Consider the following 144,179-nt stretch of genomic DNA (forward strand, 5'->3'; position numbering starts at 1 on the left):
CTATGCAGCTTCCTTAGCTTCTGTTGGTTTGCATGGGTATAAATGACTGAACAATATGATTTTTCAGTTTCTTCAGACAAGGATAATTCTTCAGACAAGTAATTCTGACACATACCAGTTTTCTGTTATATGTTGGTATGCCCATCCTGTCAAACAGAAAATTCCATTGTGCAAGAAACAATATAGTAAATATATAATTTTGGTGAAGGTAATTGACTTACCAGATGGTTTTTACAGCATCTTGGCACCACATAGTGTTTTGTTAGTTTGCCTGGGTAAAACCTATAGGCAACAGCTCTGGATCTAGAGATAATCAGTCAGAGAGAGACTAAAGCATAAGAGACTAAACTTATTAAATTCTTGGAGTCTAAAGCAAACAGCATCACAGCTGTTTTAAGTCTTTTTCCAAGATCTAACTCCTATACCTTCAGATAAATGGAACTAGTAAGGCAATCTGCAGTAGTGTGAGATGGTAACTTCCAAAAATGCTACAATATGAGGTCAAATTCAGTTTATTTGATTGACTTTTATGTAAGATTGGATGACTAATTTGCCAAAAACTAATTTTACTTCAATTTTCTTGGTAAAGGGAAAGAAGTCATTTACTTTTTTATGAAAGACCCTACTTCTTCGCCAAAAATACTGTGCAGATATACTGTAACCTAACAATTCTTTGTGGCTTGGAAAGCATCATCACACATTACAGTTATATTGTTTCTTAGTTTAAATATGAATCTTAGGTGCACAATTTCACAAATGTGATTGTATTTGTCTTAAAGCATTCTAAAAAAGTGAAACCGATGGATTAGGTTCAATAAAAAACAGCAGCAAAGTCCTGAATGTGTTTAAACAAGTTCTCCCACTGATAAACAAGAAACTACTGGGTATCACTTTCAACCATACATACAAAAAAAAGGCATCAGCTCTGCAGAAGAATTCATACAATGCTCAGGGCAAGTTACAGCTGGATCCTCTTAAAGAGCTCAATCTTTTCTACTAAATGAGTCATAAAACCATTACATCTATGAAGCTTTTCAGCAAATTTATTCAATTAAAAAGGATTTTCACCATTTTAGCAAATATTATGTTACTGTACACAAATTCTTGTAATTTCAGGGGGAAAAACAAAACAAAGTAGCTTGGTTTTCTAAGCATTTTCTCCCTCAAGCAACTCCCAATTTTAGCCTGGAAATTGTTTAAGGGTTTCAAAACTGACAGGTTCACTGATCCATAATAATTATTCAGGACGTTTGTTTTTTTTAAAAAAAAATGACACTATACTGGACTCTGTCCAGGCATCTGATATAGGAACCTTGTTCCACCCATTTTTATAAGCAGCTGTGCATTTTGGGATTTGCTGTGACATCTATAATTAATAAATAAGAAAGTAACTTACATGAACAATAAGACACAAGATCTGTAATAAATCAAATAAATGATTCCAAGATCATTCCACCAGAATATTTTTAAAAGTTGCTTTTGTCAAGGCAAGTATGCTCTGTTAATCTTGAAGTTCTACATTAAAGTATGTTTGTAAATGTTGCTGTTCAGTTCCTGAGCCAGTATTTACCCACTCCTGAACCAGTCGTGGACCCTTAACTAGTCCTGACTAAATAGGCCTTTGGCATCCTGCTGGCATTTGATACTGTTGATCACGAAACACACCTGTTCTACTTCCTAGAAGCTGCAGGAATGAATGGAGTCCTGGCTCCAGTTCTTCCTCTCAGACCAAACCAAACAGGGTCATTATGGATAACTGCTCCTTATTCTCCAGAGCCCTCACTTGCACGTCCACAAGGCTTGATCCTCTCCTACCAATTATTCAGTAACTACGTGAAGCCATTAGGAGAGCTGGTGAGACAATATGGCCTGAAGTGGCCACTGTGTGCAGATGACCCCCAGCTTTTACATATAGCTCCTTCATGTTAGACATCAACAGCACTATCTACCAGGTCTTTCAGGGTTGGAGCTAATGCCCACTAAAATCAATGAGTATTCCATTGGTTTCAATGGGTGATAGATCAGATTCTCCATCCTGTCAAGCTGAAATCAACACCTGGATAAGGAGCTGCTGGCTGAAATGAAACCCATGCAGAACAAAGTGATGCTGGAAGGAAGCAGGGAGTACTTACAAGAACCTGCTTTCTCTGTAACATTCCCCACTTTTATTCACATTGTCTTCAGATTAAGTCATTCCACAGTCTTGAGGCACTTTAGGACTTTTTCACTGGTAATGGTTCCTTTGGTAAGCATACACTTGGTCTTGATTTGCAAATATGTCTGGTTTCACCTACAGAAAATTGTTACTAGAAAGAGATATTGGCATAGTCTGAAGAAGCCCAAAATAATTGGGTTTAAAATACTTATTTTAGCAATCTTTGTACCCAACCTATGTGAGGAAGCCATTTAGGAGATAAGACATTTAGCACTTCTAATCATAAGGGGAGAAGGATAGTTTCCCAAAGACAAAAACAATAAAAGGGAAATAAACCACCAGATAAAATAGCATTTGAAGAATATCATGACTCATTAGGATGGGGCAGTTCCTTTCACTGAGCTCCGTCAAGTGACACATCCCTATACCTGTCACCTTTCCACACAATTTTTTGATAGCATAATAGATTTTTTAACATGAATAATCCAAACCCTAATTTCCAAGTCTGTCAGATATTAACAAGGTGGAATTGGGATATCTCTTTAAGATGCCGGGAAAATACATGGTAAGATCCTGACATCTTTATTATTGTATGTAGTCCCATTAACTTTAATGGGACTAGAGTTGTGAATCAGGGATATAGGATTGGATTTTTAAATGGATAAATCCTTGTTGGCTGAAACATCGATTGGATCGATGTAAAAATATGAGAGAGGCAATGTGTAAAGATATCTGTTATCACCATATTGGCATACCTTCTAGGACTCAGAGAGAAACTTGATATTCAAGGTGTTACAGATCATAACAGTAAATGATATATCGCATAAGATGTTCTTAAGTTGATAAGTATCAGAGGGGTAGCCGTGTTAGTCTGGATCTGTAAAAGCAGCAAAGAATCCTGTGGCACCTTATAGACTAACAGACGTTTTGGAGCATGAGCTTTCGTGGGTGAATACCCACTTCTTCAGATGCATGTCATCTAATCTTATTATATTCATAATCATAATAATCATATAATCATATAATATAATTATATCATAATCATATAATATTAAAAACTTACATTTATACTTGGACCACCAGAAACATTTCCTATACATTAAAATTCTGTATATTTTATCAACTTAAAAGCAGCAAAGAATCCTGTGGCACCTTATAGACTAACAGACGTTTTGGAGCATGAGCTTTCGTGGGTGAATACCCACTTCTTCAGATGCATGCTCCAAAACGTCTGTTAGTCTATAAGGTGCCACAGGATTCTTTGCTGCTTTTAAGTTGATAAAATATACAGAATTTTAATGTATAGGAAATGTTTCTGGTGGTCGAAGTATAAATGTAAGTTTTTAATATTATATGATTTTACCCTAGGATCATGTTAGCCAATTTCCAGCTGAAGATGGTTATGAAAAAGATAAGCTATATCTAGGTATATTGTCAATTGAAGATCTGTTTGATGATGCAAAGAATAATAAATCCTCTACTCAGAATCAGTTGCATCTCAATAACAAATTGGAATTAAGTACTGGTAAGAATGTGGGAGAGTATTCAGACCACCCAACTGCATCTGACTTACATCTTCAGTAAACTTCCATTACAATACTAGTGAGATTAAAAAAAAAAATCCAGAATGCCATAGTCCTGTCTGTATGGTATCAAAAACGTCATAAAGTAAACTTTTATTGCAACAACCTCTGTTAGGAAAGAGACAAGATATATTGCTGATTTTTTTTGAAACTGAAAAACAAATTTGATTTACTAGATAATCACAGCAGAGATATTCTGATTGCCTTTCCTAGACCTGAAGAAGAGCTCTGTGTGTCTCGAAACCTTATCTCAGAAGTTGATCCAATAAAAGATATTACTTCACCCACATTGTCTCTCACATATGCTGGAAACAACATGGGTACAACACTGCAGATGTAAAGTAAACATAATATTTTAAATGTGTCTTTACAAAAAAGAGAAACAAAATTGTGCAGAGTGCTGAGAAGAGCTGGGATTAGTTTCAATATTTAGCAAATGAGTAGGTTCATTTGTCCAACTTTTTCAATAACAGATTTGTACCTTTGCCTTGGTTATTCCATGAGAATTAGCAAATAGTAAAGAACAGGTTATGATTTGGTGGTGTCAGAAAATAATGTGGGTCCCATTCTACAATTCAGTAGAAATATGGATACAATACCATAAGTTAAGCAACCCAATCTCTGAACTTTCAAATCAATCCTTTCTCTGGGGGAAATATGAAACTTAAAATTTGATATTTTGGTAGGAATACTTGCAGAAAGGCATTAGGATCATAGGGGGCTTGTATCAATATGTTGCTGAATTTTTGGCAACTGAAAACCAAATTTGATCCGCCAGATAATCAAAAACAAAGTTACAAGCAGCTGAAGCTATGCCTTAAACATTCACTTTGAGTTCTACCCACAGACTCTACTGTAGCTTTAAAGGTAATTGAACTGGCTTGGAATTCCCATTTGATCTTTAATATGCATTCTTTTCTATAGGATTTATCATATGCAATTGAACCAATACAGCTGTTTCAAGAAAAGCTGGATAGAGAATTGAATATGCAATTTAATGCAAGTCAGTGGAATAAAGTCCATACTTTTTCTATAAAATATTTGAGGAAATACTCAATTAACTCAATTTTTAACAATTGCACAACCTATTTGATGATTTCATTTGTTGCAATGATGTGGATTTTCATCTCCAGGTAGAGCTGGGCAAATAATTTGTAACAAATAATTCATCTGACAAATCTTGCTTGCCTTTTTTTCTGTTTAATTATTTGTGAACAGGTTGTGACTTTTTCAAGTGTATTAATTATTCAACATATTTACCAAATTTATTACAATATTTTTTGGTCTGTAGATTGTTCATGAGAGATTTGAACAGTTTTTTATATTCAAACTGTTTGAATTGGACACCAAGGATAGGACTCATAGGGTTAGGCCCCAGCCAGCAACCAGAGATTGTATGATGCCTAGAGAAAAGGCAAGATTTTTCAAAAGTGGATAGTGATTTCGGGTACTTCAACATTTGGGTGCCCACCATGAGAAACCTTGAAGAAGCCTACTTTTGAAAACAAGCCCCTTTTAAAGTATCACAAGTTGAGCAAACAAAATCACTAGTCGCTTTTGAACATCTTGAACCAACATCCTACTCCTGCATCAAGATACCCTAGAGCATCAGAAACTTAAGGTATGTCTGCACTTAGAGCTGGAGATAGGGTGGCCATGTGCCGGCTTTCGACTGGAAAGTCCAATTAAAAAGGGGACCTGATGGTGGCTGGTCAGATCTACTGACCAGATGCCCAAAGTCCAGTTACTGAGAGTGTGGGAGGTGGAGAGGCACCAGATCATCACCCATGCCAGCCACTACTCAGCCAGGGCTGCCTCCGACCTGTGTCAAGCAGCTGCAGCTCCCAGCCCCAGCTCTGCAGCAGAGTCCCTCCTGACCCAGGTGGGGTTGGGGCGAGTAAGATCAGTGAGCGACAGGGTGAGAGGGAAAGAGGAGCGAATGGGGTGGGGCCTAAGGGAAAGAGACAGGGCAGAGGCGGGATCTCGGGGGGTGGGAAGAGGTGGGGTGGAAGAGATTCCAGCACTCTTGTGGGAGTATCTGGTTTTTAAATATTACAGAGTTGGCAACCCTAGCAGGGGGAATGATTTCCAAGCTCACGTAGACACACTTGCACTAGCTGTATAAAGATATTAGTGTAACTGCAGGCTCCAAGCAGCAGTTAGTGGCAGCACAGACTAGCTGCCCAAAGTACAAACCAGCCTGGGTACATACTTGAGGCAGCTGGCCTATGCCCAGCTCACTGCTACCCATGCTACCGTGGCTACAGTACTATTTTTAGTGATCTGTGCACCACACATCCAGCTCCAAGTATAGACGTAGCCCTCAGTATTGCTGCTATTTGGCAGGGCCATCTGTTGTCACAGCAGGATCCTAGAGCAGCTGATTCTTCTCCTGTTCCTGGAGTCTCTGCAGCCAGCAAGGGATTAGACAGCACAGTCCAGAATCCAGGACTCTGAAGGGCTAATTCTAGATCCCACATATGGACTCACCAAGTGCCTACTGCCTGGAGCCCAGACAGAAGGGACTCAGCTCAGCAGGAGTTCTTGCCAGCTTTCTGCATTTCTCCAGGCCTGGCAAAACAGGTAAAGGTGCCTAAAAGGGGGAGGGGGAGTTCTGAGCCTGAGCACGTGGGTGGAGGTTGGTTTTGATGGGAGCTAATATAAGAAGTGAAAAATTGGGTTGGTGAGCTATGGGGGGCAGGGGAGCAGGGAGTGGTGCCTGGGCAATTTGAAGGGAGGTCTGGTCCAGTTTGTGAGAGGGGAAGAGATTGTTAGGAGTCAGCGTTCAGGAGTGGGCAGATCTGCCTATATTGGTACTGCCTGAGGGGAAATAATCGCATGAAATTTACAAAAAATCTCCATATTGGAACCCAACTACACAAAACCATGTACTCTAACATTGTCACCAATATGTACATCAGTCTTCCTTTTCGCAATTCAGCTCATCCCTCCTTTCCTTGTCACTTCTTCCCCTTCCCTCTGACTTTGCATTATCTTCCTTTTCAGTCAACTAATTCTCTCTTTCTCATCAATTCTATCTTCCCAACTTTCCATCATAGACTCCTCAACCCCTCCCAGTCTATTAAACCCTCACACTCTCCTGGTCCATCGGTACCTGGCTCAGTGGCTGCAGTAACTTTGGCTACTAGGTCAATGAAAGCCTCTCCCTCTCCTGCCAGCTGCTTAGTCTTCTTACTTTGAGCTCTTCCACCTCTTTCAATTATCTGCCTCTATGGAAGAGAGCTCAGAGAAGGAGGTTGCTCAGTTGGCTAGCAGAGAATGGAAAGGACAGTGTTTTTCAGCCACTGATCATGCCCTTCTTGACAGCCTGTGACATAGTAGGGAAGGCTCTAAAGAATGTTCCAAAATCCCCAGACCTCAGGTCAAAGCCTGGACTTTGATGAGAGTATGGATAATGGAAAAAGGGAAAATTGACACTGAGGCTTTGTGTGTCGGTTCTTTAAAACTATAACTTGGAGCCCAGCAGAGGAGGTTCTAGACAGAAGCTCTGCAGTGAAACAGAGGAAGACAGAGGAGTAGCTTTGAGGATGATAGAATTGTTCTTACTCAGAGTTTCTTGTTTGATGTTAGAAGAGAGTGATTTTTTCTGTGAGTCTTCACCATTGACCCATGGAGAAACTGACTTTGAACGAGCATAAATAAGAGGAGAATACTCTCTGGGACTTTAAATCCATGGAATGAATTCAGAAGAAGGAGTGCTACATCAGATTCCAAAGTGCAATGAAGCTTAACACACAGTGCAGCAAAGTAAAGGTCAGCTTGTCAATTTATGCAATGGGCATTGAAACTGAAAGAGTGTATTAACATCATTTACCTTTCTGGAGGAAGGAGGTAACTGTAAGAGAGTGCTGAGAATAAACTGATAAGAATAACAATTATATTGTTCTTCAGAAGCTTGAGCATTTCATTCCCAAAAAGAATGTGAGTGAATCAGGAGTGCTTTCACGAAGAGTTCAGAAGCCCAAAGAATGTGTGGATATCTTTATATGGACCTTCTATGAATCAGTGGAATATGGTGACCATGGTATGAATACAGAGGAACACATCCAAGATGAGCTAGTAGATAGTATATTAATCAAGAAGCTTTTAGGAACATTTGTTCTCCCTTCTGAGCTATAGGACAATCTCCAAGTCACCCAGTTCAGCTGTTTGAGTTGTAAAATTGGAACAACACTGAAAAGCTTGGAAGAAAATCTTTATCTAACAGAGATAAAGTGAAGAGTATAGGATGTGAAACTGAGAGATGCCACATCTAAAAGGTCCCAGGTTTATTTAACTGTCAGAATGCAGTCCAAAGCTTATCCAAAATTAACAAGGCGACTCTAATAAAACTGGATGAGGAAAAATATCTGAACTTCAACTGTTGTATTGAAAAGAGCTGCACCCCAAATTCCTGTGGCTGAGGTCAAGCTACTCATGACAAAAGAAACAAGTAGTCTTTTCGGGAGCTTTAAAACCCAGTTGAATAGGACCCTAGAAGAAACTGGTTGTGGGTTATAGAAACCTTAAATGGTGCTAATGTCCGCCATCATACCATGGATTATAGGGCTCAATCCCCAAATTGCCATTGAAATCAATGTAGGGTCAGAGCCATAACTTGTAACATACTTTTATATGAATCTATCTTATATAAAAATGTCGGGAACTAATGAAAATAACTTGTGTCTGTCTTGAAACTGCTTCATCCATTGGTGAAATAATGCCACCTTTTGGGTGGTAGGACAGTACTGAACAACAGTTTAGGATAGGTAGACTGTAAGTATCCAGAACAACAAGCATAATAACTCTCCTACTGTGAAAAGAGCCATGGCATTTTAATGATCACGTGATCAGATCCTCTCTTATGTATTCTGTACGAAAGATGGAAGCTCCAGTAGCATCGTGCCCCCTAATATGTTTTGACACCAGCTACTAAATCATCCATGCAATATATGTAGTAACTATGTTTTTTCCCTGGAAGTCTCCTATCCCCTTATGATCTAGACCTACCTTGGTTAGTTTGTGTGTTGAGATCAAAGTGCAAGTTGGTAAAACTGGAGGCCAATCCAGTACTGTGTATCCAGGACACAGTGGATTATGAAGCTTTACCTGATACATCAGGATTTCCAGAGTTGTTGGAAGAAATATGAGATATGGAAAATTGATATATGAACAACTAAAGCCAGAATCTTTTCAAGACTCAACTACTCTTTAGCCAGTCCCACCAGCCAAGCACGGATGAGCCTGATCAGAGGAAGGAAACTTGGGTAAGTGCATTTTCCCCTAAAATGTTTAAATGTGAAGCTGGTGCCCTACCCAACCCTTAATAAGCAAGATACAAGTATCTAGTTTTCATTGTTTTGCTCACATGGTTAATGACCCTGTGTGCTTGCATGACAAGAGTCCCCACTGTGGATTTTCCAAAATGATTTCCCACTGACCAGTAACAATCCAGCATTGCAAGCTTGCATAGTGCGATTGCCACTCATTTCTCAACTGTCAATGCAGTTCTCATTATAGCGTTTGTGTGCTGGAGGGCTGGCATGAGCTTGGCTTATAGATCCAGGAATGTGTCCTTTTGCATTCAGAAGTTCTGCAGTCACTGCTCATCGTTCCAATCCTGCATGACGATGCAATCCCACCAGTCAGTGCTCATTTATCAGGTCTAGAAGCGGTGCTCCACATTATGCAGCTGCTCCATGAATTAATTATAATCAGTTGTAAATTAGACGTTCAGGCTCAGGCTGCAGCCTGAACTCTGGGATCCTCCCACCTTGCAGGGTCCTAGAGCCTAGGATCCAGCCTGAGCCCAAATATCTACATCACAGTTAAACAGCCCCTTAGCCCGAGTCAGCTGGCATGGGCCAGCCATGGGTTTTTCATTGCAGTGTAGACATACCCATAGTGGACAGATTGAAGAAATGGAGGCGAGTTGTCTTAAATCTTACCCTGTCACTTTCCCCAGAACTCTTTTGGGGCTCCTAACTGGCCCATCTATTTTAGGTACTTGTATGGCCTGCATTATTGTAGCAAGGAGGGTGGGGATCACAATCTTGAATACGTTCATCTTCAAAATATCTTTGTGAAATAAGGAATTACTATTAGTCCCATTTGACAGAAGGAGAATTGAGGCACCAAGAGACTAAGTGACTTGCTATTGTGTGGCAAAGCAGGGAATTGAACTTAAGTCTCTCAAGTCCTGGGCTAATCCCGTAATCACTGGGCCATCTTTTCATTCTTGTGTTTTATTTTTATTCTTGATGATTTGTTTGGGTGTGATCTAATTTCTTTCCATGGTTTGTTCGGTCAGCAATCCTAGAGGTTTGGGCCTCTGCCTCCAGGCTCTCTGTCAGTTCAAGGTGACCTTGCCCTTTGCATGTGGTCTTATCTGGACTAGCCTCCTTGACAGTAACCCCGAACACCCCGTCCTCCTTGGGACCAGGGGCATAGTTCCAGGTGGGTAGCAGGACCCAGGCCCTCTCTCTCCTCTGGGTCCTGGGCCTGGGCCTTGAAAATAAAGCAGCATGCTCTAGTCTAAAGTTTGGTCAGTTTGCTTTCTCACCTTCCCCTAGGCCACTTCCTACCACCACAGCATCTCAGTTTGGTGTGTGGTCGCAGTGGACTTAGAGTCTTTACTTCTAAACCCCCCAAAGTGTAGGGCCAATGTCTGTGGCCTACTCGAACCTTTACCCACAATTTTCCCTTCTGTTTCTGCAGAGCAGTGCTCCTCCAGGAAATGGCCCCTCTCTTCTCTTCCTCCCCACCCATCAGTCTGGGGCTGCTGAAGCTCCCATTATCCTAGTCTTCTCCCTGGAGCATGCTCAGCATTGCCTGAGGATAGGGGCCTCCCTCACCCATTACTGCTCCAGCACCTCCCCTGTCTCTGCTTTAGTGTGGAGCTTTTAAATCCCATCACACTCCTCATTTTTTATGTCACCTTCTGACATCTATTCCCAGGAGTGTCTGTGAAAAAGTCCAAAAATCAAGTTTTTAAAACGTCTGCCTCTCTTCTGTCTTCTCTTGGAGTCCCCATGTCTCTCTTCCTGGCCTCTTGGCTCTCTGCACTCATTCACTCATTTCCTATTAATATTTGGTGCAATTTTTACCTGTTCACATTGTTTTTACATTAACAATTTCTTGAGTGTCTCAATTCATTAGACAGAAACTTTTAATGGTAAATCCACTTCTTTACAATAGTGCCAAACCATTAGAGCTGGTTGGGAACTTTTAGACAAAATGGTTTTTGATTGGGAAATGACAATTTATCAAAACCAAAACTCGTCACAGAAACATATCAGCTCTGATTAAACTTTCACTGTGTAGATTTCTCAGATCCAGGATAGAATCCTAGTCAAAATGAGAGATGGAGAGAGAACCCAATGCATCCACCCAAGAATAGACAATACTCTGATGGTTAGAATCCTCACCTAGAATGTAAAAGACCACTGAACCTGGTTCTCCCACATCCCATGTGAGTGCCCTATCCACCATGATATAGGCTATTCTGAGTTGGGTGTTGTCACTGTGCTTGGTAAGGGCCAAACTCAGGTCAGACTGTCAAAAAAACTGGGCAGATGCTCCTGCACTGGTGGTATATTCTATAACTAGATTTAACCAAACCAGCAACAAATGTGTGCTCCTGGGTCACTATACTAGCTAAACATGAAGACAGAAACAGTTCCCTTAGACACTCCAGCCCATATTACCACCCAGACAAACTGGACTTCTGTGATGAAAGATTATTAAAACTAAAAATCAGCACGCATTAGGTTCTTTAGCCCCAGGTCAATGGACGCTTGGGACCTTACACCAAAAACAAACTGTAGTCAGTCCTTTAGTAGAAAAAGGAATGAGAGCTACTGAAAGGTCAAAGCAAATAACATATGTTACAGTTGGATCAAAGTATGTAGTTCAAAATGTTAACAGGGATGTTAAATCCGCTAGTTTTCTGTAAGTCTGAGTTGCCCAAATAGTTTTGGAGATCTCAGTCCTTCTATCTGAAATTTCCACAGTTAGAATTCACCAGTCCAGAGATGGGATAGGAAAGAGGAGGCCAAGGGCCTTTGTTCTCCCTCTTTATATCTTGACCATTTCTGCTGGAAAAATCCTGGCTGTGTAAGGGGTCAGGCAGTATGTGCCTTGGTGTATGTACTTTTCCGTCAACCCTTGATATGAATTACAAATTTTGCTGGCGTCTCCTGCTTACCTGCCATCTGAGGTGTCTTCAGGAGGTCTTTGGTTATAATTCTTTTGTTATTCCTGAAAAGCTAACCTGTGTGTGTTTCTCAGACTCACATGTTTGAGTTAAAAACAAATAGCAAAATTTCATAATTCTGCACACAGTTGATACACACAAGATAATAAACAACAAGATAATAATACTGAGAAGATGACAACTTGTCCAGTGACACCTCACAAAGCATATTTTGTAGAAGATTTATCACACTTTTGAAAGTGGTGATCATATTAGTCACTTTCCCCTTTAGACAACATCACAGGTGCCTCTTGTTTATTCTACAGATGTTGAAAGGTCTTGGTTTCATTGTACTTCAGAACGGAAACAAATGCTGAAACCTTAATTTTTTTCACAAAACAGAATTCTTGTTTTCCTGCCGCTGTTACAAATCATGGTGCTTCTCCACCTGCTCCTTCAGCAGCCCCATTATCCTGAAGCCTCCTTCCTCAGTCATTTTTGCAGGGCTAGCCAATGCTCCTGAAGCTGGAAAGTGAGGTCTTAGACCGCCAGAGTTGTGAGCAGTCCTTTGTGATGTAGCACAAACAGATAAACATATGTCAGTTTTCAATACTATTTTCCCACTTAAAGGACTAAACTCTCATTCAGATGAAATGACTCTAGACTTAGACAAGTGTAACTGGAAGTAGAAGCTGGCCTTTTGAGTTTACTATATTGAAAGATAAGAGATGGATTTTGTGTCCCATTGTGGCTATTGCAATGCAATTTTCTTTTGTAACCTAATATTAGAATACATGTGTAGCATATAATGTAGCTCCCAAAACTGTTATAGTTCCAAACATAGTCCAGGCAGTTTTGAGTATAAAAAGTCATACTGTTTAATGACATCAGTGGTGAAAAAAGTTTATATGTATAAAATAAAAATGTGTGCGCTTGTGTAATATATTACAGGTGGGGCTGGAAACACAACCTATTAAGTTTTCCCAGCATTTCCCATTATAAGCCCCTGTTTTCAGTCGCTTATAACTTTTTGTCAAACTTTAACATTTAACTTTAACCAGCTAATTTTTTTTCTGTGAAAGGTGTCTGCCTCTGGGTAAATTCTTTTGACACATTTCAGCCAAAATGGCAAACCATTTCTGAAAATGAAGCTGGAGGAAAATACATTGTTTTGCTCATGTTAAAACATTTTAGCAAGCTGTTCTTTGAGAAGCACTGGTACATCCATGCTTTGAGCGGGGTTTGAAAATCTGCAGGTGGGTGGTATTTGTGTAAAAGTTATGCCTGTTAGGATCCATGTGAAAATCTACCCAAATTTGGTCAAGTTATAAGCCTTTGAAAATTTGCAGTTCTCATATGCTTAGTAGAGAACACGGGAGAGAGAGAGAGTCTCCCTGCTCAGTTCTGTACTCAGTCCCAGCCTATCCCAATTGCACGGAAAGTCCTGCTTAGCATGATGAATGTAGATAGAGTCTTTGGGAAATTCAACTGTGAAACTCTAACAAGTCTCTACTGAGCATGTGCAAACTCAGATCTTTTCAAAGGCTTATAACTTGCCTAAATTTGAGTGGATTTACACAAGGATTAGAAAAAATAACATTAGGCAGAATGCTAAACATGTCATCTTTGTTACCCTATCTGATTAGCCAGTGGCATGGTTGTCTGAGTCATACAAGAGTAAGTGCATGAGTAGTTTAAGAGTAATGATGCTGTTCATCTGTGTTCAAATGCACATCAAGGTGTCAACATTTCTGCTTGGCAACATGTTGAGAATTTTATGATGTATAATCTGGAGAGGCCTGTTCTGACAGTTTTGATCGACATGAACTGGCGTGCAGTATGTTTGCCTTTAAGGCCTTTTGTTAGAGCTATGCATTCTATCAGATGTTTTGACCCCTTCCTCATGTGCCCTTCTACTGGAGTATGCTCTTCTCAGACTTTAACACATCACCCCGGGAGTCATTTTCCATATATGGGTATAAGGCACAGCATCGTTTTATGTTCTGCAGCATTCCAGGGGTGCACCCAATGCCAAAAATAGAAGCTTCGGACAACCAGTGGTGAGATGTTTTTATTCTGTAAATCAGAGCGAAGTGTTACAGTTGCTAAACTGTAGAAGAGTCTGCATAGGAAGCATCCACAGAAAATAATTGAATGTTATTAAGCAGAAGTTTATTTTTATAGCATTTATAAATGCATATAGGATTAAGTGTATCAGACCAAATTCTACTCTAAATTAGGGTACACTTGAGTAAATCTAAGCGGCTCTAACTTCAGTGGCATTATTCTGAATTTCAGCTAGTGTAACTATGGGGCAAATTATGACCAACTCATTCTAACTAGACATGGGGATCTAAACTATAAACATGTGGAACTGATTCTTCCCAAACTTGGGGAAAACTCACAACTGGCTCTGGATGGATTAGAATGTGGCAGTTGGGATCCATCTCTAATTTTAACTGGACTTTTGAGTTTACTGGGACATTTTCAGTTGCAGAACTTAGAATGACAAAAAGTTAATATGATATAAATTTAGGACCAACATGTTTGCCCTGTGAAGGCAGGTTAAACAGCCACTTAACCCCCTGTATTTCCCCTGGCAAGTAATGACACTGTGCTTCAATCACACTGACCTTTTTTAACCCTGCCCTCAAGAAAGATTTAAAAAAGATAAATGTTTCGCTTAACAATTTTTTTCTCTGACTTACATCAGTTATATATGATTTATCTTTTAATGTGTTAGGCCTCAGCTCAGTGCTCTCAGCCTAACAAAATCTCTCATTGACTTCAGTGAAAGATTTTATCAGGACCAAAGGACTAAATTGAACTTTTTCCCTATGCATGGGATAGATACAAAATTAGTGTCTTTGACTGTTTTGTTTGTACTTCTTTCGTTGATACTGTAGCCATACTATTTTAGTAAAATGCTGTCTGCAGCATGATTTGAGAGACATTTGACCAGTTAGTGTGACTGAGGTATAGCGACTACTATATAAAAGGCAATGGAACATCAAATCTCTGGTAGCAGCTGTAGATCCTGTTAATCTTTCTGTAATAGTGCCAAAATCACAAATTATATATGACTGTGCAGGCTTAGCATCATTAGGCAGTCAGAAATCATAGACTATCAGGGTTGGAAGGGACCTCAGGAGGTCATCTAGTCCAACCCCTGGACAGATTTTTACCCCAGTTTCCAAATGGCCCCCTCAGGGACTGAACTCACAACCCTGGGTTTAGCAGGCCCATGCTCAAACCACTGAGCTATCCTGCCCCAACAGAGCCTTATGTCTAGTTTGGTTTAATACAGTACATAATAATGGTGAAAAATGTTAAACCTCATTTATGTATTTCACAATATTTTTTTAAAGTAATGTTTCTGTTATCAAGCAATCCTACTTTTTCAATCACAGTACAATAAAAAACCCAATATTTCCTGTCAACTCTGCAATATTATTGTTTGCTCTGTGTGCTACTTGTGTATTTTGATGACTACATGACTTTGTAGGAGATATTGTAAGCCCACATAATAGCACTATCTTTTATTGAGACCTTTAGAAAGTAGCATCTCAGAGTAACTATTAGTTTTTTCTTTTCTTTCTTTTTCTTTTTCTGTTGTGGACAGCATTCTTTTTCTAATGTATAGATTCTAATGTGTTCAGTAATTTCAAAATACTTTTAGTTAAAATATATATTCATATTTTACATGTACCTTTAGGCCCTGATTTTGCAGACACTTACACACATGCTTAACTTTGCCACCAAGAATTGTCCATGAAATCAGTGGGACTACTCATAAAAGGTAAAGGTAAGACCTGTGTGTTTTCAGAATCAAGGCCTTACTTAGGAAGCAGCGGGAAAATAAGATTATTCTTAGAAATAAGGCCTTACTCAGGCCCTAATCTGGCAAATAGTTGTACCTGTACAATATATTTAAACATGTGAGTAATCCCATTGACTTCAATGTTTGCAGGGCTGGACCTTAATATCCAGATATAAGGCTAACATTACAGAATTTATTACATAATTTGTTGATTTGTTTTCACTGGTAATTTACTGTTCATGCCAATATTATCATCATGATGTGCAAAATAAATTCTTTCACTGGAAAATTTAAGAAAAGGGTTATTTTATTAGTGTATTTGAAAAGAATTCATGCAAAATTCACATTGAAAAATGTTTGATTCTTTTTAGAAATGAACATAAATGGCATGCAGCTTGCAACAGTAACATCTCTGATGGCTTAGTGATGTTTTTTGAACATTTATCTCATTATGGATAGGTTCTGCTTTGCAACTTGAAGATCAAAAAGTTGATGTTGCTTATCTTACCTGCGCCAAGATACTGTTACATTCTTATCTTTGATCTTGCATAGAATGCATAGAAGTTTTCTTTCAATTTGTGATCATTTAACGTAGTTTAAATCAGAAATGGCATATAGTGATATGGAATATGATGAGTGTTTGAGCATTATATAGACCTGGATGAGAAATCAGTTATCTTCTCTGATAGCATATATTAGCCTTTTCAGGTATGTTGTGTTGCTGCAGTTTGTCATTTGTGCTTATTAACCGAGTTTTTCAGCTTTTGTTTTCAAGAAACTACAATACTAAGTTTCCTGCTTGCTCTGTCTGGGCTCTGTGCACAAGATCCATTACACAGCCCCATGCAAGGTGACAGGATACAGCCATGATTTAAAATTCCACAATCATCATCATTTCATTAGCAGCACAGCATGTGACACAATGAAAGTGATCCTATCTGACAATCCTGCTTCTTAATCAGGCTCAGAAGAATTCTGAGAACATGTCAGGGGATGTATCCATTTCTGCTCAGTAAATTCTGTGGATGGTCCCAAACCAAAAACTTGAATCCCAACACTCCAGAAGTCTGGAGAAGTTTCAATCTGAATCTGGATCAAAATTTTGTGACACATCATTGCTAAGAAATGCCTTTTTTTTCAGAATACACTGAATAGCTCTGACCCGTGTATACATAACTATGATAAAAGGCTCGGGGCAAAAAAGAATTGACTGAATCTTTCACTTTTGGATGCTCAACATATGTGAACTTTTTATTTGGACTATGCTTAAACATCATCCTCCTGAAAGCCAAACACATGTCTACCTTTGGAAAGTATAAATGTTCAATGTGACTCAGTAAGAATGCTGGGGACAAGCAAAGTAACAGATCTTTTGGGATGTCTGTTCATACTTGCCATGTAGGAAGCATTATCTACCATAATACCAGATACTGCAGCCTCTGAAAGTCACAGCTAAATAAGCTCAAGCAGTTAATAATGAACTAGACCACTGATAAAAGGTAGTGGGGAACTTTGTTGGCCTACACTGTTAGCAAATATTAGAACCAGGTTTAAAATGACTGTTGATTTTCTCAGCTTATTCAGAGCCTCCCTTATGTAAGAGATGGATCCTAGACACAGTTTTCTGCCCCCTTCCCCCCACAACCCCAAGTGCTGTGTGCTGATTAGCTGAGCTATGAAACTGAAGCACGGATCTATATTTATTGTCCATATTTAAATCCATTACATTGTAGACAGAATGGCTCTGCTTAAACAGGCAAACTGACTTCTGCACATTGTGAACACCTTTGATAAGTGGTGTTGCTGCAACTTGTTTGCCCAGTATAAAGACCTATCACTTGAAAACACTTCATACATTTACATATAACAGAACTAGGTAAACTCTCTAGAGATGTGTTGGCTGCAGTAAGTGATTCTGCAAAGTCAGATGTTACAAGGTTGTGAGTCTCTTAGTTTTCAGTACCGTATTGAAACAAAGCACTTGTCATTTGGCCAGAATGTCACTTTCCATTTAACAGACGGGGTTTCTAGATTTCATGTGAATATGAATACTGGATTTCTGAGTGTGATTAAGACTCAGGTTGTAGGTAGATCTAAAAAGTTTGCTGCTGCAGCTGGCATGCACTAAACCATTAGTGAAATCTATGATGTTATACTGAATACTTACACATTTTAGCAAGGAGTCCAGTGGCACCTTAAAGACTAACAGATTTATTTGCGCATAAGCTTTCGTGAGTAAAAAGCTTTTGTGGGTAAAAAACCTCACTTCTTCAGTTAACTCTGAAGAAGTGAGGTTTTTTTACCCACGAAAGCTTATGTCCAAATAAATCTGCTAGCCTTTAAGGTGCGACCAGACTCCTTGTTGTTTTTGTGGATACAGACTAACACTGCTACCCCCTGATATTTACAAATTTTGTAACCTTATTCTCTCAATGTAGTTTTTGATGTTCTGAAACTTGAAAACTGTAACCTCAAGTCGCTGTTCAAGCAAAAAAACCCAGGACTGTAGAATCAATGGTCATAATGTTAACAGCCACAGTGTTATCTTGGATACATGTTATCTGAGTTATGTACTGCTCAATAAGATTTTCCTGCCATCTGTTAAAATAATTGATCAGCAAAATAGTATGCTGACGAATAAGTTATAAATGCCTCAGCAGATACATAGAAATAAGATTTGGAGCTGGGTTCTGATCTAATTTACATGAAGGAAAATCCAGAATAATTCCACCAGCTTCAATGAAGTTACTCAATATTTTCATTGGAATCAGATCCCTGAAATTGAGATGAGGTTCAGTAAAAACAGATGATTTTCAGAATTATTGTTGGATCTGGAAAAAAATTGTATTTTCAAATAAGAATGTGGTGTAACAAATTAGAGAGAACTCTACAACTAAATCATCTGTCACTGAAATTTATGCAGGCATGGATGATAGAATGGAAACAAAAGTTTATAAGAATGGAAGCAAAATGCTTAATAACAATCACAAGAGATGACAGATTGTTGTATTGCATAACAAAAAGACCTCAAGGTATTAAAAGTGTCAGTTTACAGTGTTTTCAATATCATGGTTACATGCCAGATTCTAACCTTAGTTCCGCTGATGTAAATCTTAGGTAACTCCACCAATGTCATTGATATTATTCTCAATTTACATGGGTTGTAAATGAGATCAGAATGATACCCACAGTGTTCTTGGCCTATAAAGTTATACAGATGGGCTAACTGAAGCTTTAGTAGTTATACTTAATTGGATGAATAGCCTTCAAAGCTGTCAATAAACTGTGTGTTCACAGTGAGGTAATTAATAACGCTAGTTCTATTTGGTAGTCATATAATTAACCATTATTTTCTGAAACGTGACATTGATGTCTTTATGCAGAGAAGTAATTGCAGGTTTCTGAAGAGGGTGTATGGCTTACCACCAATTCCCCACAAGTCACATCATCTTTGAAAACTGAATCTCAAAATCTGTCATTCTGAATTCATAATTAGGATATTTTTCTAACAGCAAGTTAAATCATTACTGAAAGAAATTCCTACTTTTCTGTAAAAGAGTAAGTAATGCCTCACTGACAAAGGAGGGTTTTAAAACTCAAATAATGCTTTTGAGGAGTTTGACTGAACATATAGGTTCTTTAGAGTTACTGTATTGCAAAATCTAAACAAAACTGTTATAGAGAACTTGCAACTGCACCATGATGTTGTTTTGTTTTTTTGTTTTCTTTAGTTTATCCTTGGATACCTGTTTATAGCATAACAGAATCAAATGTTAATAATTAAGGACACATTCCTCTGCAGTATTTGTTCTCTAATTCAAAAGAATAAAATGGAGGGTTTAGCATTTGGCATTGTTAGCTAGATTCTGTACTCTCTGGAGGCTTGCATTGAAGGGCAATGATAGAGGGAATGTCATTATTAACCTAGTTAAAATAATTGGTTTAAATGCTGTGCAGCAAAGCTGGTATTTTGATATGATCAGATCAATATGGACAGTTATATAAGTTGGTGCTTATTAATAGTCCATCACATTTAAAATAATATTAAATAGTAACAAGAATCTGTTTTGGAGATGAAACATGTCAAGAATAGCATGGCCTGTTCATTGGGATAAAATATTTCCAAAGCCTTGTGTATATTTAATTTGTTCACCATTTACACTAGTTTACACCTGCAAATGACCCACGCCCCATGCTTCAGAGGAAGGCGAAAAACTTCCAGGGTCCCTGCCAAACTGGCTTGGGGAAAATTCCTTCTTGAACTCAAATATAATGATCAGTTAGACCCTGAGCATGTGGGCAAGACCTTCCAGGCAGATACCTAGGAAAGAATTCTCTGGCCACAATCTACCTTTTATAAAACTGTGCTGTATTTTATCCCAGTTACTGTTCTCCTCTGTTCTTAACTACTTTTTCTTTCAAAATTTGTTCCAGGATCTTGCATACAATTCAGGTCAAACTAGCAGGCCTATAGTTTCCTGGATCACTTTTTCCTTTTCTTAAAAATAGGAACTATATTAGCAATTCTCCTGTCATAGGGTACAACCCCCTCTCCCGCCCCAAGTTTACAGATTCATTAAAAACTCAGGAGTTGTAACAAATGTGAAATGCTCGTTTACCACAAGAGGTGTCATCTCCTGCCTAACAAAAGAAGGCCTATAAAGACCAGAAGCCATTGTGGAACATCCGTGGATGACAGACTTTGTTGATTGCAACCCCTACACCCATGAAGAGGGGATGTGCACAAACCCTGCTCCCATCACAGTTTGAACTCTGGGGAAAGGGAATAAAAATCCCTGACCAGGAGACACTGTATCACTATGCTTCTTGGAAATTTGGAGAAAATAATATTTCTAAGCATAAGTAAGAGATCCCCAAGCTGCTTAGCTTGGGTTAGCCTAGAGGACATACAGAGCTTGCATATTACAACAGCTTCTATCTAAGACTGTCAATTAATCGCAGTTAACTCACATGATTAACTTAAAAAAATTAATAGCAATTAAAAAAATTAATCGTGTTTGATCACAGTTTTAATTGCACTGTTAAACAATAGACTACCAATTGAAATTTATTTAATATTTTGGATGTTTTTCTATATTTTCAAATATTTGATTTCAATTTACAAGAAAAAATACAAAGTGTGTAGTGCTTACTTTTATTATTATTTTGTATTACAAATATTTGAACTGTAAAAATGATAAACTAAAGAAATAGTATGTTTCAATTCACCTCATATAAGAACTGTAGTGCAATCTCTATCATGAAAGTGCAACTTACAAATGTAGACTTTTTTGTTACATAATTGCACTCAAAAACAAAACAATGTACAACTTTAGAGCCTACAAGTCCACTCAGCATACTTCTGGTTCAGCCAATCACTCAGGCCTGGTCTACGCTTGGGGTGAGGAGGGGGCAGATCAATCTAAGTTTCACTACTTCAGCTATGTTAATAATGTAGCTGAAGTAGACATACTTAGACCTACTCACCTCAGTGTCTTCACTGCAGTGAGTAGACCACTGCCACTCTCCCGTCGACTCTGCCTGAGCCTCTCATGGGAGTGGAGTACAAGGGTAGACAGGAGAGCACTTGGGGGTCGATTTATCGTGTTTAGACTAGACACGATAAATCGAGGATGCGATAAATCGACCCCCCTCTGGATCGATCACTGCCTGCCAATCCGGCGGGTAGTGTAGACATACAGTCAGACAAACAAGTTTGTTTACATTTATGGGAGATACTGCTACCTGCTTCTTATTTACAATGTCACCTGAAAATGAGAACAGTTGTTTGCATGGCACTATTGCAGCCAGCATTGCGAAGTATTTACATGCCAGATATGCTACACATTCGTATGCACCCTCATGCTTTGGCCACCATTCCAGAGGACATGCTTCCATGTCGATGACACTTGTTAATAAAATAATGCATTAATTAAACTTGTGACTGAACTCTTGGAGGAGAATTGTATGTCTCTTGCTTTGTTTTACCTGCATTCTGCCATATATATTGTGTTATGGCAGTCTCGGATGATGACCCAGCACATGTTCGATTTAAGAACACTTTCACTGCAGATTTGACAAAATGCAGAGAAGGTACCAATGTGAGATTTCTAAAGATAGCTACAGAACTTGACCCAAGGCTTAAAAATCTGAGAAGGATGAGGTGTGGAGCATGTTTTCAGAATTCTTTAAAGAGCAACACTCTGACATGGAAACTATAGAACCCAAACCACCAAAAAAGAAAATCAACCTTCTGCTGGTGGCATCTGACACGGATAATGAAAATGAATATGCATCAGTCCACACTGCCTGGCTTGTTATTGAGCAGAACTCTTCATCAGCATGGAAGCATGTATTCTGGAATGGCGGGTGAAGCATGAAGAGACATATGAATCTTTACTGCACCTGGCATGTAAATATCTTGTGACTCTGATTACAAGAGTGTCATGCAAATGCCTGTTCTCACTTTGAGGTGACATTGTAAACAAGAAGCGGGCAGTATTATCTCCTGTAAAGGTAAACCAACTTGTTTATCTGAGCACTTGTCTGAATTGTTTTACATTCTTTTATTTTTGAGTGCAGTTATTTTTTGTATATAATTCTACATTTGTAAGTTCAACGTTCAGGATAAAGAGATTGCACTACAGTACTTGTATTAGGTGAATTGAAAAATATGATTTCTTTTTCTCTTTTACCGTGCAAATATTTGTAATAAAAAAAATTTTAAAGTGAGCACTCTGCCCTTTGTACTCTTTGTTGTAACTGAAATCGATATATTTGAAAATATAGAAAACATCCAAAAATATTTAAATAAATGGTATTTTATTATTGTTTGACAGTATGATTAATCACGCACTTAATTTTTTTAATCGCTTGATAACCCTACTTCTATCATCTTTTGAAACCTATGATGGTGACTCATTTCTGTGTGTATGTTTACCTGCTTTAACCTTGTAAATAACATTCATTTCTTTTCTTAGTTAATAAATCTTTAGTTGAACTGACCATTTATTCCTACCATGTTTCTTTCAAGCAGTTATTGATCCATAAAAGGACCTTCCCTATTATCCCCTGGCGATTTAGTTTCCTTAGGAGCCTTTGGTGCAGGGCCTTGTCAAATGCTTTCTGAAGATCCAAGTACACTGTGTCAACCGGATTACCCTTATTTACCCTTATCCACATGCTAGTTGACTCCCTCAAAGAATTCTAATAGATTGGGGAGTCACGGCTTCCCTTTATAAAAGCCATGTTGATAGGGTTGCCAACCCTCCTGAGTTGGCTGTGAGTCTCTCAGAAGTGATCTCCAGGTGGCTACTGAAAGCAATCCCGGAAATTTTAATAGGGCACTAAAAGTCCGAGTAGGGCTAAGGCAGGCTTCCTATCTGCCCTGGCTCCGCACAGCTCCCAGAAGAGACTGTCCTGTCCCTCTGGCTCTTAGGTGCACGGGTGACCAGGAGTCCCTGCTCACTGCCCCCTCTCCGAGCATTGACTTCACAGCTCCTATTGGCCAGGAACTGAGGTAGGTGCCACCCGGTTGGAGCCCACACTCCTCTCCTCCCCCACACCTCATTCCCCTGCTCTAGCCCTGAGCTCCCTCCTGCATCCAAACTCCCTCCAAGATCCTAAACCTCAAACTCCTTCCTGCATCCCAATCCCCTGCCCCAGGCTCAGCCTGGAGCCTCTTCCCACACTCTGAACCTCTCAGTCCCAGCCTGGTAAAAGTCAGTGAAGGTGGAAAAGAGCAAGTAATGGAGGGAGGGGGGGAAAGGCCTTGAAGAAGGAGCAGAGAATGGATGTGGCTTCAGGGAAGGGGTGGGGCAGAGGGCGGGACAATGATGCTTGAGTTTGTGCCATTAGACAGTTGGCAACCCTACATGTTGACTCTTCCCCCCAAAATCGTGTTTATCTATGTGTTTGATAATTCTGTCCTTTACTATAGTTTCTACCAATTTGCCCAGTACTGAAGTTAAGCTTACTGACCTGTGGTTGCCAGGATCTCCTCTGGGGCCCTTTTTAAAAATCAGCTTTACGTTAGCTATCCTTTGGTCATCTGGTACAGAGGCTGATTTAAGCGATAGGTTACATACTGAAGTTAATAGTTCTCTAATTTCATATTTGAATTCCTTCACAACTCTTGGATGAATGCCATCTGGTCCTTGTAACTTTTGACTGTTTAGTTTATCAGTTTGTTCTAAACCCTCTTCTAACTGGATTATTATATGTTGTATAGATTATCATGCTCATACTTTATTTTAAGGGACGTTTATAAATACTTTATAAAAGGTTAATAAATTATTATAAGCACATCACAGACATGAATAGTTTGTGTTAGATGGTTATAACACATCAGTAAGAAGACATTTATAATTGATTATTATAAACCATGGTTATAAGCAAGCTGTTGGACTCTCTAACAGTTAATTAACCGTTTATTACAATATCTATTAACTAGTTATTCATAAACTGTTTCTGACTGTTTCTTTAATATTAAATGTAACCATTATCACGGTTGTTTGTTGTATATGAGCAACCAGAGATCTTTGGGCACTTGGATGTTAAATATTAAATGTATTAACCATTTAGGGCCAGAATGGGGAACGAATACCCCAGAGGGCACACCGACCATAAACCCTACAACTGAGGGCAGCCAAAAACCCCACCTACAACCCAAGTAAAGCCCGAGACACACTATTCTTCCACCTCACCAGTCTCCAGTAACTCACCTCGACCCAGTGACCCATCAGATGGAAGATGCTTTAAGTGTAATGAACTGGGACATATCAAGGCCAACTGTCCAAAGAACACCATCCGAGTGCAGTTCATTACACCATCACCCAATAGATCCCCAGGCCCAGATGCCTCACAAATACCCTTGGAGCGAAGGGAAAATTTGAGAGTGGGCGGAAAGAAGGTTACTGCGTGGAGAGACACGGGGGCACAAGTGTCAGCTATCCACCAATCCTTGTCGACCCCAAATTCATCAACCCAAAGGCCCAAGTGACAATTTACCCCTTCATGTCACAAGCTGTAGACTTGCCTACAGCTGAACTGCCTGTCCAGTACAAAGGCTGGTCAGGAATATGGACTTTTGCAGTCTATGACAACTATCCCATCCCCATGCTACTGGGGGAAGACTTGGCCAACCAGGTGAAGCGGGCCAAGAGAGTGGGAATGGTTACATGCAGCCAAACCAGACAAGCTTCCAAACCCATTCCTGTTCCTGAGCCGGCCACAGACGCCCCGTCTGTGTTACCAGAGACCCAGACAGAGGTAGTGGACCCGGATTCCATGCCAACAACTGAAACAGCCACAGTGCCTCCAGTCCCAGGCCCGGAACTGGAACAGCAACCAGCACCAGCAATTGCAACCACATCTTCAAACTCAACGCCAGAGGGCGCCAGCGAGCCAGAACTGGCAGAAGCAACAGACAGCCATACCCAAAAGGCTCAGCCAGAGCCTGAAATACCCTCAGGTGCACCAGTGGAGAGTGGTTCACCAGCAACGGAAACAACCCCATCACCTACATCGCTTCCAGAGGGACCAAGCCCAAGTCCCCAGCCTGAGGAAGAACTGGTGACCCCAGCCTCAAGGGAACAGTTCCAGACTGAGCAGGAAGCAGATGACAGCCTTCAGAAAGCTTGGGCGGCGGCACGGAGCACCCCACCGCCTCTCAGCTCTTCTAATCAATCCCGGTTTGTTATAGACCAAGGACTTTTATACAAGGAGATTCTTTCTGGTGGACACCTGCAAGAATGGCAGCCGCAAAAACAGTTGGTGGTTCCAACTAAGTACCAGGGGAAGCTCTTAAGCTTAGCCCATGATCATCCCAGTGGCCATGCTGGGGTGAACAGAACCAAGGACCGGTTGGGGAAGTCCTTCCACTGGGAGGGGATGGGCAAGGACGTTGCCAAGTATGTCCGGTCTTGTGAGGTATGCCAAAGAGTGGGAAAACCCCAAGACCAGGTCAAGGCCCCTCTCCAGCCACTCCTCATAATTGAGGTCCCATTTCAGCGAGTAGCTGTGGATATTCTGGGTCCTTTCCCAAAAAAGACGCCCAGAGGAAAGCAGTACGTACTGACTTTTGTGGACTTTGCTACCCGATGGCCGGAAGCAGTAGCTCTAGGCAACACCAGGGCTAACACTGTGTGCCTGGCCCTAACAGACATTTTTGCCAGGGTAGGTTGGCCCTCCGACATCCTTACAGATTCAGGATCTAATTTCCTGGCAGGGACCATGCAAAAACTGTGGGAAACGCATGGGGTGAACCACTTGGTTGCCACCCCGTACCACCATCAAACCAATGGCCTGGTGGAAAGGTTTAATGGAACTTTGGGGGCCATGATACGTAAATTTGTCAACGAACACTCCAATAATTGGGACCTAGTGTTTCAGCAGTTGCTGTTTGCCTACAGGGCTGTACCACATCCCAGTTTAGGGTTTTCACCGTTTGAACTTGTGTATGGTCAGGAGGTTAAGGGGCCATTACAGTTGGTGAAGCAGCAATGGGAGGGGTTTATGCCTTCTCCAGGAACTAACATTCTGGACTTTGTAAGCAACCTACAAAGCACCCTCTGACACTCTTTAGCCCTTGCTAAAGAAAACCTAAAGGATGCTCAGGAAGAGCAAAAGGCCTGGTATGACAAACATACCAGAGAACGTTCCTTTAAGGTAGGAGACCAGGTTATGGTCTTGAAGGCGCAACAGGCCCATAAGATGGAAACATCATGGGAAGGGCCATTCACGGTCCTAGAGCGCCTGGGAACTGTAAACTACCTCATAGCATTTCCCAATTCCTCACTAAAGCCTAGAGTGTACCATGTTAATTCTCTCAAGCCTTTCTATTCCAGAGACTTACAGGTTTGTCAGTTTACAGTCCAGGGAGATGATGCTGAGTGGCCTGATGGTGTCTACTAAGAAGGGAAAAAAGACGGTGGCGTGGAAGAGGTGAACCTCTCAACCACCCTGGAACATCTGCAGCGGCGACAAATCAAGGAGCTGTGCACTAGCTTCGCCCCATTGTTCTCAGCCACCCCAGGACGGACTGAACGGGCATACCACTCCATTGACACAGGTAATGCTCATCCCATTAGAACTCCACCCTACCGGGTGTCTCCTCATGCCCAAGCTGCTATAGAACGGGAGATCCAGTACATGCTACAGATGGGTATAATACGCTCCTCTACCAGTGCATGGGCATCTCCCGTGGTTCTGGTACCCAAACCAGATGGGGAAATACGCTTTTGCGTGGACTACCGTAAGCTAAATGCGGTAACTCGTCCGGACAACTATCCAATGCCACGCACCGATGAGCTATTGGAGAAGTTGGGACGTGCCCAGTTCATCTCTACAATAGACTTAACCAAGGGGTACTGGCAAGTACCGCTAGATGAACCTGCCAAGGAAAGGTCAGCGTTCGTCACCCATGCGGGGGTGTATGAATTTAATGTCCTTCCTTTCGGCCTTCGAAATTTACCCGCCACCTTCCAGAGGCTGGTAGATGGTCTACTAGCAGGACTGGCAGAATATGCAGTTGCCTACCTCGATGATGTGGCCATTTTTTCGGACTCCTGGCCCGAACACCTACTACACCTGGAAAAGGTCTTTGAGCGCATCAGGCAGGCCGGACTAACTGTTAAGGCCAAAAAGTGTCAAATAGGCCAAAACAGAGTGACTTACCTGGGGCACCAGGTGGGTCGAGGAACCATAAACCCCCTACAGGCCAAGGTGGATGCTATCCAAAAGTGGCCTGTCCCAAGGTCAAAGAAACAGGTCCAATCCTTCTTAGGCTTGGCCGGGTACTACAGGCGATTTGTACCACACTACAGCCAAATCGCTGCCCCACTGACCGACCTGACCAAAAAGACCCAGCCAAATGCAGATAAGTGGACTGATGAGTGTCAACAGGCCTTTACCCAGCTTAAGGCGACGCTCATGTCTGACCCTGTGCTCAGGGCCCCGGACTTTGACAAGCCATTCCTAGTAACCACGGATGCATCTGAGCATGGTATAGGAGCAGTTCTCATGCAGGAAGCAATGAATCACAACTTCCATCCTGTCGTGTTTCTCAGCAAGAAACTGTCTGAGAGGGAAAGTCACTGGTCAGTCAGTGAAAAGGAATGCTATGCCATTGTATACGCTCTGGAAAAGCTATGCCCATATGTTTGGGGACGGCGGTTCCAGCTACAAACTGACCATGCTGCGCTAAAGTGGCTTCATACTGCCAAGGGGAACAACAAGAAACTTCTTTGTTGGAGTTTAGCTCTCCAAGATTTTGATTTTGAAATTCAGCACATCTCAGGAGCTTCTAACAAAGTAGCTGATGCACTCTCCCGTGAGAGTTTCCCAGAATCCAGTAGTTAAAAAGTGTTCTTAAAATATAGAAGTCTGTTAGTTATATACTTAGTGGTATATGTAAAGGTGCATGTGTTGTATTAATCTGTTTATTTTAAAGTTCTAGGAGGAAATCGCCGCCAGTGAAGTTCCCCACTGTCTGCAATTTGGGGGGGGCATGTCATAAACAGATAGCTAAGGGTTAATGTCTCTTACACCTGGTAAGAAGTAACCTGAAAATCCTGACCAAAGGACCAATCAGGAAACAAGACTTTTTCAAATCTGGGTGGAGGGAAGTTTGTGTCTGAGTTCTTTGTTCTTGTCTTGTGCCTATCTCTCTCTCGGCTATGAGAGGATTTCTGTTTCCTGCCTTTCTAATCTTCTATTTCCCAGTTGTAAGTACAAAAGATCAGATAGTGATTTATGTGGTTTTTTTGTATTTACATGTGTGTAGTTGCTGGAGTGTTTTGAATTGTATTCTTTTTTAATAAGGCTGTTTATTCATATTTCTTTTAAGCAATTGACCCTGTATTTGTCACCTTAATACAAAGAGACCATTTTTATGTATTTTCTTTCTTTTTATATAAAGCTTTCTTTTAAGACCTGTTGGAGTTTTTCTTTGGGGGCGGGGAACTCCAGGGAATTGAGTCTGTACTCACCAGGGAATTGGTGGGAGGAAGGAGTCAGGGGGGGAAATCTCTGTGTGTTAGATTTACTAGCCTGACTTTGTATACCCTCTGGGTGAAGAGGGAAGTACTTCTGTTTCCAGGACTGGAAATAGAGAGGGTGGAATCCCTCTGTTTAGATTCGCGGAGCTTGCTTCTGTGTATCTCTTCAGGAACACCTGGAGGGAGGAAGGGAAAAGGTTTATTTCCCTTTGTTGTGAGACTCAAGGGATTTGGGTCTTGGGGTCCCCAGGGAAGGTTTTGGGGGGGACCAGAGTGCCCCAAAACACTCTAATTTTTTGGGTGGTGGCAGCTTTACCAGGTCCAAGCTGGTAACTAAGCTTGGAGGTTTTCATGCTAACCCCCATATTTTGGACGCTAAGGTCCAAATCTGGGACTAGGTTATGACAAAGGTACTCTCTTACATTTTGGGTTCACTATTGTATCATGGGTGGTAACTTCTGTGGGGCCACTATTCATGCTCCCATGCTGTCATAACATTTCTTCCCAGATCTGGACCTTAGCATCCAAAATATGGGTGTTAGCATGAAAACCTCCAAGCTTAGTTACCAGCTTGGACCTGGTATTGCTGCCACCAGCTAGGAATTATACAGTGCCTAGCTCACTGTGGTCTCCCCAAAACCTTCCCTGGGGGGCCCCCAGACTCAGATGCCTTGAGTCTTACAACAAAGGGAAATAACCCCCTCCCCTTGTTTCCTTGTTACTTCCTCCCAGGCTCCCCTCCCTGGACGACCCTAGGAGATTCCCTGCTTCCAGTCCTGGAAACACAAGTACCGAGAGATCTAATCTCTCTTCCCCCTCACCCAGAGGGTATGCAAAGTCAGGCTTAGTAAATCTAACACAAAGAGATTTTCCCCCTGACTTCTTCCTCCCACCAATTCCCTGGTGAGCTGCAGACTCAATTCCCTGGAGTCCCCACTAAAGAAAAACTCCAACAGGTCTTAAAAAGAAAGCTTTATATAAAAAGAATGAAAAAGACATTAAAAATAGTCTCTGTATAACGGTGACAATATACAGGGTCAATTGCTTAAGAAAAAAGTGAATAAACAGCCTTATTCCAAAAGAATACAATTTAACACATTCCAGCAACTACACACATGTAATACAAAAAAACAATATAAACCTTTTGTCTTACTATCCTTGTACTTACAACTTGGAATTAGAAGATTAGAAAGCCTGGAGATAGAAAAATCACTCTCAGAGCCGAGAGGGTCAGACCAAGAACAAAGGACTCACACCCAAAACTTCCCTCCACCCAGATTTGAAAAAGTCTTGTTTCCTGATTGGTCCTCTGGTCAGGTGTTTCAGGTTACTGTTGTTACCCCTTTACAGGTAAAAGAACATTAACCCTTAGCTATCTGTTTATGACACATGCATGTAAGCAGGGAGTGGTGAGCAGTAGATAAGGAATGGGTGAAGACAAGACTCTGCCCTCCCCAAAGCACCACAACTGAGACAGAACAGCAGGGGAAGTAATCTGGGCTAGATAGAATCTGGTACAGATTAGTTCCGTCTGCCCAAAGCAAGGGGGAACCACGAATCACATTGTGACTGAATCACGATCTGGTTCCTAGTCTGCTTCTGGGGCTGCATAAATAGGGCCGGCCCTTGCTTGTGACTGTAGCAAAATCACAATTGAAGATTTGTTATTAATTAGGCCTCGTTCTTGAAAAAATTTACACGTCTGCCTATCTTTACTACTGTGAGCAGTTTCACGATTGTAAAGTACGTGTATGAGTGTTTGCAGAATTGGAACCTTAGTGACAGTGGAACCTGTCATTTAATATTAATCACACACGTGCTTATAAAAATTGCTTTTTTTGCTTTGTATATTTTATGTAAAAATGTGTGTTACTGTGAAGCCTACCGGTGTGTTTCGCCCCTGTAACAATTAACAGGAATCTGTTTTCATGAGCTTATTCAAAGCACAGATCCTATTTTTAAAATACTTAAAAGCCGTTTTTGGTATTAGCCTAAAACCGTCCTACTTATCAATGTCTATGACAAACAGCGAAGTTCTGCTGTGTGGTATTTAAGTTAAACAAACCAATACAAGTTGAATGAAGTTTGCAGATCAAGACAGTGCTTGTCTTTTCTTTCAGGCCTTAGCCAGGCTGATAAAATCAGAAACTTTTCAATCCTTTGGATTTTCAAGTAGAAAAAGAGAGACTAAATTTAGACATGGATGCCTCTCGCTCAGCCTACTGACCCTAAACCAAGTGATTGTAGGTTGCACTAACAAAAGCCCCATTGTCCTTTTCATTAATCAAACCCAGTGAGCCAGGTAAATCTTTAAACAAGATGAATGGGCAGCATTTTTAAAAAGTAAAATAATTCACTAGAATTTGGATGTTTCTCTTTAATTAGTTTGATGAGCACAAAAGTCTGAGGCCTTGTCAAACACCCAGTATTAACTTATGATACTGACCTAGGGAATGAAACACTGCAGAGGTAGGAGAATGGGCAGGTGAAACCTAGCTGAATAAGAAACCTTTTCTGTTTAAGCCTTTTCTCCACGATGAAAAGAATCATTACCACAATGATACTTCTAATTATACTGTCATTAGGATACTGCTGCAGTTTGTGATGGTACGTGAAGCCCTGCTTTCTTCAACAACATGATCCAAAAAAGGGTTGAAGCCATGAAAAATGTCTTGAGGCACTTAACCCTTTAGTTGAAAATAAATATAAATATTCATGCCAACCAAAAGACTGCAGCTTATTTTAATTTTTCTAATATTTCAAAGTCAATTCATACTATTTTCCTCCTATTCATTCATTATATTTTCAAGGTTCTCAGACCAGTCAAAGGTATTTAAAAATGATTGGCAAAACTATTTATAAGTGAAAAATGTATGACCACCTCCTTTGTGACCAAAAGAGATCCAGTGTGTCAGAGTAATGGTATTTCTTTTTCACAGTGTAATTGAAGGGGAGCTAATACACATTTTATAGCCTTTAGAATTTATTTACTTGTAACTTAGGAGCCTCTGCATACTGGCTGGTTAATTTGAGTTGAGGTTCATAATAGTGAGCTGGTGACCAAAAAGCACAAACAGTCAGATATGCTGGTAACACTTTAAGCTACAGTCCAGGGCATTGCTTTTTCAAAACAAGGAGCAACTGTTTTGTCTATGAACAGAATGCTTTTTAGGTTTTATATCGTCTTTTAAACTACAGAGGGCCCCAGAATAAACATTCAAATCCAAGCTTCTTGTCTTTGTGGGTTTAGGGACTCGGATTTGAATTCGCACCTATATTTTTGATGCAGGTCAAATCCCAAACTATAGAAAGTTTGTATTCTGGACCAGGTTCAGATGCAGCCCAAGATGGCAAAATTTACTCAATATCACCTGCTTTCATGTATCCCATGCAGTACTACAGGCTGGGGACCGACTGGCTAAGCAGCAGTTCTGCAGAAACAGTGGATGAGAAGCTATGTATGAGTCAACAGTATGCCCTTGTTGCCAAGAAGGCTAACAGCATATTGGGCTGCATTAGTAGGAGGACTGCCAGCAGATCGAGGGGAGTGATTATTCCCCTCCATTCGGCACTGGTGAGGCCACACCTGGAGTACTGTGTCCAGTTTTGGGCCCCCTGTTACAGAAAGGATGTGAATAAACTGCAGAGTCCAGCAAAGGGCAACGAAAATTATTAGGGGGCTGGAACACATGACTTATGAGGAGAGACTGAGGGAACTGAGCTTGTTTAATCTGCAGAAGAGAAGAGTAATGGGGGGGGAGGGGATTTGATAGCAGCCTTCAACTACCTGAAGGGGGGCTCCAAAGATGATTGAGCTAGGCTGTTCTCAGTGGTGACAGATGACAGAACAAGAAGCAATGGTCTCAAGTTGCAGTGGGGGAGGTTTAGGTTGTATATCAGGAAAAACTGTTTCACTAGGAGAGTGGTGAAGCACTGGAATGGGTTACCTAGAGAGGTGGAGGAATCTCCATCCTTAGAGGTTTTTAAGGCCTGGCTTGACAAAGCCCTGGCTGGGATGATTTAGTTCGTGTTGGTCCTGCTTTGAGAAGGGGGTTGGACTAGATGACCTTCTGAGGTCTTTTCCAACTCTAGTCTTCTATGAGTCTATGAATCTATGATTCATTAAACTTTAGCCACCTACTGCTAAAATGTTGCTGGATTATAAACCATGCAGTCCTGGTTTGGCCTGGAACCATACCCAAAAACTAAATTGGATTTGAACACTGTTTCCTGGATGCATCCAATCCGATCAATGTATTTTCCTTTATATTTCCTGTAGTTTTAGATTTAGTCTGATTTATTTTTAGACATGTGACACTGTCTATTGACTACTCCTGTGATACCGCCCATATCTGCATGCTCATATGCAGCCCTCTAGGCCCATGTCAGCAGCTCTATGTAGATTCTACAGGTCTGATTTGTGCTTCTTATGCTCCCCATATTGACTAATGCCTGTGAATTGCTGGGCAAATGGATTAGAGTCACTAGAATATCAATATCCAAACAGGTTGATGCCAGTGGCAGAGCTGATGGGGGTGACTGCCCCACTTCTGATGGCATGTGTGTGTGGTGCCTTTTCACATGGGGCTGGAGAGTGCACATGCCCCACCCTCACCTAGCAATGGCAGGTCCCATTCTGCAGGGCAGAGCTCAGCTCTCCACTTCAGGTGGTTTTGTGACCCTCACCATGCCACTCACTCAGATTTGGCCTAGCCACCCCCTTTGTCATTTTCCAATGGAAAACTACATTCCCTGTATATTATATACACTGCGGTAACCAAGAGTAGAATTTTACTCAACATTTTTTTTAGTTGTGCACCTGATACCACACTACTGGAGTCAATGGAAGCTTTGCTTCTGACTTCAGTGATGCAGGATCAGATCCTAACTCAGAAGTAACTCCATAGAAATCAGTGGAATGATAGTGGTTTGAAACTGGTTTAATTTAGAAAGGAATCTGGCCCTGTCTGTACAAAACCGACCATCTATGAAATATGCATTTCCACAACATGCAAAACCACACAAACCTATGAAAGAGCCAAAAATATGATTTTTGCATGGCCTTGGGAAAGCTCCTTCTGCTGGTAAAGAGAGTAATAAAATTACAATTGACAGGTCTGTAGAACCAGCAGGTCCTGAGTTTGTTCTTTCTTACACTGCCGTATTCCTGATTTTCTGTCATGTAAGTGCAAAAAGAATCAGGCCCTGTTGGCAATCAAAATAAATATTTTTGCCTTTATAAAGGGTATTACATTATATAATCCTACATATGGTATAGCCAGAAAAGAATTGGAGTGGTTGGCAAATGGAATAATTTCTTTCTGAATAAGCCAGGTAGCCTGGGCCAAGATTCACAGGCCTCTACTGCATAAATCTGGGGAATATTTATTGCTGAACTGAGATTTTGAAAATATGAAGCTATCTTCATAAGGACTTAGGAGGTGAATCACTCAGGCAAAGCCACTTATTGTTATATCAGTCAGTGCTTTAAGAAATCCAGAATGTTTGTTAAGAGTAAAAACTTTTGGGTGTTATAAAAGAAGTTATTTTTAAATACTTCTTAAATACTTTAATATACTACATTTTTCAAACTAGTACAGGTTCCTTTGAAAAGCACAGAGAACAAATATGTGCAGTCTTTAAAATATTGTATTCATATGGAGAGACAAGATGGATGAGATAATTCCTTTTGTTGGACCAACTTCTGTTGATGAAAAAGACAAGCTTTTGAGCTTACACAGAGCTCTTCTTCAGGTCTGGGTATTCATACCCACATATACCATCCTGAGAATACTGATTCAAATTATGGTTCAGTAACAGGCTGGCAATATTTTTCTTGACCTCCCACACAACTCAACCTGTTATCAGGGTTGATCCTTCTGGAAAACAATTTAGGTGGGTTCTGCTGAGTTACTGAGGCAGATGACTCAATATCCCTCTGAATGTAAGGGCAGTGAAGGTATAGGGTGTGGACTGAGTTGCCTAAGGAGAAAGTCATAGCTGGTCTTTGTTGTTTGTAAATGAAGTGACTCCATAGCAAATGATGATTTTGGACTTTATGCAGAGCGTGATGCAGGCTGGAGAAGGCTATCTGCTGGCATAGTTAAAGATGATCAATGAGAGGAAAACAGCATGGGTCATATCCCTTAAAACTCTGATTTTTTTTTCTCCTCATCACTTAAGGCTGCAAATATCTTTGACATTTTTCCAACCAAGTCCTGTTCTCATCATTTAACCTTTAGTAAACTGATTTCCACAATGGAACACTTGAAGTAAACGGCAGTAAATATGAGGATTGTATTGCTGCATTTTTCATAGACTGCAAATCTCAGTAAAAACAAAAACAACAAAAAAACACCTATGCAGTCCTTTTTGGGGCTAAATTTGTAACTCATGTAATGTACATTTTTAACTTCTTTTCTGAAAATTAATGTTCTAAATTTTAAGCATTTTGGGGTTTATAATATACATAATAATCTCTCTAGATAAGAGAAAAGTTGAATTAAAAGAAGTTCAATATTTTTAATGATTGTTTGAATTATTTTTATTTAATTAATATGTAAATAGTACCCACTGTATTGATGATGATGTTTTTTAAACAGTTTTATTCCAACTCTTATAAAAAGGGGAGTCTGAAATTAACTTTTATTTTCATTTAGTATAAAGACCTAAAATGTATGGTGGTTCACTGAACATTATATCTTGGAGTTCTTTTGCAATACAAGTTAATTAACTGGATTTAGATATTTGCAAGATGATATATTTAATGGGATTACTGCTCATATAATGTTCTCAGTCACTGATTTGGAATCGAAGCTGAAGAAACAGAATACTGAATTTCCAGCTCTTTGAGAGTTAATGTTGTGTTAAAGAAAAGTACAATTTGAACCTTATTGTTCAGAAATAGCTAAGTTATTCAAGTGAAATAGAGCTTCTCTCTACAAAAGCTCCACTGGGCAGATGCATGAGCAAGAGTGCGCAGAAACTCACATTCCTGCAACTGCCCATGGTACAGATATACGCACACCTGAACTCCTGGCAAGTTCAAGGCAATTGTGTATCTCATCAAAATATAATGGCCCATTATTCAAAGCCTGTCTCCCAAGTGGAATCAATTAGATGCTTTAGTCTACAGTTAAAGATAAACACCCATGTTTTCATTTGTATAGAATGAAAATGAAGCCATATTCGACCATGCCACATCCTTTTGCTAGCTGTTGTGATACTATCACATTTTAAATCTACTATTTAATGTGGTCTTGCAAAATATTCGTTATTTGTGAAGCTGGGTGGAAAGTTACGCACTAACTTGCTCTGGTGGTAAAAAATACAACAACACAGGAAGAAGAGCATTTCAGTACTCCAATAAATCGTATTAGTGTCTATCTTTTTTTAAGGCAAATATATTTCTGTGTGTCAATTTTGTTCACTATAATGTTATAGTTTCATTCTTAACACAGGCTATCTCTAATGAATAGGATAATTTAAATCTTATGATCAGAGTACTACTTTTAAAAAGAAATTTCAACTTTTTTTTGTTTAAAAACTATTAAGTGTTTCAATATTAGCTCAGTCAAATAACTATTAGAATGCAGGAATTTATATTCTCACTTTGACGGATGACTGTGTATTTTGTAATGATTTAAAAGTACATGGTAAGTAAAATGATTATTTGTATTTAACCTGTGCAGATTGTAAAATTTCCCAGTTTTTAAAAGCCCCAATGAGTGCAGATTTCTTAACTTTTGGTTTGTGAACACAATTTACGTTCATGTGCCAGCAGCAAAAATCCAGTCAGTTCCGCCACATAGCATGCTGCTAGTGCTTGGAGATTTCAATACCATGTGTGGCTGTGATTTGAACTGTGTACGAAGCAGTGATGGGTCCCTTTTGGCTCGGGTTCCTCAAATGACAACAGCACCTGGCTTGTGACGTTTCATGCCTGTGAGGGCTTATCTATTATGTGGTCCTGATTCAAATGCCTTAATGTCCATCATTAGACCTGGGTTTCAAACAGTGGATGTGCCATGAAGGAACTTGACCACATCCTCATCAGAAATCATTCCATAGTGAAATCTCACTGGATCTTCAGCAAGGCAGAAGCACCAGCAAATTCAGACCATAGACTAGCTCGTGTTCAACTCTAACTGCATCGTCCATTGCCTCACAAGCCAGACATCTACCAAAAGTACAATGTCCAGCATCAGTCTGAGGATCCTGCTGAAGCCCTGAAATACTTGAGGATCACATATATGGCCTTGCTACCTTCTCAGATGACAAAGAAATTGTCTGGAAACTGCTGCAGATCCAGGGATGAACAATGATTCTCCATCATTTGAGGAAATACAAAAGACCCTCCAAAAGTTATGGAGCAGATGTGCTGCTGGACCTGGTGGTATTCCACCTGAGCTGCAAAAAGATGCCTTGGAACCCTAGTGAGCATCGGCCTGAATCAACTGTTTTTAAAAGCGCATGCATTAGGCAAAGTACCAGCAGAATGGAAAAATGGCATCATAGTGACCCTGTACAAGGACCAAGGATCTCACACTATCAGAACAATCAGGTGTTATTGTAAGGCGGTCAACAATGGGACACAGTTCTTACCCTCTAGCTTCTGGCTGAGCTGCACTGAGAATTTAACTGCCCACCTCATGTGGCATACATCAACATCCAAGCAGTTTTCAATTCAGTTGACAGGTCTACACTTTGGCTCAAACTGAAAGGAGTCAGTATTCCAAATGTTTTGCTCAGTCTGGTGGATGATATTCACACTGGTGTGAGAGCGCATGTAGGTTCACAGCTTTTGACACAGGTATGTGGCAGAGGTGCATTTTTGTCCCAGCACTATTTTGTCAAGTCATTGACTGAATATTAGGATTTGCCACTCTACATATTGAAATCAAAGTTAGTGAAGAAGTGTTTACCAACCAAGACCACACTGATGATGCTGCATTGCTTGTGGAGAAGCCAGAGAATTGCAGCCCCAACCTGCAAGGTCTCTAAGATGTCAGCTGCACTATAGGGTTGACAATCTCATGGTAGAACACCAATTTTCATAACCTCAGAGCTAAGCCACCAGAATCCCTGGTGCAGGTGGGATTGAATACCATGGAGAGCATGGATGAGTTCATAGAATCATAGAAATGTAAGACCGGAAGGCACCTCAATAGGTCATCTAGTTCAGTTCCCTGCACTGAGGCAGGACTAAGTGTTATCTAGACCATCAGTGACAGGTGTTTATCTAACCCAGTGGTGGGCAACCTGCAACCCACTGATCTAATCTGTTCTTAAAAACCTCTAGTGATGGAGATTCCACAACAGCCCTAGCTCATTTGTTCCAGTGCTTAGCTACCCTTACAGTTAGGAAGATTTTCCTAATGTCTAACCTAAATCTGCCTTGCTGCAATTTAGCCAATTACTTATTGTCCTGTCCTCAGTGGTTAAGGAGAACAATTTATCACTCTTCTCTGTACAACAACATTTTACATAGTTGAAGAATGTTTTCATGTCCCCACTCAGGCTTCTCTTCCCCAGACTAAACAAACACATTTTTTCAGTCTTTCCTCATAGGTAATGTTTTCTAGACCTTTAATCGTTTTCATTGCTCTCCTCTGAATTTTTTTTCCAATTTGTCCACATCTTTCCTGAAGTATGGTGTCAGAACTGAACTCCAGTTGACACCTCATCAGTGTTGAGTAGAGTGGAAGAATTACTTCGTGTCTGGCTTACAACACTCCTGCTAATGTATCCCAGAATGATGTTCGCTTTTTTTTTTTTTTGCAACAGTACTACATTGTTGTCTAATATTTAGTTTGTGAACTACTATATAATCCACTGTTCCTTTTCTGCAGTGCTCCTTCCCATGAATCAATTGCACAAATTCAAAATGGCAAATGACTGCCTAAGTGGAGTATTTTGCACTTAATGAATTTCATCCTATTTATTTCAGACCATTTCTCCAGTTTATACAGATCATTTTGAGTTTTAATTCTGTCTTCCAAAGTGCTTGCAACTCCTCCCAGCTCAGTATCATCCACAAACTTTACAAGTGTACTGTCTAGTATCCAAATCATTTATGAAGATAATGACAGATCAGACCCAGAACAGATCCCTGCAAGACCCACCTCGATATGCCCTTCCAGCTTGACTGTGAACCATTGATGATAACTTTGAGTATAATTTTCTAACTAATTGTGTAAACAGCTCATAGTATATTTTTGAGACTATATTTTCCCTAGTTTGTTTCTGCGAAGGTCATGTGAGAGAGTGTCAAAAGCCTTACTGAAGTCGAGATATATCACACTGCATTTAAATATAGCAACACTGAAGAACAAAAGACTGTTTTGGATTACATCATTTTAGGCCATAATGGGCCACCAGTACAAGTACAGGTGTGCATACAGAACTCTCAAGGGCAGTCAAGGAGAGTCTTAAGTATATATATATATATATACAGTTTCATAAAAAAGCACTGATGTTAGGGATTGGGTTTCTTTCTGTTTTAACTTGACATTTCATCAATTCCAAGGCCAGAAGGGACCACTGTGATCATCTAGCCTGATCTGCGGTATGACACAGGCCATAGAACTTCCCCCTAGATAATTCCTAGAGCAAAGCTTTTTGAAAACCATCCATTCTTGATTTCATAATTGCCAGGGATGGAGAATCCACCACAGCCCTTGATAAATGTTCCAATAGTTAATTATTCTCATTGTTAAATTTTGACACTTTATTTCCCATCTTAATTTGTCTAGATTCAACTTCCTGCCATTGGATCATATTATACCTTTGACTTACATTGGCATCATCATAAGATCTTGTTTCTGTGCAGGACTGTGTACTGTGATGAAAAGATTTTATTGACCTTAGCTTGGGATAGCAACATTATTTGTAAGTGGTAAAGCCACAAGTGATTTATACATGCCACGCCAATCAGACCTTCATATCTTCTTTGTGCCACAGATTTTACGGAGATACTATTTTAGAAATATTTAGTTCTACATAGAACTAAAATAAATTACGTTTATTAAACAAAGTTTAGTTCTGGCTATGTTAAAAATATTTTTAAAAAGGTTCCTGATACTTTTGTATAATGAAAAATAGCTACTAAGTTACTATAGTACTATAAGAGACCCACTGAACAGGCTACAAAGGGTCTTGCAAAATATTCTCAAACAGATTTTCTGCAAATCATGGTGTCGTGCTTTTAAGCTATGATCATTTGTGAATAATCAGGAGGAAACACTCTGCCTTTGTAAAGGGGAGAATCCAACTCCTTTCCAATCATGTAAAGTTCCCATTTCTATTCCTGATAGGTGACTGGTACAGGATTTAAGATTGTGTGTCCTGGGCCTAGAGCCAGGATGACTTTGAGAGAAATCCCAGAGAAGAGGGAAAGAAGACAATATTTCTCATATGGTTTCTCAATTTATCACATAGATATCACTATCCCATATGTGGTATAAATAATAGTGATAATTAGACAGTAACTTTCAGCCAAAGATCACAAGGCACTCTGCAAGTTTACAAACCAGCTTCCATTCTCTCTCTTTCTCTCGCTCTCAGACCAGATTCCATTCTTTCTCTCTCTCTCTCTCTCTTTATAAATATAATACACACACACACACACACACACACACACACACACACACACATAGAGAGAGAATGAAAGCTGGTTTGTAAACTTGCAGAGTGCCTTGTGATCTTTGGCTGAAAGTTGCTGTCTAATTATCACTATTATTTATACCACATTCTCTCCCTCTCTTTCTCTCTATACAGAGAGAGAGAGAGAGAGAGAGAGAGAGAGAGAATGGAAGCTGGTTTGTAAACTTGCAGAGTGCCTTGTGATCTTATATATATTATCTGTCTATCTATCTAATGCCTTTCATCCCTCATCTTCAAAATACAGCCAGGTCAGGAATGGAAGCTAGCAAACATTTAAAAGTTCACAGTAATATTAAACAGTAGCTCAGGGCCAAAACTAAAGACTACTGTGGCTAATTGAAAGCATGAGGAACATTTTAGGTAGGTTGAAGTCAAATGAGGGCAAGGATGGGAGTTCAGATTCAATAGGACCAATACCTTGGCAACTGTGTTTGGCAGAGTTCTACTATTTGGGATTAAAGATAATTGTCTGTGCAAGATTTCAGCAGCATCCAAACACACAAATATGCCCCATTTGTTTTGGAATTACCCAAAGGGGCTCCTGATGAGCAACATAAAATTAGAGCTTGTTGGAGAAACTTTAACAGACCCTTTTCCATCAGTTCTGTAAATAAAAGTGCTTCATAAAATCAGGTCATTTTTGTTTTAGAAAATGTCCAACAATGCCAAAACAGCCCAGTTCAACATTTTCTGAATGAAACATTTTGATTTTTCATTTTCAAATGACTTCTGTTTATGAATTTTGATTTTGTATGATACACGTTTTTAAAAAGTAAAAATGAAACTGACTCAAAATGGAAAAAACAAATCAGAATCTTCTTTGTGGAGAACTTTGAAATATTCAGTTCTCATTCCAATTCAGTTCTCATTCCAATTTCGAAATTTTGGAATCTTTTGCAAAACAGAACTTCCAGCCTACGTAAAATATCTTTGTTAAACTGTATGTTACTCTAAAAAATCATACTAGCTCTTTTGATGTAGTATCTTGTCTCAAGTTCTGTCAAGTAGAATAAAGAAATCACAAGATCCTCAGCTTGTGTAAATTTGGTTTAGTTCCACTGAAATCAATGGAGCTACATGGATAAACACCAGCTGAGGAACTATCTTGCCCTTTGCTTTTTATAGCTACCTTCACTCTTTAGCCACAGATAAGTAAGAAAACCATGATATAACGCACCAGAGATCCCTATGGAGCCTGAAAAGGCATCATGATTTTCCAAGACTTTTTACGTTGGAAAATGGGCCAATAACAACAGCATCTAGAAAATGCAAAATGAAATGACAATATATTTAAAACCATTTTACAGTACTCATCTACATATTGGTAATTTACAAAGCACTGCAGGGATTAATTTACATGAAGGTAAGACCAGGCAGTTAACAGCAGATAGCCAAACTCTTCTGTAATTGGAGAGAACAGAAAGCATTGGTGCAAGGTGACGACATTGCTCAGCATAAACGTATAATCAGTTTGTGGTATGAATTTTTTTTAAAAACATATAATTTATCTTCACTATGGCCCTGATGTAAAGCCCATTGTAAACTTCAGTGGGATTTGGATCAGGCCTCACTGCAGCTATATATTCATCATTTTCCATTTCCGTCGCTGACCAAACGTAAGATGCAAATCATGGGTTTGTCCTGGATCCACTTATCGACCACTGGAAAACACCTTTCCCCAGAAGGACAGCCTGTGAAACAGCATTTTTCATAGAAAACTCTTTGGGACAGGGACCGAATTTTTGTTTGTTTGTTTTGTTATGTGTTTGTGCAGTGCTTACGACAAAGGAGCCATAACTAAGCTCTCTTGTGCTATGGGACTACAAATAACAAAAAATAATAATCTTTATGAGCAACTGGCCTTATGGACTTTGAAGCAAATGTGTTTTTCAAATAGTGAGACTACAGCTCAGGCCCTGGCCAAGGAGCATGAGCACACGTTAACTCATTCAGAAAGGGGATGAAAAGCTCACATTCAGGATGCATTAATCCGAAAACAAGTGTACTTTTGTGTCTGGGGAGTATTATTTTCATTGCCATCAATTTAGTACATAGATAGAATGTGATTCTAGCTTCACTATCAGGTTGCCCCAGAGGCTGAGACACCCTCACCAGGCCACTCTATTTAATTTAGACTAATCTAAAGCTAAGTGAAACTTTGTACGCTCTCTGATTTCTCCCTATCATCATGAACACACTTATTTCCCCTTCCCCTAAATAACCGGCTCTGAGCTTCTGGGGACGAGGGTGGGGAACAGTGACCTCCCAGTAAAATAAATGGTTACTGATGTCTGCTTACAGATTATTACCTGAAGCAAAAATATTTAACCACTTCTTCCCTGGCGGCCGCAATGTTAATTTGATTTTTCCTTATGCACTATTTGTGTTTTAAGAATAATTCCCACACTAAAACTCTAACAACCAAATTCAGGCCTCCTCTTCTGTGTACTATACCTGGGGAAAAGACGAGCCCAACCTTCACACCTTGTTTTAAACCCCATGGGGCCTGAGTATGAATTTATTTACACCAGTGCCAATCTGGAATCACTCCATTTTAATCAGTGGTATCAATGACACTTGGTAAAAGCAGTGTGAGATGAGAACTGAGCCCAGCCCATGGAGTCCAGTTTTTGAAGGTATTCTTTGTTGAGGGAGTGGTGCTGTGCATTTTAACGTACAAGTCTCTGATTCTGTATGCAATCTGCCCCACTGAAATGAATTGAGAAGAATATTTTGTGCAGCAGCTCCTTAAGTATTCTAGGACTGGCCAGTCAACCAGAATGTTTAGCAGCCCTGTGAGATTACTTGGAATGTGCAATAAGTAGTTTAGGTGGCTCAGTTGTTGCACAACTTGTGATGATAGCATAGATTTTTACGTTACTTACAACCTTCTTTCCACGCTCGTTTGCAGATGCTGCAGCTACTCAGGACCTTGCAAGAGTCTGGTTTTCGTGACATCAGTATCACTTTAAGACTCTGTTTTTGGCAATCTCTGAGATTGAGGCTCCTCCAGCTTCTTTCTTTACGAATTTGCAGGATATTAGTCCCATACACAAGGCCTCAAGGGAGTTGTCCCTTGCTCCTCTTTCTAATCATTTTGTTTCTGTTATTTCTCTATTCCTTAACTGCCATAGGCACCTCTCGCTGGAAGAAAAGGCTCTTAGGGAAGCTGAGGGTAGCATTATTACACAAATTGTTCATTGGCAGGCCCTCAACAAGTGAACCAGTTGCCTCCCCCCCCCCCATAGAACACGCCTCCCATCTATTTAAGGCTCTCAGTTCATTAGTCTGAAGTGAAAGTCCCGAGTTTGCTTCTGAATCTTGGTCTCCTGAATAACAATATTGAAAGTCTCCCTTTATATGCAGGAAAATAACCCGCAGCAGTAAATTTAAGAAGGTGTTCAAAAGAGTCCCCTTAATCTAAAAAAGGAGTAAGCAAAAGTGAAGACAGACTTGAAGCTATTTTAGGCAATACTTATAAAATAGCTGAAAACACTGCTTAATTAAAACTGAACAATTGGGAAGTGCCTGTCAGGCTGTGTCTTACGGGGTACTGACAAAGCACTGAAATAATTTCCTGAGCAGCTTGGCCTGGGTTTAACCTACATATTTCTATGCAAAAAGATATACTATATGTGATGAAATCGTGGGGACCAAACTATTCCTAATTTACCTCCAGTTTCATGGTTTAAACTCTCTCATACCTGAGGATATTTCTGGTTTATAGGGTAATGATGGGATGATAGCGGGAATCCAGCTCCATGACTGAAGGCAGGAGAACATGAGGCTCTGCTTCTAAGCAATGGTGGGAATTAATGGAACTAATAGGTGTAAAATTCTGTATAGAGGTATGGCATGGTAACTACTTTGAGTAACCCCGCTGGACGATGCTTCAGACTCTATGCTATTATATCACAGCAACAGAGCTGATTGGAACGTGCATCTGACCTGGTATGGAAATTCACATGGTCCTTCTAGTCCAGTTTCCTGTGTCTGACAATAGCTAGCACCAGATGTTATAGTAGAAGAGGCAAGAAAACCAATGGTGCACAATTCTAGAAAAAACTGCAGGAAAGTTTCTTCTTACCCTGTCAACTTGAGGTTGGCTTATTCCTTGAACTTTGATCATTTGTATCTTTTTAAATTTTTGAATCCTATCTAATGTAACTGTGGATCTTCTCATTGTCTGTATAAATGTCTAATCTCACTAAATTATTTGTCTCACATCTATCTAGTGGTGAGAATGACGGAGAATCTTGCACACCTCTCCCCCTGTGAAGCAACCAAAGAGTTAATTGTAAAGAAAAGGAGGAAGTGCCAAAGGATTATGCTTTTTGTGCTTTTTATAACTCAAAATGTTTTTAATTTAGAAATGCATTGTAAAAGAGAAAAGCCAGTCAATGAGCCAAATCTTGTAGTTGTTTTGCTGATCACAGAACTCTCATTATGGGAATTTTATGTGCATGACAACTGCCAAATTGGGACCATGGTTAGTATTTTTGGAAGGGGTGAATGGTGGAAGAGAGAAGGAAAACAGATGAGCTATTAAACATGTCTACTGTGTTTGTGCAGTCACCAATTTTCAAAAGATTTGCAGAATGCTTTTCTAATATATAGCTGCTCTTCTGAATGTTGTTTGCACAGTTGTCTGGAGCTGTAACAAATCCACAGGAGCCATTTCAGCTTGTCAGGTAAATTATACACCTTTGAAAAGAAGTTTATAAATGGCTATTTATCCAGCAGACAAGAACCACTTCAGAGGCTGTACCAGTCTATCAAGTAAATAACATGGTGCTTAAAAAACTACCTATACATATATGCCAGTGAGACCATAAGAGCATTTCTTAAGTAGAAAATATGCAATTTATTACCTTCAATAAACTCTAGTTTCTTTTTAAAAATGAAAAGAAAAACAAACAAAAAATGATGAAACAACACTAATGTTGTTGCACACACTAAAGACAGGAAATTCAAAGTTATGGTTGACATGGCTCCTAATTCATGTTTCTGAAAACCATCAGCCCAATCAACCATTTCACCACCATTGCTAAAAAGTCTCTCTTAGTTAAAATCTTTCATTTTGAAGGACTAAGGTGAGCACAAATTAAACAGAAGTACTCCATCACCAAACCCTGCTGTCTGCTCCCTCCTCTTTAGCGCCTGATTCTGCAGTTGTTCAGCACTCAAAACTACCAAGGAAGCCAATGGTAAGAAGTTGTGCTGCTTAGGGCAGAATTCGACTCTGATTTTCACTGGTGTAAGCCCCCAAATAGTTCATTTGAGTTCATCTGAATTACCCAGGATTTACATGGTGTAACTGTGCACAGAATTTGGCCTTTTGGGTTTAGAGTGTGTACCTCTGGATTGTGACTTGAAAGAATGATTCTTCTTTAATTAACTCAGTATTTTTTCTCAGTTGTATCTATTTGATCCTTCTTACAAACCTGTTGTTAGCTCTATTTTTTTTAAAGGAAAACCAGCTAACAAAGGATTGGGGAAAATATGTCAGAACAAACAAAATCAATGTTCTTCAGATGCTACTGTGATGAGTGCAGTCAGAATATCTATAAATAAAATAAATGAAGCATCCTAATGGACAAGTAGGACCTGATCCAAAGCCCACTGAAGTCAATGGAAAAGACATCCATTAACTTCAGTAGACATTAAATCAGACCCTTATGTTACAAATTCCTGAAGAGACTCTACTGTGAAGCCTGACCCCTCAACCTGGCTTTGGCTTGGCACCACACACATGAAAACCAGCCGTGGACTTTTTGGCTCAGTGATGGTTGCAGAAGATGATACCAGCAATTTGTTACCAGTCAAGTTAAAGACAGACTGGTCCTGTCTTCCTTGTTGTTTCAATGTCCAATCTGCCTTGTTCCTTCTGAAAAAGTGCTATGGAACTAAACTGGAACTGATAACCTTTCTATGTTTTTTAAGAAAGGTTTGTCTATAGTATACAGTTTACTGTATAGTTTAATATAAAATTATATCCCTGCTATAGAAATCGCTACAATAATTCAAAAACCCTATAGAATGGAGAGCATTCTGTATTAAATTAAATAGTTTTTGAGCAATTTCTATAGACCCCTATTAGTTTTATTCCTATTAAATTCTATAGGATGTTTCTAGTCATGAGTAGTAGCAATTGACCAGGACAATGAGGTTCTGATGACTGTTCTAGGCCGTATAATTCTCTGCAGATTGGGCTTCTATTATATCATATTAAATATAACGGGTTATGCTGAAATCTTCTCCAGCCATGTCCCCTCATGTTCCTAAGAAACAGTCATCCAATGCATCTATACTATTCCTCTCAGTTAGACTTTCCTTTCGGGTAATTCCAGTTATATCTATTATCGAAATATTCTCTCTCAGCCTCTTTGTCATTAGAGCCATAAGTACATATGACCCTCAGATGGTGTTCAATACTAAAATAGTGGAAGTCCTCTTATTTGCCTCAGTCAACACCTAGTTTGCCAGCTTTACTAATAACATTTTATGTCTGGGTCAATCAAGGATGAATTCCATACGAAAGGTAGGTGAAATTATGTTGTAGCCATACTGGTTCCAGGATCTCAGAGGGACAAAGTGGGTGACGTAATATCTTTTATTGGACCAACATTTGTTGATGGAAGAGACAAGCTTTCAAGCTTCACGGAGTTCTTCTTCTAGTCTGAAAAATGTAACCTGAGTGTCACAGCAAAATACAAGGTGAAAAAGATTGTTAAGCATAAGAGGTTAACACATGTTGCAAGAAAATACATAAAATAAAGCAGGCAATTAACATTTCTGCAGTCATAGGGCAAAGGGCACTTGTAATGAGTCATAGAACCAATGTCTCTATTGAGACCATGATTTTTAGTGTCTAGCAGAGTTGTGAATTTATGCTTATCTTTTGAAGGTGTTGTGGAGGTTTCCTTTGAGGATGCCGACTAATAGGTCAGATATGGAGTGATCCCTTTGTGAAAAGTGTTTGCCCACAGTGATAGGATGTTTGTTTTCTATTGTTTTCCTGTGTGAGTTCATTCAAAAGCATGGTGTTTTTCTGGTTCCTCCCTCATAGTTGTTTTTGGGGCATTTGATGCACTGGATGTTGTGATAGCCATGTATAGGACCGATGGCTCTTCAAAGGTGTATTGTGAAGGGTATTGATCATCATAGTAATGGAGATATGTCTTCAGGTTTTGCATCTGTTGTTCTGGCAGGATCGGGTGCCTTTTTGCGTTGGTAGGTCCTGGGCTATGGGGAATGTCCTTCTGATGATGAGCTTGGTGAGGTTGTGGAATTCTTTGAAGGCCAGAAAATAGTGTTCGTGAAAGATTTCTATCAGGTTGTGGTCACCATCAAGTATGAGTTGTAAAGCCTCCTTTGCTTTGTTACAAAGAAAAACAAAAGAAAGACAAACTGTTTTCAGTTTACATCTCCCGAAAACAATCTCCTCTCCTTGGTCCTTCTGGTCATGTTAGTAACCACCTTTGTTGTACAGATACCAACACTTCTTGTTGTTTCCAGGACCCACTTATCAAGTCATTATGTCTGGCTCCACTTGCATGCCTCCACTGATCCAGAGCAGCTACCCAGGCTTTCAAACTAACTTCTACCATAAAGGCTACGTTTTCCACCCTCAGCAAGATGGTCCATTGAGGAAGAGAATTCCCCTCAGGAGGATTAATGGCCAAAAGTAGCTCAGATATCACCTTTTATAGACCAGGTTGTCTGGTTGTACCTACTTTCAACTAAGTCTCTTGTTCCAAGCAATTTTCTTTTGTCAAGGAATATGAATTATGGGCAGGCCTAGACCCTCTGTAACATAGCCATCAAAACCAATGGAGCTATAACAATTTACACCAACTGGGGATCTGGCCTGATAAATCCCTCCATATATTAAAATTCTTGAAAATGTTAAGTCATCTAATATTCCTGATCTAGATTAAACTAAATAGATCAAATTAAAATGCCCTTGACTAAAGGTGGATCTTTAAATACATTGTTCAAAAGGTGTAATTGAAGATTTGTTTGTGGTGTTTTATACAAATGATGATATCCTGTTATACAAATACCTACTGTTGTTATGAAGTAGGATGGTGATAGATGCTTTAAGAAGACCTATTACTTAGCAATAGCTTAATGGCTGAGACAGCTACAGTGCTATCCTGTGTTGGCAGTACAGTTTCACAGGGAAGCTTGCATCAATTACCCTTGTGTTGTGGTGATAGTTTTGTTGTTAAATACCATATGCATGTTATCTTCAGTTTCCTAAGAAGGAAGTGTAAGGATTGACAGCAAATACATTTAGCCTGAACTTAGTTTTATATTCAAGTAGAATGAAAACTAGCAGTTACCTAAGCATAGTAAGAAATGGAGCTAAGTGCAGATGAAGGATCAATAAAAAGTGTTTAAAATTATGATATAAAAGGTTTAATTACACAAAAAATAATAAAAAGCCCATTAATTACAGTACATTAATTTGATTTTTTCATGAAATGCTGAAACTATTTTAACACTCACAGAATCAATAAACATAATTAAAATATGAGCTCATCAAAACAGTAATTAAATGTACTTAACAGCTTTTGTGGCTTTTCTCCATATGGTTACTGTGGGAGTGTGAATCTGGCTTGCTAGATAAATGTAACAAAATAAAGTGAAAGCCTAGGAAAAGATTACTGTGGTATCATACACAAATACAATAATGTCTAGCTGGATAATAAGTTCCAATATATCAAAAAGTTGACAAAGGAAGGAATGTTTACAATTATTAGAAAGAAATTCTGGCTTTTTTATATTCTTATGGGATTAACACTATCATGGACCGAATATAGAAACCAAATCAAATCTCTCTTCCATCATGGAAGCTGCTGCTTAATAAAAGATACATGTGGCTTTTAGTGGCTGAGCTAAGTTATTGATAGATCACTATGCAACTATTCTCCTCTCATGTGGCACATACCTCAGATTTTCCCAATATCTAGCTATCACAGTGATGCATGTCCTAGAAATGCCTAAGATCAATACAGTGTAACTGAGCTGCTCAAGTGACATGGGTCTATCAAGGAAGTGGTACAAAAATGTCATTCCAACTGCCTAGTTCCCTATAGGGAGCTCAGCAAGTACGAGAGAGATGATGAAGATCCCAGAAGGGCTGCAAAGGAGTGGAAGCTGGGCCAGGTTGAATGATTTACAGGTAGTTTCTTTGACTGAAAAAAGCAATTAATTTTTCAATAAGGGATGTAAGTGAAAGTTGACTGTGGGCAGCTCAAGCTCTCATAATTCTGTCCTCTGCCATGTATTGCTACTGATATTCTTTATTTTCCTGCTTCCCAGTACCATTCATAAGCTTTGCTAGGTATACCAATCATAACACTAAACACACAGGGCTAAACATGTCCATGGCTGAGCTATGGGTCTCATTGACTTCAGTAGGATGTGTGCACATATCTAAGGGTAGAAATTGGCCCATATGCAATAAAATAAGATATTCATATTAAAACTCATAGGCCCATAGTCTCATAATTTATGCCAGTGTAAATACAGAGTGACTTCATTGATGTCAGTCAAGTTACTCTGGATTTACAGTGAGGTAAATCAAATGAGTGTCCAGCCCAATGTTCTACTTGTATATGGAGTGCACTGAACCAGAAGGGTGAGGACAAAAATATCTTTAACCAAAATAAACTTTGTAATATTTCTCCCTTTTGATTATTTTTAACCTGGGCTGCAAATTGGGTCACTTCAGCCCTAAAATATACAGCGAAACAAAGATGACTCTGGCACCACAATTCATAGCAGGGAGCTCAACTGCACTTAGAAAAGTTTTGCAGGCTCATTGATATCTTGCAGAATCAGCCAGCTAGAGAAAAAAGACTGCATCAGCAGGCTTAGATCACTAATGTTAATATTCATAGAAGAAACAGTTTAGATGGCAGTACTATCTGAGTGCATAGGAACAGGGTTCTCTTTTCTTTTTTCAAGTTAAAAACCACAGTATATTTTAGAATTGTGGCAGTGATGTAGTGTGACCTGGCTAATCCAATGTGTTCAGCTGTTCATAAAATTCTAACATTTTATTATTTATGCAGCATCCAAAGGCATTAGGTGTTTTATAGACATGAAAGACTCTGCCTCAGAAACCTACATTGTAATGCCCCAATCTTGCAATCATTTATGTACTTGAGTAACTTTATAGATGTGAGTGGTACCATTGAAGTGAATCTGGTTTATACAAATGACATACTGGATCTGACCAGATCCTGGGAGCTGTAGTTTAGGTGTCTCATGCCCTACATTGTCCAGTGTCATGTAGCCAGCCCATAAAGAAGAATGGGGGCATGAGGCAACTAAGCTACAATTCTGATGAAGCACTATGCAGATTAGGTGGACATGGATTCATGTTAAACCAAGCCAAAATGAAATATTTCAATTCAGGAAAGTTGAGATACTTCATGTCAGCTGAAAATGTTAGAATGAAATGAAATATTTTGGAACTTTCCATTCCACGCACACACACACAAAAATCAGTATTACAGTTTTTCACCTTGATTTGGCATGAAAACAAATTTTGAAATAATTGGCATTTTTCATGCTACTGAAATTCCGATATTTTTACTCATCCTGTTCTCTAACTGGTACAGATTAGCTTAAATCCTGAAGCTTGAGACATAAACATTAGTAAGGGCAAGTCTTTGCAGGATCTGGGTCTTACTTTTAGATAAGATGCAAGCAGGGAAAAAAAGAACAAGGTTTCCAAAACAAGATAATTTTCTCTCTTGGTCTTAAATTTCTCCTGCTTGGTCACAAGCCAAATGTGACTATTTATTTTTGGAAAGGTTGAAAAATTCTGCTTAGGTATTTTTGACTATGAATAAAATATATCATGCATTATATGCTCTTGACAAATGGATCAATTAGGCTTCTTTCTTCCCTGAAAAATTGCACAGTGACTATTTGAATCTGGCATGTAGGGTGAATCAAATGAGGAAGAGCTGCCTAGCCTTGTTTTTAGGGAGGAAAATACCAGTTTTGCCTTAAAGCCATGACATTTGGAAACAGTATAGTAATAGTGAGCGTGAATGGTATGTTAGTACCTTACAGATTCAAGTACACACAAAAATAGCCCAGTATAGATGGCTGCTCAGGATTCCACTGAGATGTTATGATCAAGGAGCAAAATATTCCAGAAGACTTGCAAGACTTCACATTCAAGAAGAGGTTTTGTACCTAGAAATCTTTCAGATTTCACGCTTGGTTCTGCAAATGCTTATGCATGTGCTTAACTTTACTCACATGAAAAGCCTCACTGGCTTCAAAGAGACTATTTATACATCTATGTTATACATGTACGTAAGTGCTTGCTGGATCAGGGCCAAAAGCCTGAATCTTTTCAGCATACCACCCTTTTCCTGAGCCAATGGTCATCTTCAATTTTTCATTGTCGTACATGCAGTGGTTTATACAATGATTATACCAAAGGAGCAAAGAAGCTAAAAGAAAGATTTTGCAGATGGATGCATATCATGAGATAAGCAATGTACAAATAATATTGGATTTTCTCTTGTCAACAAAATGGAACATTTTGACCAATATGAAAATTTTCATTATAGTCAAACAGCCTTTTTTCATCATAAAAAATTCACCCAGCTCTCCTTATTGGAAGTGATTTTGCACCATTTCAGTAAATGGCAAAACTCCCTTTGCAATCAATGGTGAAGGACTGAGACCTAGATGGATGAAGACCTCATCAAGACTGTGGAAAGAAATGCAACCACATTTTTAAAAATAAACCTGTATTTTTCCCTCCTGTTTATTAATATTGAAATTTTGCAGCTTTTCACAATAGACTTTCATTCCATGATTACATAATATATACATATAGATCTACAAAATATTACATCTGTATGAATTTTTAAAAATATAATAATGATATTATACTGTTACTACGTAGATTATTAAATTGCCTAGTGCTATATGATTCCACCCTGAAATACCTCTGTAATGCATGTGAGGTTCTGAGCACCCTCATCTCTCAGGATCAGGTCCTGTTTAAAGAGGAAGCAGAGTAGATAGAGACCAGATCCAAGAAGTGGACCAGAGCTACTCCACTTGAACTAGCCAGTGGAGTTGTTTGAGGATGGGAGGCACAGGTACACAAGAGGAGGAGAACTGAGACGTGGAGTGATTATGGAGGTGAGCAGTGCATCAGTCAAAGTGAAAGATGAAGAAATGGAAGAGAATTGTAGCAGAGCAGGCATGGAAGGAGTAATCTCTTCAGACTATTTCATAAGCCAATATATCAATTTCCCAGCTAAAGCCCATGGAAGTTAAGGGGCTCGGGATCAGGCCCTTACTGCGGGAGGCAGAGGACAGCCCAGAGTCAGTTTTGCCCCTAAGGCTACAGACAGTGGAAGCAATTGGCACAAATGGAGAAATTCAACACCAGAAATGAAATATTGACCTAATCAATGCAACTCGCACCAAAATCAGTCTTCATGTTACAGCTCTAAGAGTCTGGCAAATCAGTCAGAGAACGAATCTTTTCAATACGCCAGATGCTAATTGGTTTAAGAACTCTGGCTATATATAAAGACTGTTACTCACAGATATCACGTTTTTCTGTCCCACAAATGATCTGCAGTGCTTGTGGGGTCTGTCCAAGAAAAAGTTTATTTTCATTCAGTTTCCACCCTCCCCACCCCAACCTCAAAAGACTAATTAACAAAGTATTAGCATGTTTCTAAAATATGACTGAATCCATCTTTTTAGGAAAATGTACTGAAGAATGTACCTTATTATTAGAAATGACAGGATGTATATAGGGCCATATGTTTTCAAAGGCTTTTCTGTCAGCATTAATCAAAACACTGGAGAACTTATGAACATACTGAACAGCACGTTAACCATATGGGTAATATCTTCCCTTTAACAGTGAGAATTTGAATTAATAATAAACACTGTAGAGTAACCTTAAATGAGACAGAAACAATATGAATTACGACCCAGGAAAGTATATCATCACCAGGGCATGAAGGCTCTACGGTAATAAATATCCAATCTGTGAGTTAAACTCCAATCTTCTTTATTTCTTTTACCTTAGCTTGAAAGAACGTATTTGTAGCTCTAGATGACGATTGTCTTCTGTTGGTTTCCACACAGGGCAGCGTTTGACTCTTTATGTTTACTACAACATACGATGGTACTACTCTCGCTGTTGGATGAATTTTCATTATTATCGTCTATTTGTTTTTTAAAAGAGCATTGAAATAAAGCAAACACACACACACAAGCCATTGCATGGACTTTGAAAATAGATGGAGGAAGAAAACTGAGTCTATTTCTGGGCCTACTAACCTGGATAGTAGGTCAAGATTACAGATGATCTTTAGTAAACATCCAGGGCCTTGACTTCAGAGATTTTACTTACCTGCATTAATGACCAATGAACACTCAACCAGCCTTCTAATTTTACAAGTGTAATTCTGTGCTTAAATTTAATTGTGGGCAAAGAGTAACAGAGTTAACTATCTAAGCACATGAATTTCAGCTACAGTGAGAGAGATAAATTGTACGATTTGTGCCCACAATTATCTGCAGGCACAAAATTACACACACACTGTTACAGGCCATCTTCCCAAATCAGGCCCCATTTACAAAGGCTAGTTTTGTAGTTAAGACACTGGGCTGTGATTGAGGAAAACTGGATTCAGTTGTTGGCTGTGCCACAGATTCCCTGAATAGCTTGGATAAATCATTTAATCTATGTGTGCCTCAATTCCCCATCTGTAATATGGTAATAATACTCTTTCCTTTCTCCCACCCTTTGTCTCTCTTATTTAGATTGTAAATTCTTTGAGCCAGGCACTGTATCTTCCTCTTTGTACATGTCACATCCAGTACAATGGATCCTTGATCTTGACTGGGGCCTCTAGGTGCTGCTGTTACACAAATATAACAATAAATATTAACCAAGTACTAGTTTGTAAGATGATCTCAACCTTTTAGAGGAATATGCTTTTCAGTAAAGCTTCTAGCAATTGATTTCGAACCATTTCTATTGTTCCTCTATGATCAATACACACTGGAATCATCAGTGTCCTTGTCAGGGATGAAAAAAACCTGCATAGCTTTTAGTGATGGAGATAGTTAGCTGGTTGGTTTCCAAACAGATTATTATTATTGCTTCTGAACAGACTTGAAGTATAAGATCTCACTCTATTCCTTGCCCTTTCTGGAGCCGAATCCTGATCCTATTGACATCAGCGGGAGCTTTGCCATTGACTTCCCAGGGAACAGGATTAGAATCTTTCTTACTAGCTGAGCTCGACTTTGATGACATACTTTTTCTGAAACTAGAATTCTTGCTTATTTTTCTGTAGTTAAATTTGACTTACTGACCTATGTTTCAGGGCTGCATGTCTGAATAGCTCCACCATATGTCAGGGGCTGTTTATAACTAAAAATACCGTAGAAAATAAACCTGCATTGGTAGGAATCATAGAATCATTGAAGATTAGGGTTGGAAGAGACCTCAGGAGGTCATCTAGTCCAACCCCCTGCTCAAGTAGTGCAACATCAACTAAATCATCCCAGCTGGGGCTTTGTCAAGCCGGGCCTTAAAAAACTCTAAGGATGGAGATTCCACCACCTCCATAGGTAACACATTCCAGTGCTTCACCACCCTCCTAGTGAAATAGTTTTTCCTTATATCCAACCTAGATTTCCCCACTGCAACTTGAGACCATTGCTCTTGTTCTGTCATCAGCCACCACTGAGAACAGCCTAGTACCATCCTCTTTGGAACCTCCCTTCAGGTAGTTGAAGGCTGCTATCAAATCCCCCCTCTCTCTTCTCTTCTGCAGACTAAACAAGCCCAGTTCCCTCAGCCTCTCCTCGTAAGTCATATGCCCCAGCCCCCTGATCGTTTTTGTTGCTCTCTGTTGGACTGTCTCCAATTTGTCCACATCGTTTTTGTAGTGCGGGGTCCAAAACTGGATGCAATACTCCAGATGTGGCCTCACCAGTGCCAAATAGAGGGGAATAATCACTTTCCTCGATCTGCTGACAATGCTCCTACTAATGCAGCCCACTATGCTGATGGTTTGAATTTTTTAGAAGATGGTTTGAATCTTCTAAAACAGATGGGGGTGGAGGAAATCTAACTTCTGAGTTCTGAATCTGTAAATAGAGAAACTACCATAGTATATCGATGGATTTTATTGGTAAATGTCCATTTGCCACCAGATCCAGCTTGGGAGAAATATATGTTCATTTTCTTCAAAAGCTTTACATTCTTACCAGAGACAACCAGTACCTGCTGATAGTGTGAGGCGTGGGAGTGGAACAGAGTGAGGGCAGTGGCTTCAGCAGATGTTATTGAGTATGCTCAGTCCATGTGAGCATGCTCAGTACAAGCCAAGCAGCCAATCTGAGTGGGGGCGTGACTCCCCATGCTCCCTTTCCCCACCTCCCTCTCTGATTCTTACAGTAACATGCAGTGTTCTTTTCATTCTACCCTTGAATCAGTTCCTGCCTTCAATACCTTTTCTACTGATGTTGGTTGAAAAGCTGCTCATTACAGTCAGCATATTTTGACCAGTAGATATACCTCCTGCACCTGCTCTTTTCTTTGCATCAGGACGGGCCACAAAGGAGTCTGTGACAAGAAAGAGACTTCCTACCTCTTTTTGCCTATGTGCCATTCCATCAGCCTATGCAATTTTGTGGCAGCATTGGTTCTGCCATAAGATAGCTTGCCTTGCAGGCCTCAGGAGAGTGTCTCCTGCCTCTATATCCACCTGCAAATGTGTTGGTGGAAAATAAATATTTGCCTTTATGTTTTGCCTGCTAACAGGCCTTCTGTTTCTGACAAAGTCTAAATGCCAAGACGTGTGCATGGAACTTCCCACAATCTGCATCTTGCCCTCCTGCTGCAGCCCAGCATTGGGAAAAGCTGGAGATGCATCTGCCAGTAGGAGCTCAGGAAAGCACAATGCCTCTTGCATTTCCTAAGAAGGGCAGCTGCTGTGCCACCTGTTAAAGAGGGTGTGGAATATGATCCCCTCCGCACCATAGCCCAAAGCCTCCTCCCTGCCCATTTGCAGAGCCCTGTGGAGCCCCTGCGCACCTTAAACTCAAGGACTCCCACTGAGCCCAAGCCATCTTTGAAAGCATAAGAAAAGAGAGAAGCAATTTCACATACCCATGCAGAGCTCACGCACAGTTTGGCCCATAATACCATGACCCATGAGCTAGTGCTTTTCTGGCTCAGTTGACCAGCCCATTTCTTCCAAATAAATTCTAACTAGATTGTTAACTCCTGGATGCAAATCCTGAAATTCATTTACATGTCTCTGAAAAGAGGATTGCCTAATTTTTCATGTGAATTTCATATAAGCACTTGGATAATTCAATGACATTCTTAGGATGTGACTTAGCCCAGCAGATGTTTAGTTCTAAGACTTTTGCCTGCTGCATTGTAACATTCTGAAGCTGATTTCTCCTGACTCAAGTTCACAGAATGTTTTTATTTTATCTTGTATTTAGATGTAACCCATATTAAAGGAGGGCAGGGGGATAAGCACACACTGCCATATTAAAAGCTCCAATCCTGACAATCTCGTGACAACATAATAATGGGGTAATTCTCTGGAAACTCTATCTTGGCCTGTGTTACAGGTTGAATTGGCTTCTGCATATGTTACTATATCTGGTACATAGTGTTTGTTAGTATTTTACTCTATCTGCCTCCACAACATCTCCATCAGCTGAAGTATGAAATAGTCACCTCAGTCATGAATATGTTGGCAACCCTTATTGGGTCTGTATTGTTAGTTATAGGCATCCATTGTTCTTACTGTTACTTTTCCTCATCGGCCTTGGATGTAATGAACTTCCTTTAGGCTTGATGATGATGAACAGCTCCATCAAAAAACTATCATGCATTCTTTTCCCCAATACATTGTAATATGATTTCTGTTTTCAATGAGATTTTGTATACCAATGTGACTTTTGATCTTCACTAAGGTGATTCTTCATTGTGCTTTGCCAGGATGGAGTAAATAAAATCTCCTAGACTGATTTTCAAGACCTTTATTTTATCATCTTCTGGGCCACGCTGTTCTACTATTCCTCATTACAGCATGTGTTTCTTATATTCCAATCAAATTTATTTTAGTCCTTCAAAAAACCCTAATGTTCTTTCACTTTCCTTAGTGTAAGTTATTTACGGAGCTGAGAGAATGAATTGCAACAAATTTATCTGACGTGCTTTGCTTTTATTTTTCCCGTCTGAGAATTGCTGGTGATGAGATTATGAAATACAGAATTGATTAATTATTTCAATACATTTCTGAATTTCTTTATCTCATGATTCTTGGGCTGCAGATCATTAGCAAACAGTCAATAGAGAATGCTTGAAATTCACCAGTCACAAAAGATCTCCTTTGAAAACGGTGTCATTTTAAATTAACAATCAGAATTGTTAGAGATTCTTAACGTGGAAACAAGAAGAAATATTTTTTTAATTAAATTAAATCACATTTAGCTTCCCAGCACTTTAACAACAACAAAGCTTGTGTTAAAGGAAAACACTAAGGAAACAGGCCAGGCTGGCCCATGTTATATGCTAAGAGTGTTCTCGCATAAAACCTTCTGCTTTCTGTCCTGACCCCGAAGCATGCACTTATGCTCTCCCTTGCCTGCTGTCAAAACTACACCTCAAAAGATAACTTAAGTGGCCTAACCCTCCTTGGTCTCTTATCTATATCTATCCCCCATTCAGCTGCTGAAACCTCTCCAGACTCTCTGTGATAAGTACCGGGATTCTTCTTCCAGCTGGCAAAACCCTTCTGCATCCCCTTAATCCCATTCCTCTCCAAAGTGTCCAACTGCCAAACACTGCTCCCTCCCTGGCCCCATACACATTCTACATGTGTTACCAACGTCTGTTTAGGGGCCTGTTTGTTAAGTTGGCACAGGGTCAGGCAAACCTCAAGGCCAGTTTTGGAAGCAGATTTCAGTTTGAAGTTTCTACACTTTTTTTTTTTTACAAATGATAGGGAGTAAAACCATTCTTCTCCCTCCCACCTGCTTAAAATTTGTTCTCCTTATGAGGCATAGCTTTAAATGTGCCTGGATTATGTCACTAATAAGTGGTATACCTTGCATCTCGATTCTGCCTCTGTATAATGGATGATCTAATTGAAAAAATAATGCTGCTAGCATGGCAAAAGGTATGAGAGTTTAATGTTTTCTGAATGCCAACCAGACTAGCTATGTTAACCATCAAACCAGAGATCCTCCCAAGAAATGAAGTGTTGATTGTGTCCTTGGAAGAAATCAGGCTGCTGATGGTAAATATATGGAACTGATTAAATGAATAAATAACCCAATTATTTAGTTTTGCATAAAAATGTGGTACCCAGGTCAAAGATAATCCCTAATTTTTCTATGCATAATAGATTCCGAAAGGTAAACATCACCAGTAGCATGCATCAAACTAGATGCTTTAAGTCAACATTCAAAGGTGGGATTGTAAACTCAGAAATATTGATAATGTTTGTGACTATCCGCATGCATGGGATATTATGCTAGAGTTCCCAAGATGATATGAGTGCTTCTGGCTTTTTAATACTTCCATGTCTGTTATAAGTATGAGTCAAAATCCTGAGCACACTTTTTGCCTTGGAGATTTCCATATCCTATTTGGTTTCATTGTTTAGTTTTACAGCCTCAGGTTCTGTGTGAGAATAATGTCAAATAATTTATCAGCAAACTGAAGTCACACTTGAGTCTTTACCTAGACACCCTACATTATCTGACCATGTCTTTTTTTTTTTTTTTTGTAGATTTTGGACAAACGTTTTGGACCATGAAAATTACAGTCCAAAGGTCTGTTCTCTCTCTTACTTGATAGTTAGAGGTCTGAACTGCTTATTGTGCTACTTTGCATCCACAATGTATTTAATCAAAATAAATCATCCCTGTACTTGTCAGCACTGTTTTATGAAATAGTAAAGTCAAAGCAACATAAAGTCATTGGTGATAAATCTGCAAAGTAATGAACTTGCATTAGTATTAGGGTTGTGCAGCCTGAGACTAGTTCTTTATTTACCACATGTTATTATTAATTATTTATGTTACAGCAGTGCCTAGATGCAGCATCGTGCTAGGTGCTGTACAAACACTGAGGCTACATCTACACTTGGAGCTGGGGGTGTGGTCGCCAGCTTGTGTAGCGACACACTCACTAGTTGTCATTGAGCTATGTGCTAAACACAGTAGCATGGGCAGTGGTGAGTGGCAACATGGACTCGCTGCCCTGAGTACAAACCTGCCTGGAATCCTGAAAGTATCTACTCAGAGTGGTGAGCCCAAGCTATGGCTTGCTCCTCCTATGCTACAGTGTCTACACTACTATTTTTAGCACACTGACTTGATGAGAGCTAGCCCAGTTATGTCTGCCTGAGCTGGAAATCAATCACATCCCTACCTCCATAGTAAGAGAGATTCCCTCCCTGGACAGCTTACAATCTAAAGAGACAAGAGAAAGTGTGAGAGGGGAAATAGATGCACAGATGCTATAGATAGTGGCACAGTAATGTGACCTGCCCAAAGTCACATAATAAAATAGTGACTGAATCTCCTGACTCCCAGTCCACTGTGGGCTACACTATCCTTAACAACTGTTGGATACCTGGCATACACATGATGTTGGATAAGCTAGGAATTTGATCTAATGCCTAAAACACAGGGTTGGATGTTAGAAGAACAGAGTTTGAGTTCTGTCTGCTACTGAGTTCCTAAGTAACCTTAAATCACAAAATTAACTGATGTAATATCTGAAAATCTATGAATCGTTATTCATCTGATCAAATATGAAACAAGTTATTAAGTGTTGCATACTACATTTGGGCCACAACTCCAATACCGCGATCCTCCTTGATACTTTGGTGAATTCTAGATCCAGATCCAAACTTCCCAGCTCTGTCCTATACCTATACTGGTCTCAAATTAAAAATGTATATCCAAACATTGTGTTGTATTTGGTGAAGATTAACTGTAATTTCTGAACTGAACTTCGCAGTTTGATCCTTTATCTACTCAAAGGATGAGTGGGAGACGACAGCCGTGCATCTGTTAACAGATCGTATTTAGTATTGTACAAGACTGCAATTCATGTGTCTATGAAATGCAACCCAATGTGCATGCAGTATGGGCCAGATCCAAAACCCACTGAAATCAATGGGAGTCTTTCTACTGACTTCAATGTGCTTTGGATCAGGTCCTATGCCATTTAGAATTACAGCTATTGGTGATCATACAGTTAAAATATAATTATTCTCCTCTCACCTATCCGCAAACTAAATCAGCCTAAGCAATGTACAGAACAGATCCTAAATGCAAAGGAAAAAAGCAGCTGCCTCTCTTCAGTGGGGCCTATGGAAATGGCAAAAAGTTGGTGCCAGTTAAACATTCTTCCTAACAAATAATAAGCAAGTGTTAGAACTGATATTCCAGAATTTGGATCTGCTCATGAATAGCCAATTTGGTTATTTAGCAATTCCTTTAAATTCAGTGTTTGAACATGATTTCATTTTCTGTCTCCCTCCAGTATGCCTTCCGGCAGTAATTTTTAAACTATAATTTAATACATGCAAATATAATAATTATTTTTAGTAGAGATGTGGGTTGCTTTATTTTATGCAATTCTCTGATTAGTGTAGTTATCCAACATTCTGTAAGTACCAGTGGTTTAGCTACAAAGTAGTCCTCACTGTATATGCTGTGAAATGTTATATGATTAGGATTTTTTATTTACAGAGTGCCAAAAATGTGCTAGGTGCTTTACAGATGAAAAGGAAAGGGAAAAAAACCCAACAGGATTAATAGATGAAAAATTCTTTCTGTTATAAGCAAAGAGAAACCCCAGTTTGGTAGATTAATTCATCCACTCCCCCACCAAAAATAGGGTTTTCTAAATATATAAACAGAACTATCCTTATGTCAATGTAAGAGATTTTCTGCAAAGCTTTGATTGAAGTTAACCTGCTGATTGGTGCATTGAGGGTCTACCTTTAATGACTGCCCGAGCATGGAAGTTATCATTGTTGTGTTAGGTGATGTGTTACTCTTGAGAGGAGAGGGGCTCAGTGATCTCAAGAGGGATTGGTTAAGTAATGCAGGGAAGGGAACATGACAGGAAATCACTGTCTTGTTTGTTTTTCTTTCTAGATGTCAATAATTGTGAAAGAATCGCATTGCCTGGAAGTAACTGCCTAAGCATGAAAAGCAACTGGAAACATGGCTCAGCCTCCTCAGAGAACACCTGGCTATGGAACAAATTACATCATTTCGCTCTCAGAGAGGAGACCAGTATGCGCTTGGTGAACAACCTCTGCAGTAAAGAGAGCAAGGATTGATGAAGGCTTCCCCTATATCTAGGTACTGTTAGACTGGATGTGCCATTGTTATTCCACCCCCCCCCCCAACCCCCTGGCCTCACGCTTTCATTGAGGCTTTATTCAAACTCTAGGCCTTGATCCTGAAAATGCGAACTAGTGGGGCCCAGATACTCTGCTCCCTGCTTTGTGAAAGGCCCCAGAAAGCTGACAGGTATGGCCACCTTGGGATTCTTTATCACTGGGGAATCTTTGTAAAGATTGCATAGCTGGCCCTATGCCATTCCCACCCCCAGCATATGTGACAGTTAGGGTGTGGGACGAGGGAAAAAGGGATGTGGCTGGATCAACACGGAACTCTAGCAATCGTCAGGGTCACTTGGGGCCACAGCAAGATCATGTCGCTTATAGCAGCCATAAGGCTGCTCTAAACTCCACCAGGGACTAGGTTAAGATAGAACCAGCCCCAAGATCTAGAAGTCACAAATGGTTCGTTTGTTGTCCTCTAGCTGTATCCAGTGCACACAGGGAGCAGCTGAGAGACTGGGTCAAAGGGACAATTCACTTGCATGAATATTTGAGCCTAGAAACCTAAAGTTGTGGCATTTCTTTCCTATTGCCACCTTTTGTTTTAAGGCGCTTGTAACTCAGTCATCAGATCAGTGAGATTATATATGGCATACAGAAGGTAAAGCGTCACAATCCAAGGAGACAATTTTGCCAGAAGATACTGTTAACTGAGTTCATGATTAATAGTTCATAGTTTATCCTTTAAAAAAGAATTGTTATATATTCTTGGGTGCTGCTATACTGACATAATGTACAGCACAATGTATCATGGATAATACAGCATTGATTCCATTCCTTGATGCATCATCATTTCTGTAGTCTACCTGTGGGACAAAAAACAATACATAAGATGTAAAAAATATATCTATTTAATAACTTCCTGTGTTATTTATAGCTTCTTCAGTGTGAGCTTAATGCTAAAAGGTACTGATGTAATACACTTAGGCTGTGTGTGTTGTGTCCTCTCTGGAGATTTATCCCCCAACACACAGGATAACAACCAGCTATTGCTACCAGTCAGTGAAGCTACTCCCTGAGCTCACATGACAGAGGTTTGTTCAAGCTGCTGAAGCTCCAGGGTTCAAACCCTACTGGTGACCCATGGTGCAGGTTGTTACACTGAGCACCTTCCATTTTTATTCTGTTCTATCCCTATGGAGCTTGGTGGGTGTTGAAGGACTCTTGGTATGACGCAGGGTCAAACCCCATGTCACACAGACAGCTATATATCCATGATACTCCTATCTCATATCAATGGAAATGGTTTGGTTCTAGGTAAGTGACCCCTTGATATAATATTAGGGCTGCTTCTAGGCAGGTAACTGGGAGAAGGAGGGCTTCAGGAGCTGTGAAGGAGGTAGACATCATTGATTGATTGCACTCCAAGAATAAGAGGTTGGAAGGTAGACACACCAGCCAGCACTGCTTCTAGAGCAGCACTGTTTTAAATATGCAATTATATTATCCCTAAAGGTAAATAGAAGGCTTATGTGCAAGAAATATTTCTGTAAAATAGTTTGCAGCTGAAAAGATAACACTATTCCGTGCTTCCTCCCTGGCTGTACAATTTTAATTATGTCAAGGACTTGCTCCTGTTTTATATTCCATATATATTTATGGAATAAGCTGTTGGCAAATAGGACATTATTTCAAATAATTTAATGTATTTATTAAAAGTGATTACAAATCTATTCAGGCTCTAGCCATCACACTTAGGGCAAGTATAATCGCCATATTATTGTCCCATTTATTTCAAAATGTTGTGGGAAAGGACTGTTCCCCCATTATTTGGGTAAAGAGGGGATTGTCTGCATACAGATCTCCCCATTTGTGTGTGGGGCACAGAGCTCAGCTACCTCCTCATTGCCATCCACCCCCAATCCAGAACTCATAGAAAATACCATCAGGCCCAGAGATCCATAAGTGGGGAGAGGGAAGAGTGGAATGGGGTTAGAAGAGAGACTTACCTGCTACTCCTGGCACCTGGTAGTGGGTTTAGCAAGCCTCCGGCTCTGTTACCTTATGTGTGCCACTCCCTCCTACCTCCCCAGGATAGAGAGGGCATCCTATAGGCATTAGCAGCAGAGGAAGCCCTGGCAGAGCAGATCTACTGAGGGGATGTGTACACTGCAGTAAAACACTCATGGCTGGCCCCTGTCAGCTGACTCTGGATATTGGGGCTCAGTGTAAAATTTGCAGTGTAGTTGTTTGGGCTTCAGACTGGAACACAGTCTCTTGTACCCCTCCACCCCCCATGCAGGATCTCAGAGCCTAAGCTGCAACCCGAGCCCAGACTTCTACACAGCAATTTTGTAGCTCGGTGATGTGGGCCAGCTGCAACTATTTTACTGCAATATAGACACACCCAGAAAGGCTGCAGGAGGCCCTAGGACAAGTATGGAGCCATAGGCCTCCAGTGGATCCTTTGAACTCTGTATCAGGATATCTTCGGATTCTGGGAACTGAATGCAATGATCAATCCCTGAAAGGAGGCCAAGCCCCCACCCCTTCTTCCTCCCGTTTTTCCCATGGGAAATGTGCAATTCCCGCATAGAGCAAAAAAGCAAAAATGCTTATATTGGGAACTGAGTATCTTAGGGGAGGAAATGAGTAATGGAATATGGAGCCTACCTCCAGCTCACCTCTGACCCAGTAAGTATTGCATAACCTATGTGACATGAGTCTAGCAGTCTCATTCCACATCATATACGGGTTGGTCTCTGCACAGTTTTTGTAGCAATATAATCATGTCAGTTTAGAAACAGATCTAGTTAAACTGGTGCAACCCTCTCCTGCGAATGCAGCTAAATCAGTGTAAAAGTACCTGTGTCAATACCACTTATTTCTGCAAGCACCTTTACATTAGTATAACTGTCCACACGAGGGAGTTGCACCAATTTAACTAGATCTGATTCTAAACCAGTATAGCTAAAGTAATGCAAAAACTGTGTGTAGACCAACCCTAATGTAGATCACTGGCACCCATGCTGAGAGAACTCCTTTGAGCTCCGAAGACAAAGAATGAGGGAGCATGTAGTCTATCATTTTACCCTGATGCATTGTCACTTCTGAGCTGAGGTGCAACAGCGGGATACTAAGGGAAAACTCCCATTATTACCACCCGTGCCATGTTGGCCCATGCTAAATCAGTCTCCCCAGGTATCATTGTGGTATTTTTCATAAGGACTAGCAGAACATTTTCTCTAGTAAAAATGTGTTGTTTTTATGTAGTAGATTGTGATGTTATAATAATAAAGAACCCATTTATATTTTTATAAAAACTAGTTGAAGACACAGCAAACTTTACGGATTAATAAAATATACTCTCAGAAATGATCAGATCACCAACTTTCTTAGCCCCTGATCCTGCAAACACTGACATGCATGCTTAAATTTACTACACTAAGTAGTCCCAATAAAATTAAGCATGTGTGTAAGTGGTTGAAGGATCAGGGCCTTATCAATATTTTGACACTATCCTATCATTTTGAATTGCTACCATTGCTGCGTGTTTGATTGACAGTAGCATTTTATGGGCTTCCAACCTTCAAGCATAGTGGAATAGATAGCAAGTTAATTATGCATAAGATAGAAAGGTTTGTGTAAATATAAAACCAATATAATATATTATGTACATACATCCTGTACGGATTCTAAGTAACTTCAGCAGAAAACTTCCATACCAGAAATAGTGAATTCTTATTCCAGAAAGTAGTAGATTCTGGCTAACTTAAATTGATGTGAATATTTTCTAGACTAGAGCATATTTGTATAAGAACATAACTCAACACAGATGGACAACAAACAGGATAAATCTCTATCATTTATTACATTTGCTTAGTGATCAAAGGTGTCTAACTAGACATTTTTTCCTCATTGGTTGTTTGCATTAGATATGCAAATCTTCTCTCTTGCAGAGCCATTTCTGAATATATTTGCAAGGCTATTGATGTCCATTACTTCACTTAAATATAGATCAGAAATACTGACAAATATTTTCATTCAAAGAGTTTGATCATTTTCAGATTACTCTCCATGCTAGTAATTAACCTCAGTCAATACCCTTCCATACTACTTTCAAACACAATTCCTAGCATACATAAAGTTTCATAAATATGTACTAAATAACCTTAAAGCCCTTTATGAATAATTATGAGTTTTTAAGTTTTTGTGAATCTGCATATTAATTCTGCTCCATAAATAAAACATGAAGCAAAAATCCAGCATGTTTGGTATCTAGGGACGGAGGAAGAAAAAGAGGGATAATTATCAGTTTAATGTGGGAACATACTTAACCTAAAAGATTATCTTAAAAACTGATGAGTATATGGGTTTGTATGCATAGATATATATGTATGTGTATGTATATAAATCATGCACCTTGAAAGAGTTCTTTAATTTAAATTAGCTGTGCTTTTGTGCCTGCGATACCAGTCTGAGCTCTTTAGTCAAAGACAAATTACCTGAGCTATATATGTGCTGGAGTTCAGCTCCATATAGTTCCATCTTTTTATAAATGTGCATTTCCCCAAAGGTGGAAAATTAATGAGAGGCTGCTGACTAAAATGACTACATTTTGCCTTCTGTGGGACATTATGGATTTAAAAGATAAGAGAGAGTGCAGCAAGTCCAAAAACAATTTCATTTTATTAATCCCCTGAATGCCTCAGGATGAGCTGTGCATGTCCAGCAAAGGTGGAGTCACGCAGGCTTTTAAAGCATGCTTACTCTACGTCGCCACTTTAATCCATTGGATGCCAAGCTCATCGTCTTTAAACATAAGCCATCTACATAAACAAATGGAATGGGAACAATGTATGGCCAAATGGTCTTACAGGGACACTTTCTGGCTGTACGCTGACAGTCATCGACAACTGAAGTGATTTATAGAGCCAGCCATGGGCAAAGGAGTGCATAGATTTTCAAAGGGAAAAATTATTTTTATTGCAAACATTTTTCCACATTTCAGAATGTGAACTACTGTATTTCTAACCGAAGAACACACTACAAGTTTTAGGACTATATCTCTGCATGCTTGATAGAAACCTATCAGTTGCTTTATAGTTTATGGCTGGTTTTGAAAATTGTTTTGTTTTAAAGGGATAATACCATGCCAATAATTACACTGCTCTACAGCCAAAATGCTCCTGAAATAAATGTAGTCCAACTTTACTAATTCTGGGTCACTGAGAACGAAAATGATGCTTAAAATTGTTGATTGGCTCTAGTTTTCAAGATATGCTATTGGGTCAGTATATACGACCCTTGGCTTGGGATTGGCGGAGGATAAGTGAGTTATAAAGGGAAGGGATCTCAATTTAAACCAGAAATGACTAAAATACATCTTTGACTGGATCTATGAATAAATCTATGACTGGGTTTGGACAGTACTTGCTTTTTAGGCAAAACAATGAATGATGCAATCTGAAGCTGGTATTGCTTCATACATGATATGAATTGCATCATGTTATTCCTAGAAGTCATGGATGATGCAATCATAACAAAGCTTACATCACTCTGCTGAACAAATTGCCCTATATCAGCTCTAGAAATCATACAGTGTCGTGCTCTCTTATTTGTCAGTGTTTGATTTTGCAAAGGGACACATTTCTGTTTAGCCAAAGTGAGCAGAGATGCCTCGTACTTGTGTGAACAGTGTAGATAACTTCTGCTATGTTTGTGGTGAAGTGACTTTTGCATCACAAAAGTGCAGTATAACCACTATGGTTAAGAAAGCCTATCACCTTTATTTTGGCTGCAAAATTGGAGATCGGGACAAGAGGTGGGCCCCACACGTATGCTGCAACACTTGTGCAAGAAATCTTCTCCAGTGGTTGAACAGGAAAAGGAAATCTATGCCTTTGGCAGTGCCAATGATTTGGAGAGAGCCAACAGATCATACCAGCAATTGTTACTTCTGCATGGTGCCTCCAGTTGGGAAAGGTGTGTCAAAGAAGAGAAAGTGGACTGTGCATTATCCAAACATTCCATCAGCTATACGCCCAGTACCCCACGGAGAAGGACTGCCGGTTCCTGATGCACCAGAATCATTCTCACTTGAGAGGAAGAGGATAAAACTTCTGGTCCTGAACCATCAATGTCACAGGACCCACATTTTCTCCCATCCTCCTCCTCTGAACCACACCTCATAATACAAGGTGAACTGAATGACCTTGTCAGGGATTTGGAACTACCCAAGAGTAAGGCAGAGCTGTTGGGCTCCAGACTACAGCAATGGAATCTCCTGGCAGGCTAACAGGGCAAATGGAGCCCATCAATGCTTGCAGACTATTGCTGGACAATGACAAGAGATGCTCCATTTAATGAACACAAGAAACAAGCCAAGAAGCGCAGAGTAGACACTGAATAGGACTAAACTATGTACATAATAGTTTTTTGCCTTTTGTTTCATAATAAATTTTATTTATATAACTCTTTTGCTGATTTTTAAAGTGTTATATAAACAGGACAGGTGAAATATTATCATGTAAAGCAACCATAAACACATGAAAAGACCTAGGTTTACAATGTATGATTAAAACTCTACTATCTACACAATATACATAGACATAAAATGTAAAAACTTAAATATCTTAGAAACAGTAGCCAATCAGTTGTTTTAATTGTCATATTTGAATTCAGCACATCAAAATACATAATGAACATCACATTTTATCTCTGAAGCAGATGACTTCCCAAAAATTGTAGACCAATGTTATATAAACAGATCTCCTTTTCTGAAGATAAAGGGCCAAGCTGTGAAATTCAGATCTGATTCCGGATCCAAATATGAATGTATCGAAAGTTTTGGGTTCAGGCCCATCACTCTTTTCCTGTTACCAACATTCTCTTAAATTATTAAAACAGATTTTTTTTAAGTTAGTCTTTCCACCATGTATACTCTTTGTTTTTTACTTCAGTCAGCCTGGACAAGGAAAATAGATTGGTCAGTTTCACTTTTATTTCAAGTTATTTTCTAGTCAATTTCATTCTTGAGCTCTTGTATATTGGCTGTAGTGTTTTTTGCCTACAATGAAAGGTAATATTTTTAAACATTTAAACAAATGAAAAGCAGTTCTATTAGATTTTATAAAACATTTGCTTCAGAAAACCTAAATTTCTATGAAAGTATCTGAGACACTAGTGTTCCATTATTTTTATGCATCATTGCAATAGTGCCTAAAATAGTGCTAGGTGCCTTCTAATACCAATGAGAGACATGATCTCTATTCCATGGAGTTTACAGATTTAGGCCCCAATCCTGCAAACACTTCTGCACATGCCTAACTTTGCTATCCTGAATATCAATGAAATATTGAACGGGAAAAAGGGGTAAACAGTGAGGTGGCAAAATGTGCAGATGATACAAAACTACTCAAGATAGTTAAGTACCAGGCAGATTGCGAAGATCTACAAAAGGATCTGTCAAAACTGAGTGGCTAGGCAACAAAATGGCACATGAAATTCAGAGTTCATAAATGCAAAGTAATGCACGTTGGAAAACATAATCCCAACTCTACATATAAAATGATGGAGTCTAAATTAGCTGTTACCACTCAAGAAAGAGATCTAGGAGTCGTGAATAGTTCTTTGAAAACATCCACTCATGTGCAGCAGCAGTCAAAAAAGCTAACAGAATGTTGGGAATCATTAAGAAAGGGATAGATAATAAGACAGAAAATATCATATTGCCTCTATATAAATCCATGGTACGCCCACATCTTGAATACTGCATCTCATCTCAAAAAAATTATATTGGACTTGGAAAAGTTTCAGAAAGGGGCAAAAGTTTCAGAAAGGGGCAACAAAAATGAGTAGAGGTATGGAACGGCTACCATATGATGAGAGATATTAATAAGGCTAGGACTTTTCAGCGTGGAAAAGAGATGACTAAGGGGGGATATGATAGAGAACTATAAAATCATGACTGATGTGGAAAAAGTAAATAAGGAAGTGTTATTTACTCCTTCTCAGAGCACAAGAACTAGGCAGCAGGTTTAAAACAAACAAAAGGAAGTATTTTTTCACAGAACACACAGTCAACCTGTGGAACTCCTTGCCAGAGGATGTTGTGAAGGCCAAGACTATAACAGGGTTCAAAAAAGAGCTAGATAAATTCATGGAGGATAGGTCCATCAATGGCTGTTAGCCAGGATGGGAAGGGATGGTGTCCCTAGCCTCTGTTTGCCAGAAGCTGGGAATGGATGATTATCTATTCTGTTTATTCCCTCTGGGGCACCTGGCATTGGCCACTGTCAGAAGATAGGATACTAGGCTAGATGGACCTTTGGTCTGACCCAGTATGGTTGTTCTTGTGTTCTTATGTGAATGGGGCTACTCATGATAATTAAGAAAGCATATGCAGAAGTGTTTACAGGACTGGGGCTGAAGGCCCAGATTCTACACTTGGATCCACAGAGGCAGATGTTTAGCCTGCCCAGAGTCCCGAAGAAGTCAGTGGTGCTCTGCATGGGTTCAACTGTTCAAGCATATCAAGTTGCAAAACTGGGGCCTGATCCTGCAAGTACTTACACAAGTAGATAATTTTACCTAGCTACATAATAATATTAATATAAATGGATATGCATAAGAGTTTGCAAGATAAGCCCTAATTTCAGCGAAGGCATAGAAGGTGGTAGGTTAATGAGACAGTGAGAACTGGTAGGATAGTGATCCTATAGGCTGTGCAGCGGCCTCTGGGATACCTACCCACACCACACCATGCTGACATCAAAGCAGCATGCTGTTATGTGCAAAAGACACAAGCATTTCAATATGCCCCAAGGCAAGCCCAGAAATGTGAGTGCATTGTGCCAGAATAGTTGTATGGATCTAACTAAACACAGATAACATTCAGTGTTTTCTACACACAAAAGTTGCTGTGAGTCAGATTAATCAGAAGCGCTATCTGGCTTCAAAGCCCATAGAAAACTGTGTACGCTTCAAATTATTGGGAGTGAGTGGTGGAACTGTGCAAGTTTCAGGAACACCAAAGCTTTTTATGAAAAGCTTTTTCATTAGTAATATTCAATAGAGACCTTAATGATCAAATTGAAATAGATTCTAAAATAACTATAATGACCCTTTTAACATATATTGCATCCAGTTCAATCTTATTTCTCAATGAAAATTTTAAAAAATGAACTTTGGATGCTCCATCTAAACAGTTTCTAAAAAAATAGTGCCGAAATATCCCCACTGGAAATTGGCATTTCATTAGGGGTAAAGGATGGGTGAAGTGCTATTTTTTATTGGACAAACTTGGCTAGAGAGAGAAACAAACTTTTGCACTTACATCTCAAAAGCTTGTAATCTCAAAAGCTTATCTCTCTCACCAACAGAAGTTGCTCCAATGAAAGATATCACCTCACTCAGATTTTTATCTCTAATATCCTGGGACCAACATGGCTACAACAACATTGCATACAATAATGTCATTGGGAGTCAGTAAAGGCAGCTATTTTTATCACACACAGGGCCATCCCTGGGGGTGTGTGGGGCCCTGGGTGGAAGTGACAGATTTGTCTGCTCCGGGACGGACCACACAGGCCAATCACACTGGCCCTCAGGACCTGGAGCGGGGAGCAGGATGGGGCAGAAGTGATGGATTCGTCTCTTCTGGGACCGACCGCGCCAGCCAATCGCACGAGTCCCAAAGCACGGGGCCTGGAGTGGTCACCCCGATTCGCCCTACCCAAGGGACGGCTCTGATTACACATACAGACTTTTAACATTTCTTTCAGTTATGATTGCTATGTAAGGAAAGGATTTATTTTAATTAAAATACCCTGTGTTAACATAAACCTGTTGATGAATGGTTTAAGCTAATTTTTGTGTGTGCTGGACTCACATAAATTTTTAGACTTATTCTGAACTCAGCTGCAGCCTATATTTTTGGTTTTTTTCATCTCAAACCCTCTTGAATCTACAACAAAAATAGTAGGCCAGATGCCCAGACTGCAGCTAGAGACCCTCATTAGGCATCATTTGCATCCTATTAACCACCGAGCTGTGGGTCATTCGCTGCCTGTCAAGCATTCAAGTCATTCCTTTTGTGTTAATTAGTAGAGAAATAAGGAGTTAATGAAGATCTTATGATCTGTGATGATTCATCTTTGTTGTTTCAAATGAATCCCTGCTCTCTGAGCCCGCCAATGAGCTCCTACACATTGACTAACAGAGAAATAGTCAGAGAGAGCTCACTGAGGCCTTTAGAGTGTCAGTCTCCAGGGACCTTTTGCATGGTGGGCTTTGTTAGCTAAAGATTAGAAGGAGTTAATTGCTTCAAGATTGCTCGCAGATTAGGTTACAGGGTGTGTTGTATCTATGTAAGCATATGTCAGGTCTAGTTAAAAGATAGAACATGCTTATTTTAATAAAATTATGAAAGGAAGAATTAACTTGTCATTATGCTAGAAATCTTATTTATATACTTAATTTGAAAATGTGGAGTTATTGGAAGCACTAGTTTTGCTCTCACTTGCTTTCTCAATATGCATGTGTTACCCTCACAGAAAGATGCCACTTCTGCATAGTAAAATAGTTCCTGTGTTTAGTTTAATTCTTCTGCCTTTCCACCTTCCCTCCCCCATTTATTTACAAATGTTCAAGAAATTAACCTAGTGTTAGTGGGGAGGATGCAGGTATCAAGAGACAATACCTCCTAAAACAAGCATGGATAGTTAAGATGAAATCTTGACCCTATCCTTGCTGGATAGCCAGGTTGACCACATTGGGCTTCCTGTGGAGAAGGAGTCTTTCCCCACCCCACCATCCCACCCTCCAAAAAAATCATGGATTGGCAGCTAAGCTGTTCTGTGGCCTGGGGTTGCAGCTTCTGCTGTTCTTTTGCCCTCCTTTCTGCAGGGGAAAATGGCTAGTGGAGCTACCTAGCAGTCCCTCTGCCCTCCAACACCCCCCACCCTTTGCTGATGGGGACACATTGGAAACTTTAAGTGATCTAGAGCAGTGGTTCTCAACCAGGGCTACACGTACTCCTGGGGGTACTCCGAGGTCTTCCAGAGGGTACATCAACTCATTTAGCTAGTTGCTTAGTTTTACAACAGGCTACAGAAAAAGCACGAGCAAAGTCAGTACAAACTAAAATGTCATACAGACAATGACTTGTTTACACTGCTCTATATACTATGCACTGAAACATAAGTACAATATTTATATTCCAGTTGATATATTTTTATATATGGTTAAAATGAGAAAGTAGGCAATTTTTCAGTAATCGTGCGCTGTGATACTTTTGTATTTTTATGTCTGATTTTGTAAGCAAGTTGTTTTGAAGCAAGGTGAAATTTGGGGCACGCAAGACAAATCAGGCTCTGGAAAGGATGAGAGCCACTGATCTAGGCTGTGCAGCTCACAAGGGCTGTACACTCAAACCCAGGATCCATAAATCCTGTCTTTGCATTATGTAGAAGAACCATATCAGTTTTCCTGCCTCTGAGGCCCCGCCCAGCTATGTGGGAGGAGGATTAGCTCACAGTCTAACCAACAGGAACAGCAAAACAAATCCAATGCCCCTTCTACTGATGAGTTCCATAGGGTCTGCTACTTCTTCAGATGCCCAAGATCCCTGCCCCAGTGGAAGCTTTCACTTCCAGGCATTTTTAAATGAGCATTAGTCAATGGATTTTATGAATTCTAGAGCTGTTCAAAAAATTTCAAGTTTCAAAATTTCTTTGCAAAAAAAGGGACCTGTTTTTCACAAAATTTAGTGGAAAATGCTCCCATTTTTTCATTAGCTTCAATGAAGCCTAATCCTTTACCATTAGTGGTTATGAATTCCGAGTATTTCTGTTTAAGTGAAAACACATTTAGGGAAAACAGCAGACAACTATTGCTCCCTCAAACTTCCTTCCATTTCTTCTGGCTGCCTCCAATTGACTTTAAAGATACACATCTCCTCATTGGTGTGTGCAAAACCTAACACACACTTCTGGACGAGGAGCCAGCCTTTATACATTCCTGGGTGAAATTCTGGTCCTGTTGAAATCCTGTTGACGTTAAGGGAGCCAGGGTTTCAACTTGGTGTTCTCTGACTCTGTCCTCTATAATTCACTTTAAAATAACCCACCAATGTTGTCTTAATGCTAAAATACATGTTGTTTAATTGAGTGGAAGAGTTAAACGAGTGCAAGTTACTGTGGCCCTTTTCCTATGCTTAGAAATGTATTGGGTTTGATTAACTCCTTCAGTAGTGTGTGTATCCCACCAAAATGGGGAGCAATGAAAGCATTTGAAACTCAGCTGTCTCTGTAGCCAAACATACCAGATGCCAAACTCAGGGCCAGGATCCTTCTGACTAGAGCTAGTTGGAAATTTTTCATCAAAATGCCATTTTGTTGAAATTGAAATGTTACAAAACACATGTCGATTCTGACAACACTTCATTTAGGAAAAAAAACAAAATGAAGTGTTTTGATAAGGTCAGACTGTTCTATTTTGATACTGTCAGAATGAAATGTTTAAATTTTTTGTTTCAAAACAACATTTTGAAATTAAATACATCGATTTTTATGTAATAAAACATTTTTTAAAAGTCAAAATTGGGACAAAATCTTACATTTTTTTATCAAATTGTAATGATTCCATTGACTCAAAACAGTTTCAGAAATTCCTTTGGTGGGAAATTTCCTTTTTTGTTTTGTTTTGTTCTGTTTCAGAATAGTTTTTTTTAAATCATGTAATTTTCCAGAAAATCTGATTCTTGCCCAATTTAGATTCTAACATTCTTCCAACAAAAGTGTTGGGCCAGCCAGGTGAGTCATATATATTTGTGCACGATGACGCCCAACATGGAGCATGATTTCAGCAAACATGAGACATCAATCATTTTTACAAGAAATTTCAATTCTTTGCAGAGCTAACAGAAGAGGCTATCAAAATATGCCAGGGCTCATTCTGAACCTGATCTTGTCCTCGGAGACCTTGGGTGGAATATTAATCACATACCTTTCAAAACTTTACTTATGTGCCCAGTAACATTTGCTGATTTTAAAAGATGAAGTAAAGATATCTTTAGACTGAAACGACCCCTAAGGGTGGGGGCAGGGGTCATTCCCCATAACAAATGTAGAGTGAGGGCGTGGTATGCAAAGGGAACCAGCTGGCTACAAGTTCACCGCACTGCAAAGAAAGTTGGGTGGAGTGGTCCAGGAATAGATGGGGGAACTGCTTTGACTTAGGAGGCCACTGACCTAAAGTGCAAATAAATCTAGGGCAGGCCCTGCTTCCTGCCCATCCAAAGCCTCCTCTACACCCATGGGAGTATTTGTAGTATCACATGAACCAAACTGTGTTGACCCTGGTGACGGGGTACGACTGGAATCTGGAAGGATGACTCATTGCAGACAAACCTACAGGATCCCGTCTGAGGCAGTGGTGCTGTGAGCATGGGCAACGCCATGATCATTACAGCATTCAGGAAATAACAAGTCAGGTAATTCATTATGTCATGGTCCCTTTCAACTTTAATTGCTCTAAATGAAGAGACATTTCACACCATTTAGATGTTAACACACACACACACACACACACACACACACACACACACACACACACACACACACACACACACACAAAAGGGAATCCAGTGCAAATGATGAAGAAAAGAAAGCTATGACTCTTGTATGACTTCAGAGAGCTGGAAGAAATGGAAATGTAATTGGAGGCGGAATGAGACACTAGAAGGAATGAGATGGACTTTGCGGGGAGGGGCGGGGGCGGGAGGAGAAGAAAGACACAAGGCTGAAATACAAAGCCGGGATCCTCTTCAAAACAATGGCAAAGCTGAAGCCCAGCAAGTGAAGGCACATTATCCCAATGCCTCTCATTAAAGCCTATCCCAAATTTACCCACTAGCAGTCGCACAGCAGTGACATCTCCTGCAACATCAATCGGAAAGGGCCAGCTTTGCTGCACAGAGAGTGAGAGGGAGGAAAAGGGCGGGGAAGGGGGAATAAGCAGAAGTAATTTATTCGGGATCTTTGAGAGGATAATAGCCAATTATTTGTTTATAACACTGGTTAAATTTTCATTAGGCAGATTAATGGAATATCATGTACTGTCAACATTGGACTGAGGGGTGGTCTGTCAGAGATAAACGGGCAAACAGTCGCTGTGGCTTCCTGAGTAAATTAGTTTTTGCTTTTCTGTTTTTCATATGAAAATGGAAAGGTGGAGAAGGTGGTGCATTTTAAAACAGGTCTCAAGATGGGCCAAATCAGTTAAATATGAAAGCAATCTGGTAATAAATACATTATAATAACTTCGCATCAGGCCTGTAATTTTGGGTTCATGAAAGTCTGGGATAATGTACATTTTTAACCTGCTCTCTTAATACATATTTTCTCTTCCTGAACTTCAACGTTTCTTGCTGTGAGGTGAAAGCATATTACTTTTTTTTCACTGGTTTGGCTGTGTAATCTGTTCAGTATTACAGCTAGTAAGTGCTAGAGGCTCACCGCGCTTTCTTGTGAATTCTGGTATTATCATACTGGATAGCATGAGCGGTTTCCTCTAAGTATTATATTATCAGCATCAGAACCCCTGAGCAGCTGTAGTTGCATATCACACTGTTCTGAAGTAAGAAGGTATGTAGAGCACTTAACATTTTAGGTTGGGGTTTTCACAGATGCCTAGGAGAGTTAGAAATCCTGAATTTCAGTGAACATTGAGCAGCTAAAGTCTAACTGGTACACTGTTATTTGTATTACTGTAGCATTTAGGAGCCTCAGGCACCCCATTATACAAACATAGAACAAAAAAGATGGTCCCTGCCCCTAAGAATTTACAGAAACATCTCTACTATAGGCCTTTAAAACAGCTCTACCAGAATTTGTTCAGGGTCCACTAGTAGTAATTAGAAAATCCTAAAGTAACCATTCAGCAGAACTGTCACTTTGTAGCTGAAAAATGTAACTGACAATTAAAAAGCTTTTCTTTTGTTTAACTCCATGTTATCATTGTAGAGTCATTTAAGTTTCCATTTAGACAACGTCTTCAGTGAAATGCAGTATAAATCACATTGGTCTGGGAAGGGAATGCTCCAAAGTATTTATTCTTTATGCTTTTTAAAAAGGTATTATATGCTCTAGTTCAAATAGGAATTCTAGCTCTAGGAATTATTTTGGGAAAAGTTCTATGGCCTGTGTTATTCATAGATTCACAGATTCTAGGACTGGAAGGGACCTCGAGAGGTCAAGTCCCAGCCCCCTGCCCTCATGGCACGACCAAATACTGTCTAGACCATCCCTGATAGACATTTATCTAACCTACTCTTAAATATCTCCAGAGATGGAGATTCCACAACCTCCCTAGGCAATTTATTCCAGTGTTTAACCACCCTGACAGTTAGGAACTTTTTCCTAATGTCCAACCTAAATCTCCCTTGCTGCAGTTTAAGCCCATTGCTTCTTGTTCTATCCTTAGAGGCTAAGGTGAACAAGTTTTCTCCCTCCTCCTGATGACACCCTTTTAGATACCTGAAAACTGCTATCATGTCCCCTCTCAGTCTTCTCTTTTCCAAACTAAACAAACCCAATTCTTTCAGCCTTCCTTCGTAGGTCATGCTCTCAAGACCTTTAATCATTCTTGTTGCTCTTCTCTGAACTCCAATTTCTCCACATCTTTCTTGAAATGCGGTGCCCAGAACAAGACACAATACTCCAGTTGAGGCCTAACCAGTGCAGAGTAGAGCGGAAGAATGACTTCTTGTGTCTTGCTCACAACAAACCTGTTAATGCATCCCAAAATCACGTTTGCTTTTTTTGCAACAGCATCACATTGTTGACTCATATTTAGCTTGTGGTCCACTATAATCCCTAGATCCCTTTCTGCCATATTCCTTCCTAGACAATCTCTTCCCATTCTGTACATGTAAAAATGATTGTTCCTTCCTTAGTGGAGCACTTTGCATTTGTCTTTGTTAAACTTCATCCTGTTTACCTCAGACAATTTCTCTGATTTGTCCAGATTATTTTGAATTATGACCCTGTCCTCCAAAGCAGTTGCAATCCCTCCCAGTTTGGCATCATCTGCAAACTTAATAAGCGTACTTTCTATGCCAGTATCTAAGTTGTTGATGAAGATATTGAACAGATCCGGTCCCAAAACAGACCCCTGCAGAACTCCACTTGTTATACCTTTCCAGCAGTATTGGGAACCATTAATAACTGCTCTCTGAGTACAGTTATCCAGCCAGTTATGTACCCACCTTATAGTAGCCCCATCTAAATTGTATTTGCCTAGGTTATCGATAAGAATATCATGCGAGACCATATTAAATGCCTTACTAAAGTCTAGGTATACCACATCCACTGCTTCTCCCTTGTCCACAAGACTCGTTATCCTATCAAAGAAAGCTGTCAGATTGGTTTGACACAATTTGTCATGCTGGCTATTCCCTATCACCTTACCATCTTCCAAGTGTTTGCAGATGATTTCCTTAATCACCAACTCCATTATCTTCCCTGGCACAGAAGTTAAACTAACTGGTCTGTAGTTTCCTGGGTTGTTTTATTTCCCTTTCTATAGATGGGCACTATATTTTCCCTTTTCCAGTCTTCTGGAATCTCTCCCGTCTCCCATGATTTTCCAAAGATAATAGCTAGAGGCTCAGATAACTCCTCTGTTAGCTCCTTGAGTATTCTAGGATGCATTTCATCGGGCCCTGGTGACTTGCAGGCATCTAACTTTTCTAAGTCACTTTTAACTTGTTCTTTTTTTATTTTATCATCTAAACCCACCCACTTCCCATTAGCATTCACTATGTTAGGCTTTCCTTCAGACTTCTCTGTGAAGACCGAAACAAAGAAGTCATTAAGCATCTCTGCCATTTCCAAGTTTCCTGTTACTATTTCTCCCTCTGCACTGAGCAGTGGTCCTACCCTGTCCTTGGTCTTCCTCTTGCTTCCTTGTGCGAGAGAACAAACTAGATGATCATGGTTGTCCCTTCTGGCCTGAAAATCTGTGACTATCCACCTCTGTAATAATGATGTGATACTTTATTTACAATGTGCTAACATATTTAGAAATGTGGTAGTAGACATTCTTAGAGATCACAGGGGCCTGGTATGACCTCATTAGGGAATTTGTAAATAAAATAGAATTGGAGATTGAGCAATAAGACAGCTCATCATTGTGGTCTAACTAAACCAATATATCTTGGATTTCTAGTTGAATCCTTCTTCAAGATCCCTTTGCTGTATATAAGAACAAATGATATTTATTCACTTTCTGAACCAATAAACTTGTCTTTTGGAGATGGAAATAGATGTTCCCTTTCTTACCAAATTAAATATGTAGTGTGCTTCTGGCTCTGTTGCCCAATATGCTACAATGCCAAGCATCAACAGTAGGTGTTATGTTATTAGCATTGGAATTTGATGGCATAAACATAGAATCAGAGAAATGTAGGGCAGAAGGGACCTTGAGAGGTTCTCAAACCTAGCGTCAAGTATCAGAGGGTAGCCATGTTAGTCTGGATCTGTAAAAGCAGCAAAGAATCCTGTGGCACCTTATAGACTAACAGACGTTTTGGAGCATGAGCTTTCGTGGGTGAATACCCACTTCCTCAGATGCATGTAATGGAAATATCCAGGGGCAGGTATATATATATGTGTGCTAGCAAGCAAGCTAGAGATAACGAGGTCAGTTCAATCAGGGAGGATGAGGCCCTGTTCTAGCAGTTGAGGTGTGAAAACCAAGAGAGGAGAAACTGGTTCTGTAATTGGCAAGCCATTCACAGTCTTTGTTCAATCCTGAGCTGATGGTGTCAAATTTGCAGATGAACTGAAGCTCAGCAGTTTCTCTTTGAAGTCTGGTCCTGAAGTTTTTTTGCTGCAGGATGGCCACCTTAAGGTCTGCTATAGTGTGGCCAGTGAGGTTGAAGTGCTCTCCTACAGGTTTTTGTATATTGCCATTCCTAATGTCTGATTTGTGTCCATTTATCCTTTTCCGTAGAGACTGTCCAGTTTGGCCGATGTACATAGCAGAGGGGCATTGCTGGCATATGATGGCGTATATTACATTGGTGGATGTGCAAGTGAATGAACCAGTGATGGTGTGGCTGATCTAGCGGTCAGCTCTGAGGCAGGACCAAGTAAACCTACACCATCCCTGCCAGGTTTTTCTCCAATCTGTTCTTAAAAACCTCCAGTGACGAAGACTCCACAACCTCCCTTGGAAACCTGCTCCAGAGCTTAACTATCCATATAGTTAGAAAGTTTTTCTTAATATCTAACCTAAATCACCCTTGCTGCAAATTAAGCCTATTACTTCATGTCCTGACTTCAATGGACATAGAGAAAACTTGATTACAGTCCTCTTTATAACAGTCCTTAAGATATTTGAAGATTATTATCACATTCCCCCACACCCCAGTCTTCTTTTCTCAACACTAAATATGCCGTTTTTTAAAAAATTTCTTCATAAGTGAGGTTTTCTAAGTCTTGCATCATTTTTGTTGCTCTCCCTTGGACTCCTTCCAATTTGTTCTAATATCTGGAATGCTAAAGGACTTACCAACACTTCCAAGAAAAACACTTTATTGGTGTGATCAGACTTACTTGATGTGTCCTGACATTTTGTTCATTTAAATAAAGTGGGGCAAGATTCTTATCTTAGTTAAACTAGTGTAAACAGGGCCAGCTCTACCATTTTTGCCACCCCAAGCAAAAAAAAAAAAGGCCACTCGGACTACCACCCAGACTGCTGAAGCCGTCCCAACAATGGATGGAATGCCGCCCTTTAGCATGTGCCACCCCAGGGCACGTGCTTCCTCTGCTGGTGCCTGGAGCCCGCCCTGAGTGTAAATCAGGATTAATGCCATGGAAGAGTATGGAATTATACCAGTATAAAACTGGTTTAAATGGGATCAGAATCTGGCCAATGGACATTACAGACAGGCCAGGAAATGTGCTAGGTAATCTAACCCATATCCTTGTCAGTGCAGTAATAGAGTTTTTCTATTGAAAATTGCTGCCAAGATGCAGATACACTTGTTCTGGAAGGGCTAGAAGAAACTGTTTTGTGATGATAGCTCAACATACCTTCCTTCTGAGCTATCTTTATCTTCCTTTTGAGATATCACAAGATCTCATGATATGTCATCACATATTAGTTTCATTCAGGATAATTGATGACGTATTGAGAGACATAGGTCCAAATTCTGCCCTCAGTTACATGTGAGTGTCTAGCGAATGCCTCTTTCTTCCTTTATCTCCTCATAACGAAGGGCAAAATTTGGCCAAATAATGTTTAAATACAATACCTTGAATGTTAACAAAATCACGTTTAGCATGGTTGGTACAGTGGCTGCTTTTTATTTCAAAGCTATTGACTTCAAAGGCAGCTTGGATTGTATGTGTTTTTCTTTTTAAAAAATCTTCATACTGTTTCTGTTTTTTTTCCCCCTCTCACTATCAAATAGATCATTACATTTTCAACACTGAAGGACAAAACTCTTCTCTCAGACCTGTCAAGATCTGTTGTGCAGCAATATTCTGTTCACCCCTAATGCAGGGAGCTTCTATTGACCTCAAGGAGAGAGTTGGATAGGTAGATATAGCAGAATCTTGCCATGGAGATCTATGGTGCAGATCTCAGATAAGAATTATGAACTAAATTGTCCAAACAGACTGGTTATTTTGAGTGCCTCAGTTTGTGGCTGCCCAGTTTGAGACACATTATAGCAGCCTAATCTTGATAAATTGTTGAGCACCCATCCTCTGAAAACTGAGACACCCCAAATTACTAGTCACTTTGGAAAATATGGGCCTATGCTCTTAAACCTAGCTCCTGCAGTCAGATCCACACAGGCATTCCTTTGAATTCCACTGAAGTCAGTGGTCCATCTACACAGATCTGAGTGCAGAATGGAGCTTTGATTATCTTTTTCATCCATCTCGACTGTGAGTTTAGCTCTAATGTTCCAATTATTTCAGCTTTAGCACACAATACAATGTCTAGTATTAAGCATGTTTTCATGAACTCTCACATCAAGGTGATTTGTGTTTTAGGGTGCTATCCATTCCTATCCCAAATACAGATTAACAGTATGGACTGTGTAGCAAAAATGTTTTTGCTTCATCATTACTAATATTAATAAAGCATTTATGGATCTGATCAGGCTCTGCCTGGCAAGCTGGCTATCATACTACAAATTGCCATATTTCTGGCTGTTCTTCTCCATTGACATTTGTTTCATTTGTAGCTCTTTTTTGATTTTACTATAAATTAATTCTTGCCATTTTTCTAAATGCTCTCCTTTCCCAGCTCACCAAACAATCAAAACCAAGATGCCCTAATAGGCCAATTTAGAAAAGGAATGGTTCAGCCATATCAAGAATTCTTCCAAAAAACCCAGCCACATTGGAAAAGGATTTGACATTTAAATGGTTAAGTTAAAAAAAACAACACACCATTAGGACAGATTTGATCCTCCACTACTCAACTCAGCTTGCATTGAGTATGGTTAATGAAGTGCGCAAGACAGGTGAATAAGTTAAATAAAACACAGTCTGTTGGTTACCTTAACTAATTAAATACATCTAGCTAGGGTTTTTGATACATACTTCTCTGTGTGTGTGTGTGTGTGTGTGTGTGTGTGTGTGTGTGTGTGTGTGTGTGTGTGTATATATACAATATATACATTAACAATATTCAAAATCAGCAGTGTGGTTATTTAAAGTTGCAGCTCCTGATTCTCCATTACCTTGCACCTTGCGGGCCTGATTCTCATTTACAACCAGGCCCCTTCACACAGCCAGAGCAATGTAAAGGGGGCCTTACTGTTGATGAAATTCAGGCCCAAAGATGCAAGGCAGTGGAGAATCAGTCAGGATCTGCTTCTTCAAATAAATGAACAGTTGCTCTTGTAGTTTTGGTACAGGTATTGTCCTTCATGCGTACGGCAATAGAACACTAACAATGTGCTTGTAAAACCTCATTCATTGAGGGCAAACATACAGGCTATAGAGCTGTGCATCAGAGAGATGGCATCACCAGTTGGTTTCACACATGCATTGAAGAGGAAAGGGATACAGAATACCCTTGTTCCAACTCTTGTGGAAGCCTATAAGAGACATCCTTCAGTGTGGATTAGCAGTTGCACAAAATCTCTCCCTGGAATTTCTCAGGAAATGACTGAACTACTCAAAAGTAATACTGCCTCCCTTGCAACCTGCCCATAGGCAAGTCAAACAAGGCTCGTAGTCACTGGTACCAGTGGAAACTTACAGACCTAAAACACTCGGCGTGGGCATTGGACTTTGTCTTTCGCTAGGAGGAAGCACTGAAGCAAGGAAGCACTGAAGCAAACACATCAGTGCAGTGTGTGTGTGTGTGTGTGTCTGTCTGTCTGTCTGTCTCAGGCCTACAGCCAGCCTGGAAAGGAACTAAGGAAACTTGAAGACTGCAGACGACAGTGAAATTGCGTCTCCATCCCTTTCGTTTTCCCGGAAATGAGAAGATTGCAGAAAGGGTGGCAGTTGGTGAGCCCACTAACAACAGAAGACTCTACAACTGCTACTTGTAATTGGTGTGTGAACTGTGTGTAGCAGTTTGGTTGAAAAATATTCAAACTGCATTGTACTTTCAAGTGAACATATAGTATCATCTTTGTTCTCTGATTGCATGATGAGCATCTTTCACAGCGTCAAGTTTCAGTTTTCAATTCTTGGGTTTGCAAATTCAAAGTTTGCTGTCTGTAAATATTTCTGAAACATTTGCTTGAAATTTACTGTTTCCACAATCAAAAATATAAATACAAAAGAGGATGAATACATGTGAAGTGAAGTTGAATATCCCACGGTGCATTTTTTTCAGTATTCCCCCAAATCTAGGAGACCAGTGTTTTCACTATTCCTTTGTTCTACTTTGTCCTCTCCCCTGACTTAAAAATATTATACTCTCTACATTAGTATTAAGTATTATTTGTATCATTATGTGCAAATATCATACCCATAATGCACCAGCCATTTCAGTCTGCTGGTCATCCCAAAGCAACAAAGTGGGGAGTGGACATCAGTGCTTTAAATTGCTACATCCTCACTCTTCATTCCCTTCAGCCCTTCTCAAGGCCCATCAAATCTTTACTTTTGATGGCTATGAAAATGTCCATGTAATAAATGCAAAGAGAAATGTAATATTGTACTACAAATCACAATACATGTCTCTTGATTGAGGCTGGCTCCAAATCACAATTCATAATGACACCCTATTGGATGTTTATACTGAACTATTCAGAACTTTAATAGCAAAGTTTTGACCTTATCATTTATTACCAAAGTATTTGAAGAGCCACAGAATTAGGAGAGCTATTTATAAACATATCTCCTTTCCTCTCACATCTCTTGGAGCTGTCAGTGCACTCTTATGATGGAAAAGTTAGTGGGAAAGGCTGGTGTTTGCTTGTATTTAGGCTCTGATGGTTTCAGAGCACATATGAAAAACTAACCAATAGGTATGTCTGAATTCACCACATTGTTATTGTTGGACTACATCATTAGGAGGTATTTCCCTAGATGTTTCATAAGCCCCCAAACAAGGCCCTACCACAACTATGTGCCATATATCACCAAATTGTGGTGATGATTCTTGTGGAGTTTGTGCTCTCATCACACTAAGTAGACATGTCTAGTTTAGGTTTGAGTTCTGTTGGACTGAGGACTAGTCTCGGGATATTAATTGCTTCGGAATTTTAAAACTGTACTGGACCAAACTCTAGAATATGTACAATGGTATGTCTTTTGGATTGGCAGGAAAATGGTCTTAGATGATTCTATGATTCTCTTTCATCTTCAATGTTTTGCTTCTATGACCTAGGTAATGGACTTGTCCCCTTGTGGCTAAACAGTTGGCAGCAGGTTGAATGTTCAGCTGATGTTGACCACTCGTGCATTGTAGTTCTGCTGAGAATGGAAGTGGGGGACTGAATATCCTAGATACTGTGAGTTTCACTTCCTGGAGAGTACAACATTGGATTAACCTGAAACATTTCCTTTATCTAAATGTTAATGCTTGCTAGTTTTGTATTTTGACTTTGAAATTAGGATGTATCTTATTTTCTTGTATTGACTGTCACAATGAAGGGCACACCTCTTTTCACAACAAAGATTTAGGATCAATTGATAATGAGAGAAACTTGATCAATCAGCATGCTATAAACAATTAGGAGCAACTATTTGCACCAGAATAGTCTCTTCTTAGTGTGTATTAGTTGATGATGAATTCTGTTACCATTATGTTTGGGTTCATGAAAATAGTTCTAGTAAAGTGGTCATGATAGGGTTAACTGGGTTACCCAGAGCATTATGGGATTGAGCCATGTTCCACCCCTGCCTTACTTCCTATTTAGTGAGTGGGAGTTTTCCTCTCCCACTGTGGCTGTATTGGTGGGTGCACAGGCGATGACTCGATGGATGTTCCGGGGCTAGAGCACCCACAGGGAAAAATTAGTGGATGCTCTGCATCCATCGGTAGCCAAGCTCCCCTCACACTCCTTCGCCCCACCACCTCCTCCTCTCCTGAGCACGCCGTGGCCCTGCTCCTCTGCCTACCTCCCAGTGTTTCCCGGCAGGCCACTGCCAAACAGCTGTTTGGCAGCATTAGCATGCTCTGGGAGGAAGGGGGAGGAGCAGGAATGTGGCACTCAGGGGAAGAGGGGGGGCTGGGGTGGGAATTTGAAGAAGGCATTGGAATATTGGCAGGGAGGGGGCGGAGTTGGGGTGGGGACTTTGGGGAAAGGGTTGGAATGAGCGTGGGGCAGAGGTGGGAAGAGGTGGGGCAGGGGTGGGGCCTCATTGAAGGGGTGGAGCAGGGGCAGGGGCAGGGACAGGGTGGGGTCGAGCACCAGCATGAAAGAGGGGAAGACGGCGTCTATGAGTGGGTGTACATATGGGTGGTGTGTAGAGTGCATACACTGCATGCCCATCCCCGCATAGGTATAAACAGCAGTGTAGACACTGAGGCACTGCTCAGGCAACCAAAGACATGTACCTACATGGCTCTCCACATATTTTTAGCAGTGTAGTGCCCACTGCTGGAGCCTTCCCCTGATGCCTCCCGCCTGCTAGAGCCTTTCATGGCCACCTGTAACAGCAGCTAAACACCATAGCATGGACACAGCCTGCTTTCCATTGTGGTGTCTCGCTACATGTACCCTACATGCCACCACCAATGTAGACAAGGCCTGTGTTGCAATGCAGTTAAATCAAGCGGCATAAAGTACACAGGTAAAACTTGACATAGAGGGTTTCAGTCTCATCTCACACAGAGATAAATTGAGAGTAACTCCAGTGAAACCAATGGACTTACCAGCATAAACCTGATGTAAGTGAGAAAAGAATCAGGCCTGTTTTCTCTAAAACATATTTTGGGATCTTTAGCTTTGTTTCACACAGTCTTTAAGCAACTATCAGGGATACGCCTCTAAGTTATGGCTTCAGATTTTCAGTTTTAAAACACTCCCAATAAAAAATAAATAAAAAAATCAGTGTTCATCCATAAACACCAGAATAACACTGGGAGTGGTTACTTGTGTCTAGGCGCTTGTCTGCATGGAGCCGTAATGCAGAGTAGAGGGTGTGAGTTCTAAATCACACTACTGTGTTGCACATTAATTGGTCCCTGCAGGTTTGGCCGGTGTGCACTGAAAGTTCCCTAGTGCACTTTAATGTAGTGCTGTTTGAAACAGTACTATGTGAAATCACACTAGGGAACCACACAAAGAGATTACTCATTACAGTATATACAAAGAGAGAGCCCTGAAACCTGACCCTCCCCCTCCCAATTTTTGGACATCTACATAAAACTCAGAAATTGCTAAAAGTAACCCCCCCAAAATGAAATTAATAAATCTTGAAAAACAGAAGCCCTCCTCTAAATGTATATATAAAACTGAAGCTTGCCTGTGCTGGTATACTATGATATAGTCATATATTATATACATAAGGAACCCCTTCCCCAGAAGCACCTTCCTTTGTGACTGCCTGGTTCCTATTAATTCTTCCTTCTCTAGGGTAGTTTTCTTACAATTTTTTTTACCCATCATTCATTTCTGGGGCTGGCCCTTTAAATTTGGCAGAGCCAAGCAGCTACAGCCTTAAAATGTATCTGGTATTTGCTGCATCTGCCTGTTTTCCAGCTGGTAAGTGTTAACTCACATTACGTACACCCACAGCTTTTCATTTCTTATTCATGGGAAGTGCATTTTCACATTGGGCAAAAAAGCATAAGTCATGCCAAAACCACTTACACACGAATGTAGCCATTTTATGGATGTTAGACAGTCTGGCAGAGGTATGCATACTACTGAACCACACTTCCAGGTAGAGAGACACCAATTTACACAAAGAGGGAAGGCAGCATCCAATCTAATTCATGCAATTTGTTTGGAGGGGATAAAAAGTCCTATCCATTATTTGGAGCTATTGGACCTGAATCTTCCATTTGCTTACATCAGTGTAAACTAAAAACATATTTATTGGGCTAGATTCACAAAGGGACTTAGGCGTCCAGAAAATCACTGGAATACACAAAGCTTCGCAAAGCCTGAGTGCCTAACTTAGGCTTCTTTTACAATTAATGGAGGGAGATAGGCACCTAAGAATGGCATTCACATAGGCAGGGAGCTGCCTGAGTTAACTAGTGGAAGATGCTAAAGAGAGGGTTATATCCTAAACCTCTCCCCCCTGAGTGAGTTCAGCTCCTAAGTCAAGGCTGGAGGGAGGCATTTATCTCTGCTAGGGATTCTCAGGTGTGACCCCTCTCCAGGAGTCAGGTGCCTAAGGTGTTTCTTGCAAGAAGCCTGAGGAAGATGACAACCTCCCTTGTAACTTTTAGCCCAGTAATTAGGGTACTCAACTGGGATGCATGACATCCCCAGAATCAAGTCCTCCCACATGTGAGTAGCTGGCAATTTGTGAATCTCTCTGGGGCTTGGGCAGGAGAGAGTGGTGTTTGGGTGCCTAGAGTATGGTAGCAGTGCATAAATTCAGAGCCAGGTACCTGGGCCTAGTGAAAAAACGTAGGCACCAAGTGAGTTTGGGCACCTACAGGTTTCTGCAGCAGCTGAGCAGGGGTTTTGTGGTGCCCAAGTCCCTTTGGGTATCTAGCCCACTGAAGTCAGTGGAATTATACAAGCATAAAACTAGTGTGAGAGACTCAGGCATATTTTCTTTTTTGACCAGGCAGGCAGAATTTGGCCCAGAGAGGTGCATCGGCGCTGACTCCGTGGGTGCTCTAGGGCTCAAGCACCCACTGAAAAGAAATAGCGGGTGCTCAGCACCTGCAGACCGGATTAATCTCTTATGGGCCCCAGCGCCCAGACCCCCCACTCCACCTGCACTCCACCCTGAGCCCTGCTCCACCACAAAGCCCTGCCCCTGCTCGGCCTCTTCCCCCTGCCCACCAGTCACACAGGGGGATAAGGCAGAGAGGAGCACCCATGAGCAAAAACAAAAGTCAGCACCTATGCTATCTACCTGGAAAAAAGCATCACGTCAGAAAACTTGTTAACTAACATGTTTTAATGCACATGATGTGACACATGCCTGAGCACCTAGTGTAAACAGGGACAAGTCATGTTTAAAAACAAGTTAGCCGCTCATAGTAAACCTGACAGCCCTTGCCTCATCAAAATCATGTTAAATATCATGTGAAATAAAATACGTGTAAACACGTTTTCTAGAGATCAAAGAACCCTTTCAGTGTTCCTGGTGGGAGAGCATTAATAATTGGAGGATTCTTTACCCTCTGTAAAACCAAAAGTGATGCATATAAATTTGGAAAAGAAGGATGCTAGAAAGGTAACGAAGCATCTGAAGGTAAACAAGATGTGCATCAAGTTCATTGCAGACGCTTTGCCCCGCATGTTTAACTAGATCTCTGAGAAACAAGGGCTACAATTTATTTCTCCCTAAGATGTCTTTATGTCGAACATCATCTTGACCTAAACTCTAAATGTCAGGTACTTGCTAAAATAACCTTAAAGCTAAAGAGTAAACTGAAACTTGTGTGGGAACCAAATTCAGATATTTGGGTTTTTTAAAGCTATTTTAAAAATATAATCACTGAATTTTTATTGCTTTTATTATTAATTACAATACACAATATTTAAACATAAAGGCCAAATTGATTCCTAATGTTTTAAATGAAGTTACTCTAGGGATGAATTTGACCCAATGGATTTTAAGCTGTTCCTGGCACTATCTGAATATCAAATAATAATTTTTAGCAGCGTTTGTCTCCTAAATGGACAATTCTGATATGGTTGGATTTATAATTACTTTGTATATTTTGTACATATAGCACAACAGATCCAAATGCGGCATTTGCTTTGATAGCCTGCTATGCCTGACACGCATCTTGTTGGGGAACATTATCTTGTACTGGAGATTTCTAGATTATATTTGCAAAATATACAAACACTAAATGAGACTGTAACTTAAACATAAAGATAAATTAAGGAAGATGCTTTTAAAGACAATTACCATCAGTTTGAACAATGTCTGATCATATTCCAAGCAGTTAAGCTTAAATTATGTCTCTCTGTGTGGGGGAGGCATCCCTTTCCCTCAATGCAGAAAATCTGGGTCCCAGCACTTAGTAATACAATGGAGACCAAAGACAGGATGGGTAGAGGGAGATTCTAGTCTAGATAATATAGGTACACAGACCATGCTCATCACCATAGTATCTGAGATTAAAGTCGTGCCCCTCCCTATATGCAAAGATGGATGATCTGGAGAGAGTGGTGATGGTACCTCCTGAACAGGTGTAGCAAGGAGTCTCTCTCCCAACTATCCTTCCCCAGGCCTCTCATGATTCTATACCTTTCAAACACCTAACAGCCCCAGGCAGTGCTGTTTTGGTAGATTGCTTCTATCCCCTAGCCCCATGGTTCAGGCTTATAAGAATCATAATTGAGCACTTTGTGTGTTTAGTATAGATATACTAGCTTTGTGGCTTGTAAAGATTTGTTTGCTCTTTTGTATTTTTTTAAAGCAATGGTCAGGAGAAGTCTATATTGTTGTTATTGTTTGTTTGTTTGTTTGTTTTTTGTAGAGCCTAGGCACCCTAGTCATGAACCAGGATTCCATTTAGCACTTGGCAACTTCAGCTGGTTGAGCTTCATCTGATCCATTCTCATAACACTCCTGTAAGCAGGGGCATGCACAAAAATAAAAAGGTGGCCAGTTTTGGAGGGGGACTTTTTGTGACCCCTGAGGCTGGAGGAGCTGGTTCTCCCACCCCACCCCCTTGAAGCCAGTGGAGCTGACTCTCCCCGCTGCCTCCATGGTCCCAGGAATGGAGGAGCTGTCATCTCCTGCCCAAGCCGAGGGCCAGAGGACCTCAATCTCCCCGCCCCAGCACCAGAGGAATTTTGTACCCCCATTGATTGGGAGGGCCCTGTGTCCCTATTTGCCCCCCTTGTGCATGCCTCTGCCTGTAAGGAGCATTATCCCAATTTTACTGAGAGGGACACCTATATATAGAAAGGTTACAACTTCTCCAAGGTCTTAGTGATTCAGTGGCAGGGCTGAGATGGGGTTATTCCTTTTGTGTGTTTGTTCAGCAACCATTTGGGAACTTTGGGCACTACCTGATTATAAATGTTTACTACTAATAAAAATAATTAGATCTTACGAGTTCTTGGCTTCCAGTTTTATGTACTGTCAACTCAGAATGGAGCCATATGTCTTAAAAAGGATCCAACTTGCACAGAAGACTGCAGCTCATCTGCTAAGACATGACATTCCCTGGGAGTACAACATCTGATGTTTTACTCTCTGCATTGGCACCTCCAGTAAATGCAGAGTCAAATTCAGTGAATTTGTCCTGATATTCAAAGCCTAGCATGAGACTACCTCCAGCTACCTGAGAAATCACCTCTCCCTCTGCAACCATGACCTCCCACAACAGCAATATTTTGCTGGAACAATGACACTGTTGACTTATAGTGGGAGGCTCATTACTGTCCAAGACAGAACTTTAGTAGCAGCTCAACTAGAGTTTGAAACTCACCCCCGTGAGAGTGGGCATTGACCTCTTCACTGTCAGATCTGAATGCAAAAATTATTTCTATGACTTAGCTTTGCGTCCATAATTTGTTCTCTCTGCCCAACACACACAGTCAGTCTCATGTACAATTATAAACAAACCTATATACTATCAAGCTGTTTCTCTTACAGTCTAGGAAGGAATGAAAAGAAACAGGTCCTTTCACTGTTACGACTCTTTTGATTAGCTAGTTGGATAGATGTTGGATCTCAGGCTGCCTGACTCAGGGCCGGCTCCAGGCACTAGCGCAGCAAGCAGGTGCTTGGGGAGGCCAACAGAAAGGGGCGGCACATCCGGCCCTTTGGCAGCAATTCAACAACGGGTCCCCCAGTCCCTCTTGGAAGGAAGGACCTGCCACCGAATTGCTGCCGAGGAATGAAGTGGCACGGTAGAGCTGTCACTGAAGTGCCACTGATTGCGGCTTTTTGTTTTGTCGCTTGGGGCGGCAAAAACGCTGGAGCCGGCCCTGGCCTGACTCCCAGCCCTGTGCTTAATTCATCAGGCCACAACAGTCCAGTTGATATTAGAGGAGTCCTTGCATACAGAGGTAAAGGTAGAATTTGGCACAATGGACACCCTTAGAGCCATAAGATCCCCCTTAAATATCTTATAGGTCATTTTCTACCCTGCAGGATGAATTCCACTGAATAACACCATGTTCCTGTAAAAAATAACAAAAGAAACATAAATACAGCACCCCTATCTCCCTGCAATACAGATGGAATTTTAAAGCTCTGGGCTGCAGCGCTGTCTGATACCTTGTTGTGCTATGAAGCACAGAGTAAATTTTTTACAGGCAAGCTACAAACCCCCTGAAAATAGGTTTTATTATCGAAATGCAAACATAGCCATGGGTATAGCAACATGAAAGGCTCCACTATAATAATGCTTAGATCCAGCTCTTTGTACATAATTGGCATAGAAAAGCACTAGATTTTGTCCCCTTTTTTGCTGGTACATGTCAGTGTCAGTTCACAGTTGGTCTCAGTTTGTAGCAAAATGCATAAAAATGATTAGCAATCCTCACCTATAGTTAGGGACTCAGAGGCACCCCCCTTTGCCCCCCAGACATTACTCTACCTGTCATACGTGGCTAGAACAGCTGTTGACATTTGGAACCGTGATTCCTAGGACGACAGATTTACTGTTCACAGTAAACTAAGCATTGTGCCTGTTGCATTTAGTGTCTCGCACACACACACTGCAGTGTAAGGCTCACTGTGCTGAACATTTTGCATTAGCCCATAAGGAAAAAAGACCAAGAGAAACCCCCTCACAAAGGATGTAAGATAGTCTATGCTGAGAATTGAAATGCTCTGCATATTTTCAAGATCCTAACATTTCCCTGTGATGTCCTCATTATATTTTCTGTTGCTGCTTTTTTTAAAAAAAGAAAAAACTGGAAGTGGGCTGCAATGTACTCTTCTGAGTTCTCTCATATAAAGTGAGTTATACTTGAATGGAAAGCAGTTCTCCATCCAGATTTGCTGGAAAAACCAATCCAGATTCCTCTCAGCAAGTGCCTTGCGACCCACATTCTAAATCACATTCTAAATCTAACATAGTGTGTGATGAGTCATACTACCAAACATTCCAAAACACCACACCTTCCTTTCTATGGCCTGCACGCAACCAATGGGCCAAACCTTGCTTAAACCTCATGTGAGTGCTCCCATTAATTTCAGTAAGTTGAGTCCCATTACATGAAGTAAGGACTTGGCCATATGTCTCTCTCCACTATATTCCTATAAATCATCTATGAATTTTTCTGAAGTTTTTTTTTTAATGAACGAAGCCACACATCTCCGTTACATTGGAAACTCTCAGGGACATGACCAGTCCTCTAGTTCCTATGCCCTAGTCTCATTACATGTACTATTGCTGCCGTGGATTTGATAAAATATGGCCTTGTCCTGAGAGGTGCTGAACACCATTGCCTCAGCTGAACAAGAGAACAGATATTTGAAAGGAACACGTAAGATGATTTTTTTAACCCACGGCATCATTCCAATCAGTAAATACATTTTCATCCAACACGTGATATAAGTGGATATTTGTGTGTGTGTAAATTGAATCAAATCTGAAAAATCTAAGTAAAATGTGGGAAAACACCATTTTCTAAGCTTTCAAATTTCTTTTTGATTTTTCACACAACTCCAACTTATCGTATTGAGGCCAACTAATATAGGCCAGGACCGTGGCATGTGTTTGTAATATGTGTATAACTGCTTTGTCTCCTCTGTTGCTGCTGTAATGGCTAATGAAGAGATAAGACAGGAAATATCCTCTGTGGACTCACATAAAATTAAACTGTTAACCTGTGATGAATGTGTATTTGCCAAAGAAAGATATTTCCCCATGCTAGGATGGACTTTCTATTAATTACCATATTTTGATTCTGCAAGAGCTATCTGAACAGCAACTGAATTTTACACCAATTTTTATGATATTTTTGGATGCTACTATGTTATTTTTGCATTAACTTTGTTTTGGTGAGTTTATTAATGATGCACAGATTACCTGTTTCATGCACACCATTGGTGAGGAGCAAGTACGATCTTTAAACGATCTGGGTGGAGAGATAAATATGAAGCCATACAATTCAGCTGCCCTTAAATTTTCAGAGGGCCGGATCCTCTCATCTGGTGTAAAACGACCTGTCTCCGCGAAGTCAAAGGACCTATGCTGAATGACACCAGCTGATGACCTGGTCCTCACTCTGTAAGTCATTCAAAGACCCATGTAAACAGCTTTAGAATTCTCCATTGTTCTAGGTTGTCAGCTGATATCCTGGACTGTGCGCTCATCAATTTCTGGTGACTTGCTGTCACAAGACTTACTGACTCATCATAAGTGATGCTATTCAGGCAAGTACATTAATAAGACATTGCCATGCACTAAAGTATTTTTAATATTATTTTAGTGATTTTATGTTCTCTTTATGGTTGTATTATTTGGTACTTTAATGTTCTCTGGTTTTTGTTATTTTCTTATTAAATCTGTTTTGTTTTTTGGACTAATCAGGTATCTGGATTATTAGTTTATTCTGAAACCAACTGAATTTGATAACATGGAATATTAAGGTGTGCGGTGTAGGGGAAGAAGGTGTGTTCAGTTCTGCAGTTTTTATTCAAGCAAAAATCCCATTGCCTTCAAAGGGAGTTGTCCCTGATGATGCACTGAAGTGTCTTGTCTGTTGTGTACTCGTTTACACTGGCTTGACTCCAATGGTGATTTTGAGGCATTTAATATTAATCTGAATCATGAAAATCCTTTTTTAAAAAGAGTCTTTAAGGTTCTCTGCCAGTCTGTTTGCCAGTTTGTGTAGTGTTGCTCTTTGCCTAAGAAGCTGTAATTTTTTCATGCCTGTCATTTATTCAGTTGTAATATATTACCACTCCTCATTTCTTCATTGTATTTGTCACTACAAAGAATCATATGCACGCAACTGGTAATGCAGTGAGGGAATAGTTTGTGTTCTGGCTAACTGAGAAAGTCCCTTTAGATGATTAACAGATGAAATGTAGAAAGTATAGCATTGCATGATGCCAAAACGTTGTGGAATATTTTACATTTCAGTGGATTCATCTGTTTAACAGTCCATGTTTTGCCTGGTGTGTTGCTCCTCAGTACATATGCTTTTGTTTTTGAATCCTTATTCGTTTTGTTTTTTTATTTTCACTCTTTCTTTAGTACAGACATATAGGAAATCTTAACTGAAATCATATTCGTTGTTTAGTGGATGGTGTGAATAGAAGCAAATATTCATAGATTCATAGACTCTAGGACTGGAAGGGACCTCAAGAGGTCATCGAGTCCAGTCCCCTGCCCTCATGGCAGGACCAAATACTGTCTAGACCATCCCTGATAGACATTTATCTAACCTACTCTTAAATATCTCCAGAGATGGAGATTCCACAACCTCCCTAGGCAATCTATTCCAGTGTTTAACTACCCTGACAGTTAGGAACTTTTTCCTAATGTCCAACCTAAATCTCCCTTGCTGCAGTTTAAGCCCATTGTTTCTTGTTCTATCCTTAGAGGCTAAGGTGAACAAGTTTTCTCCCTCCTCCTGATGACACCCTTTTCGATACCTGAAAACTGCAATCATGTCCCCTCTCAGTCTTCTCTTTTCCAAACTAAATAAACCCAATTCTTTCAGCCTTCCTTCATAGGTCATGTTCTCAAGACCTTTAATCATTCTTGTTGCTCTTCTCTGGACCCTTTCCAATTTCTCCACATCTTTCTTGAAATGCGGTGCCCAGAACAAGACACAATACTCCAGTTGAGGCCTAACCAGTGCAGGGTAGAGTGGAAGAATGACTTCTTGTGTCTTGCTCACAACACACCTGTTAATGCATCCCAAAATCACGTTTGCTTTTTTTGCAACAGCATCACACTGTTGACTCATATTTAGCTTGTGCGGGGGCCGTTCAAGTCTACCAACTTCAATAAGAATGGAGATCCCGCAGGATTTCATTGGATCAATGTAGTAATGATAGGGAGATGGGATTAACTGGGTTACCCAGACTTTTATGGGATGGGGCCATGTTCCACCCCACACCTGCTTATGTCCTGTTTAGTCAGTGGGAGTCCCTCCACCCCCATCCTCCCACACACACTCTTGTGATGCAGTTAAGTAAACAATGAGCCTGTAGTCCTGCAAGTAGACTTATTTTTGTTGCACTCAGTAGTCCCTTTACAAAAGTTAGGTGCCACAGGCCCCATTGCAGAAAAGATCTTAAGCCTTTTCACTTGTGTGTACATGAATGAGTAGTTTCTTTTGGAGTCAGTGGGGCTATTCACATGTTTAACGTTATGCATCTGCTGAAGTGCTGTGCTGAATCAGGGCCTGTTTCTGCTCCCATTGCAATCAAAGGCAAAACTCCCATTGACTTCAGGGGCACAGGATCAGGGCCCAAATGAGTAATCTCTAATCTGGGAAAATTACAGTGGGTCCAACCCTGCCCTGTGCTGTTTTGATGGCCTGGGGCAAAGTCAGAAAAAGACATTCTCCGCCATGCCCTCAGTGCAATTTTACCACCTACTACTCAAAGGACCAACCAGTGTTGTCCTAGCCTTATATTTTTATCACAAGTCTCTTCTAGGTGTTTATTCTTAAATCCTCAGCTCCTGGAGTCATGTGATCTATGAGACTCTTGACTTTTATTGAAACATAAAAAGCAACTTTCTAGCCCTTCTGGCTGCAGAGAAAATCTTGAAAATTTGATCTTTAAAGTCTTCCGATGGGCAAATAAATAGAATCCAGAATTTATTATTTTTAAATATCTCATGATTTATCAGCCAAGCTCATAATTTTAGATTGCCTGACTTATCATTTTTGAGCGCTTGGGGTTGGCAATACTGAAAGCACTTATTAATGTGTGATGTGTTGGTACTCTGCAGGGGCGTGCTCAGAACTCTTATGTGTAAGCTGCAGCTGCTCCTATTCAGAGGAACCATAGAGTGCAATCTGAACATGCTAAACTTTGTACTGCTCTGCCTCTCAGCTGCCCTTCATCATTATGTCCTGCATCAGCAGAATGTCTCTAGCAAACAGCTAGCTGTGTTTCACTCGCCACCTTGAATGGCTCAGGATATTTAGAGTCAGGATTGAGCACTAGGCTCCTTTAAAATTACAGTGATGAGATAGGTTCATGCAGAAATGATGGTTTGTACCTGTGCAGCTCAAAATCTCACTGAGCATTTCATTTTTGAGATCATCAATTGTATTCTGCCATACTACCTAGAGTGGATTAAATTGTCTTTTATATGAATAACCTGTTGTTGCATCTCTTTCCCATAATTTCCATCTGCTTGTCTGTCTGCCCTTGGGTTGCGAGCCCCTGGGAACAGAGACTGCCCATTTTGAGGTGTCTGGAAAGTACCTAGCACAGTGTGGATGCAACTGAAAACAAATAATAAATGTAGTGAAGTGAAGGAAGGCTATTTAATATTTCCATGATACCATCATAGCATCACAGCGAGGTGACATTTTAAATGCTTGCAAGCTTTGTTTTCAAATGCATATGCATACTGATTTTGATGAACTTCTTTAAAGCGGTGACTGATCCTGCCATTGGCTTGCACAAAAAATCAGTGTATGGACGAGGCAGGATTGGACCCTAAACTTTTAAAGATTTGAAAGCAGGTCTGTGTACTTCTGGCTGGCATTTTGGATTTTGCTCCTCTCAGGGAGGAAGTCCTACTGAGTCCTTTTAAAGTAGCTGGGGGCTTAGGGGGAGGCCTTTGTTCTTTTTTCCTTTTTATAATTTCTTTTTTAAAAAAAAAAAAACAACAACAAAAAACTTCCCCAAGGAAATTAACTACAAAAGCTATGGTAATGGAACATTAAAGTTGTAAAGGAAAACCATAAAAGTCAGGAAATTCAGAGTTAGGGCTCCCATGGCACCTTTAACTCTGTCGCCTTGTGCATATGCGTTTACTATAGGACTCTCAAAACGACCAGTCAGGGTAAATGCAAGTATCTTATTGTCCTCTCTTGTATTTTATATATTCTTTAGATTGTTTTGTTCTTAGTCAACTGGCGTCATGCTACACAACCTTTCACAGGGCCTGATCCTGTAAAGAGCTGAGTGCCCACACCTTCCGCTGGCCTTGAGGGTGTTCCCAGAATCAGGCCCTTACACAGTGACATCTGTGATCAATTTCAAAACAGCACCATTGCAGGAGCAAAAGTAGTTTAGCTGGAAACCCTCAATAAACTGAAAAACAGAGAAGATGTTTAGATTTGTATATCTTTTGTACACAGCTTCAATACAAGGCTAGTTTCTCTCAGGCAGAAGCAGGAGTGATGGTTTTTTTCAGGCAGGAGCTCAGCTGTTTGTTATAGTGATTTTAGAGTAGGGGGAAGCAGATTGAGACAGCTGTGCTGTCTCAATCAGTAATGGTAGATACCTTATTCTGTGATTCTATAAAAATATTAGTCATAGAGATAGCATTTATGAGGGATTTATAGGATAATTTTGCAGCACACACATATATATATATGAGTCACCAAACAATTCATATTGAGAAAAGAGGTTTTCAGGAAAGCAATTTATAACAAATATTCTTCCTGACGTGCAACATATATTTATATAATCTAAGCTCTGAGTACAATTAACTGAGGAGATGCATACCTTCCCAATTTTTACCTTTTGATACTCTCCCTCACCCATAACCACAAACAATGATCCACTAAATTCGGCAGAATCAAGGCCCCAGCTGACCATAAGAATCAAAACTGTTCTTGGAAAAAATAGGTTATCATTCATTAGCTATCTATCATTTGGCCACCAGTAGGCTGCAGGATATGAGGGCCATTTAATTAGGCCCTGCACCACTCTCTGGTGTGAAAAGGCTCTCAAAAGCTTTGATTCCCCACAGCTTCACAGCAGGAAGTTGTTGGCGATAATTGATATAGGATTTCCTTGTTAACCAGCAGCAGACATGCTGGATTAAAGCGACAGAGATCTAGAGAAGAAAGTGAAAAGAGATAAGAAGCTCGGAAAGACTTCTGCTTATTTTGCACTTGAGGATGATGAGCAAATAGCAATAACAAACTGGAGTGCTGCTCCCTGCCAGTAAGGCCTCCACTTATCAGACCCATTTCAGCTTGACTGATCAAAGATTGACTTCCCTTAAAATAACATAGGCCTGGGGTTTGTTAGTTTATTAAGCTGCAGGTTTTATGAATTATCACAGTTTTAAAGATGGATTGCAGTTTATGTGAAGGAATAGAGGATTATCAGGTTTTCATCTAAACAATTATAAAATATCACAGCTGAAACCTTGCTTGCAAATGACATAATTTTCTCCTGTAAACTAAACAGGTCATTGTAAGCCTTCATGTAAGCTTTTCCAACAAGTGCACAAATACAGTAAAATTAACTCAGCTGTTGAGAAGATGATAGCATGGTAAAATATATATATTAACTTCTGAAGCTCAGACAGCCTCACATTTACTCTCGCAGTTCCAAAAATAATTGTATTTAATTCCTGATCGGGACTTTTTAGGTATCGTTACATTAAAGAAAGGAAAAAGGGAAGTGGCCTATTGAGATAGTTCTTAAAATGTGGTCATGATAAATGATACTGAAACAGATCCACCTGAGTATAGTTAAATGAAATGTCCACTTTAGAGCAGAGACAATTATTGTATATCACTTAATAACTTAACCTTACAACAGCACATGTGGCATTAATAAAGAACTATGAGTAGTAAACGCATGTTATAGTATTTCCTTTTGACTACTACTCTTTTGTACATGCAAGTGTGTGTGAGTACTAAATGCAAACACTTATGATTCCACATTAAGAATAAGAAATTAAACAGGCAAAGCCAAGTTATTCAGAAAATGAAAGTACCTGTGGCAGTTAGCTCAGCCGCATTGCAAATACGGTGCATTTCTACTGTGGTCACTATGGACATTTAACTATGTAGACGCCGGCATACTAAAGTATAAGTGTGACTATGAAACACTTGCATTTAATTCCTTTCCAATAAAGGAAACGGAGGGATGGGGGTAAGATGAGGAGAAGAAGAAAGAAAAAGTATGAGAGAGGATAGCAGTGGTGGTGGGAAGGGGGGAGGGAGAGGCAGAACGGGGCAGGAATCAGGCAGAAGCCAGGGAGGATAGCAGAAGCAGGACACAGGGCAAGACCTGGGGAATGGGGAGACATGTGCGGAATGCAAAAATTAGAGAGGCTGGGAGGGATGGGCTGAAGCATCTGTAACTGATAGAATATACTCCCCTCGGACCTGGGATTGAACCCATTATTCCTGAATCTCAAACTAAGTTCTGTCTAGCTGAGAAACCCACAGACAAAGTGTGTGTCTCTGTCTCCCTCTAGTGACAGGTCTTCATAGAAGATAACAGCCTTCTGCTTCTGCCAATTAATCCATTAGCTCAAGTGTTAGAAAACTGTGAGGTGGTTCTAATGATCCCAACCCCTGCCAGTGGCCCACATGGGGGATCTACATGGTTCCCCATTTGAACATTTTTGTTTTTTCAATTATATTTTTTAAACTAAGAAAAAAATGCATTCAAATAAACCTACATTAAAAATTAATTGCAAAGTCAAGCATTCAAAAGTTAGGAAAGACCTGAATTAAGAGTAGTTCACTCCACAATCCTGATTCATGTCAGCAGCACATTGGGAAAAAATAGTAAGTAATTAAAGATGGTATCATAATGCATATATACAAAGGGGGCAAATTAATGTTGCAACAGCTGCCTTAAATTTGCCATTTTTTGACTTTTAAGTGCTCTACTGTACTTCCTTTATGTCTTACAGGTGAGGGGAGATTCCCAGGTGTCCAATGGTGTACATACTAGACTTGATTCATGTGATGTTTTATGGTCTAGAATAGCTATTTTAGATCATTTGTAGACGCTTTTAAGGGCTCCTTCTGAGCCCTGAACCTTCAGACTCATGGTAACTGAGGCACCTGGCTTTACATTTGGAAGGATATAAAAAACAGTCCCATTAATTATTTTCAAATCTAAAAAATGTATAAAATAGGTTTTCTGCAACAAATGTGGCATCCACAATATTCATAAATGAATGATGTGCCATAAAGGTTTTATTAATGCTCAGTTTAGATAATCTGCATAACTCACTCATGACTTTAACACTTCTGAATAATGTGGCCATCCGAAACTCCTGCCATACCCCCTATAAGAACTAGCCCATGAAGTGTTATACACAATCTCACATACTAAAAGTTTCCTTAGGGTTATTTAAATGTTAAATATTAGCCATTATTTATCTTTTAATTCAGTGCACATTTCACCTAACATGACAAAGTTAGCAAATTATTTTACGATTGCATGTTACGATGGCAATTATCTTGGTATCCTTCTCCCTGAAGAGACACACCCTTGGCATTGAAGTGATATCGAGCTCAAGTAGTTGTCTGTGCAAGTTGGATGTCAGTTTAACTGAGCTTGGGTTGAAATCAGTTAGTCCTACCATTCTATTTTCATTGTAACGAACTATATTTTACAATAAGGTCGATTATTATCATGTAGACTTTATAGTGTAACCTGATGCACTGAAGGCTTGCATGTATTACAGTGCTAGTGAGGGTATCCAGTGAAAATGACCCAGAACCAGAGATCTGGATCTGAAACCCCTATATTTTTTTACGGGGGAAGAGTTTGACATTCAGACCTACGTTTTTCATCTGTCTCCAATCTTTTAAATGGGATGAACCAAAATCGCAGAACACTCCAGAACATGTGAAGTCAAAAATCTAGCTCTTCATTGTGTAGCTCACAATGTCCCTATCTCCATTCCATTCTGACATGCTTTATAATTTCCCTATCATGCCCACCTGTTCCTGTTGCTTTAAATTGATTACATATGAGCTAATTAACATGTTCTCCCCTGTACAGACAACATCTTTTCCAGCAAAGACATCAAGCTGGTAAATTAAGATGTGCCTTCATCAGGCTGACATGGCACCCATTCCTGCAGGCTTTCCATGTGTACAACTTCATTGATTTCAATGGCAGTTTCCCATGTAGCGGTCTTGCAGCAGGATTGGGTTCTGTTGAAAAGTATGTGTGAGTTCTTTTGAAAGCCAGTGGGAATTTCTCTTCATTGATTTTGCATGTTTATCTTGGCAATTCCTTTGGATTTGTATTTAGGTTGTCAGAAATTCAGTAACTGCACTGATGGGATGATTTAGTTGGTGTTGGTCCTGCTTTGAGCAGGGGGTTGGACTACATGACCTCCTGAGGTCTCGTCCAACCCTAATCTTCTATGATTCTATGAAACCCAATTGTTCTCATAGAACACTATTTTCTAGCTGTAGTGATAGTAAAAATCATTGACTAGCTTACCAACAGCCAGATCCAGCTCCCGTTGCTGTCCTTAGATGCCTTCTGTTTGACTCCAGTGGGCCTTGGATTCAGGCTGTAACATGTTGCTTATTCAGCAGAGAATTTAGGCCCCAATCCTGCAATTGACATCATGTGGGCAGACTGCAGATCAACTACTTCCTTGCCATTTTTTGATAAACAAGAAAATGATATTTTATGGAAAATAATGGAATGTATTAAAGCTTATTTTTTTCCAGTGCACTCCAGACTTTTTTTAAAAGCTAGAGTTACTTTACTGGGTTTGCAGTAATACCTTTTGTTTTATTTTTATTTTTTATCTTTTGTAACCAAACAGCCTATTCATTTTCAGATTTGACACAGCAAATCTCAAAATTTGTTGCCAGCTGGTAACTGGCTCCCCTTTTAAATGCAAGCAAAAATGTTTGTTAATTTTTGCTGGGGATGAAGCTTCCTTTAATCCACTATCTACATATGGTAGATATGATTCTTTCATTTTCAATGGCATTTGATAAAATCCTCCTTTTATAAATGATGCATCTGCTTTTAATGTCTTAAATCCTGTGATTGACTAGACATATCTTCCCCCCGTCTTGTTTTTTATAAAAATATTTAAAAGGCCCCACCATCTTAAAACATACATCAAGCAATATTGTAATAGAGAAATACACTTTTAAGACAAAGTGACAGATTTACATATCTGTGTGATGTGACTCCCCTGACAACCAATAAATGTATTATATTGATGAAGTGAACAAGTCTCTATCTGGTCATTTTCAACTAGAAACTAATAACCAACATCACCGTATCAGGCATGCAATAAGCTAGGTTAAAACTAGGTTCATGAAATAAATCACTCTGGAATTTTTCTATTTCTTTCCCAAGACACGTTGCACATCTGCTCAGTGAAAGGAGGAAAGAAGCAATATTTCTTTGATCAAAGTCTTTTTTTTAATATCCTTGTATCTGTCCTTTGGGATGCTATCTCTGGACTTAGTCCTGGGAGGTGCTCAGCATCTCCTGAAAGGTGGTAAGCACCTTCCACTCCCACTGACTCAGCACCTCACAGGATCAGGTTCTTTTAGAATGGGTGCAGAGGCCGCATTACTTTCCAACAGTCTCACCCACTGCATGTATTTAAGCTATAAAACCCAAATACCAGGCATTTAAATGGATCTCTATTTATTACCAAGAGCTGTTGGGCAAAACATTCTTAGCCAGAAAATGCACTGCACTTAACTCTCTCCAGCTCCTGTTATTGCCCTGCATAGACCCGAAATACCTTTCCGTATGTAGAAACCCCCAAAGAGAATATTTTACTAAAAAGACACTTTATTTTGTTTATTTAGAAATTCCAAGTCAATTAGTTTATTATGGGACCAAAATCTGGCATGAAGCTCAAAAGCAGAATCAAGACCTGATCCTGCAAATACTTTCAGCACATCAGTAAATTTACTAACATGGGTATTGCAATAGAAATTGAGGTGTGTGTTTGTGTGGGAGAGGGGGTTGCTTAGGTGAATGGTCTTACTCATGCTTAAGGCTCTGATCCAGCTCCATTGAAGTCAATGGGAGTTGAATTAGGACATAAATATTTGCAGGATTAGGCCTGTAACATCGCACCCATGTTCTGATTGGCAGCTGCTCATACCCTGCACCCTTGTGTAGATGAGTCCTACCAGAAGTCTTAATAAGCTGCATGGAGGTTGAGCTGTGTGCATGGGGTCATTGCTGGGTCATGGTACATTGAATGTGACTGTCCAGAGCACAGCACAGCCCTGCTAATGTTTTGGAATTGTAGATTAGAAAATTCAAATGGTGAGAATTCAAACAACTGCCAATTCGAGTGAGAACTTACCCTTGTGGTTTGAAAATGGAACAATATCATGGGAGGAGGGACATAGGATTTGGTGGATTTTTTGCTTGAAAAATTTTATGTGAAAACCATGAGGGTTTGTTTTGTTTTTGTTTTTGTTTTAATTTTGAAATTTCCTTGAAGAGGAACGTCAGGTAGGAAGAGATCCCAGAAAGCAGTGCAGAAGGCAGCCTGTTGGCTGTTATTCTCTGCCGCTCCCTAGGTTCCACAGACATGAACCCCAGACCCTTTGCCCTCTCCACTGCCAACGAAACCCCCTGAGGGAAGCATTCATCTGGAACTCCATCCAGTGAAGTTTGTTGAGTTTCCTGGACATTATGCCCCCCTCATGCTATTTTATTCTTGGCGAGTGCAGTCTGGGCCGGAAAAAAAAAATCTAGTTAAAAGGACTTTGTCATGTCCCTGAGACCAAATACTAAACTATTATGTTAGGTCTGGTCCTGATCTTGTTTTAACCTTCCCTTATACTAAGCCCTATGAAGAGTAATGATTTCACACAATCTGTGATGGGGTATGGTATGTGTTCATTGCTTTACTTAGAGGAGTGCTGGCAATGTTGCGTAACACTTCAGATAACATCCTGTTTTCGGTTACTTATAACTTAGCCACGCCTTAACTGTTTGCAGCTGAAATTTCCCATACTCAATGGCTGCTTCAGGCTTGGACACAGACCTCTGAACAGCTCTTTTTGCTCATGCTTGGTAGAGACTTTCTAGTTTGGCAATGAAGTTCCCCAAAGATTCCATCCATCCCCTCACAGCTACTATATGCTGAATCAGACTGGGTAGCACCATCCCCACAGAACACCAGAGCTAAAGGGCTGAACAGGCCTCTGCTTGCAATTGATCCTTCTGGCTGTAGTGACGCATTGTGCTGCCAGGCACTGGAAGTCACAGCAGGGAGTCTCTCCTGTGACTCACCCTGCTGGCACAGAGAAAAAGGAGGCAGTGGCCTAATTTGAAGAAGAGCACTAAGAAGCAGAGTAGGGATGGAGTCAACTTGTGTGGGGGGATGGAAAATGGAGGAAGATCAGGAGCTGAGGGGGATATGAGAAGAGGGGAACAGTCTAGCAAGGAGGGGACATGTTCGGGGGTGGAGGGGTCTGTCACCACTTGAGAACACACCCCTCTAGATCCTGGAATAGAACCCACCAGTCTTGAATCTTAACATTTTTATTTATAAATCATATTTATTATGGTAGTGCCTAAGGACCCATCAAGAATGGCGTCTCACTGTGTTAGGCACTGTACAGACAGAGTAGTGGATGGTCTCTGCCAAAAGATCTTACAATCTAAATAGATCAGACAGATGTAGTGGGGGAAGGGTTAGAACACACAAGCATTGGAAACAATGTGATGGCAGCAAATGTCATGGTAGTTTCATTATATTTTTTTCTTTTGGGGGGGGTTACTTAAGAGAGGATAAGTAAATGGAAAAAAGGGAGGGAAGGGCAGGGGGTGAGGGTGAGTGGGGCAGGTGAGAAGAGAGAGGGTATGGGGTGCAGGGCTGGACTGAAACTGAAGTGAAGAGATCACAAGGGAAGGGGTGGGAGAAGATTGGAGCAAACAGCAAATCTGCACAGGGCAGAGAAAATCCAGTCAATACTGTAGAAAATTTTCTGAATGTCCAAAAGGTCCCTACTCTGGCTGCTTCTGCTGCTACCAGGTGGAGTCTCTAACTGCCTCCTCTCTGCAGTTTTCTCCAAAGGAGACACAGTGCCTGGGGGGAAGGCAGTTCATTACCTGGGTCCTAGTGCCACAGCGTGGGTGGGGTCTCCCCTGCATGTATGGCTATTGAGTATGTTGACTGCACTGAAGTAGTGCATGCTGATGATGTATAATGTGCGTCATGTGAAAAGCACCTTGTAGGTGTAAAGACAATGGAGCTTTGGAACAAGGTGGCAGACTCTAGGACCTGATTTACAGAAGTACCGAGCACTCATTACTCTATCTGAAGTCAGTGAGAACTGCTGGCATATAGCACCTCTGAAAAGCAGACCCTATGCCTCTTTGTTGGAAATTGGGGCTCTTCTATTGAGTCACCATAGCTTCAGATTCTAAAATGCTGCACTGAGATTCAGCTTAATTTCTGCTGGGTGAGTTCTGCTAGCTACCGCCGGGGTATAAAAAGATTGAGAGTCTCTCTTTTGTCTTTTGTGTTATTTATTTTGGAGTTCCAAATACTGCTACATGCAAGGAAGGGACATCAGCTTAGGTTGTGTTTGCTCTTCTACCCAGTGCAGAAGGTCTGCAAAAGGACCGTCCCACCACTTAAACTCTAAAGGTAAATCCTAATCCTTTTGACGTCAAACACGGGGGTTAAGTGGGACTTGAGAGCTTCTGTGAACGTTACATGGGACCATTACACTCAGATGAATTTCACCCAGCATTTTTCCTTAACTTTGTTTCATACTGCTTCTAAGAAGCAGTTTACGGCAGAGGAAATGTTCACTATTACTGAATGAACATGAAATTTAAGAGAAGAGGAAAAAGCCTACGAGCTGAGCTGGTCTAAAGTTGAAGCATGCGTTTTCACATTTTGCATCATATTGGCAATGTTTGTGTAACACACTGATGAGTGGGTGGGAACAGGGGTGTTTATGTTTGAGAGTGAGAGAGGTCCTCCTCTGTGCTGCATCTCATGCCTTTAGCTTTGGAAGTCTCCAGTACAATTCCAATGTGTTGGCCAAGAGGGCAGTTGTCACTTTTGCATACATACACATAAATAAAAACAGTTGTCCACTATAGGCTGCTTTTGTTGGAAGCATACCTAAGTGGTCTAGGGCAGCTTTTCTCAACCCATGGGTCACGACCCAAAATTGGGTCACCAGAATGTTTCAAAGGGTCATGTGGCAGTTCCTGTGGCTCCAGTCCCCAGGGTTGGCTGGGTTTGGCTCCATGCTCTGGGCACTGCAACCTCCGGGGTCCCAGTACCACTCAGGTTTGGCCCAACCATCATGATGACGGGACCAAATTTGAGCGAATGGCATGGCAATTCCATGAGACAGGTCACAACTCCACTCGCACAAATTTGGTACAGTCAGCGGGGGGGGGCCAAACTTGGGCAGCCCCACAATCCCACAGGTTGCAACGCCTGGAGCAGAGAGCCAAGCCCATCCAGCAGCACAGCACAGGAGCTGCAGGAGCCTCCAGTGTGGGGTGAGTATCTCCCCCCCACCATAGCCTCCACCCCCAGACTATTTACTGGGTCACAACAGGCCATAAACGTTTACAAATGGGTCCTGTGCCCAAAAAGGTTGAGAACCACTGGTCTAGAGGTACCTTCTGACATATTTGCATCTATTTAGAAAAAAATTAGAAACATAGTGGTCTGTCATTTGTAGTACTCAGTCTGAAATGAAGTCAGACTTGGACTTGAAGTACAGGCTCTCCCAAAGGAGAGGGAGTCAAGATCTTGGGTCCAGGTATGTGGGAATAAGTGGGAATACTGGTCTGTTGACCCTCCCCCCTCCCTGGAGCAAATGGGCAGTGATTGGCTGGAGGATGGGTAGTGTATGGGGAAAGCCTCAGTTCAAGTCCCCCTGTATTTGCTGGCCAGAGTGAGGTGAGTAGAACTTAATTGTGGTATAGTCCAGCAGTATATTACTACCCCCGAGGAACAAGGAGGAAGCAGAGGAGAAATTGTGACTCAGTGGGTTGAATCTAAAGCCTAGCGCCTCCATGGGCCACTTGGGTGGGTCTTATGCAGTTTTCACTTGCTCTTGCCCAGAGCTGTCCCTGAAGTTACAATCTAGCCCTAAGTGCTAAAATTGTGAATTGAGAACTGCAGGTATCTTAGAGATGTAAAAATCAAAATGTTCTGATATTGACGTGCTTTGATAGCAGTATCTTATGATAGAAGCAGTTTTTCTCAATGCTCCAAGCTTTATGGCTTCTTTATTTAAACTAGTAGTTGTGGTAGTAACTTTCTTTGTTTTTTTTAACTCCTAAACATGAAAAGCAAATGTGAATCAACCACTTTAAATTAAATATGTCAAACAATTACATTTTGGCAGTTTAATTGCATTCTTCCCCCAACATGGCATTCTAAACAAGATAGCACATGTATTTAGCATGCTGATTATATTTTTAGATTGTTTTGCAATTAAGAAAGTATCCCTAGAAGAGATAAAATAATTGGTTGACTAAACCATTATTTCTTGAGGGAACAATATTAAGAAATGAATGTTGAATGGTTATAGCCATAATAATTAGCTTTTAAATCACTGCTTAAAGGTTGTAGGGTGTTAGCCTTCAAAATTGTGTCTCTCATTCAATTTGCGTGGATATTATTCAAATTCTTTTGTTAAAAAATAAAAGTAGTCCTCATAGTGGCTCATGTGGAATATCATCACTGTCATCTGTTATGGCAGACAAATCCCAAAAGTGTCCATCACTGCAAGTCCTACACGTGGCCAAGGGGCCTCGTCCCATTGACATACCAGATCAAGGAAGTGATGTTAATTGCTTTCCACCACTGCATCAAAGCATGGCTTCAGCATTCAGAGCACAATCCAGCTCCCAGTGAATTCAAAGAAAGTTTTGCTGTTGACACCCCTCTCCCCCCCAGAGAGAACATGGCAGGATCGTGACTCATAACGAAAAACAGATAATTTTCTGGAAATTCTTTTTAAGTACCTGATAACTCTTAAAAAGAAGAAGAAGAAGCAGCTATCTTGAAGAGCCAGTTCAGCTTGCTGAGACCTTTCCTGACACCATAAAACTTCCTGGTTTTGTGATGCTCTTTAAAGTAGCATCCATTTAATAAGGCATTTGCCAATAGGGTATTGACAGAAAATACATGGGGATTACATCAATAGTGGTTAGAGTATGGATTCTTAGTGTACTAAAAGAGGAAATTCAGTCCAGGCGCTGGGTGAAAAAAAAGTATGATGGTGGGTAATGGAGTGAAACAATGAAAGATGAATGCTTAGGGATCTAATCTATGAACATGTTTCAAGGCCCAGGAATGTGTGTCTGTATCTGACAGATCAAGGGCACGATCCAGCTGTCACTGAAGTAAATGGGAATCCTTTGGTGTGTGCTTGCTCATCTAAGTCACATGGTATTATTTCTGCTCCCTGACTGGATGAATGAAACTTTATAGATAGGAGAATACTATATGACAAATCCCAGTTACGGAACAAAGAACTTCCAGTATGAACTTCTGGATTAATAACTATTAATACTAAACTCATGAAATTTGGGATTTGCTAATGTTTTCATAGAAATGGGATGATCACTCAAATACATGGAAATAATGAATCATGCGACCCCTCCCCGCCAACCCCCACCTCACACGCACACCCCACATACACACACAAGTAGCAACCCATTTATGCAGAAATATATTTGGCTTGATTTGAGGGAGAGGGGAGAACAGAAAAAAAATTGTAAGCATTACCTGAGAATTGCAAGTGCAGTAAGGAGAAACTTTCACCTTCTGCTTCTTATTTAAGTTCTATAATGGTAAAAGCACAAATTGTGGTTTGTTGCTGACAGTCCCTTAGCAACAGTCTTAATTCAGCAAACTAGATTCAGACTACATTCCCTGGATAATAGAAAAAAGGAAGGACATTAGGAACTTTCTCCTACCAAGTCCAACAGCCAGTATTCCGTTTTTTAAACACAGCCATTTTCTGACACAGAAGGTATTCTTTAAACAAACACACAAATAAGTAAGCTGCAGAATTAAAAAGGGGGAGAATTAATTAGCTGCATGTCAGACATTGAGGGGAAATAGACCAGAAACAATATTCCAAAGAGAATGTGTACAGACTATGGAATAATAGACCAGCTATTTCTTCTCTCTCTCTTTGTTTAAAAAAAAAAAATCTGGAGAATGCCTTACAGCTCATCATATTTTTAGCTTCTGGCATATATTTTATTAACTTCCATTATATTTAGAAACAAAACAGACCACTATTTTAAAAAACATGTTATAAATAAAAAAATTGTAATGAAATATTCAAAGAATAATTAAAGACCCTTATGAAAGTTAAAAGCAGAAAGGGGACTTGGAAGGAGATTTTTCACCTACAAAATATTTCACTAAAATAATATTAACCCCTAAAGGTTCACAGTTACATGGGCACCATGTGAGTCCCATTGGATTTAATGGGGCCTGCGGGTTTAAAACCTCACACTACTCTGGAAAATTTAGGGCTAAGGACTTGGCTTGAATTCATAATAGAATCCAGATCTCTGCAGAAGGAGGCTTTGCTGCAGGTCAGTGAGAGTTTTGATTAAGTAAAGACTGTAAGATTGGGGCCATGCTTCACATGCTTAATAATTTGCTTGGCTATGAGTACAGTACCACACATAAGCTAATCAATGGTATTGCTATGCCATGAGACAGGACCCCATATTCCAAACCACCTAACCCCAGTCAGGGTCTGTGAAAGGTGATTTGCAAACATGAAAATTTTAATCCTCCCAACTTCACATGTATGGGCTGAATGTCATAAAAAACCCGTGTTGCATGCTGAGTTCTTGTAGGCCAGGATATTAGAGACACAAGGTGGGCAAGGTAATGTCTTTTATTGGACCAATTCCTGTTGGTGAGAGAGAGACTTAGGCCATGTCTACACTACCCGCTGGATCGGTGGGTAGTAATTAATCTATCGGGGATTGATTTATCGGATCTCATCTAGATGTGATAAATTGATCCCTGAATCAATACCCATAATCCACCTCAGTAGGAGGAGTAAGCAGAGTCAACAGGGGAGCTGTGGCAGTCAACTTGCCTCCGTGAGGACGGCCAGGTAAGTCGAACTAAGATGCTTTGACTTCAGCTATGTGAATAGCGTAGATGAAGATACATATCTTAGATCGAGCCTCCCCACTCCCCCCCCCCCCAGTGTAGGCCAGCCCTTAGGAGTGGTCTACACAAGGAACTTATGTTAGTATAACTATGTTGCTCATGCGGGTGGAAAATCCACACCCCATTGTGACATAGTTATACTAACCTAACCCCTGATATAGGCAGCTCTATGGCGACAAGAGGGCTTCTCTCTTCAACATAGCTCTTGCTTCTTGGGGAGATGGAGTATCTACGCCGATGAGAGAAGGTCTCCCGTTGATGTAGGTAGTATCTTCAGTAAGCACTTTGGTGGCGCAGCTGCACTGGTGCAGCTGTGCCACTGCAACGCTCTAAGTATAGACAAGACCAGGCTTTTGCGCTTCAATAGATCTCCTTCAGGTCTCCTTTCCGTCGTATGACTGGAGAGGTGTTAACAGGCCACTTCACCTTGAATCTTGAACTACACCTTGAACTACAGACTGGACAGCCTCACCTCAGTCCCTGGCAAAATCATGGAGCAGGTCCTCAAGGAATCCATTTTGAAGCACTTGGAGGAGAGGAAGGTGATCAGGAACAGTCAACATGGATTCAGCCAGGGGAAGTCATGCCTAACCAACTTGATTGCCTTCTATGATGAGATAACTCTGTGGATGAGGGAAAAGTGGTGGATGTGATATATCTTGACTTTAGCAAAGCTTTTGATACGGACTCCCACAGTAAGTTAAAAAAGTATGGATTGAATGAATGGACTATAAGGTGGATAGAAAGCTGGTTAGATCATCTGGCTCAACAGGTAGTGATCAATGGCTTGATGACTAGTTGGCAGCCAGTATCAAGTGGAGTGCCCCAGGGGTCTGTCCAGGGGCCAGTTTTGTTCAGCATCTTCATTAATGGGATGGATTGCACCCTCAGCAAGTTCACGGATGACACCAAGCTGCAGGGACAGGTAGATATTCTTGAGGGTAGGGATAGGATCCAGAGTGACCTAGACAAATTGGAGGATTGGGCTAAAAGAAATCTGATGAGGACAAGAACAAGTGCAAAGTCTTGCACTTAAGACTGAAGAATCCCATGCACTGTTACAGGCTGGGGACTGACTGGCTAAGCAGCAGTTCTGCAGAAAAGGACCTGGGGATTGCAGTGGACGAGAAGCTGGATATGAGTCAACAATGTGCCCTTGTTGCCAAGAAGGCTAATGGCATATTGGACTGCATTAATAGGAGCATTGCCAGCAGATTGAGGGAAGTGATTCTTCCCCTCTATTTGGCACTGGTGAGGCCACATCCGGAGTATTGTGTCCAGTTTTCGTCCCCCCACTACAGAAGGGATGTGGACAAATTGGAAAGAGTCCAGCAGAGGGCAACAAAAATGATTAAGGGACTGGGGCACATGATTTATGAGGAAAGGCTGAGGGAACTGGGCTTATTTAGTTTGCAGAAGAGAAGAGTGAGGGCTGATTTGATAGCAGCCTTCAGCTATCTGAAGGGGAGTTTCAAAGAGGATGGAGCTAGGCTGTTCTCAGTGATGGCAGATGACAGAACAAGAAGCAATGGTCTAAAAGAACCAAGTTGCAGTGCAGGAAGTCTAGGTTGGATATTAGGAAAAACTATTTCACTAGGAGGGTGGCAAAGCACTGGAAAGGGTTATCTAGGGAAGTGGTGGAATCTCCACCTTAGAGTTTTTTAAGGCCCAGCTTGACAAAGCCCTGGCTGGGATGATTTAGTTGGGGTTGGTCCTGCTTTGAGCAGGGGGTTGGACTAGATGACCTCCTGATGTCTCTTCCAACCCATATCTACTGTGATTCTTTGAATGGTCCCTGGAAGGACATGTTTTATGCTAACCAATTTGTTCCACTTTGTATTTGGCTGTGACACTCTGAGTGTGTCTACACTGCCAATAGACACTCATGGCTGGCCTATGCCAGCTGACTCAGGATTGTGGGGCTCAGGGCAAGGGGCTGTTTAATTGTATGTGAATGTTCAGGCTTTGGCTGAAGCCTGAGATCTGGGACCGTCGCCACTCACAGGGTCCGAGAGCTGGGGCTTCAGCCGAAGCCTGAATTTCTACACTGCAATTAAACAACCCTTTAGCCCGAACCCTGTGAGTTTGAATCAAACTTGCATGGGCCAGTGGGTTTTTAATTGCAATGTAGACCTGCCCTCTGAGTACATTTCCCAGACCTGAATAAGAGTTCTATGAAAGTCTGAAAGCTTATCTCTCTCACCAACAGAAGTAGATCCAATTAAAGATATTACCTCACCCACCTTGTCTCTCACAAATAAAAAAGGAAGATATGCAATAATTAATCATTCTCTCCAATGCATTTCCTCCTATTTCAGAGGTCCCAACGTCCAGACCTACCACTGGTTTTCCTGTGTGACACCCGAGGCACACACTATACTGATGCTAAATTTACAAGGGAATGCCACTAGATCATGGTGCCATCTTGCAAAGTTCAGGTAAAGCTTAGTATTTTATTATTATTATTATTATTTATTTTATTTTATTTATTTATTATTATTATTTATTGTTATCTTATTTTATAGCAAATATTTTGCTGCTGTGAATGCATCTGCCCTGCAGTTACATCATGCTTGGGAATTTCTTGAAAATTGGTAATAGAATCCCAGTTTTGCTTGAAACTATGATCCAAATGTGGTTTGAGGTAATCTCTTTATAATGGAAATGCTTACACAGCCTTAATCATACCATCAGAGGAGACACATTTATGTCTTCCGATGAAGTTGTATCCTTGAGAAGCAATACTTCAAGTGTCTTGACAAATTCAATCTATATTGTAGGATTTCTGGGTAACTCCACCTACATTCCACCCAATTCCCAGAAATTATTATGGAAATTACTAAGTGAACATAATGTGGACACTTAGGCTGTATGGTAACTGAAAACAGTGCACCAATGTAATACCATACATTAACTTGCTTTCCCTCTGCAACCCCACAATTTACTTTTGTATTCAAAATAAGAAGGGCTGGTCCCAAAGCCTTGAAGAATATTAAATAAATAAAAGCACAATAGAATCCCTCATTGAAATAAATTATCTTCCAAATAAAAATCTTCTAAAGCCCATTTCCAGAAGAGTAATAGAGCTGCCAGTCCAACACCTGCAGGGTTGGAAATAATTTACTTAGCCTTCCTGACTTTTAGGCAGGTTCTTCGTTTGATGAATGGCTCAATTAAACATCTGTTAATCACAGCATTATCTCTTCTCAAGGTGAATACCTATTCCTCATATCCTCTCCTTCCATCAGATAACATCAGACATTCCCCCAATCCACAAGGCAAGATGCATCTTAAGGTTTAAATAAACGTGTAGGGGAACAATATACCCAACCTCGTCACCCTGCTTGAGGAAACAGTTGTGGAGCATGCACTTTTTATTGCCCTTCCCCCATCAACACAACCTTCCCATAACCTCAGGCTCCTGAACTCTCTTGTACATTTTAGGCCTTGATAATAAAGCAACATCTGCAAACTTACAAGTGCTTTACTCAAGTTAATTGAGTAAATTGAAGCAAGATGCAGTGCAGGGGTGATCTATGATCCCAGGTTGAGGGCCTAGAAGGGAGACAACAGATTTACTGCAAAGACAGTGGGCGGCCTTTTGTTCAGGCCCTGGTTCACGGGAAGTTTGAGGTCATGAGGGATTAAAATATCTTTAGAAACAAATGGAATAATTTGACTGAAATATAAGGCACACAGTGCCAGCTTATGCCAGGAAACCAGGTGTGATTTATTTGCCTTCAATCCAACACATTTTTCTGATATCTGCCCCCATTAGGTTGAATTTATAGATTATTGGGAGAGTATGTATCCTTATCTCTCTTCCCTTGACATATGTGTACTCTTGGGAGCAGTTCTGCGTATTTGCAAAATATATAAAACAGTGTATTTCCCTGCTGGGTAGGAGATGGCTGCAGCGGTGGCAATCTCAATTTAAATCTTTAAATCTTATTTTAAAAACTCACATTAATGTCTTTTTTAATAAGCAATTTGCAAACAAGTAGAGTTAAATGGGTAATACTCTTTCTCTTAGAATCTCTACAAATCATTAAGTTTAAGTACAATTCGCCACCTTGAAGCAATTGGATACATTGTAATTTGTTTTATGGTCTCACAGATGCAAGATATTTGCCAAGCTATAAATATATAAAAGTGCTTTATATGAACAACTCGTACCCTGTATGATTTGGGGAAGAGGAACCTCTCCCAGTTTTGCCTTTTTTTTTTGTCTTACTCACTTTGAGTGGGCAATATTGTCCCTTTTGTAGTTTCTCTGCTGCTTTATTAAATCCCAAATTCCTTACAAAACTGTACAATTTTAATAACACAAATCCATGCAGGTCGTAAAGCTGTCCAAATGTACATAGCACCAGCAGTGATCAACTGTAGTGATGTCATCAGCCCTGATTAGCTAGAGCTGGTCACACGACAAGATTTTATTACAAGTGTCATTTACATTTTTGACAGTTTTACAAGGCTTAATGGCTTTGTATTAAATAGTTGTGTTTCAAGGAAACTGACAGTTCAGGGCATCTTATAAATACAATGCTATGGCATTACCTAAGAAGCAATATTCAGGAAAGCTGAAACATCTTGTATCCTTCTTGCCAGCATTACCGTGGTACAAGGAGTTCACTTAAGCTAAGGTTTAATTCTAAGGACTAAGAAAATATATTTTCCTTTATGCCAGTTGGTCTTTCCTTCTGTACAAAACATAGAACATATTGTCCTACAACCTGCTAAAACTCCTGGCACCAGAAATTCAGCAATTGCAGAAAAATCTAAGGAACGCCCACCACAGAAATCAATGGGGGAATGTTTGGATTAACAGGTTTATGTGTCAGTCAGCTGTGTGAAATTTTTCAAGCCCTGCCCGGTTTTTTAAAATGTTTGGGAACCTATTGAGCAGGTTTGGAAAGCGTTTCAAGTGAGCCTATGTCCATTTGTGGGTTGGGGTGGAAACTTTGCTAAACTTTGTAGTTTCTCACATGGTTTGAATCAGAAACTGGGGAGGAAATTGGCAGTTTTAGCTGTGTTCCACTTTGAGTTTTGAACCTAAAATATGGATGGCCTGAAGCCGTCTGCCTCCAATCCAAGCACCTCTGACCAATGATAGTTCTAAATCCAGATATGAGCCTGTGCTTTTTGATATAAGCCGGTCTCTTCCCAAAACTCAAACTCAGGGAATGGGAACCCACCTGGCAAATACAAAAGTTGGTATGTTAAAAAACCCCATTGTGGATAGATGATGCTTAGTTTTGCACGCAATGTTGAACACCGCCCTCCGCTGGATGGAATATCTACTCATAAGTGTATAAATTCTCCTTACTGGTTGAACTAGTGAAGCCAACTAGGTTTGGGATTTTTTAACATGAATTATATTCTTGATCCCGCATATATGTGATTTCCTGCCAACATTGATACTTATATGTATGTGACAATAGATCGCTATGCTGATTTCCCATTAAATTTAGCACAAATATCTAGGGCATGTCTACATACAAATTTTGCGCTGCTTTAAGTATACCAGTATTGTTGAAGTGATACAATCCCTCCAGTGTGGATGCAGTTAGAACACTATAAATGTGCTTATATCAGTATAATTTATTCCCGTCTGAGAGGAGGAATAAGCTAAATCAGTGCAAGGCACCTATAAGCTGGTATAACTGCATTCACCTGAGCAGCTGTTTCAGTATGACTATTCTGGTAAAAAAAAATTAAAAAATCACACTTAAATAGTTATACTGGTACAAAAACCATGTGTAGTCCAGGTCCGACAAGGTGGAAGGTTGATATTATGTGTGTTTCTGAGTTGGGCTCTGTAAAGAATTTACTCAACTACTTTGATATTTCAGACCAGTTTTGAAAATATATTCCCTTAAAGTCTTAATTCAGTAGGCAAAACCAATTGAACTTGTGTCTTTCAACGCCGTTGTTATCAAATAATATCAGAAGAGCTACCACTTTGTTTTCACATCTGTGGTAACCTTTCTTTCAATATCAGCTTGTATTCTGGGGAAAGCTGTAAGATGTCCATACATTTATTAACATAGGTTTTTCAGCAGGTGCCATACCAAAACCAGTTGACAGAATAAATACTTAAAATATCATCAGCCATTTGGTCTGTTTTAATTCAAAAGCAATAAAGAGGTGTTTTCAGAGGTGTTTGTAATATAGGCAGAGACAAGGTGTGGGGGGTAGGATCTTTTATTGAGCCGACTCCTGTTGGTGGAAGAGACAAGCTGCTGAGCTGCACAGCTTCAGGTCACTGACAAAAGATCTGTTCAACAGAAGGTACCTCTTGTAAATAAATGCTGTAGTATCTACAGTAACTTGATCCAAACATTGCAGAATCACTATAGTAAGCTGTGGACAAATAACTAAGGAGTTATTTTTAATATAGAGTTTCTGCAGCTGCTGGCCCAATGAAGCTCTGTAGACCACTGTTCCTTATTCCAATAGGGTATTTTATTTTCAGTGTCAGCTACATAACGGCTATTTAAGCCTAACTCATAGTGCTATTCAAAGCTATCTCCTTCCCAATCACACATACCACCCACCTTGTATCCCGTTATAATGTAGAATCAAACATTTACATTGTGTATACCCCTTTAACGAAATAATCCATCAAACAAGAAAGAAGCCTTGTGGAATGCAAGTGAAGAACTTAAACAGAAAAGTGCTAACTTCAAAGCGAGTGGTCATTGTGTGTGATGATTGGAGGTCAAAGACTCAAAATGCAATCCTCATTCTTCGTCAGCAAAGGAAAAGCCCACATGGGAAGTGACGCTGTCAGCTTGTTTTCTGTGAGAAGAAGCTATAAGTATGGATTCAAGAAAAGATCCTCCATTTCCAGACTGTTTGGACTCTTACAGGAAGTGTACTAAATGCAAAGCGAAGATCTCCAGAGACAATCTGGGTACCCTGAAAAGACTTTTGGGAAACTGTCAGTTATTATATCACTGCCACCATTTGGACTTAAAACTGACTCACCCGTGCATGTATTTTGCCTGCTTTAACCTCTCAAAAACTCTTATTTCGTTTTCTTAGCTAATAAACTTTTAGTGAGTTTACTATTGGCTGCCAGCATTGTTTTTGCTGTAAGATTTAGGATAAGTGACTGTTCTCTGGGGAATAGGAGCAACCTGATATGGTGTGATTTTTGGTTTAAGTGACCTTTTGTCTGGGTGGCAAGGGGGATAGATTGAAGAGGCTAAGGGCACTGTCTGTGATGTCATGATAAGACTGGGATAGTGATCCAGGAGTTTACATTTGTCATTGGCTTGGTGAAATCTAATTATAGAACACACCACCAGTTTGGGATCTCCACCTGTTTTCTGACAGGCTGCCCTGAGGTAGGCACTCACAGTTGTGAGCCACTCCTGACGGTGTGACGGCAAGGGTCCAGGGACATGGCTTCTCCCATCTTCAAGCCTCTCAGAGGGAGGTAAAGGGGAAACAGAGGCAATCATCAGACTGATTCTCGCCTGCTAAATCTGCCAGTGCGGCAGGAGAACCAGGATTCAGTAAGCAGCCCTCCACCCCCCACATTTAGAGGTGAGTGATGCAGCTCCACTCACCAGCTATTTTCTAATCAGACAATCTGCTCACCTGATGGGAATACACACAAAGGTTATTCCAACCTGAGGGCTGTCTGTAATTCCATTGGGTTTTGTAGAGAGGGGTAGGGAGGCTGCAGGACTAAGGAGAGAGAGTTATGGAGCATGGAAAGGTAGGAAAACAATGAACACAAACTGGCCCCCCCATTCCTACCAGTTACATGGTTCCTATGCATGCCTATACTGGTGTGTGCTGGGGAAAGGGGATGGGTTTCCTCACAAAGGGATGGCTTCCCTTGAAAAACAGGCCAGCCTTACTCCTGAAGATGTCAGCCTGGTCCAGATCCAACATCTATGGCCTTCCACTGCCTTTGTGGCTCCGCAATAGGCTGTTCTATATTAAAGGTTGGAAATGAAAGTGAAAGCACATGTGAGACCTGCTAAACAGAAATAGCAGAACTTGAGATTCAGTTATATGCCAGAAGCCACAACCAGATAGAAATCACAGGTTAGTCAGGAAATTACTTGCATTTCATTTGGGGCCACATCTCCTGAGAGGGCGCTGGCCTTTTCCTGTTGTATAGTGATGTTGCCCCGGGGAATAATTTGCCTTTTTCATAAGCATGGGTGCTATCTCCCCCTTCCTCAAAGAAACTTTTCAGAAACAGCCAGGAGAATCCAGTGTGGCACATTAGCAACAGGACAATGGCAAAGTAATTATAAACTGACTTCCTTACAGTAAGCTTCAGTAATCTTGATGTATTGCTAGCATAGTTCTGCAATGAAACTCAGCCAGCTTGTTCCTCTGCTCATATTAAAAACACCCCCTCTCTACAACTTCAAAGGATCAAATCCTGCTTTATCCTTTTGGGGATGAGAAGAAGTAACTGGCTGCTGAGTCCTCGGCTCCTTAAATCCTGGCACCCGGGGGAAGATTCCCTAGGAGTAGGATGGGGCTATAGCCAGGGACTGTGGTGTACTTTGCTAATCCCTTTAAAAGTAGCTGCATGCTCCTACTCCCTGCCTAACATGTGTTAACAGTGTAGCCATCTGGGGGAGAGGCTGCCATGTCCCCAACTCAGCAGATGCCCCCTGAGGCGTGGTGTGCTCGCCGTCAAGGGGCTCGGTATTTCTCCTAGCACTCTCCAGAGCGCTAAGGGAAAATCCTCCTCAACTGCTTACATCATCTTCCCCTCCCATCCCTTGTAACCATTCTAGAATAGGCAAGAATTAGCCCTGTGTGTGCAGACTGTTACGCTAAAGGCGAGAGTCATAAACATCTTCATAGGCTCTTCAGAGTTTTTCACTTGGTTCTTCCACCTGCCCCAAGAATGGAGGAACAGGGAGTACCCTATAAAATATCCTGCGGCCTTTTAGCGATGGTCACAATTCATTATTTTCACAGTTTGCCCCTCCCAATGGGATCCTTCCTTGATTTTATGGATTTATGGAGCAGAGGACTCATCTGTGGAACCCACAGATAAAATTTGGAGCAAATTTTGGCACAATACTGTAGTTCCCAGTCTTGGATCTTTATACACGCAAACTCCCATTAAGTTCAAAGGGTCATGCTCTGCCAGTCATTTCTAAGCTCTGCTCCGTACTGAGAAGCCCATCTCGGAAACAGATGGTATGGTAAGAGATCATGTATTTTACAGTTTCTCTAGTTTTTTTCCTGTTCTCCTTGCAAACAAATGGCAATTTTTACAAACAAGCAACTGCAAAGGAACAATATTCTACTGCGAACATAACATATCATCCAGAGCAAACATATTTTAAAAATATTTTCTCTAGGATGAAGTTTCAGCAGTTCTTGGTTTAAGAAAATATAAGTTTTCAGACAGAATTTGTGGAAATGTCACCCCATGACCAAATTAGCCAATTCTTAATGAAAGTCCACCAAGATCTTAGTTTTTTTCCTATCGAAATTTACAGTGTGGAAATTGTTTTGCACAGGCATAATAGGGAGCTAATTATGGACCTCTCACTGTGACCAGTATCCAAGATATCTTCCCGCAGCTGTTCTGAAACATCCATGTTATTCTATGTCATTCCTCACCTACTGTAAACTGTCAATTTCATGTTCACTTCATTTAAACAATAAGAATCATTCTCTGTTTTTTTAGTGTACTGCATCACATGTGCACATTTAGGGCCAGAGCCTCAGCTTGTGCAAAGCAGGTTAATGCAGCTACTCTGATTTACATAGCCGAGAATCAGGCTCTTATTATCAACTCCAATGACCAGCAATTTGTTGTCCTATGTGCTGGGTACCAACCTTGATCATCCCCTCCTTGTTACCCAGCTCTAACCAGCTGATGACTCTCAAACCTTAAAGGTCAGATGCTGATGCTTTGAGCATCCAGATAACCAATTACTGCTATTATCAAAATATCAACAGCATTGGTCACATAGTAGGTAGCGTGTAGCGAATTAATGATTTACATCAGTTCTAGAACAGTTTATTTTTTTTAAATCCATGGGATCGCTCATTGAAGTTACCAGTTCTTTCCAGGCTGCACAAAATGAGTTCTCTAGCAGTGCTGAATCACGTACATGGTGCATCCACTTAGAAGTGCTAGGATTCCCAAGGAATGTCAGCACTTCAGAAAAACAACCACCACAACCCAAGAACCACCCACAGTCCAAACAACCACTACAAAATCTCACAGCCATTGCTGCACAGGAGGTTCAATGGCAGCCTGCCATGAATTGGGTAATGAATTCCAGTTTGGTAAAAGTTTGCATTACTATGACTCTTCCCTGAAAATAAAAATTGCATTAAACTCTACTGGGCCTGATCCTGCAGGCCTCACACAATCTCTTTTTAAACAAAACTACTGGAAGTCCATGGGAGTTTTACTTGAGATGAGGATCGAGACCTCCATCCTCTCTCCCTGCAAGCAGACCCTAGTGTCTGTATGGAGCCCAGTTGACTTCAGCAGAATTGTGGAGATGTAGAGATTGCTCTCTGGAGACATCTTCAGGATTCGGGCCTAAATTAGCTGTGCACTATTGAGTGCAAGTAACTTGAAACAAATGTATTTGGGGGGCAAATGTACATTTCTTGTATTTCTAAAGTTCTGTTTTTCCCATATGCTTAAAAAAATCTATTTACAATATAATACCAACAGAGACAGTAAAATAGTTTGGTGGGCTATGAAAATGACTCCGTTAAGCCAAAGTCCAATTTAAAAAATTTTTGCTAGCTCTGAATCTGTGGGGAACAAATTAAAATAATTATGAAAAAATACAGTGTTTCCAGGGGTCATGATTTGGGCTTTTGGTTTTTTATGTTTTTGGTTTGTTTGTTTTTGCAAAGGGATGGATTAATTCACTACAGGCTTCAACACTGACATGATTTTAATATCACATATTGTTGCACCAATTAAAAAAAGAAAAAAAATCACTCTGATTTTTTTTTTCATTCCTTCCCTTGTGTGCAATGTGTGTTAAGGCAAAGTGGCATAGAGGAGAGGTCAAAAATAGTTCCTTTTCCAAATCTATGTTGATTGAATTAAAATGTTTGATTTTTATTGAACAGGGAAATAGAGATTTTTAAAAGCCTAACCGTTACCCCCATCAATAGCATTTTTTCATAAAACTTTTGTTTCAAATGTATGTTGTTATTAGTATATCCTGTGCTGTATATTAATAAAACAATGGAATTTTTTATTTCTTTTTCTCATAAATTACATAATTCAAACCTTAAAACACCTTTAATGAACACTGACTCAGCATGTGGCACTTAATAAAATTGGGCTAAACTCGTTTTCTGCTTGACAGGCTACCAGTGGAGAATGTGCCCTACAAGTAAATGATTAAGAGGCAGAAATCTTTTCTGGACTACTATTAAACACTTCAAAGATTTTCAAAGTCAGATAAAATGAAAAGCAAATGTGTTTCACTGCCTCTCAAATACCTCAAATGTTTTAGCAGGTGCAAGCAATGAAACCTTCTGTAGTGACAGCACTTTAGGGTCTGCAAAGTGCACCCTACTGAATTATGGGAAAGCTGGGCTTACTTCATAAAAATTCATGATTTTTAGATGAGGAAAGATGTGTGTCCTTAATACCCACTGACATATGTAGCACAGAAGGAAAGTACTGTTGTGTCTTCCTGTGTCATAATCATGTCTTAACCCTTTTTAGACTTGTTAAACCATTTTACAGTGAATTGCATGGTCCTTAGCCCTTGCAGACTTCACTTTTATGAATGCGTAAAAATAAGAACAGGCCTAATAGCTTTAGCTCTTCATATTCTTTCATATCATCAATGAACAAACAGCTACTGAGGTATGTGTAAGGAAGGCTGGTTCAGGGACAAATCTATGACTTAGGAGACCTGGATTCAAGTCCCTGCTTTGCCTTAGACCTTTTGCGTGACCCTGCGGAAGTCAGTTAGGTCCTGATTATTGAAATGGGAGTTAGGAACCTAAATACCTTGAAAAAATTGGCCTTTAGCCTCTCAGTGCCTCAGTTCCCTTTATCTCAATGCCTCAGGAAGAAAGACAGGATGTAGTTTTCATGGAGAGTGAGAGAGTTATAGCTGGCAGGAGTGGAATATAAATACCCTCCCACACTCCCAGTGCATATGCAAATCTGTGCTGTCACCTGAACCAGCCTCTTTCTTGCTGCTCTTTGGTTCAGATAAGTGCCCCCTTCTTTTCCCTTCTTGCTCTTTTCTCAAGACCCAAGGCAGTGTGGAGGAGTTTAAAGGAGCCACTACCTCCTTTCTTTCCACTGCCCAGATAAAGTCGTGCCCTTTTTGATGCTGCAGTGAGTCCAATCTGTAAAATGGGGATAATAGCTCTGCCCTCAGAGGGGTGTTGTGAGAATAACTATAATGGAGACTGTGAGGCACGCCGATACTATAGTAATGAGGTGAGGGGCATATAAGTCCGGGTGTGAATCTATAGTGCACCAGCTTGCCACTCAGTAACATTCTGTGTGGATCCTGCTGCAATGCAGTGAAAGTCCCAGAGCAAATTTTGGCATAACACTGCCCTACCTCACAGGGCTCTGTGAAGATAAATACTTTAAAGATTGTGAGGTGCTCAGATACTATGGTATTGTCCTCTTTTAGAAAACTGTAAATGAAAGTCCTGTTCATAAAAGTGAAGGATAGGTACCCTCTGTGCAGGTTCTGTGGAAATTACTCTCACATATGCTCTACCAATTTACCAGAAAATATACTTCAGTCTTGGTCTGCAGCTATTTATGCTTTAGGCCGCTCCTGGACTAATGGATCCCAGGACAAATACATGCCAGCTCTGCAACTAGAAGGTGGGACTATGGTACCTGGGCCAATCCTGGCCATGGCTGGGAAGGGCCTCAAGAAAAAGGTAATACAGGCTCCAAGTTTTGTGACATCTGTTCTCAGGAAATGCCATGGGGCTGATGAAGGTACAACATGCCTCCCCCCACCTCAGCATGTCCCCACTCACCATAAGCTTGCCTAGCCCTGTGTAAATCTCAGCCCCACACAAGATTCTCAGGACAGGTGCTGTGGAGATGGCTGTACAACCCATGGGCAGTAGAGGGGTGCCTGAGATTTGCAATCTAGGCTTTTGTTAGGAAAGGTCAAATTTATTAGATAATGCACCACCTCATCGAGGTTCTGTGTGTTTTAATTATTTCTATACAAGCAGAATGCTGTACACAATAGCAGAGCTGCACCAAGTCCACTTGTATCAATGAAATGTAAGGGGTTTTAATAAAATACAAAATTTATACCTATTATTTGACATTTCTGGAATTTAGTTATCTGTAGCATCCTGCTACTTAAGTTGTCCAGAATAAACTCTCTGATGAATAATAACATGCATGATTAACTTTAAAGCAGCACTAATATAATTAAATGCAAAATATTACACTGAACCCAATGTTATGGTTAAGATTTTACATGCACAACAGTAATGACGTTCAATGTTATGCTTCCCACAGTGACTGTAACTCATACTTACACAAGTATACTATTTCCTATCACTGTATGCAATGGTAATTGTTCTTCCGTGTGTGTGTGTGTGTGTGTGTAGAGAGAGGCTGTGTTATATGCTTCAATTTATTTCAGTTTGCAATAATAGAACCACACAGATGATCAGCCATTGAAAGAAACATATGAAATCAAAATTACAGAAGCTGAGAACAAAGGTCTTTAGACCTGCTCCTGCCATGTAATTCATAAAAGGTATCTCTTACACATACACACACACAATATTTCAGATCAACTAAAAATATTTATGGGTTAGATCCACAGCAAGTGTAAATCTGCATCGCTCCCTTGACATCAATGAAGTAACACCACTTTATCCCTCTGAAAATCTGGCCCTCAAGTCATTCTGATTTTCAGAAAGAAAAAAGAAGAAAACAAGGTATGTTTCTCTTGTGGACTTGAAGACTGAACCCATATTTTAAAAATTGGATATTTAAATTTTATTTCAATAAACTCATATATTATGTTTTTTGTCTTTTGATTGGCTTTTTAATGGCAGTGGAATCATTTATTTAATTGCCTTGTTTTTTAATATATGCTTAAGACATCCAGGGTTGTGAGCTCAATCTTTGAGGGAGCCATTTAGGAATCTGGGGCAAAAATCCATCTGGGGATTGGTCCTGCTTTGAGCAGAGGGTTGGACTAGATGACCCCCTGAGGTCCCTTCCAACCCTGATATTCTATGATGACCTATGATGATGTCATGTATTGCCTATATTTATTTTTTGAGATAGGGAAATTAACATGCCTAGCGTTTATTGAGGTGTTTGCACATGCACATGATATCACACATTTAAATAATGCATTCATTTCAGTGCATGAATATCCAGACATATCCATGCTTTCCCATTCATACATCTTGTCAACCAGAGCATACTATTTTCACTTGTGTATAACTCCTTTATTTCTGAATGAGTTGTTTTTCCAAATTTTCCAGGCTCACATTTCTCACTGGAGACTGCATGCAAAGTTTAAACTGCTTTCAGTTACCCAAGCACACGTGAAGCCTCTGGAGCAATGCTTTAAGCATGCTCAAAACTAGCCATACGGATTTTTATCAAACTTTCCAAAAACAACAAAATACATCAGCCTAAAGTGGTCATTTTTCTGGAAAGTTATAAAGGGGTTTGAAAAGGAGGTGCCTCTTTAACTTGCAAAGAGTTCTTGGCTACTAAAGAATTATAGTCAAGAAATTCTCTAGATCAAATTCTTGCCCAATTCACACCCCATGCTATCCTGTTAAAATCAATGAGCTTGTTGTCAGTCAAGCTAATATTTGCCCAACATATATAAAAATTAAACCTACAAGAGAACCTTTTTACAGCTAAGGTTGAAACTCTGAGCTCAGCTGTTGGTCTTAACTCCCACTGAGAGACCGGAGCACTCCCTATTTATGGGATTGGTGTTTAGCACCTTGTAAAATGAAGCCCCAAATATGGACCTGATGCCACTGAAAGCAATGGCAAGCTCTCCCAGACTTCGGTGACGGTAGGCTAAGGTTCTAAGACTGAGAATCATAGGGTTTGTTCAGACAATTCAATCTTTTGAGTGTCAGAATATAAATAGCTCTCCAATTTTTAAACTGGGGGTGGCCTTTTCTCAAAGAAATAGCTACAAATTGGGTTACCTTGTTCTTGCATACTATAACAACAGATCATTGTAAAGTAATTAAAAGAAAGGGGGGAAGTAAGAGTTATTTTAAAACAAATTTCAGTCCTTTGACTACTAGAGGAGGCTATTGAAGAATGCTTTGTAGCTGGAGATTGGTCTGAACCAAAACCCCACAGCCAAACACATCCCAGGTGTTGGTAAAGTTCAGCTCCAGAACTGCAACTTGCCAGCTAACCCTTTATCTCTTTTAATGGATTAAACCAAAATCCTGATCTAAAACCCTCAGACTTTTAGAAGGTTCAAAACTGCATCTGGATATGAATTTTGCAGATTTTGGCCCTTAGTGTTTGTAATTTCTCTGGGCCACATTCTTTCACTCAGACCTGGCCTGCATTTAGAGTTACATAGTTAAATTCCCACCCCTGAGCACCATAACTATGTTAACCAGTCCCCAGTATCGATGCCACGGGGTTGATGGAAGAATGCTTTTGTTGATCTAGCTACTGCAGCTGCAGGAGGTGGATTACCTGCCGTGATGGGAAAAAACCTTTCCGTTGCTGTAGGAAGCATCTACACTACAGCAGCACAGTTGAAGCACTGTATCTGTGGCATTGTAGCACCCATAGTGTAGACGTGGCCTCATTCTCATGATGAGTAGGGCACTACTCTGGATATTTGAACATCCCTATTGACATCAACAGGACTCCTTGCAATGAAGTTGCTACTTTTTGTAAGGAAAGATGACAAAATGCAGCCCTCTGTAAGGAAGGGGTCACTGTGTTAGTGTTTATCAGGCCCAGAAATTTCCTAAATGCTCTGTTCTTAGGACACCTTGTGTCAGCTTTGTTTTGTCATCCTTAAAGTTGCAGAGTCTTCCTCAGACACCACTCTGAGATCAAGTTAGGAGTATCGCTGTAAAGACATAGGTGGAGCGTGAAACACTACTCTGGTTTTCCTCCCTCTTTAGTAATGCACTTCAATTCCACTCCTGCTTGCAGATGACATGAATTTGATTATCTCAGCTACTCAACCACCCAATAAAAAACAGCAGCTCCCATCAAGAAAACAAATCAGCATGAAATCACACAATTGATAGTGTGTCCTCAAAGGCACCCATACATTTAATTACACTGGTGGCCAAGTTACCTTGTCAGACCACATTGGATCTGTCACATAGGATCAGATGGAGCTGCATTGTCTCAGCACTTATTCCATCCAGCCTTTATACATTTGTGGATTATGGAGGAGGGGGGAGTGGGAGAGAAAGGAAGGGAATCCCCACATGTTTTGCAAATACTATTATTTTTCAAGCATTCATTAAACAGTTTGACAAATATTCTGTAATCCTTTGGGTTCATCTTAGGTCAACTTCACAGTTAATGAACAATACTACCAAATGAATGAGTCAAGAGTGGAGTTCTCTGAAGGCCCACCCCACCACACAAAATATATCTAGGTTAAGTACTTGCATTTTGTTTTAAACTCACCTAACAGAACTCGTTCATTGGTGATCAGTGTTGCTTCTCTTAATAAGCATATTGACACCAAAGAGCATGTAATCTTTTTTCTAAACTTTATTTAAATGCTAGAGAATATGAAATCAATAATATTTTACATGAAGTTTTATTTTATACATGAGGTTTATTTCCTTAACTAACAAATTGGATGGTTAAAATGACTACAAAGGTATAATCTTAATGGAGTTCGGAAACCTAGCTTCACTGTCGCATGATACGTTTTTAAGTGATCTTTCAAAATATAAACTGCAGACAAATTCTATTGTTTATAATTTAATATTTAATATGTAACAAGTTTCTCTTCCTAGAAAATCAGAATTCAAGCATAGTTTCAAAACAATCAATCATTCCTCTGCTGTATCTTCTTTTCCCCCCTGTTCTGGGTCATCCTCTATAGAGAACAGATGAAATATTTTGTGTGTGTGTGCGCACACGCACACACACGCGCACACACACACCCTTAGGAATATATGATACCAACTGATTTACATTTGATAGCACAAGTTAAACAGAATTATTCAGAGAATGGGAGTGACTTTCCCATTATGGAAATTATTATTAATTTTTTTACAGCACTCAAAAGTGTAATGAGCACTGAACAGAAGAAATACAAGATACTGCGCTGAAAAGCTTGCAGTCTAAGGCCTGGATTCTGCAAACGCTTATGCACATGTACAGCTTCATGAGGTGAGTAGTCCCACTGAGTCTCTTTCAAAAAAAATCTTCTGTACTATCAGACATTGTCAGGGAGAGTGAAGCCTGCAGTCTTGCTGTTCAAGAAAGTACAAGGCATCAGTTGCTTCTTCTTTTTCAAACTCTTCCTTCTCCAGTTCTGCACAGTAACCTGATGCCCCGCTGTGCAGAGAGATACATGTTCAAAGAATTGTGTAGGGCTTTAGGCACATGTTTGCCTTCTCCCTCCTTTCCCCCAATTCCCTTGAACCTTTGACTTTCTTGAGTGATAAATCCCTGTGCAGCTCTTTGAGAATGTAAAGGGAAGATTGCACGTGGAAGGCCTGATTCTGTAATGCACTTACCACCTTACAGGATTGGGCCCTCAAAGTGGTCTTTTTCTGCTTCTAAAAGGTCTGCTAAAAACACTTGGCCTGAAACTGAATCCCCACAGAAATTTCTGAACCTAGCATACAATAGATGGATTGGTGTAAAACTGTACTAGATAACTGCTCATACATCTTTCCTCTGTCGGGGAAATTTACCATGATATGTTCAAAGCCAAGAGGCATTGTTTGTGCTGTCATGGGTCTGTTAAAGAATGGCAAGGGGAGGACAGAGATACTTAGGGTTTTAAAAAGTAGAGTGAACTCCATAAAAAAAAGATAAGAGGAGTCAAATGCACAAACCTCATTTGAAGTCCTTAAAGCATAAGAAAAGAAAGTATTAAACTTGCCACAAAGAGAAATAAAATGTGTGTATCTCTGACCCTTGTGAACTTTATTTATTATTGTGGAGGTGCTCTGAGAGTTTGAAAAACAAGTTTGAATTCACAAATCTTTTTTTCCATTGAATTTCTTTTTTTTCCTTCCAAAGTTGATTCATTTTTTTTTAATTTATTATTCTAGCTGGTGCCACTGCTGTTCTATATATTAGAAATAGAAGGGCTCTCCCTTAAAGCTAGCCTAGCTCAAGTGGGTGGATTATATTGTATCCTATGGCTATCTCCTCTTAGAAGTTTTCTATTTGCACCATATTTCCAAGACTCTCTAGACCTGATTCAGCCACACTTATGTTGAGTAGTACCTCTTTCTGTGAGTCATCCTCGTTGGTTCAATGGGACATATGTCCTGTTCAGCAAAATCTTGTCTTCTGTATTTTTTTCTTTCTCTGCCCATTTCTGCTCCTTCTTTTAGGTATGTTATGACCCTATCTCAGATGTGGGGTACGAGGTAGACTATGTTATTTGGAAAGTACACCAGCTTAAAAAGTTTGAAAACCACTTGTCCTACATTTTCACTGTTTTATTTTTCTTTCTCATCCTGTTTTCACAGAGAAACAAACCCACTATTGTTCAAGTCAATTTCGAAAACCAGTGTCCCAGTGAATTTGAAATGAGGTGAAATGCATATCCATATTGTTCAGTGTTTTCTAAATTTGCAGGATCTCCTGGGTCCTGGCATCTGCACTATAGCACTCAATATGCTGTTAGCAGTCTCTGTTTGTCAGCAGCATAGTTTGGGGCAGCATCAACTGGTGATAGGCAAAACTCAAAAGGTTTTGCTTAGGTGAGCACCTGGAAGATTAAATGTTTGTCTGAACCTTATCCAAATTATTCAAGTCACTTGACTTCATAAAATTGTTCTGGAAATCTCATGAGAAGATGCTGCCCTGGGAGATTCTCTGCTTTTCCTGCATCCTGTCCACTAGAAATATAACGAGAAAGCCATTTTTATGGTATTTTGCCAATTGTGCTTCTGGTCTTGGATCAGGAAGTTCAGGAGCCTGAAAAAATGAAAAATGATGAGGGAAAAGTTACCCAGATTTTTTAAGTGTCAACATATGTTCAATTTGAATCACTTTCCATTTATCTGAACTGGTTTCCCTATTCCCTACTACAAATGCACGGAGATGTTCAGGTAAACAAAACCCCATCCAACAAGGATGTCTTTGTGAACATCCTGTGATTAGAAAACTGTTGTCCGTGTGCTTACTAACTTTCGGTATTGCATGGAAATGGAGCCAAATTCATGAGGTTCAGATTTAACTCAGAACATCACCAAAACTCTTTGTGGTTGACTCTGGTGTCCCAGTTCAGGCTCATCTCTACTATGCCCATTTTATTGCTACATTTGTATTCATTTTTCTAAATCTGAGGATCAATGTATTTCTTTGCCTTTGGGGTTTTTGCCTTCAAGTTGAGTCTATTGGGTTGAGAAAGGTTGCTGGCCTGTTGAAAGTTATTCTTAACAAACTGAAGTGTGCTTCTCTGAACCTACAATAACAGCAGCTGTGCATAACTGAAGTAGGTGCTATACCTCCTCATAAATTCTTCTCCCAGGGATGTCTGGAAGCTCTTTGCGTTACTGCAATGTTGAACAACATACACAAAGCAGGGAAAGATTTCATGGATGCACGGTTTGATCTGACAAATATTTTTAATTTCATGTAACTGCATGTATCATTCAAAATAGGTTTTTCCTTATTTTCATTGTTGTCTTTATTATTTCTACAAGGCCGTAAGTAAACATTGATACTGGTATGTTGTCTTGCTTTGATGATTTAAATCGATATGTGTATGTACAATTATATTTTTTTGTTTTTGTTTTTAAAGTGACTTTGCATTAGGAATAAGATTTCATTTCACTACCATTGCTGTCACCTGAGGGAAATTCTTCTGCATGCTGCAGTGTGCCTCCTGATAGATTATATAGCACAATGTGATTCATTGCACTTCTCATGAAATCTGACTGACAGCATTACACCTTTCCTGAAGCCTGGCCACTGTTTTTGGTTTGTTCATGACTCCACAGAAATAATCCCAGGCGAGGGTGTGTAGAACAGAAAGCACCTTAGCTGGCATGATTTGTCTGCCACTCAAGGGACTTTCTGGTGCACTGGACACAAGAGGCAATTTCTGGATTTCAGGAGTTGTTTCCAAAACTCTTTTGCAGACATTTGCAGTAAAAGTGTTAACCATGTGATACAATGTCCTCTAAACAATGGCACAAATTCATCCTTAGTTGAATATTGTGCTGTTCCTCCAGGGATCAGTTTGCCCAATATTTATACAGTTCATTGTGATTCCCCAGCTATTGATACACAGATTTTCCTTGATATCATCAATAAGAATAATGAAAAAAGAGCCAGTGGGAAGCCCTTAGTTGAATTCTTATATTATGGAACTCTGAATTGGATGGAGTAATGCAGAAGGCAGCAAACAACAATAGAACAAGGGCCATCTTGCTAACATGACAATAGTTTTTCTGTTATCCTTTTAGAATCATATTTTTTCTGGCACGTGGGGCCAACATGTAAGATAGGTATATTTGTAAGCAGGCTATTCATGACTGTGACTTCTGTAATAAAATGAGTGAACTTTAGGAGAGTTATCCAAAAGTGACAGGTTTGGAAATAACGCCATGGCAAAGAAGCCAGTCTATTCCTGAGGCTGCATTCCAAGTTTTTGTCTCTGAAGTAAGATGATGCCAGCCAGCCAGCCAGCCAGCCAGAGTTTATTATGACTCATCCTTGGTTTTCCCCAAATCTTTAAAACCTTGCCCTATTGATGTGTTATGCATGTATCTGATGATGTGTTAATGACTCAAATTCACTATTTGTACCTGAACACACCGTAGTCTAGGGCAGTGTTTCTCAAATGCAGCCACCAATGACTTTTCTTGCAGCCAGAGCCTCCTGGACAGTGATGTGTGGGTGTGGGTGGAGGAGAGGCAAAACAGTGGTCCCTCCCCCAGGGCCACCAGCAGAGGTGACACAAATGCCGGAGGAGGGGGCAGCTAGTGAGTTCTCCAGCTTCCTGGGGACAGTAGGGTTGGGATCCAGCTCTGGGGTGGTGGGCAGCAGGCTCTGGCTACAAAGCTCCAACCCCCAGCTGCAGGGTTCCCCCCCACATCACCCCTGGCTCCCGCTGCATCAGCCAGCCTGTAATGCGTTCCCCCCGTCCCCTACTTCCCCACTACTAACCTCCCATCCACAGCTTACTTTGTCCCTGGGCTTGCCAGGACTGAGTAAGTCTGCTGCTGTGAAAAGTGATATTTGTATGTTTGTTAATATCACTTTTCACAGCAGCAGACTTAGTAGCTAGCAAGTCTTTTTTTAAAAAAAAAGCAAACAAAAAAGAAAAAGAAACTACAACAAAAAAGACAAGAAGCTGCAGAGCATCTTATTTGTGTTTCTATTCTGTTTAGGTCCAGTAAAGAATAGACACAACTGTACATTATTTTTATTATTGAGTCTTTTAAAAGATTCAATAACTTACAATGATTTGGACATGTGTATGTGCATATTTATTTTTTACTACATTTAATTATGTATTTTAGGAAAAATTGCCAGTGTGGTCACCAGCAAGAGTTGGTGGCCGCACTCTGAGGCCACCAAAAAATGTGTGGAGAGATACACCTCCCCCCCTCCCGGCAGGTATTGCCAAGACTAGAGCAAACGTTGAATCCTTATTCCCTTTGGGCTCATTGAAGTCTGTGGGACCACTCATGGAGAAAGGTACTACTCCATGTGAGTAATGGTGTAAAAACCTGGTCCTTTGTGTTCTTGAACAAATCTTTACAGTTGAGCTTCACATCGTTTCAACAGATGAGCTGATTGGGTAGAAAGTTGCAAGCAAAAAATAGAAAAAATATTCTTCTTAATCTTCTTTCCCTTCTGCTGTCTTTCTCACACACATGTTTTTGTTGAACAAGCAAATCACAGAGGACCAGATTCTGCATGACCCTTATGTGGCTGCACAGTGATGAGGGAGGGTGCATGGAATCTTCCCATTCTTTTGGAATACCAATAAAGGCTAGGCAGACCTACAGTTCTTGCACTCAGGAAAAAACTATCCATTCTACTGTTCCTCAGTGGTGCATAAGGGAAAAGCTGCCTGGAAGGCTGTGGAAAGGAGACAAAGCCATACTCCATGCTCCTGTCAGCTGGTGCTGGATAACCAGGAGGCAGGAGAAAATAAGCTACACACCATAAAGGGCTCTTGTAGCAAACATGCTTTCCTTGTAGGTCAGGAAGTTAATGGAGACATTCTCTCTAGGGAAGTGCTCTTCTGCCCAACTCCTTGTTAGTCTGGGCTATGCTTACCCAGCATTATTTAGCCCACAATAAATTATGAATCATAGAATATCAAGGATGGAAGGGACCTCAGGAGATCATCTAATCCAACTCCCTGCTCAAAGCAGGACCAATCCTCGACAGATTTTTACCCCAGTTCTCTAAATACCCCCCTCAAGGATTGAATTCTCAACTCTGGGTTTATTAGGCCAATGCTCAAACCACTGAGCTGTCCAGAGGTGAAAGTAAGCCAGTTCAGTCCAACATACTGGCTAGAGCTGGTACACTGTGCTGGACTGGACCGGCTTCCTGGCCGGTGATTTAAACCGCCCAGGGTTCCAGCTGCTGCAGGGAGCCCCAGACCCTTTAAATCACCACCAGAGCTCTGGCAGCCGGGCTCAGTGGGGATTTAAAGGGCCTGGAGCATCAGCCACTGTGGGAAGACCTGAGCCCTTTAAAGCACCACTGCCAGAGCTCTGGCAGCAGGCCTCGGGTGACGCTTTAAAGGTCCAGGGCTCCCCACAGCGGCCGGAGCCTCTGGCCCTTTAAATCCCCACTCAAGCCCAGCAGCTGGGCTTGGGTGGGGATTTAAAGGGCCCAGAGCTCCGCAGTGGCCAGAGCCCTGGGCCCTTTATTTTGCCCCTGAGCCCTGGGGCTCCCAGCCGCCTCTGCAGCTGGTAGCTCCGGGGTGATTTAAAGGCCCTGGGGCTCCCAGCCAGAGCCCCAGTCCTTTAAACGCCTCTTCCGGTTGAGGTCACGCCCCTACTCAGGACTCCGGCATAGCGGTAAGTCCTTTCAGTTACTTTCTCCCCTGGAGCTATCCCTCCCCCAAATGGGGGGAATAGTTAGAATAACCTTTGCCAAATATAGCCTTAACTGGGTCTTAATTTAATATAACTTTTCAAATGGTGAAATCTTGGTTTGAATTGGCTCTGTGTAGTGATGTCTCATGCAAATGAATATTTGTATTTAGTCATTATACTGATGGGCATAACATAAAAGCCATACACACATAGGGAAACAGATACCCTTTTCTTTTTTTAAACACCTCAATTTCTGTATACCTTCAGTGTTTTTTGAATTAGCTACGTTGGCTACTAGCTATATTTCCACTAGGATACACAGAAACTTTGAGCCATCCTCTCAACATCTTCATTAAGTATTAATCCAGCTGTGATCTGATATAATGTAAGTAAATGAAAAATGATTATTGATTCTGTATAAGGGCATGGAACATCTGATAAGCAGATCATGAGGCTCACAGGAAAGGCCTGCTTCTGCAACCCTTGATTACATTATGTAGCACTTGCTCATGCTGTAATGATATACGGAATCTCAGATCTTCTTAAATAGGTAATGTTTATTAAGGAACATGGCTACAACTACAGATATAAATAGGCTTCCACAGAGCTTGAGTTCCAGTTTTGTCTCCTTTGTTTACCCGGGACAAGACTGTTGGAAACTCTATGCATAGAGACATCTAGTGGCTAAATAATATACTGCAAATAAACCTAGAGTTACACACAAGTATTCCCATTGTAGTCAATGATTTGAAGTGAGTGATATTCAACAAGGGCTGTGAATCAAACCTGAAGTATCTGCCTTTTCATTTTCCATGGGATGGACCAATAAAAGAGTTCTGCCCCCTGTTAGATCTTAGTCTGAGTAAGCTGGATGCAGAAGCCAGAGCAGCAACCTACCATGGTGTAGAAAGCTACAGATTGCCTCTGATGAATAGAGCTCATAGTAAATGTTTTTTCTGAGTGCGAATTGAAACATTATTGTAGCAACTACTAGTTTCCAGAAAAAAATGTAATTATTTCTAGATGCTGCTCGCTGTTTTCAAGAGCTCTTTAACCTTTAACTTTTTCAGTACAAAGGAAGCCTTGCTGTGCAGTGAATCTAACAAGACCATCATTTATAGTTGGCAGAGTTCATTAGTCAGTCGTAACAGTTTAATTATTAGCATTTTAATGCATGAGTGTTTAACTAGACAGAACAACAGGCTTTTAGATCTGGCATGAGACTTCTTAAAAGAAAATGAATTAATCAGCACTTGTATTTATATTGTAGCTTGTTAATAAAATAAGACAATTAAAATTTAAGAAATTTTCAGTCATATTTTGTCACCCAGTAAATTAACAGTATATTTGATAGCCTTGTTTCATACATTTCAGTTTTAAGGAAAATATTTCTCTTTGGAGGACATAAGACCTCTTTTGTACTTGGTGTCTTAAGAACTGTTTGTTGAGAAGTTGGTGAGGCCATTTCCATAAGCCCGAGCCTTGCCTCAGAATTTTCTTTATGAGTTGATTTGAACATGACTTTCTTCTACACGAAAGTTACTAATTCAGCTTGTCAGTCAGCCCTGAGCTAGGGAATGTTACCTGGTGGTGCCGGCTAGCAGAAAAAAAATAAATATTTTAGACTCCCCTTGAAAGTTTTTGATAAAAATGAAATTTTGTTTTGTGACAATTTCCATTGAGTCGAAAAGCCAGTTTCTGTTGAAAAAAGTTTTGATGTTTTTCCCTCAACTCGAGTTTAGAGTAATTTCTATAGGATGCTATTCATTATCTGTAGCACATTATTGTTTAAATCTCTGTTAAAATCTGTAGGACTTTTCTATAAAGAGTTGGAAATAACTAATGAATGGGAGCCAGAGGTCTGAAGAGGGAATCACTGGCGGAGAGAGTGTGACTGCTTTTAGATCACAGCAGGGGCCTTAAAACATATGGATACTTATCTGATCCAACTACTAAACCCTTTCTGTCTCTTTCTTTTCTACCAGTGACCCATGGGAATTTATGTGAACACACATGATTTTCATTGCATTTGCATAAGGGGTTAAAGGCACTGTGAGAGCATTCAGTAAGACATAGTAATAGGGCTATATCATCCCATGATAATAATACTATTAAACACATGGCTTGCAGGAAAAGGCTCCAGACCCAGTTGGATGAATAACCACCTCAAAAAAGGTTATTAGGAGTAAGCAGAGAGGCTATAGGGAATGGAAAAAGGGAATGCGTTGATCAGCAAAGAAATGTACTTTGTGGAGGATGGAAAATGTAGGAATAATGTGAGAATTACTAAAAGTCAAAACGAATTAGTTCTTGCCAAGGAAACTAAAATAAATAATAAGATGACTTTTAGTCATATATGTAAAAAGAAAATTAGAAAGAATGAGGTTGGGCTGCTATGCAACATGGATGGGAAAGATATTAAAGATAATCTAGGTATGGCCAAAAACTGAATGAATATTCTACCTCAGTTTTTAGCAAGGATAATAATATGGAACATGGGCATGAAGGCAGGACAGCTAATGGAAATGAGTGTCTAGAAGTGGAAATTACCACATGTGAGGTGGAAGAAAAACTGAAAGACTTTAATGTGCTCAAATCAGGAGAACTGGATAATTTCCATCCTAGCATACTGAAACAACTGGCACATGAAATTTTTCATCTGGTAGAAAGGATTTTTCATAAATCTATCTATCTATAAAACATAGTACCATAGGATTGGAGAACAGCTAACATTATGCCTATATTTAAGAAAGGAAAAAAAAGTGATCCATGCTATTACAGACCTGTTTGTCTGACCTTTGTAGAATGCTGGGCTTTAGAACAAATTGTGAAGGAAAGAATAATTAAATTCATGAAGATAAATGGTAAACGAGATGTAATGCAACATGGGTTTACCAAAGGTATATCCCAGACTAACCTGATTTCCTCCTCTGAGAAAATAACAGATTTTTCAGATAAGGGAAATACAGTAGATATATTACACTTGGACTTCAATAAAGCATTTGACAGGGCATCACATGAGAAATTATTAGTTAAATTAGAGAAGAGGGGATCTGTACAAAAACTGTAAGGTGAATAAGAAACTGGCTAAAGGGAATAAGTCAATAAATTGTGCTGAAAGGTGAATTATTGGACTGGAGGGAGGTTGCTAGTGGAGTTGATCAAGGATTGGCCTTGGAACCAATCTTATTCAAGATTTTAATTAATGGCCTTGGCACAAAAAATAGAAGTATGGTAATGAAATTTGCTGATGGAACAAACTAGAGAGGCATCGTCAATATTGAGGAGAATTGGAATATTATACAGGAAGATCTGGATGACCTTGAACACTGGAGTGGCAGAAATGGGAAGAAATTCAAAAGTACAAAGTGCACTTTGGGTCTAACAAGGATTTCTGCTACAAGTTAGGGAATCATCAGTTGGAAGCAACAGACGAGGAAAGAGACCTGGGTGTGTAGGTTGATCACAGGATAGCGATGAGCCACCAGTGGGATGTGACTATGAAAAAAGCAAGTGTGATCCTAGGATGTAGCAGACATTTACATTTACAGCAGAGAGACAGATGTATTAATGCCCTCGTACAGGACACTGATAAGACCTCATCTGGAATCTTGTGTACAGTTCTGGTGACTTCATTTATTTTGTGGTTTGTTTGGTGTTTTAATCTCCTGCCTCTCAAGCATCAGAGAAAGCCGGTGCTGGAGATGGGGCATTGGATGAGGAGGGCCTGGGCTCTGAGGTGGCATTGAGCATTCTCTCTCTCGGCCTGGCTGGTTCTTGCTCACATGCTCAGGGTCAGGAAAATATTTTTTCCTAGGTGTAATGATGTGATGACTCACTGCCATCCTGCTGGTTGTCCTGGGAATTAGCTCTGTCCACTCAGGAGCACCCCTTGCAGGCCGGTGTCTCGCTTGCTGGTGGCCCCGGTGTCCCTCCCAGACCCCGATGCCACTTCTCTTGGGGTTCTTCCCCTGAAGTACCTCGCAATCTCTCTGGATCTCCTCTCCCTGGGGAAATCCCAACCCCCTATCCCCACCTCGCCTCAGTCTTTGTCTACTGCCAGTCACCATCTAGCCCCTGCTCACTGGAGCAGACTGCAGTATAATTGCCACTCTCCACTGGCAAGGAGGGTTTGGACCTGCTGCCTTTGCCTATCCTGGGATGCCCCTCTGCAACCCCAGTACCTTTCCAGCCTTTATGAAGGTCTGCAGCTTGGGAGTTTCCAGGCTGGAGCTCCCCAACTCCTCTGGCCTTTCCCCAGCCCTGCTCCACTCAGGTACCCTGTTCAGCTCCCAAGCAGTCAGGCCCATCTCTCTCTACAGCTAGAGAGAGACTCTTGGCTTCTGGCAGCAGCCCTCTTATAAGGGCTAACTGGGCCCTCATTAAACCAGCCATAGCTGTGGTCAGCAACTCACTCAGCTTCTCCAGCTGTTCGTAATCCCTCTTAAACTGCTGCAGCCCTCTCCAGGGCTGCTTTCACCCTTCCAGGGCTGGAGCGAGGCGATCACCCCGCTACACTAGGACAGACTGACAGTGACCTTGGGAGTTTTATGTTGGTGCAGGTCACTTGCCAGGATTATCTGATTATATCTCATTTAACCATTTCCCTGCCATTATGGAGGCCTCGGGCACTGGTGAAATTTGGTCCCTCCTATTCTCTGCCTTTGGCCCATAATAATCTAATCTCTTGTGGACTGTAATACTTTGGTCTAATTCATTAGTTGGGTGTAGTGTGTGGGTGCTGGGTGGTGCTGGCATCCTGAGATATACAGGAGGTCAGACTAGATGATTTGGTGATCCCTTCTGGCCTTAAATTCTAAGAGTCTATAACTCTATGGAACTATTATACAGTTCTTTGTAGGCTGCATGAATATGTGGAAGAGTTGTTTATACCATCATGACTTGTTTTTTTTTGGAGTAAACATTCTTTAGAACCATGAGGCAAAATCCTCTTATGTCAATGAACATGTACCCATTTATACCAGTAAAGAATTTGGTGTCTTACGTCTGGTTCGTAGAGCATGGTCCATGGTGCTGAGGGGGTTCTGCAAGTTGCTGATCACTCTCAAGTAGCTGGTCAAGTCAGCCAGAATCAGAGATGGTTGGAGGATCAGGCTATTAGTTACTAGCTTCTCCATAATTTGTAAAGTGTCCATGCAAATGAAGAAAGCTTGTCTTAATACTGTGATGGAGAGAAGCTACACTGGAGCATGTTCTAGTAAAGATTCTCTAATAAACTGATTATATCTGCTGCAATCAAAACTTTTCTCCATTATCTTTAAGATGATGAAATGTGTTGAAACTGGACTCAGGAATCACCTGAAAATGCCTCGCTTTGCATAATTTACTGCAGACAAAAGTGTTATGTCGTATTTACAATTTAACAATGTTAACTTGAAAGCTTCATCTTCCTTCTGTGCAAGATTTGGTTTATGATGTATGGAGAAAAACAGAATACCTATACTATACTGTCCTATAATGTCACCGACTAGCTTTGCTAGTATGTAACATTAATCAGCATTTTTAATAATGACCCTCAATTTTAGAAGAATGCTTATAATCAAACAAAAACATTTTTCTGGGCAAAGCCTTTTCTCACGACATTTCCAAAGGAAATGCCTCTTTAGACATTGTGTTTTTATTTTCTAGGAATGATATTTCAGAGCTGGAAATGCCAACGCCTTCGTGCTGAGACGTAGTTTCTGGATGCCTCTCCCAGATGTGAAGCTTTAAGGAATTAAATTTTATTTGGAAAATGGATTATCCTGTAGTGGAGAATATTTTAACACCTCTTGACTTTTAGGAAGCAATAGTGTTACAGAAGAGGGAGAAAGAGAGAGAGAGACACACATAGATAAATCACACACACAAAACAACAGACAGGAAAAGAATATCATAGATAATATCACATTGTTACTATCTTGAAGTCTACTTCAAGGTTATCATGTTGTTAGCAGTTTGCCGATTAGATTAGGTGATCGTGTGGATGAGGAGGGGAAGAGACAGAGAAGGTTTCAAAGTCTGGACTATACAGTACACTAAGATAGATGACAAATGGATCCAATCTTTAAATGGGAGCATGATCCTGAACTATCAGCCTGTTTGCTGACAAAGGAATATGACCAAAGTTATCAGGTACAAATTTTACATAAAATTACTGTGACTGTATTTTTGATTAAATTTTGTCAGTACATTAGTACTATGTGTAGTGTTGCAGGAAGTGTTGCTACTCCAAGCTCGTAAGCTGGAAAAGTACGCCCCCTGGTCGACACCCTGAGAGTGAAGGGCTACGAGGTGCAGATGGATGCCATGATCGTCAGAGCCCTGGGCACCTGGGACTCCTGCAACAAGCGTGTGCTGTGGACCTGCAGGATCGGTTGACACTACGCACGGCTCATGCAGTGCCTCATGGTTTCAGACACCATCTGATGGTCCAGGAACATCTACATCGAGCACATCACCGGCCACCGACAATACCAGGAGGCGTGAGCCAGAGTGACATCATTCTTCGACTATGAGAAAGGGACCAAGATACTTTCTCCGTTGGATCATATGAACTGGAACCATAAACTCCCTGAACATTAAATCTCACCAAATGAGGGTCAATCCATCCTCATCATCATGTCCACTCATTATACTCCATACCCGAACATAGCCACTTTATGAACTTCATACCCTCATAGCTCAATGTCTGTACTTTCACTCATCAACCATTTACTCCCAATCAGGGATATCGCAGATTACGTATTCCTTATACCACCCGATCTTAAACCAAACTTTGCACCCTCAATAATCTGTATGTTATTCCCTGATAACCAGAAACTTCTATGCTTAAACTCTGTACTGTTCACATTTTTTTTAACATCATCTTACTAAAATATTTAAATTTGCTTTTGATAGGATAATGTGTAGATATTGGCACCCTAATCATTATGTCAAAATTATACAAAATACAATGATATAATGATATATAATCATATTAGAATCATATTATTTATAGGTTACATACCACTAATTTCATTTAAACATATAGGACCTGGTTCTCCATAATCATGCACCTGTGCAATCATTTACCTCAGCACAAAGAAGGTTTAATATGCTACCATTCTGTTCTGGTAACACTTTACATTCATTTTGCACTGGTGTAAATGACCACGGATAATACAGGGCAATAAGGCCCATGGTCTCAAAAGTCTGGCATATATATTGTTCATGCATATTTTTACAGCTATATGTGTGTGTAAGTGTGGATGTATTACACACAGAAAACTACATTGAAAGGATGTTAAGGCTGCAAAGTGAAGCACTCAAAAGTCAAGAAATGCTAAAATTAAGGTTTCCTCACAATCTGAACTCTGTCCTCTTTTACATATGCATAACAATGTATGCAATCTTTAATTACATATTCCCATGCTGTTTTTCTGTGTTGATGTGTGTGAATAGACAATGTGCACAGAAACGGATATAGAGTGTGGAAGTGTGTGTGTAAAAGCCTTGTAATTACCATAGCTAATGATCATCCTGAACCAAGACTTCAACTCCAAGCAGCCATAGACCTTGTAGAATTCAAAATCTGGATCTGGATTTAGATCTGAATTTTTCAGATTAGGTCCATCTGAAATAAATACACAGAGTATGAAATGTAGCTAACTGAGATATAAGGCTACATAGACATCAAAGTAGTTCTGATAGTATCACGATAACCACAGGAGAGTAATGGTGTGTGAGCTTAGATGAGATCTCCCCAAGATGGCTGTAGAACTTGATTTTCCTTCATTGTGTCCTTTTATCTTCAGTGGATAAAAAGTGAATTGTTGTTAGAGGCAATGCATTAGTAGCGCCTGTTAGAGTTCTCCAACACTTTCCATTGTAAACCCCTCTATTCAGTTATAACTTTGACAGACTTTAACCTTTTGAACAGGAGTTTTCCAGGCTTGGTTTCTACCCCAGGTTGAATTTTACCAAGAAGGCTACTACCACTTTTCAGAGTACTAGCTGTGTTAGTCTGCGTCAGCCGAAACAACGAGGAGTCCCCTCTGGCACCTTAGAGACTAACAAATTTATTTGGGCATGTAGTGATGGTGCTAATAATAAATCATTTCTAAGTTTGCTTTTCTGTTTGTAAACTATTGTTTTGAGGTAGCTACAGGAAGCACAGCTTTTGAAACCTCCACTGTCACCAGGGCCGGTGCAAGGAAGTTTTGCGCCCTAGGCAAAACTTCCATCTTGTGCCCCCCCCCCAGCCCTGTGACAGCTCCCTGCCCCCCCCACCCTGAGGCGCCCCCACCCCCGCACCAGCTCCCTCCCTGCCCTGAGGATCCCCCTCACCCCCCCGGGAGCCCTGCGGTACCTCCCCACCCCAGCTCACATCTGCTCCGCATCCTCCCCAAGCACGCAACCCTGCTCTAATTCTCCTCCCAGGCTTGCAGCGCCGAACAGCTGATTGGTGCTGCAAGCCTGGGAGGCAGGAGAAGTGGCACAGCAACCTTGTGCTCGGGGAGGAACCGCTGTAAAAAAAAAAATAAGGGGCACCGCTTTCTGGCGCAGCCAAATCTTGGCGCCCTAGGCAACCGCTTAGTTTGCCTTAATGTAGCACCGGCCCTGACTGTCACACTTACATTATCCAGAAAGCAGTCCCATTAAATGACAAGGGGTGGACATGAAATAGAAAATGACAGCTCTCTTATAATGCTGTCCTGCAGCTATATGGCCCCATCCTGGAACTGCTTAGGCATATGACAAGCTGTACCCATTATATGAGTAGTTGCATTGTGAATAAAGTAGTTCACTGATCTAAGTATTGGCAGGACTGAGCCCTAACATAGCAATGCAACAAAAACAAAAAACAAAAAAAGCCCACCACCCTAAGTGTGAGTAATCTGCACACAGTGAGCAAGCTGTCCCACATTCCCTATCCAATCAGCAGATAGGAGCTGTGCTCACTGAACCTGCCATGGTAGTTGATAATAATTGTTGTATTAATTGGTGCTGTCCAGACTAGACAGAATGTAAAAGATCCCACTGTGTCCAATAATTAATGTTTTTCCCTCACTGCACTATCATTAATAAGGGGTTCCTGCAAGAAACAAATAATTGGATGGTTCAGCTTCATTAGGGTATTTTTAGATAAGGTTTGGTCTGGAGACATATAAGAAAGCTTATTATGTTTATTTAGACTCTATTATCTATTGCTAATGTGTTCGACTGCTTTAGTATCCTCTACATTCTATGGGGTAGTCATGAAAAAACAAATGTACAAGTTATGATTTTAAACTACCAGAATATTGGCTTTAAATTATTTGTATGGAAGTGTGTGCGGTGGGGGGGGGAGTGGATGTGCCCTCTCAGTTGGAATAAATAACACTGGGCCCATTTAGATGTCCCCTTTTCTCTAAGACACATAAAGCTATTGTTGTAGGAAGAAAAAATAAGTCAGTTTCTACTAATTAGAGCTGTGTGCAGTGGAGATCTCTTGTTTTGGTGATTATCCAAGTGACTTTTGAAAATGGAATGTGTAAATCTGGTCGTGGAAAATAACTTTGAAAGGCGGACTAAGGGGCTTTTTCAGGGATATCATTTACATGGTCATGTATGACTTTATTATTCTGCAGAGATGCCCTGGGAATCTGATTCACATGAAAACTTGATATGCAAGTAAGCTATAGACCAGGATGTGGCGGATTTACACAGGAAACATATATGGCCAGTCAAAACAATTCTATTTTACCACAGAGGGGCTTTGCACATGCTTTGCAAGGATTTTATGCAGGTTCTTATTCACGAACAATTCTTCACAATCCAAAGTGATTCAAATTAAAATTGCTGTTCCAGAGGATGTGTTGGCTAAACTAATCCCATATAAGTGTGCATCTAACACATATTTATAGGCAACATCAAAATAAAGTGCCCTTTTGTAGATCCCATGCTGGTAAATTGTATTTCGCAATTTGGTATCTGAATGCCATGTGTGACAGAATGGACCACATTGATGCCTGGGGTAACTCGACTGACATCAATGATGGAGTTACACCAGGGCTGAGTTTGTCCCACTCTGTCTCTGATATAGCAAGAATAAAAGCAAAGGAAACCACCACCAGGGCCTGCCCACAACCTTTTGGCACCTGAAGTGGGAAGCTCAAATGATGCCCCTACTTGGTCCAAAACTTTGAAAGGTCTCAATTCTGCCTTCTTCCTGTTCTTCTCCGCTCATAGTACTGCTCTGCTACCTACCCTAATAAAGGAGAACTAACAACTTAAAATCCCTTATTCCAAAATTTTAAGTAACACTTAACTTTCAAATGCCTGAACAGGAAATGTAACTTTTCTTGTCTGCATAGTAAACAATGGCATTTGTATCTGTTTGAATAATCAAAGTGGTGCTTTCCGTGCCTTCTTGGTTGCAAAGATTTGAACTGCTTCCTGAAGGTCCACAGTCTGGGCCA

The sequence above is a fragment of the Gopherus flavomarginatus genome, chromosome 6 (assembly GCF_025201925.1).
Source record: "Gopherus flavomarginatus isolate rGopFla2 chromosome 6, rGopFla2.mat.asm, whole genome shotgun sequence".
NCBI classification, from domain to species: Eukaryota; Metazoa; Chordata; order Testudines; family Testudinidae; genus Gopherus; species Gopherus flavomarginatus.